We start from the raw sequence: 144,179 nt of genomic DNA on the forward strand, positions 1-144,179 counted from the left end.
CTTGCACTGCACTGCTCTTTGGTTGGATCGTGTAAGCTGATACGCACTTACACACGCACGCGAAGAAAGCTACCTAGGATGATACGCACTTAGGTATTGTGTGAGCTGATACGCACTACACACACGCGACGCAGAAACACTGTTCTAACCCGAGCGGATGATCGTGAAAGCAGATAAGCACTTGTATGCGCGATGCACAACACTATTGTCTTGGATCGTGTAAGCTGATGCGCACTTACACACGTACGTGGAAGATGTCCCTTAAGTGGATACGCACTAAGGCACTACACACGCGACGTAGACACACGGTTCTGACCCCAACGGAGATCGTGCAAGCTGATACGCACTTGCACACGTACGCGGAGAACTTTCCTTAAGAAGGTACGGACCTTAAGGAACGTGAACCGATACGCACTCACACACGCGACGTAGAACCACTGTCCTGATCCGGTTCGAAGGACCAAATGGTGGGGGAGGGGGCGGCAGAGGGTGCAACTGCCACCGCGACTTGGCAAAGGATGGAGGAAGGGGAAGGAGGAACAAACCGGTGAAAAATTCGACCGGAATTGCCACAGGAAAGGGAAGGAATAGAACCTGACTGGTTGTTGGACGTGCCGAACTAACCAGGTCGAGGGAGGGGGAGGAAGCGACTGATCGTTGGACTAAGCCGAACTGATCGAGTCAAGGTGAGAGGGTGAGGAGGGGCCAAGGGGGAAGTAAGCAAATTGACCAACTGCGCCAGAGAGCGCCCAAGAGTGTCCAGCTGTAGCTACCCGCCAAGGACTACCGAAGGATTCTAGGGCTGTGTCGAGTTGAGGATATGAAATAAATTTCGACTCCGAACAATTTGCCTTTTCTCTCTAATCTCGTTTGGATTTATTTCTGCGCATCCTATGGACTAAACACAGACATGCGCTTCTAGCGATTGTTACATTTGATTACAAGGTTACAAATTACATCATGGCTCCTTATCGAAGGAACAGTGGTAATCTGCCATGATGTTAAGTTTCGCATCTATTGGTAGTCCTGCAGGTTGCATATCTGCAGGCGGATATTTGTTACAAATCCAACAATGAGCATGAAATTCAAACAACATGATGAGAGGATTCTGCTGCGTTTTTTTTTTTTAATTTTGTTCATCGATATGAGTGTAATGAGTTCGGATGATGTTACGGTCGCCATGTAATGTATTCGGATGATAGCTACGGTCGCCATGTAATGCGATGATCGTACAGCTGTACTTTGAGTACCGTCGCGGTAGGTCAGTGTTTCGCTGACATCCCGTCCGGCAAAATGAGTGTATTTTTTGAGTGATTTGAGTGACGCTGTCGAAATACAGTGCCCCTTCGACGAATGAGTTACACCCTCGCGAGAGCCCTCCCCCTCCCCACCCGTAACGCACGGTGCGCTCTGCAGTTCTCAATGTGTTTGTGTTCTTTCGAGCCATGCTACCAACACATGTAAAGATAGTTGTTTCTTTCGTTTCTCGTTTTCTTTCATGAATAGACACGATCGCAAATGCGCACTTATTCTAAAAGCAAACACAAACACTGTCATTTTTGGTTACATTAAACACTTTATTGAAATATAAAGTACACTTTCACAACACATTTAGAATCCTTCATACTCACAAATGACGTCATACTGCAAAGTACCGGGTCGAGCCAGGCTGCGGGAAACTTGTCGACAATCTGCGTTGACTCTGTTCAGCAAATTCTTACCTGTCTATCCACGCACTGCATGTGCGTCTGAACACACTGTTTATTCACTGCACACTTCACCAAAACACACCAGCGCACGAGACTTAGAACAAAACGCGCACAACCATCTCCGGCAAAGCGTCGCGCTGTACTGGTGGTGTTGTACGCGTAGGAGAGGGGGGACATACGGAGCGATGGTTCGATGCTGTAGTGTAAGCGAGACAACACGATGTGACGAGCAGATCCAAGTTGGTGAGCTCGCTGAAAGAAGACACACACACATTCACAGACGGCTCGTTAAAGCACGGTATTTGTATTGGTGTTAGTGAAGCGCGCGTGTAAAACAGAATGCGAACTCTCATCGCAGCGCGTTTCTCCGTGCTTCCTCAAGCTTCCTCATACCCCTCGGCCTGAATCACTCAAAATTTGGGGTCTCATTGTTTGCGTGGATGAGCCGAGGTGGAATAAAACTTCGTTCGAGCGGACTTTTCGACACTTGATCGTCCAGGCGATCATAGAAACCTTTAGGAGGTTTCCCTTACTGGAAACGTTGGAGTTTAGAGGCCTTACCTTGGGTAGGGGGACATAACTAAACTGTTTAAATGAGAAGTCGATAGATGTAGGATAGGCATAGTCCTATCCTGACAGTCCGAACGAATCTGACTTGCCATGATCGGAGTTGGTTTTAATTATACTCAAATGAAGTTAAGAGTTTCACACATTTGGTTCCGGGTTATATGTTGGAAAGTTATTGTTTACACTCAGCTAGTTACGTTTGTCTTTTGTTGACAAGAACGATGGTTCTTGTCACTAAGTTCCTGTTTTGGGTTTAATTCATATACTGTTCCTGCTTTGGGTTACATACTGTTCCTGCTTATGTTGTGCGTTTCGATTGTTTTTAATATGTGTGTCACATCTGTTATTTGTTAGAATGAACGGCCTGAACTCTTCCTGTTGCGTTGCTATGGTATGATCTGATTTGCTGAATGAGTTATAATGAATGTGTTACAATGGTGTGGTTTGGCTTTCCAAAGTGTGTTACAATGTGTCTATAGCTGATAGTGTGTATTATAATAAGTTGTGTATAGTAGATATGCTACATGAGGAAGTAAGAAAACAGAGCGCAACCAATGAGAAACACCGTCTCCGTAACAGCGTCACCATAACACCGTCACCGTAACGGCGTCGCCGTAACGGCGTCACCCCGTTGCCATGGTAGCGTTACGCGCTAAGGAAAATTTATACATAGAGAAGACTAGCTTAAGATGGCCCGGTTACAGGATTTTGCAACAGAATCCCGGGTGTTTTTGTATCACTCAAGACTGTACTCAAACACCTTCCCATGCAGTCCTGGTTCCCCTATCTTTATCGATATCGATATTTTATGATCGAGCACATCGTCCTTACATGGCCAATTCGTCCTTACAAACAATTCTCCATGATGTTTGGTCCCTAGTTGCAGCCTCTCAACCATGTAGATACCCATTCTCCGACAAAACTTACTTTATCTGATCCAGATTACCAAACCCTTCTTGGCGAGACATGAGTTCGGTATCATAAGATGCTCCAGCGATCGTATCCTGTCAGCCTTCACCATCTTCAAGGTGCTCTATCCGGCATATCAAACTCGTTGTTCATCCTTCTCCTCCAAACATCATGCTCGAACACACCACCAAAGGTGGTCGGAAAATGCGTCACTCAAACACGCTCAAAGCATTTGCGTCTTCCGCTCGAATGATCCAGGACTCGTGTCCATAGAGGACGACAGGGCGAATCAATGTGCGTTATATCTCATATTTCATGCGGACTAAGTCTTCTGGATCTCAGCAGTCGATGAAGTCCATAGTATACACGATTCCCCTGAATGGAATTTGCTGCTGATGTTGTTGTTCGAAGTAACAACCATACCAAGATAGAAGAACTCCTCTACGACCTCGAGACTGTCGCCGTCAACTAATAAACTGCTCCCCAGTCTGAGTCTGATCAATGATTGTTGATTTGCATTTGAGTCACCTGCGTTTATACGCCTCACACACCTTCGCTGTTTCTCAATAATGAAACATTAACCATTTGAATCGGCCCTGTATTGAAGAGCTTGGCCTCTAGCTCATCACTGCCAACAGACTTATTGCTCTTAAACTGCTTGATAGATGGCGAAGTTACCTTGTCGTCTGAACAGTTACTGTTGCTGGTGTTATTGATGTTTCCCATTCAAACAGTCGGAATTTCGATTCGAGCCGAATTCGCAAGTCGGTTTCATAAATGTGTTTCTATCATGTTTTATTTGGCGTACCGTCCTATGTGGACATGCCGGCCTATGAGGCTTTTGAGAACGAATTCATTACTACTGTCGCTCACGCGACGTGAGTACCAGTGAGCGTATGCGTAGGCTACGTGAGTAACACAGTGAGCGTATGCGTAGGCTACGGTGAGCGTAGGCGGAGCTTAGTAGTACCACTACTACTAAGCCGACAAAACTGTTTCCTTGCGGAACACATGCATCAGTGCTGCGCGGCAACAAGCGCAAGTTGGCAAACTTGCGCACAGGAACCTTGGTTCGATTCCGCGTAGCGATTACTATTTTCGTCTTACGTTCCAGAACAGGATTATTTGGCTACCTCGTGGGTAGACCACTTTTTTATTTGGATTCCCAAGATGTCACAAAATACAATTTTTTACAATGGTTTTTATCACGGGTTGCGCAGTTACGGGAACACGTCCACTAGCGGATGAGAACGAAAAGAGAAGAGAACGCGTGATGGGAACGACGGCTTTTATAATCTTTTAACGGGAAATAGTTTAGTCTGGCTAAGTTGGTAACTATTGCTCGAATTAGGGTGCTCGAATAAGGTTGCTCGAATTAGGGTGCTTGAATTAGGGTGTTCGAATTAGAGTGCCCGATATTTTGAATTGACGGTTGACGTCAGCTCCGGACTGTGGTGAGGCTATAACGTGGTCGCCACAGTGCTCCCCTGCTAGACTGGAGTTACCAGTAACGAACGGGGATGATGACACGTCGCTGTGAACGCGTAACTCCGGTCGAGAAGTCGTTCGGAGGTGACGGCTCTGTCGGTGGTGGTGAAGCTGGTGGTGGTGGCGCTGATGGTGGTGAAGCTGGTGGTGGTAGCGCTGGTGGGGGTGGCGTATACTCTGCCGCAGATGGTGGCGTAAGCTGTGTCACTGGCTCGGGTTGCTGGAGTGAGTAGCCCGGTTTCAGGCGGTCAATAGAGATGTTAGTTGCCCTCTCGTTGATCAGGACTTCGAATGACTTGTCACTACGCCTAAGCACCTTGTAAGGCCCTTGGTACGGCGGGGTAAGGGCTGGGCGGACGGTGTCATTCCGGACGAAGACGTGGCTGCATGTCCGAAGATCCGAATGGACGAAGGGTGTTGCTTTGTCATGCCAGGCCGTTTGTGTTGGGCGAATGGTGTTCATGGCATACTTAAGCGACTTGGTGAACTCGGTGGTGTCTGGCAGGCTGGTCATCGGGCTGCTATTGAAAAACTCCGCTGGGATCTTTAGTGTGCTTCCATAAACCAGCTCTGCTGGCGAAGCTTTGATGTCGTCTTTGTACGCTGTGCGCAATCCAAGGAGAATGATGGGAAGGTGGTCGGTCCAATGAGCGGAGTTTTTGGTACAAATAGCTGCCTTCAGCGTACGGTGTCATCGTTCTATCAAGCCGTTGGCCTGCGGATGATAAGCCGTTGTGCGTAGATGTTTGATGCCCAGTAACTGGTTCAGCTCCGCGAAAAGCGTCGACTCGAACTGCCTGCCTTGATCCGTGGTGATGAACGATGGAACGCCAAAGCGAGCTATCCATCCACTGAGTAGGGCTGCGGCTATAGTCGTTGATGTTATGTCAGGGATGGGAATAGTTTCTGGCCAGCGTGTGAAGCGATCGATGATGGTGAGGCAGTAACGATGTCCATTGCTGATCGGGAACGGTCCAACCAGGTCCAGGTTGATGTGTGCGAACCTAGCATCCGGTACCGGGTAGCATCCTAGAGGGCTGCGGGTATGGCGTTGCACCTTCGTAGTCTGACACGCTAAGCAGTGGCGGACGAAATCTCGCGTATCTCGGCGGATGTTCAGCCAGACGAATCTCTCCGTCATCAGCTTCGTGGTAGTTTTCGCTCCGGGATGACTCATCTGATGAACCGCGCGTAGTAGTTGTTGACGAAACGGTTTCGTGACATACGGACGAATGATGCCGGTGGGGCAATCGCAGTACAAAGCCATGCTGCTGCCAGGTATTGGAACTCGTTGAAGGACCAGGTCCGTCCTTGTCTTCCCGCTGAGGATGTCGGCGAGCTCGGGATTTCGGGTCTGGTCTTCGGCCAATTTCTCGTAGTCGATGGATGTTGATGACTGGATGGGTTCGATTCGGGACAGCAAGTCGGCAGTGACGTTTTCCTGGCCTTCAACATGTCGGATGTCGGTGGTGAACTGGCCAATAAAGTCAAGGTGCCGTGCTTGTCTAGGAGAGGCCTTATCCAGCGACTGGCGGAAAGCATAAACCAGAGGTTTATGATCCGTGTAAATATGGAAAGAACGTCCTTCCAACTGATGACGAAAATACCGGACGGCCAAGTAAACAGCTGCTAGTTCGCGATCGTACGTGAAATAACGGCGCTGTGCGTTGTCGAACTTTCGGGAGAAGAAACCGAGCGGCTGCATCTGCCCGTCGATGACCTGATGTAAGGCGGCGCCGGCAGCGAAATCGGAAGCATCACACCACAGTGATAGTTCGGCGGATGGTACAGGGTGTACCAGCATGGTAGCCTGTGCAAGTTGCCGTTTGAAGTCCTCAAAGGCCGTGTCGGTAGCTGGGGTCCACGTCAGCGATGACTTATCTCGCCGTTTGTTGCCGGGAATCATCTCCAGGAGCGGTCCTTGTGCTCGCACCGCGTGGGGGATGAAGCGCCTGTAGAAGTTGATCATCGCCAAAAATCGCTTAAGCTCCATGACAGTGTTTGGCTTCGGGAACTGACGTATGGTGTCGACTTTCTCTTCCGGTGGTAGGATGCCTTCAGACGTAACACGGTGTCCCAGGAAGGAGATCTCAGGCTGGGCAAACTCGCACTTCGCAAGGTTGATGGTCAAACCGTGCTGCGTGAGGCGAGCAAATAGCAGTCGCAAGTGTTCGCGATGTTCTTCTGGTGTCTTCGAGGCCACTATAATTATTATTATTATTATTATTTTATTAATCTTCAACGGGCCGTGTTAGCTCCCGAACTAGTCGCGTAACAGAATAGAAATTGTTTTCTCATAGGAGTCAAAAAATGTTTATTCGCCGAGTTTCGCTTTGGGTGGAAACTTTATTCTGTCGCGGTTTTTGTACACCTTTAAAAAGTTTTTGACTATTCTCGCTCGCTGTCGTGATGCTACTGTTTAAATCGCGATGGCGAGGAACCCGATTCCTAATCCTAAGGTCATTCGCCTTCCCTGTACCCGAACCCGTTACAGTGCCCTCTGTAGGTGAGATTGTGGAATCTCTCGCGATCGCAAGTGCTGAATATTTGACTGTCAGCCGCGGTGACAGTTCTACTCTGTTTGTTTATGATCGTCGCAACACCCCACCCCGTGAACCGGTTATCTGTCAATTTTCTTACCGGGTTCACTCCATGTGCTTTGGCGATCTATAAAGTAACTTCCTTCCTAATCTCTAATAACTTCGCTTCCTGACTTACGCTTCCTAGTCGTATAACATTGTTTGTGTTTCGCTTTCCGTCTGCTGTCGTACCGGTAAAGCAATCGTAGCGGCCGATGCCATCGAGTTTGTACGGGATATGCGCGACGACTGTTGTGTATCGTACGCGTTGTTGTTGCTGCTGGGATTGTTGCTGCAAATGTTTGGTTGGCTGCAAATGCTTGCATTCGGCCGTGATAGCGGTTGTTTATCGACCGCCGTGCTGCTGGAGGGTGTCAGGATTCGTCGACGCTGCTGTATGTTTTTGGTGATGGATACTACCTCACCACCCGGTATCGTCACTCGGTGATGATGGTAGTCAGCGCCTCTGATGGTACGGTAGTTGGCGGCCGTTGCCGTTGGTGAAGAGAAGTTGCAAGGGTACTGCTGGTTTGCCACAGCATGATCACCACAAAGCAGCGATACTGCGTTCATCTCTGGCACATGTCCGATAGGGGCCGATAAATCCTGCTGCTGGCTTGCACTGTTGCTGTTGGCCGTCGTTGGTTGACGCTTGGTGGTGTTTTCCTTATGTGGCCCGTAAACAGACCATCCTAACACCGTCCTCACTGCGATCGGTCCTCCAGATTGACCAGACCGAGACTCCAGCGGTGTAAGTAGGTGCACGTTCTCCAAGCCGATAAGGATTCTCGGCATACCATCTTCGTGTTGTTCAGCTGGCAGATCCTGTAAGTAGTCATAAGAACTTATCAGTGCGGAATAATCATTTTTTTGTTGTGGCAAACTTAGCTGTTTAACCGTATGAGCGGCCGCTATTGGATAGCGCCGCTCTCCCCCGCGTGCAGAGATCTCAAGGCTGGTCAAACGCGAAGATTCCTCCTTGCGCTTTACGTTGGCGGTCCACTGCAGCTCAAGTGGGTCCGGATGGCCCTTCAATCCAATACTCGCAGCTAGAGTATCTTCAATCAGCGTCAATGATGATCCTTCATCGAGAAATGCGTGCGTGTCAACTCGCCTGTTCCCATTGTATACCGTCACGGGCACTACACGAAACAGAGTTGAATTCGCACTATGTTGATGCGTTTGACACTGTGCTGTTTGGGCGGTCGCCCCTTCCATCAACCGGTGCAGTAAGCTGTGATGCCGTTCACCACAACCCGGGACGCCACAGGAGAATTTCGACCGACAAGGCTTCGTTCCGTGGTTTGCAAGGCAGTTGCGGCACAGCTTCATCCGTGTCACAGCCTCAACACGTTCCACGGGAGACATGCGCTTGAACGCTTCGCATTCTCTTAGTTTGTGACCCGTGTTCTTGCACAGGTGACACGGTGTCGAAGGAATTTCGAGTGTAGGTGTTTGTCTCTCGCGAGGTGGTGTGCTTAGTACAACAGACATTTCACTACTTGCACAGCTATGCACGTGCATGCGATTTGCACGATCACTCACTGCGCCGATAGCTTTCCTCATCTGCTCGGACATTTCACAAGTGTACACTCGCGTAAACTTTTATTTCTCCCGGCTTCACTCCCGGAACTTTCGTAATTCCATAAACGAATAATTTACTCTTCGATTAGTAATTTGGAATATTCGCGATAAAAGTCTTTGCACTTATTGCTAAAAAAAACTTTTTTAAAGCTTGTTAGCTCCCGAACTAGTCGCGTAACAGAATAGAAATTGTTTTCTCATAGGAGTCAAAAAATGTTTATTCGCCGAGTTTCGCTTTGGGTGGAAACTTTATTCTGTCGCGGTTTTTGTACACCTTTAAAAAGTTTTTGACTATTCTCGCTCGCTGTCGTGATGCTACTGTTTAAATCGCGATGGCGAGGAACCCGATTCCTAATCCTAAGGTCATTCGCCTTCCCTGTACCCGAACCCGTTACAGTGCCCTCTGTAGGTGAGATTGTGGAATCTCTCGCGATCGCAAGTGCTGAATATTTGACTGTCAGCCGCGGTGACAGTTCTACTCTGTTTGTTTATGATCGTCGCATGGCCTAATTAAGATGTAACAGTTAAAAAAAAAAAAAAAAAACATAGCAAAAACAATATTTGCACCGCAATTCACTGCGGCCACGGCAAAAGCCGGAGACGTTCCTTGAAGCACTGAGTTGAGATGTCAAAGTCGAAGCAATCCGAGACAGTGTTGAAGACAGCCGACATGCGGAACATAGGGTCAGAACGACCAGCACTGGAACGGGGTTGAGCGAGCCGTATAGTTTCTCTAGACCTAAGTGTTCGGGATGGTGCATAGATATCGACTCGATGCAACAAAGGCGATGAGTCGATAGAGCCATTTAGCAATCCAGCGATGAAAGAGCACTGTGCATTGCGTCTTCTAACCGAAAGAGGTTCAAGGCCTAGAAGACGGCACCGCGCAGCATACGGAGGAAGATTATTGCGATCCTGCCAGGGAAGTAGGCGTAGGGCATATCTCGTGAGCTTACGTTGAATCGCCTCAAGTCGAGCAATTGAAGAAGCGGTAGTTGGGCTCCAGACTACGCACGAATATTCCAGAACCGAACGAACGATACAGTTGTACACAGCTTTGATGCACATGGGGTTGCGGAATTCATTAGTTGTCCGGATAACCACGCCAAGTAATTGATTTCCTCTGGCTACAACGTCATCGATATGCTGTTTAAAGTTCAAACTAGAGTCTAGCAGAACGCCCAGGTCTTTGGTATGATTTTGTCGATTAAGTGCAGTGCCGTCCATGAAGTAGGTCCCAGTCACTGGGCTCCTGCATCGACTAAAAGACACACAGTAGCATTTCTCGATGCAGATAGTCAGTCCATTACGCTTGCACCACGAACAGAAAATTTCGATGCAGTCTTGCAGGAATGTACAATCACCTGTGTTGTGAATAGGCGCAAAAATTTTTGCATCGTCGGCAAACAGACTGATACTGTCGGGAGGTAGAGCGAGGGTAACATCGTTGATGAACAATATGAAGAGAAGCGGGCCAAGATTGCTTCCTTGTGGCACACCCGAGCTGCTGACTATTTCTTTGGACATGTGCTTTTCAATTTTTACGATGTATGTGCGATTAATTAGGTACGACTTAAGCCACTGTACGAGCGGGCTGGGAACTCCTAGCTTATCGAGTTTAGCGAGAAGAATTGCGTGCGGAAGAGAGTCGAATGCTGCTTTTAGGTCTGTGTAAATTGCATCGACTTGAGCTCCGGCATCAATTTGACTAGTGCAATAGGTTACAAATTCAACCAGGTTCGTGGTAGTCGACTTTTTTGGCACGAATCCATGTTGATACGGTCTTAGGTAGCTGCGGCATGCATGTAGCAGATTTTTGTATATCACTAGTTCGAACACCTTGGCAATGGCACACAAGGATGTAATACCCCGGTAGTTGATGGCATCTGTCCTGTTGCCCTTTTTGTAAATAGGAACCATCCAAGATTTCCTCCATGCTTTGGGAAAGTAGCCATTGGCTAGCGATGCATTGAACAATTTTGCAAGGATAGGTGCTACTGTCGTTTGACAGCGTTTCAGCACGGTAGAAGGAATTCCGTCGGGTCCAGGAGCGAAGGAAGGCTTTAGTTGCGCTAGGACAGATAAAACGATCTCACTGTCGATGAAAGGAGTGCTCATGTTAATTGCTCCAGCCGGAGTGTTGACGAGAGCAGCATTAATGGTATCGGTATCATTCATGGCCGGTGAAAAGCAATCTGCGAAGCGATCCGCGAAGAGATTGTACATTTCATTAGTGTTGGCACTTGTTGCTCCTTTGTACGTAATGGATTTCGGTGTATGCGTGGATTTTGTTTTGCTGTTGTAGAAGCGCCAAAACGAGTCAGGCCACCTGCAGAGGTTACGTTGAATTTTACTCAAATATCTGCGATATCGAAACCTGTTATAGCTGCAGTATAAAGAGTGCGTGTCAAAGTAGATCGAGCGAGATCTTTGGCAGCGGAGCGTTTGGTAGTGACGATAAGCAGCTCTTTTTACACGTTTGAGTCGTTTGAGTGTGCGGTCCGCCCAGGGGGGGTTAGGTTTAGGACGCTGAACTGGGACGCATACAACAAAGGCTTGCAGCATGAAGGACGAGAATGAACATACTGCCTCGTCAAGTGAAATAAAATTGGAACAATGAAAGCTATTGTTAAACATTGATATCATGTCGTTCAGTTTCACATAGTCAGCTTTAGCAAAGTTATAACGATAAAATGCGGTTGTCGTCGAGTTTTGTCGAGTCGTCGAATTGCGTCGGGTCGACGAGTTAATACGTATATTGAAGTTTAACGCCGGATGGTAGGAGTCAAGAGGTACAAGAGATGGCCTCTAGCGATTCAGCACACGAGAAGCAAATAGCCGCCATCGCGAAATCACGCGTAATCACAGCACAACACTGCTAAGCCGAGCAGGAAAAAACAGCAGGAAACCACAGTTGTGATGCAACTAAACAATTCGCCAAGACGAAGCGATGATGTTAAACAGTTTAATAGTCCGTAGAAAAGGCAACAATGCGATGCGACGCAGAAAACACAAGAGAATTATTGAAAAATCACGGAGCGCGACGGAAATGCGGCCGAACAATTAAACGTCAAACGTATTGGTCCGGTCCGTGGTCAAACGTCAAACGTATAATGTCGTCGATATAGGGAAACACAAAGTTCAAGCCGCGTAGCACATCGTGGATTAGCCGTTGGAACGTCTGCGCCGCATTGCGTAATCCGAAGGGCATCGTCACGTACTCAAATAGGCCGAAAGGAGTGATGATCGCTGTCTTCGGAATGTCCTCTGGATGGATGGAGATCTGGTGGTAGGCTTTCTGTAGATTCACCTTTGAGAAAACGGTTTTTCCTCCCAGTTGCATCGTGCAGTCTTGTAGATAAGGCAATGGATACCGGTCAGGGGTGGTACGCGCGTTGAGGGACCGATAATCACCGCACGGACGCCAGGAACCATCAGCCTTTTTAACCATATGCAGCGGGCTGGCCCAACTGCTACTGGACGGTCTGCAAATTCCTAGCTGCACGAGAGAGTCGAATTCTGCTTTGGTTGCTTGGTACTTGTCGGGTGGAAGACGACGCGAACGGGCGAAAGTTGGAGGACCCGTTGTTTCGATACGATGTACCACCTCGGATTGCATCCGCACACCCGGTGAGTTTGTGATGAGTGTAGGAAACTCGTTCAGCAGGTCGGCCATCGGTGAATTTGCGTCGCACACCTTGACGGCGGTTTGTCGAGTGGTATCCGGAAGTCCTGGCACACGTAGGTTGGTTTGGGCATCCACCAAACAGCGCTGTCGTAGGTCTACTAGAAGATGGTAATGGCGAAGAAAGTCCGCTCCAATGATAGCAGAGCTTACGTCCGCGATAATAAAATTCCACACAACGGGGCGGCGTAAACTAAAATCAAGGGTACGGAGGGACTCACCAAATACCATGATCGGAGTACCGTTGGCTGCAAACAGTCGCATGGTGGACGGCGTCGGGGGGGTGTAGTTGGCTGGCTTCGGTAACACGGAGACATCGGCACCAGTATCGATCAGGTAACGCTGGTTGGTTCGTCGGTCGATCACCATCAACCGACTGCTCACAGGTGAGATGGTAGCCACCTGCGATCCGATATCTCCAGCGTGTCCTCAGGCTGAAGACGCCGGCTGGACGACGCGCTGGCTGACAGGGGCTGGAAACGATCAGGGCTGGCGGCAGGTCCGGGCGGCTGTCCCGTAACGTCGATGGTAGTAGCACTCTCCTTCAGATGGTTCTGTACCGACACGAGATGACACTGGTGGACGTGGGCGCGGTCGACTTTGGCGTTGGTCACGGTTACGACACTCTGTGATGAAGTCGTTAAGTTGCTGTGTGAGTTCGTCCACCTGGCGCGAAATGCGTTGCTCGAAATCGTTGGGTGTGGTGCGCACCCCGGCTACGGCATGGTGCACACTGGCGTTGTTGGATGCGGACAGGCACTCCACCATAGTATCGGCGACGGCAGCTTTCTTAGTTACACTTCCGGGTGCAGCAACGACGGCCGATTGCACATGTGGCGGAAGCTTGTTGATCCAAAGGTCGGTGAGGAGCGTACTGGCCAACGTGTCGCTGGAGGCTCGGTGCATTTCAGCTAGCAGCTGGGATGGCTTGCGGTCCCCTAAGTCCATGCCGTATAGGAGACGATGGAGGCGGCTACGCTGGGATTCCCCGAAATGCTGGAGGATGTTCCGCTTGATGTAATTGTACCGTTCCGTTGCAGGTACATTCTTGATTATCGGCTGGATCTCGTTATACACTCGAAGAGGAATTTGGGCCATCAATACGTGGTAGCGCTTATGGTCCATTTTGGCGGTGATTCCGGTCGCGGCGAACCAATGCTCCAGTGCACAAAAGTACGCAGGCAAATTGTGCAGGTCCATTTCGGGTACACTCAGTCGAACGGCCTGTGCTGCTTCCACTCGAGGATCACTTGCCGTTTCTGCTGCTGTCATGGCATTTGTTGTTTGGGACGTGCCAGTTCTCTCCGTGTTCACCGGGGGTGCATCGTGCGTTGCGCTTGGGGAGCGGGTTGACGTTCTGGACTATGTTGCATCATCTTTTATTCGCTTGCGAGCACGTGGTTTCACGAGAAACGAGAACAAAAGAAGTGACGTGGTAGTCGGGAGTTGGGCTTACTTCAGCGAGACAAAAATGGCGGCTGTCAATGGCGTCGAACGTGCAAAATGGCGGCAGTCAACGGCTTTACAAGGAGCGCTTTCTTTTGTCCGGGCTGGAACGATGGGATCGTTGCTCTTCCTTCTCTTTGGGGACGGCGATGTAACCCGCGGCTCGATCCTCTGTAGCGATGCGGGTTCACGATGCAAGGGAAACACGTTGGTGCGTATGCCCCCAGGACAATCGCATGGCAATCGGATTGAACGCGCAACATTTTCCATACAATCCGCAGTGTTGCGTTTTCTTCGCGCCAACTTTGCCTGTATTTTCAATGAGCCAAGCGATTTTACCCCCTCCTACACGCGTTGTATCCTTCAGTACGCTTGTCGCGGCAACGTTCACCACATACACACACACACATCTCCACACTCAGGGTACGACATCTTCCCTGTTGCTGTTCTGGACTCAGACAAAATTTGTGTTTCTACACTTATTGTTCAAAAAAGTAGTGGCTCTTAGGATCTGAATTTACAAACAAATATCAAAATGTTATGTTCTGCTAATGATATTGCACTAAATTTAATTGCACTACATTAAGTTTTTACATATCTTTCGTAAAAGTTCGTCAGAGTATGAAAATGTCGATACAATTTGTCATGAATAACTTAAATTTTAAGATTTTCTCGCATAAAATTATGACGCGCGCTGTGTGCGCGGCGGCGTAAGTCGCTACTCGTATAGCCGTCTCGCTTCTTCTTGTGTGTGCTTTACCGTTGCTCACCGCTTCAAGAACATTGCTGCTCACACACACGTCAGTATGTGGCAAACAATTGGAGGGGGAGGATGTGTCGGTTTGCTCCAGAAATCGTGTGTGATTTTGGTGTTCTGGATTTGGTTCCATCCCTGTTTGTTTTGGTGAAATTGAAAAGGTAAGACTCATAGACCGATGTAAAAGTGTGAGAGTAAAGTGATGTTGATGGTGACTGATTATTTTCTTTGTTTCTTTTCCTGCTTACATCCACTGATGGTGTCGAGCATCGCCGAGGATGTGACCGAATGCGGAATATTCGAAACGAGGAGATTCATTCCGGATTTTGTTTGCAATAAGGTAAGTTATGAAAACACACAAAGCATACGAAAAAAGAGTGAGTAATCTTATTCTTAACTTTCATTTCTTCAACAGCGCTGAACTAATCCTCCAGCTTACAGGACGGCAAAGGTACACGCACAAACGTGCACACATCAGCCTTCTCGGAGAACGAGAACACGGGAGGGGGAGACCGGCAACGTATAGAACCTTTACGCTCCCTCGTGCGTTCGTGCGTGCGTGCGCGCGCGCGTCTATGTGTGTGTATGTGTGTGCATGCCTGCGTGCGTGGCTGTGTGTGTTTTTGCCGCTTCGCATAACGAGATCCTACGGGATCACCTTGCGAAAAACACCAAGAGAGGGGGAGGGGTAGGTATGTGTGTATGTGTGTGTATGTGTGCTTGCATGCGTGCGTGGCTGTGTATGTGTGTGTATGTGTGCTTGCATGCGTGCATGGCTGTGTATGTGTGTGTATGTGTGCTTGCATGCGTGCGTGGCTGTGTATGTGTGTGTATGTGAGCTTGCATGCGTGCATGGCTGTGTATGTGTGTGTATGTGTGCTTGCATGCGTGCGTGGCTGTGTATGTGTGTGTATGTGTGCTTTTGCTGTTTGGCGATCTCCTACGGAATCACCTTGCGAAAACACGTGGGGGGGGGGGGGGAGAGGAGTGAGGTGTGTGTGTGCTTGCCTGCGTGCTTTTTGTGTGTGTTTTTGCGTTCACGTTCTACGGGATCACTTTGCTAAAAACACCAAGGGGAGGAGGAGGTGTGTGTGTGTGTGTGTGTGTGTGTGTGTGTGTGTATGTTTTTTTTTCTTTGCCGATTCGCACTCTCTTGCGGATCTAGTTGTGTGCGTTAGTTTTTTTTTTAGTTTCTTCGAAAAATACCTGGGGGAGGATGTGTGTATGAAAGAATGTACTTCAGAAAAGAAAGTGAAAAATAAAAAACGAATATAAAATATGTTAAACGAAGTTTTAAGTGTGTCTGAACTCATTGCAATCCGAAAGAAAGCGAGGGGGGCTCTTAAAATGTAGTACACATGTATGCAACATGTATCGTGTCGCCGCGACGGTGTATCTCGCTCAATCCGTTAAGCCTGAAAAGTGCTTCTATCGGATCGTCTAATCGGGCGCCATTTAATCAATCCGTTAGCGAAAAGTCGCATGGATTTTGGTACCGGGGTGGAGAACAATGCACTCGGGACGGGACACTCGCGACACTTACGCACACACGGGCGTGAAGGACACACGCGACGATTACGCACACACGGGCGTGAAGGACACACGCGACGATTACGCACACACGGGCGTGTAGGGCACTCGCGACGATTATGCACACGCGGGCGTGTAGGGCACTCGCGACACTTTTATGCACGCGCGGAAACTCGATCGAACACGGTTTTTGTCCTTGCGAAAAAAAAAGGCACGACACTCGGCGACGCTTGATGCATACACTACACGTACCGATTTTACTCGCGGCGTTGACGGACCGGGGCGAACGGGAACCGCGCAGCGGGGAAAGGCGAAAGCGGGCCGATGATGAATCTGTCGATCGGGGAATCTCGGGAATCACGTCGGGGTCACCAGTTTTGGCTACCTCGTGGGTAGACCACTTTTTTATTTGGATTCCCAAGATGTCACAAAATACAATTTTTTACAATGGTTTTTATCACGGGTTGCGCAGTTACGGGAACACGTCCACTAGCGGATGAGAACGAAAAGAGAAGAGAACGCGTGGTGGGAACGACGGCTTTTATAATCTTTTAACGGGAAATAGTTTAGTCTGGCTAAGTTGGTAACTATTGCTCGAATTAGGGTGCTCGAATAAGGTTGCTCGAATTAGGGTGCTTGAATTAGGGTGTTCGAATTAGAGTGCCCGATATTTTGAATTGACGGTTGACGTCAGCTCCGGACTGTGGTGAGGTTATAACGTGGTCGCCACAATTACACTAAAATACGGGAAAAACGGATTTACCAAATATAATTATATTTTCGCGGAAAATGCTCTAGGCAATCGCTAGAGCAGCATGTTGCTTGTAAACGACTCCAGTGGAAGAAAAATAAAATAGTTAGTAGCAAAAGGAGAAATTTTGTGCAAGAGACTATTACTTCCGATTATTCCGAAAGTATTTAGATCCGTTCCACACAAGCCCTGTACTCCCTTCGAGACCCTACCCAAGGCAATCTTGACTGGACACTACTTGGCGAGAAGGCGTGGTCACCATCCTCTCCTTTACTACCCGGGCTCGTTCCCTCGTGTCAACTGACCAAGGTGTTCGACATTGGCAGGATTCCCCTTCCGTCCGCATAGGCCCCCGCAAGCTTGGGGCAACTAGCTGGAAGGCAGCCGTGAGGCGCGAATCTCTGTCGGTGAAGACGCTGCGGGAGGGAGGCACTTGGTGCAAGACCGTGGTCGGCGGGTCCGTTTCGTCCATCCGCTTCGACAGCACGGGAAGGCAGCGGGCATATATTTGCCGCACGGAAGCCGACGGCATCGCCAGGACCAGTCACCTTCGCGGCTGGTCGGTGCACGACGGAGGCCGGGCGACAACTACGCAGCTGGAAAGTCACTTCTTGCTACGGGGGGACGGTCCATTCTAAAGGCCGGGCTACATTGATCGTACTCCGTAGTGTAATTTCGATATTCACTAGCGCATCTGGCGGCGGCTGGTGGAAGCTTTTTTTGGTCTTCAAGGGAATAGTCATGCCGGATCTCAAATTTAAGTTGTTTTTTCACCGTTTTTTGATGCGAAAATGGCTGAAATACTTGCACAACATATTCATCTACCAATTACAAAGCTTTTTCAGTCCAGTTAAGGTAAAAAACATGGAAAAATCACATATTTTCTGAAGCGGCTCCAAATTGTTTGGAAAAATGCTTCGGTCAGCCGCCGCCAGATGCGCTAGTGAAAATCAAAATTACGCTTGCGAGTACGATCAATGTAGCCCGGCCTTAAGCTTGAACTCATGACGTGCATGTTATTGAGTCGTTCGAGTTGATGACTGTACCACGGGTCCGCCCAATTAGCTATTTATTAGCTATTTAGCTTTAGAAATTAGCTATTTGGAGCAGGTTTTCTCTAATTAACAACATGCTTTAATAAACAAAAATGTTTTATGCGTCAATATTGTTCAGGATTTGTATTCTTTTTATTCTAGTAGAAGTATTCTATTTACACCAGATGTTCATAACTTGTCAATTTGTGTTTACGTGAACATGAACATGAACATTTATTTCCGTAGCACAAGCCGTATCCATGGACCAGTGTAACCCGAATAATTCTCCATTTCACTTTGTAGCATCGAATAAAGCCATCGCTAAAAAGCTAATTAATTTCAAAATAGAAATAATTCTTAGATCTGTAGTGTCGAACAACTCGTACATGGATGTTATCCTATGCACGTTACGCTTGATGCAGTGTTTTCTTTTCTCATGTCTATCAATCGCTCTTGGTAGCAGCCTAATTTCAATCGCTTCAAAGTGATTGACGGATAAACTTTTGTCTTGAAACTAGTGGAACATCAGAAGCTTTTTAACCAAACCCTTAAAATTATGGTTAAATGTACACTTACTCCGTAATAACAAATCTACTTCATGTTCTGCTTTAATTCTATGAAAAATAAAACGGAGAGCCTTCTGCTGATTTGACACAATCCTTCGCACATTCATTATTGATAGTTCTGTCCAGACTGACCAAACGCAAATGTAGAAGGTGCAGATGAAGACATCTGCTGTTGATTTGGATCTCCTAGCACCGATGGATCATCACTCGGAGGAGTAGGGTTGCGAAACTGTTCAGCAGATATACGCGTAAACATGATACCTACACCTTCAATCAAAGCTAACAACACGCCACCTATCACCGCACTACCGATCATAGCAGGAACGCCGTTTCTGGCTGCCAAAATTCCTCCCGTGGCAGCACCACTAATAATGGAGTTCCACGGGTCTTCCTTCTTCCGAAAATGGACCAGTGTACAATCGATTGTGCTGAACATTCCGCCCCATACAGCAAAATTTCCGGCTATAATAGGAGACCGGCTTTTCATTGCTGTTAAGCTTCCCAGCTGAAAATACACCGAAAGTCTAAATAAAAAAGTAGCTTAGCCTTACATGGTTTTCTTAGAATTTCTCACCAAACGCCGGTTAAATCCTGATGGAGCGTTTCGGAATCCTTTAATAGCTTGAAAAACACCACCTCCAATACAACCCATAGCAAATGCTCCTCCACAATCGTCGACTATACGGTAGGGACATGGTTCACGGGCATACTCTTCCATGGTTGTTGATGAAGCGTGTTCCTAATTAATTATTATGTACAAAAGACAAAACAAGAAGTATTCTCATTTAGTTGAACATTCATCGTACCTTTGCCGATTGTGAACGTATATAACACCCTTGAATCTATTACGCAAATCGGCACCTCATGTAATGTATCTGCCTAATACACAGTTCCAGTCTTAAAGTTTCTACGAACTACATAATTTCCGGGAAGCTACTTATAGCAGCACAATTATACTTATACCGCATTAGGAGAAATGTAGATAAATTAGTATGGTTAATTAACTCACGTTTTGATGAAGTCCTTTTGTTTTCCCTGCTTTGGTTGTTCGTTCGGTCGTTCTTTCGCTTACATCAGAAAAGTCACATTGGCTGCTTGACAATTGACAGTTGATTTACCATTTCTCGATCCGTTCAAATAAACATACAGCGAAAAGGTCGCGCGCGACATAAAGTAGCTCAATTTTGCAAACAGAGCTACTCGTCTCGTGCGGCATTTCTGCTTCATCCGAAATAATCGAATTATCAAGTTTTTTTACGAGCCAGAATAATGCCAAAAGCAAAAATAGATTTGAACACATTTTGACTCATTTTTATGTTTTTGAATAAAAAGCATGTACAGGCGGTCCCCGAGATACACGGTTAATGGGGACCGAAAACGGCCCCAAAAAACCGCGTATCTCGAATTTCCGCGTAAGTCGAATCTTGTGATTTCCAGCCAAAATATCACTAATTTTCGTATAATTTTGCAAGTAGTGAGAGGTTTTAGCCATTTAATTCATTATTTGATATGATTCTGACTTAAAATAACAGCTTGGAACCGTTTGAAATATATTTTAACATTCGATCAAAAGGAAGTTCTATGGAATGTTATATATGATGTGTCAAATCAGTACAATTTGTTCCAATAACTGTCAAGTTTAGAAAACCGCGTATCTCCGAATCCGCGTATAAGAGGTACCGTGTATCTCGGGGACTACCTGTAGTTTGACTGGGCCAAATGAGCTACTTTGATCTATGCGGCGTGAAATTTTGAGCTATTTTTTGTCGTTTTCTGCTCTATTACGGACGTCACACGAAGCGTAAACTTTGGCGTAAACTGGATTTCAGCCATACAACCCTGAAATTTTTTGACAGGAAGTTTACGCTCTCCCATACAAATCAAGCGTAAACTTTTTGAGTTTACGCCTCGTGTGACGTCCGTATATGAGCGTTTCTACATACACCGAGAATGCAGCTGAGAAAATAACTGAGAGCATGCTTTGACAGCGACTGACAGCATTTTCGGTGAGAGAATTCTCCTCGGCATGCAAAGAACGATGGAGCTGAGAAAAAATTGAATCGGCAGTTTATAGCGATCGATCAATTATAGTTTGCATTTTTGCCGTCTAATAATCGTAGAAATATTATTAAAAAGTAAAAGAAACTTTTTTGATTTCATTTTAGCGATTAAAATGGATTTTTTGAACATCATTTTAAAAGTCTCATCTCGGCGCTTTTCAGAGCTTCTACACACACCAGCGTGAGAAACCGGTTGTCAATTCTCTCACAGCCATCTCTCAGCTGCAGTCTCGGTGTATGTAGAAACGCTCTCAGAGCTTAACGCAAGAGAACATAACACGTAAATCGTGCTATCGAATCTCGCCCTCATATCTGGGAACACTACAACAGTACAGTGCTGAAGACGCTTGTAAGGTTTTCTTTTGACAGTTGGAATTTCAAATTTCAAATTAAAAGCGAAATTTTTCATTGACATATTTCAAAGGCATTTAATTACTGCTAAATGCACTGCTGATCACCTTTAATTCGCCGGCGATTACAAGGCGATTAGAAGGCATTTAACGGAAATTTGCTAATAGGGCGGGTAGGTGGTTATAGAAGTAAGGGGTAAAAGCTGATTTTATTTTTTAAAGCACATTTAAAAACATTGAAAAATTCTGAATTTTTTACCAATTTTGTAAAACATGTTTCTCTATGCATTTTATTTTTGGATCGATTCGATAATCCAATAAAAAGTTATCATAAAAAGAATAAGCAAAACATACCCGGGTAGGTGGTTATAGAAATGAAGTTTAATACGGTAAGAGATAAAACTTACCCAATTAGGCGTTTATGGACACTAGGGTTAATCCACATTGAATAGATGGACTAAAATTGACATATGCCAAAACACCAAATCCAAAGTGAGCTGCTTTCACGCAAAACGCTGTCATAAAGCGTCCAAACGCCTAGGAAAACACCGAGCGTAACTCGCGCCACAAAAGTTTGCGTAGGTTTACTGTGATGTTATTGGTGTGAATTGTTGTAAAGTATTGTATTTTTGTGACGTTGGATAACTTAACTAATATCTTACTTTATTGTGTATTCCATAGTGCGGATTGTGTGTCATTTTATATACATGTTTGTAGAGCTGTGTTTAGCCAAACGTGTACAATATAGCTACAAGCTTTTGGTGGGATTTTTTCTCTCTTGGCTTTGTTAAATAGCGCTCGTTGTCGCCAAAAACAATCCGCCCAAGATGCCACGAAATACTCGATCACGCGAAGTGTAAGTATTTGTAATTCGATGCTATCGTGCCTACAAGACATAGAAATGTTCCATTTTTTATTACTCCATGCAACAGGTATTGTAAATCATATGTGCTTGTTTGGTTGCAAATTTGACAAGCGTATGCGTGGCGCTGCGTTTGGCGGGTCTTTTTTTAAACTCTAAATATCTTGAATTCCGAAAATTTCCTGTAATATTGCTTGAATCTTTAGTTTCATAAAAAATGTAGGCTAAAACTTTTGCTGTATTAGAAAATTGATTGATTCATCTTTATAAAATAAAATATTTGTGTAACAATTTTCAGAGTGACGCCTGAGATGAAACTTCAGGGTAATGCTACAAGAAAAGCAGTTATTCAAAGACACAAGTCAATGAAAAAGAACACCAAAGACACTGCGTCGGATAGAAGCTTCACACGATTGGTGTTAACAAGCTCCGGAAATAACTCTAAAGAGACCAAAGCTCAAGAGAATTTACTAGAAACAGGTTTGTTTTGTTAATCGTTTCTTTCTATATAGAAGATTGTAACCTTTCCAATACTTCAATAACATGTTTTTTGCTGCCACAGCTGCTGCAACAAATTTCGAAACAGATTTGCTTTCACCTACCACCACACAAAAACGAGTCAAATCTCAGGAAAGTACGCCACAAAGCCAAAAAATCGCCAAACAAGAACCAATGAGCGGTAGCGAAATGAATGAATCTGGAAAGGAGAATGCATTTTCCGATCAAATTCGAAATCATCCTACTGATGAAAATAGCAATACAGTCGTAAGAGTCCCAGGCCGATATCTGTTAAAACAATTGTCGAGTTCTTTGAGTCCTAAAATGACTGAAATTAATATCGATACGGACCGTCGCGTGAGTCGGTATGGAAGACATCAAAAACAAAAAGACAATTCAGATTATGTACCTGTTGATTTAATGAAATATGTCGGCAGTACACCATCCAAATTCAAAACGAAGTCAGAAACAGATGACCCTAACTCAGTCAATAAAACATTGGAGACTAAGCCTCATTCGAGTGATGAATTGCGAACAGGATCCAATGATATTTCACTGTCATTAACAGTAGTCCCATTACCACTGATCGATGGTTCGATTATGAAACGACCTGAGGAGAAACAATTGCTCAGTATGGAGGAAATTAAAATTGTTGGCATGGAGGAGCCCTACTATACGGATAAAGGCAGCGATAATAATTGCTTTATGAATAATTTGCTTGAACGCAAGACATCATCAGATGCGGACAGCGGAAAAGGGTCTTCAGTCGATCTTGCTATCATATACAGGGCAGGCAATTTATATTGGGCAGCACAGACAAGAAAGTCGATCCACTGGCCATGCATTGTCCATGTCGATCCGGAAACCGATCAAATTACACGATTGTATGGCGATAAATTTTTGGAAGTTCATGTGAGTTACTTTGGGGATAGAGGACGTCGTGCCTGGATTAAGGAACATAGCATTTTACCATTTGAAGGCGTAGACGAATATTGTACCAATGCTAAGAATATGGAGTATGGCAAGCTTCTAAAATCAGCTTTAAAGTCGGAAAGATGGAAAAACGCTTGCAGTATAGCAGAAAGATATATGACACTAGCATTGAGTGAACGTATCGCAAGTTTTGATCATGAAGTAAAACTAGAATTAGCACGACACAAAGTAATGCGACATCGTATGGCGATTGAAGGTAGAATCAAAAATGGAGCATCGCAGAAAATGCCAGCATTGCTACCGTCCGATAATTCAGAAGTATTAGAACATTGGAACAAAAGGGATCGTTCTTCATCTCCGGAAAGTCCTGAATACGAATTGCTACCAGGCGTGTTTCCAACAAAAAACAATCCCATTAAAAAAATTAAATTTTCTCCCAGCATGCAAAATTGCATCTTGAATGACAATAGAAGCCCTTTAGATCGCCCGCTGCATTCGATGGATAGTGAGGAAAATCCTCCTGGAAGTGCAACCAAAGCAAATGGGCCAAAAGCAACAACCCTTGGTGTGAGCGATTTAGAAAACTTGAATAGCACCGAATATGATGATATTCTGACATTCATTCGTTATTATATGTTTGATGGGCACACATCTTATGAAGTAGAAAAGGGTCTTCAATTGTATGTGCGAGGTATATGTAACCTAAAAAAACACTCCAACCGTGGTACAGAGCGTACTGTCGGGCGACAGCGTATGCATGCACTACGTAAATCTTATGAAATACTGGGCATTGAACCTTCGGCAGAAGTCAGCACTAGCCTAAAGACAAGGAATGCCCATCCTGTCATTAAAAAAGAACCCAAAACATTGGAAGAGAAGTTCATATTTGAACTGGATAAAAATTTTCTTATGAAAGGTGTTCCGAAAGGCTTTGTGTGTTACATTTGCAATCGTCCTAATAATGTTACAAAGTGTAGTAAATGCACCCTACATTTGCATCTTGTATGTTTGGCCAATGATCCTGAAGAAGTAGTAAAAATGCAGGAGCTAGTTGATCAAAAAAAACTCTGTTGTGAAAAATGTTCTACGACATCTATTGTCGAGAAAACTTGTTTCATTTGCAACGATGAAATCCCTGAAAAGAGTAACGAACAAATATACCGTTGCGTGGTTGGTAAATGCACACAGGCGTATCACATATCTTGCTTGCAACTGTTTCCTCAAGTTCGTCAAGTTAGTGCAAGTACTATCATCTGTCCATACCATACATGCCATACATGTGTAGCAAGTGAACCGCGGAGCACAGCTTCTATGGTAAAAACAACACTAGCACACTGCCTTAAGTGTCCGACATCATATCATCCGTCCGGTAATTGCATTCCAGCCGGATCGGTTCTACTAACAACAACGCAACTGATCTGTCCTAAGCACACTCTTGAGCAAATCCCTCTTAATGTGAATTGGTGTTTTATATGTGGCAAAGGAGGCAATTTAATTTGCTGCGAAACGTGTCCATTAGCCTGCCATCCGGTCTGTCTACAGTTCACGCCGCCAGACGAAAAATATTTCTGTGAAGGGTGCGAATCTGGTAGACTTCCACTTTACAACGAGATCGTTATCGCTAAGATGGGATCCTTCCGTTGGTGGCCGGCCTTAACGTTGCCGCCATCCGAAATACCGCAAAATATGTTGCAACTACGACATAAACCTTCAGATATATGTGTAAAATTTTTCAACACACACGATATGTCTTGGCTAAACCGTAAACGAATGTATCTGTATCAACGCGAGGACTCCGAAAGCCTTGACGGATCACAAAGCGGATCATCTATGGATAAACGGTATCGCTCTGCGATGACAGAAGCAAGTAAAATCTTCAAGATACTGCAGACCAGAAAAATGTTAGGACCATCCGCAAGTTTAAGTTATTCGAAAGCTGTCCCAGTATATAAAAAAATTAAAACCAACAGGTACATACCACCTTTAAAACCACCATCGGTTAATCGACAGTTGGATGGCGTGGAAGACTCTGTGTGTCGTTGTCAGCCGAGTGATGATGATCCTTGTGGTCCCACTTCTGCATGCTTAAATCGTGCAATCATGATGGAGTGTAGCTCTAAGACTTGTCCTGCAAAAGAAAGCTGTTCAAATCAACGGTTTACCAAGCGCATATATCCCGCACTGGAGGTTCGCTTTTTTTCGGATAAAGGCTTCGGTTTGGTCGCTCTCGAAGATTTAAAAAGTGGTCAATTTGTGATCGAATATGTTGGCGAAGTGATTAATAGTGAGGAGTTCGATCGAAGAGTAATGATGATGCAGGCCGCAAAAGAAACAAATTACTATTTCCTTACGGTTGAACCCGACTTAACTATTGATGCGGGACCGAAAGGAAACGTTTCGAGATTCATCAATCATTCATGCGAACCGAATTGTGAAACCCAAAAATGGACAATTGGAGAAACTCGTGTAATTGGACTATTTGCCATTAAGGACATTAATGCAGTAAGTGTATAACGTACATTTTAAACATACAACGAATAACTACGGATTTTTTGTGTTTTTTTTTTGTTTCAGGGCGAAGAATTGACATTTAACTACAATTTGGAAAGCTTGGGTAATAACAAACGGGTATGTCTATGCGGAGCCGGTAAATGTTCTGGTTTTATCGGTGAAAAATATCGCCCGCCAAATAAAAAAGATATTGTAATCAGCATGAAATCTGAACGATCCCTAAAAAACGGTAAGAAAAGGGTTAAAATTCGTAGAACAAAAACAACTTTGACCCAAAAAACAACAAGAAATTTAAGTGAAACTAAGGACACCAACAATCAATTGAACGATAACGACGTGGTAATGATATCTGCACAAGAAGCCGTAATAGTAGATTTAGTTGACGAAAATGCATCAGCATATCCACTCGCATCAGTCCATATCAAGCAGGAAAAGAATGATTACAATATTTGATTAACCTTCGTATGTATTTTTATTTGGTTTGTTTTTGTTTGTTAATCCATAATATACACATGTGTTAAGACCACGTTTACATACATGCTTTTTCAATTGAACTTCATAATATGGAGAAAGTAAGTTATCTGTTCTGTTTGTATAAATTAGGTCGTTTTTTGTATTTGTCGAATTCATTGTGCTTATTATATGCGTGTACAAAGAATGTAATTATTTTTTTTTAAATAGAAATGTAGTTAAAGAATCTGACCAAATGTGTTCCATAATATAGATATGCCCCGCACATCACGGAATTTACTATGAAGTGGGTTGAAAATATCACAACAACTCTGTTAACCTCTATTAATTAAAGTGATCAGGTGTTGGAAAGCCTTTGGGAGATCACACCATATATGAGTGTAAGGCCGAAAATACACGGACCGCAATTTCGCGGCCGCGGAATTCCGCTTGCTGTCAAACCCATATACAAAGTGTCCGCGAAACTCCGGTCCGTGTATTTTTGACCTAATGTGATCGAACGTACCCGGGGGCCGTTGAGCACTGTTTTGCAGGAAGTCAGTTTTACTGACATGAGCCGAAGTGGAACGAACTGTTCAAAGCGGACTGACTGCCAGCGCCTATAGGCATATTAATTAATGGTAAAGATCGAATCGTATGCAATCGGCTCTGCATTCCGGCGTGGGCAGGCCCGTGGACGCGTTTGTACGCAGACATTGAACCCGGCGTTTGATCGTCCACGGACAACCGGATAAACGGCGCTCCACTGTATTTCACATCATGAAGGCTGTCAAAACGAGCCTAAAGTTATCCTAACAAGTTAGGTTTTTCTCCACGTACTACCGTGTTGAATGGAATTGCCAGATTAATAACCATTTAACAACAATATTTTGGCGTGATATTCAAATTACTCAAAAATCAGAGTTTAGCGAATGTCTCCGCAACGCATTATTCGCGTAAGGCAGCGGTCAGAACTTCGCCGCATGCGATTTTGCCGCATGCGGCAAGAAAAGAGTTTTCTCAATTTTCTAGCTTTTCAAAGTATTACAGTGGAGCGCCGTTTATCCGGGCTTCTCGGGACTTGGCTTCGCCCGGATAAGCGAATAACACGGATAATGAGTCAAATCATATATTTTATCACCAATTCCTGGTCATTTTTTGGATTTTTTTCTTATTTTTTGATAAAATAACCCAGTTTTTATTAACTTCATGTTTTTCGAAAGAAAATTTTTAAAATTTGCCATGAATCATAGTGTTTTTTGTTATGACAATGTGCTCTTATAACCGCTTTTTCAAATATCCTCCTCATAACCCAATGTCACTTTTGTATTGAACTGTCATCCCAATTGACATTTTCGAGCACGAATAACCGGGAATTCGAGCAAATTCCCTTAAACTGGAGCCTTAAACTTCCCTTAAACTGCACTAGTTTAAGGGAATTTAGAAAAAGGCCTCTAAAATCAACTATGATGCGGCTTTTTCGTTGTTTTCTTTTAGATTCGTTCGGAAATGATGTTTCCTATCGTTATAGTTGATCATATAGCCATTTTATACATATATAATATCGATTTTTTATACAATAACATCACACAAAATTTGCTTTTGTTTTTTCATAAAAAATAAAAGCTACGAATGTAAAATGAGCTCGACGGCATCGTCAATCGATGTTAAAAAGTCTAATTTACGAACTCACCAAATCTTAGCGCTTTCAACTCAGTCGATCACACACAAATCTATAAATTCAGGCGTATCGAGTACTAATCGAGCAGATATGGGAAAACAATTTCGAGCAAATGTCACTTGGGATTTCTCAACAGCACGGATAAACGGAAACCCGGATAAAAGGTACCCGGATAAACGGCGCTCCACTGTATAACGATATTTTGTTGTTTCTTTATAAAGATAATCATTACTTGATATGATTTCAGACATTTGACATCTGAAATAAAATCGCATCCGGCGATGCGGCAATATCAAATGATTTTGATTTTGCCGCAACGCCGCATGCGGCAAAATCGCAGCGGCTGTCATAAACGTCAAATCCCATACAAAAGCTTGCGGCAAAATCGCATGTGGCGAAGTTCTGACCGCTGCCTAACTCGGGGAAAGACTGTACGAACTTCTCATTGAATATCTTCGATTGTCATCGATTCTGGCTTCTAGCTTTATACGGACGTCACACGAGGCGTAAACTTCCTGTCAAAAGATTTTATGGTTGTATTACGGACGTCACACGAAGCGCAAACTTTGGCGTAAATTGGATTTCAGCCATACAACCCTATACAGGCGGTCCCCGAGATATACGGTACCTCTTATACGCGGATTCGGAGATACGCGGTTTTCCAAATTTGACAGTTCTTTGAGCTAACTGCACTGATTTGACACATCAATTGTGAAATACAGGTGTACCCCGAGATACGACTGTATTTGGGAGCGAAAAAATGGCCCAAAGCAAGGCGTAAGTCGAAATAGTCGTATGTCGAATATCTGTCAATGATAATGTATTAATTTTACACCGAAAGTCGTTTACGCGATATAAATATCAAAGATCGGCTAGTTGTAGAATCTTTGGAAATGTGTTTGTAACGATTTTCAGCACAGAAATCCAAAAAAAATACATCAATTTCTTCTCACTGACAACTTTTCACTGTCAAAATCAAAATCGTCGTATCTGCGAATCGTCGTAACTCGAGGGGGTCGTAACTCGGGGGACGCCTGTACCAAATAATTTCCGTATTGATCGAATGTGAAATACCATTTAAAAAGGTTTAAACTGTTCAATTCAGTAGAAACATATGAAATAATTAATTTGATGGCTCCAAACACCCCCTACTTGCAAAATTGCACGAAATTAGTGATATTTTTGCTGGAAATCACGAGATTCGACTTACGCGGAAATTCGAGATACGCGGTATTTTGCTGCCGTTTTCGGTCCCCATTAACCGTGTATCTCGGGGACCGCCTGTACTCTATTGACAGGAAGTTTACGCTCTTCCATACAATTCAAGCGTAAACCAAGGTGTAATAAATGACAAGGTTAAGTTGTTTAGAGCAAAATGACATTTCTCGACTTGACATTTCTTTTCCGGGGGCTCCGGTATAAAAATCGGGGAGGGCTGGTGCGGGGTAATGAAATTTGTATGCAGAGAGTGACAGATGTCCCCCACAATGTCGCCCAGCAAAAGCGATAAAAATCAACCTTCTAAATACATTATCCTTGGCGTAAACTTTTTGAGTTTACGCCTCGTGTGTCGTCCGTATAAACTTTTTGAGTTTACGCCTCGTGTGACGTCCGTATTACGGCGCGATGCTTTTTGGCGGTATGTATGTATGCACGGTAATAGAAGAAGAGGAAGAAGTATGTTTAAGAGCATATAAAAGACTCTTCGGGGAACGGGATTCCATGATACATATTGGCGTGCAGTGTGTGCTTTTGGAAAAAAACTGGTTACCTTGCGACTCGAGTTGTGTGCTGCGAATAAAAAATCAAACCTATATTTTTAGCCCAATAGTGACTATTTTTTTACATCATATTTCGGCAACTGGAAATGAATCGCCGCACTAATGACAGTAAATTAATTCTTTTTGGAGAACCTGAACCGGCAAACATTACAGAAGGATGTGGTTCATTGGGAATGTACTTGATGAAACGTTTACTGCGCCACGGTGATGGTGTAGCAGTGGTAAGTTATTGACATTTAATATAGAAATATACAATTTTGCATATTTGACTCGCTGCTGACCTTTTCAGATTGACGGCGTGTACTCCAACGAGCTGCGGTACCTGGAGTTGTTAGAAAACGCTGTGCGTCTTGCGGAAGGCCTACGGAGTCTAACCGATGTGACCCCGAATGGCGTAGTTGGAATTATAAGTGAAAATCGATTGGAATTTCCTGTTGTCTTATATGCATCGTTTTTTGTAAATGCTGCTGTTGCTCCAATTAATTTGACGTACACCGAACGTAAGTGGATTAAAGGGATGTGTAGATAAGGCTGATAGTACATATAAAAAGATAACGATAACCCTGTATAAGCAATTGAATTGAGTCATTAACAATACTAGCTCGTTTTATATCTGATATTATTCTACCCTCTGTTGTGCATTCATTAATGGATTGCTTATGCTTATGTCGTTTCAGGGGAATTCGACCATGCGCTAAATTTATCCAAACCAAGCATACTCTTCGTTTCACCATATTCTGCGGAGCGGGTTATTGCAGTTGCTCGTAAAAACCGCCATTTCATCAAACATATTTTTCTCTTTGGCAATGAAAACTCCTTTGGAGCGGATGTGGTCCTTTTTAATGATTTTCTTTTACAAACAAGTGCCATCAATCCGTATAGCTTCCAGGTAGCTCCCACAAACGTAGAAGAACATGTTGCACTGATCATGTGCTCCTCTGGGACGACTGGTTTGCCTAAAGGGGTGCAGTTAACACAGCGAAATGTAATTGCAAGCGTATCGTTGTTATCTGTTCTCGAGGCATCATTTGAAGTGCCCGTTGTTGTGTTAGGTGTTATACCGTGGTTTCATGCTTTCGGATGCCTCACGTTGATCAATGTCATTTGTAATAAGCTGAAGCTAGTTTCCTTGCCCAAGTTTGAGGAAGGTCTGTTCTTAAGTTGCATTGAAAACTATCGTTGTTCCTTTGTGTTCGTGGTACCTCCCTTGATGGTGTTTTTAGCCAAGCATCCTCTGGTGGATAACTACGATTTAAGTTGCATTAATACGCTGCTCTGCGGGGCCGCACCACTAAGCAAAGAAACAGAAATGTTAGTCAAGAAGCGCATTGGGGTAAAGCATGTTCTGCAAGGCTACGGTATGAGTGAAACAACTCTTGCAATGTTAATACAGTCCAACGATTCGAACAAATCGGGCAGCGTAGGAAAATTACAAGCCGGCACAATGGCAAAGGTAGTTGATGTAGAAACTGGAAGGCTATTAGGTCCGAATGAAGCAGGTGAATTATACTTTAAAGGCACTCAGATTATGAAAGGATACATAGGAAATGAGCAGGAAACCATTCAAACAATCGATAAGGACGGCTGGCTTCGAACCGGTGATATTGGCTACTATGACAATGACGAAGAATTTTTTATTATTGATAGATTGAAGGAGCTTATCAAATACAAAGGCTATCAGGTTCCACCAGCCGAAATCGAAGCTGTTTTGCTAACGAACTCAAAAATAAAAGACGCTGGCGTTGTGGGATTTCCCGATGAAGCAGCCGGGGAGTTGCCTTTGGCTTTTGTAGTGAAACAACCAGGAGTAACCCTGACAGAGGAGGAAGTAAAACAATACGTTGCCGCTCGTACATCACCAGCTAAACGGTTGCATGGTGGAGTACGTTTCGTATCAGAGATACCAAAGAACGTCAGTGGAAAAATTTTGCGACGTGAACTCCGGGCCATGTTAAACCGACAGCTTTCTAAGCTTTAAAATGTTCCATTGAGTCTTTAATTTACCGTACGATAGATGTCTGCGTATTCTGAGGTTTGATCCTAAGACCAGCTGTTTTTTATTGTTTACGTGTGATTTATGGTAATGGACATATAATATGACTAGATTTAGTTTTATTCTTTTATTACATGGAATGTCACTAACGAATAAAACTAAACATGTACGCATATTCTAGTACATACTCATAGCCTGTTTTACGTTATCGGGTATTTTGGCGAGAATATCATCATGTGACACACCAGCAACGGTACCCAAAACTCCACTGCTGTTTGGGAAGCTTACATCCTTTCCATATTGGTAGTGACGTCCCAGCATATCTGTAAGTGTCCCACCGTTGGCCTCTAGAACGGCTTCCGGGGCGCAGGTGTCCCACTTTTTACACCCTGCACTCGCAAAAACGTATGCATGTGCTTTACCTTCAAGCAGCTGTAGCACCTTGTAACCTGCACCACCCACGCGTAATACTTCATCTGGTGCTATGGCATCCAAAGCGGACTGCACAATGCTGTTGGAATGGGAACGCGTAGTGGTGACTAAAAATCGATCCGAAGGAGGTTCCACGGGCAGAATCCCACCCGTACCGCATCCATGCAACCCCCAGATAGTACGTCCGATATCTCCAGTATCGTGTTCATAGTAAGGTTGATGTATGATGCCGCCAACAGCTCGTTCGTTGACTGCGATACCGATCAGCACAGTAACGCGTTCAAGAAATCCTTGCGTATATTCGCTTGTTCCGTCCAGTGGATCCACCCAAATCACCACATCCGACTCCTTTAAGTTGACGAACGCATCAGGACATTTATGCTTTTCCAAAAAATCGATATTGCTTTCTGTTATCAGCCAATCTTCCGGTACCTAAAACATTCGAATAATACGTAAGCATGAAATTTGGGTGTTCGCTGACCTAAATCATTCTATTCGAATTACATTCAGATCACTTGGGCCTTCTTCGCCAATAATGGTAGCATTAGGGAAGAGCTTGGACAGCGATGCTACGATACAGCGTTGCGCTGAACGGTCTGCTTCGGTTTGAAGATCATCTTTTCCTTTTTCGACGATTCCCAAATCACCGCGACGCATCACATCACGAATAATATTACCAGCTCGATGTGCAATCTTGATCGAACTTCCGACCAAGCGCATTACCAACGGGGCAGAACTCGCCATTGCAATATTATCCCTGTTTCGCTTATCAATATTTCGCAGAATTAAGTATTTTAACGGCGTCAATCGCTGTAAATGTTTCACATAATATATTGCACCAAATTTGCTCACTGCGGAAATCTTCCTACTTCGAAGTAATCGGTTTGGGATATTGTTGTTTTCATTACCAAGATATATATGAGTTAGCTATGACAGCTGTCAGGTGGACTGATCTAGATGCATCACTGTTTACACGTTTGCTATACAGCTATTCCCCTTTGTACCTTTAAAATGGTTTTTAACATTTAATAAAATAGGAATTTATTTTGCATTTGACATTTTAAGTGTCAAATCAGTATAATTTGTTCAAAGGACTATCAAATTTAGCAAATAGAGTACAGGCGGTTCCCGAGATACATGGTTAATGGGAACTGAAAACGGTCGCAAAATACCGCGAATACGAAATACGAAGTCGAATCTCGTAATTTCCAACCAAAATAACACGTGTGATTTTGCAAATATGGGGGAAGGGGTGGTTTAGTCACTAAAATAATTATTTGATATGGTTCTGACTGAATGTAACAGTTTTAAACCTTTTAAATTAATTTATAACGTTTGATCAAAAGGGAAATTATTTGGCATTTTACAATTGATGTGTGAAATCAGTACAATTTGCTCAATTAACTGTCAAATTTAGAAAAACGCGTATCTCCGAATTTGCGTATAAGAGGTACCGTGTATCTCGGAAACTACCTGTATCTCGGGGACCGCCTGTACCGATAAATCGGTATTCTGGTCACTCTGCGTCGAATCATAGCTTTGGGCACCGACATTCTATGATAATCTTGCGCGAATAGACTTTGGACATACAATTTGCCAACATCCAACTTGCGGTAGCTCTGGGGTGTTTAATTGACGCCAATTTATTTGTGCTGAAGTTTCTAGTGAGCAGAAAGAAATTTCACCATGTCCCGAGTATTAGTTGGAGTAAAGCGTGTTATTGACTATGCCGTGAAGGTAAGTTGATAAATTATGTGGTTCGACCCTGGAACTGGCATTGTGGTCGGGAAGAGATAACAACAATACGCCAGGATGGAAACAGCGGCACCAGGAAGATGGTCACTGATAAGACCGATTGTGTAGTCTCAAAGGAAAATATTTTATACTGTCCGTTACACAACATGTTTTCGTTCTGGTACGGATTATCTGCATTCATGAGCTGAAGTCTAAGGTAGAATTGGTTTCTTTTTTTCTTCACAGATTCGCGTTAAGCCGGACAAATCCGGTGTTGTCACTGAAGGGGTCAAGCACTCCATGAACCCTTTTGATGAAATTGCTGTAGAAGAAGCAGTCAAATTGAAAGAGAAAAAAATCGCCACTGAGGTGGTGGTTGTTTCGGTTGGTCCTTCTCAATCCCAGGAAGTACTCCGTACGGCCCTTGCCATGGGGGCAGATCGTGGAATACATGTAGAGGTAGCAGGCAAGGAGTTTGATCTTCTTCAGCCTATTCATGTTTCGAAAATACTGGCCAAACTCGCACAAGATGAGAAAGCGGATCTAGTGATTCTCGGTAAGCAAGCCATCGATGATGATTGCAATCAGACGGCGCAGATGACTGCCGCTGTGTTAGATTGGCCACAGGCTACTTTCGCCTCTAAGGTCGAAAAAGAAGGAGATACATTAAAGGTCGTGCGCGAGGTGGACGGTGGACTGGAAACCATTAAGACTAAGATGCCGGCAGTAGTTAGTGCTGACTTGCGTCTAAATACCCCACGCTATGCTACCCTTCCCAACATCATGAAGGCAAAGAAGAAACCGATAAAGAAACTTGCACCGAAAGATTTGGGAGTTGACACAACGCCCCGTATCGAAATTGTCTCCATCGAAGATCCTCCTGTCAGACAAGCTGGATCCATACTGCCGGACGTGGACACTTTGTTGACCAAGCTGCGTGACGGCGGTCATATCAAGTAGGAGTCTCTGAGTGGATTTAGGTAAACTTCACAGTGAATGTTGCCGAGGTAGTAATGTTTCAAGGTTTTGGGGGTTATTAGCTTGTCAATCAAATTGAGAATAAAAATTAAACTGCTATAGTTTATCCGTTTCGCACAAAAACAGTTTTCTTCTAGCTCATTTTCTTCACGAAAATGGACACGACTTATTTCAAGGAAAATTTCTTTCGTTAGTGAATACATCCAAACTAAGAAAAAGTTTCGTTTTGGTATATACCATCTGATACAAAATAAAATTATTTATAATAAATACGAACGCAAACGGGGTCCCGGGTTGTGCGGCTTCGAAAGTAACGATCCGGTTCTTTTCGATATTGGTAAGTTATAAAATTGAAATTGCACATGTATACCTAATACGGTAGACCTTATTATTACACTAGCCGAAGGCCACCAAGCGGGCGTAGCAAGTTAAGCTAAGGATATACTTTAGGAGTATTTGATCTTGTGACTACAATAGTGATATAAGCGACTTTTGAATACTAAAGAGATCAGAATTCGAGTTCGACCAACATATAACACCAGCTAGAGATAAGTGATAAAGCGATTAAGTTCTTGCCTAGATAAATTAATACTTATGATCGTTAGAGAGGCATGGCCAAGTGATTTAATGATAGACGTACTGTTTCGTGTAAACTGAATTGTGTCCTTTCCGGGTCGCCAAAACTGACTATTCTGTTAGGTAAGCATTACTTTAGGCCAATTTGATCACTTAGCTCATAATGCAAAACAAATGAATATACAATGAGAGGCCAGATTAGTTTTGCTCGGAAATTATTTGTCCATAATGGTACTGTTCCAGCAAAGGAACTGCGGAATTGTTTAAATGCGTTGCTCCTGTCTCATGTTCACGATCTTCTTCGTCGTCGTCGTTACCGTCATCCTCGTATTCGTCTTCATAATCTTCATCATCTTCTTCATGTGTTTCATCGTCCTCGTCCTCTTCTGCAGCTGACAGATGTTGGCTAAGATCTTTACCAGATCGATTATTCCCAGAAGCTGATCTTAACTGGTTTTGCTTCTCTTGTACTACTTTCGTACCTACTTCCGTATCGATGGGTGCGTCGTTGTCACTCTCTTCGGAAGCTTCCAGGCTCATGCACTTTTCGTCATCCACGTCTTGCACATCTCTTTGGTGTACCTGTTTCATGTGATTGCGGTAGCGTCCTCGTAGTGTAAATACTTTTCCACATTCGCCACATTCGATTTTAATTTTTTGTTTTCTTCTTCCCCGCGGTATATCGGATTGAACCGACGGTTCTGGTCGTAATTCCGGTGGCAAATGAAGAATTTCATGCGTTCGAAGAGAGGATCTTTGCGAAAAGCATTTACCGCAAGTTGGGCACGGGTATGGTTTTTCGCCAGAATGGACTCGCTGATGTATACGTAGGTTGGTAGCAGTCGTAAACGTCTTTCCACATTCTACACACGGATAAGGTTTAACCTCTGCATGACTCAACATGTGTTGCCGAAGTCTCGTTTCCTGTGCGTATGATTTATTGCACTTTGTACAAGCAAACGGTCTTTCTGTACTGTGCATATTTCGACGGTGTGTATTCAACATGGCCTGCGTGTTGAATGATTTGGTACATTCTTCACAAGGGTAGGGACGTTCGGTGTTGTGCGAAAGTGCATGGGTTTTAAGTGAAGATTTTTGAGTAAATCGCTTCCCACATTCTTCGCAGGCGAACGGTTTTTCTTCAAGGTGTGTATGTTTGTGGTTGTTTAAATTCGACAATGTTGCATACGATTTAGGGCATCGATCACATTGGAAAGGTCGTACGTCGGTATGCGCAGATATGTAATGCGTTTTGAGTGTTTGAGACTGAGCGAAGCTTTTGTCGCATTTATCACACTTGTACGGCTTCAAACCCTGGTGGATCCGCATATGAACAGTGAGATTGCTAACATTGCTGAACGCCTTTAGGCATACCTGGCAAGGGTACGGCTTTTCCTGGCTATGCACACGTTCGTGCATTTTTTTGCTAGAGTGCTGGCTAAATCGTTTATCGCAATAGCTACAAGCGTATGGTTTTTCCTGGGTGTGCGTACGAAGATGTACTTTATAGTTTCCGGCACTTGTATATTGCTGGTTACAAATTTCGCACACAAACGGCTTTACGTTGAAGTGAAGTCGCTTATGCGTGTTTAAACTAGACGCCTGCGTGAAGCTCTTGAAGCAAATATCACACGCGTACGGTTTTTCTCCCGTATGGGTTCGAGTATGTACTTTTAAATATATCGCTTTTGAAAATCTCTTTTGGCATACGAGACAAACGTAATTTTTTGCTTGTGCAGCAGATCCAGTGCTCCGTTTCTTGCGCTTGCGAGACTTTTTAGGGACTCCATCATTTTTTTCATCTTCTTCATGCCCTTGTTGGTCATCATCGTTTCGTGGCGTGGGTTTTTCTTGTTCTTCGCTTTCCTGTTGACATGATTCTTGCTGGCTCTGCTCTTGCTGCTGTGACCTTTGCTGTTCTTCACATTGTAATGGCTTTGCCAATTCAACTTTGTCTTCAATTTTAGATGTCGGCTCGTCCATCTGAAGTGGTTCCAAGACATCATTCATAAGCTCCTTTTCTGGGAAAATGCGATCCCCTTCGGGAACATAATCGTCTCCAACTCCTTGCAGGAGGCTTCCTTCGGGAAGATTTTGCATCAAAGGACCGTCCATATATGTGCTATATAAATCCACAGAGGAGTCCTCCGCTCCTCGCTTTATATGCTCTTCTAGCCGCAAGCTAGCCACAGTTTCGGATGAGCTAGCACCGGTACTGCTAGTACTGCTACAGCTAGTGCTCGAGTCATCCGTATCGTCACTACAACAATCGTCCTCTTCATCGTCTTCGGTAGAGTCGTCAGTACTTTCGTCCTCGTCGGCTATACTGCTCTTCCCATCCGAACTGTCATCTTCTGACGATTCCTGTGTATCGCCCATTGTTATACGATACACTGTTGCGGCCTCGCCACTGATGTTCAGAGTCATGCCATTCTTACTGCCATTTGCCTTCTCCGATACCGGTCCTGTAAACATCAGCTCTTTACTTTCATCATCCAACAGGTACGGCTGATCCAAAGTTCTGTTTGACGCGTTGAGCGACGCCGGTTGTTCTGCACTCGGGAACTGAAAGAGCGACTCCGCATCTCCGTTGTGAATTTTGTTGTGTTCGATAAAAGTTTGACGGGAAACAGGGAAACCACCGTTGGACTTTTTAAGATCCTTCATCACCTTGTTGTATTTGCGTATGCACTTCCGGCAGATAGGCTCAACACGTCCATCCAGGGGAGTAATCTATAATGCACAATAAAACGGATGAAACTCCACGCATAGCCTTCTAAGTGTTCGCGTACCTTAACCGAAAATACCGTTTCAAGCAACCAAACGTTAGAATCATCGCACTGGATAAAGTCCATGTTTTTATGCAGCAGCTGGCACAATTTGCAGAAATGCACCATTTTTATGCAGTGATACGCCTAGCTTTGCGAAAAATGGAAATGAATTTAGGATACTAAATCGCCTGATAGAAAATCGATAAAATTGCTCGACATAGAATTTGAAAATATTATTTTTTTCACCAAAACATTTGATCGATTACTGTATTTTGACCGTCGATGGGTGAATAAATAGGGAAGAATTCACAGGCAGCAGAAAAATACACGCACAGTTTTTTTTTTCTATTTTATCATTTTGTTTTTTTTTGTTTATTACCGTATTAATACACGATGCGCAATCTCAGATTGCGCATATATTCGTTTTATCAAAACATAAGTCATTTCGCGTAGCCAACCCTGAGCTATAAACGTCATTTCCATACATTTTCAGATTGCGCCAAGATTGCGCATAAATTTTCAAGATTATATGTCCGAGATATATATATATATTTTTTGACAGATAAATATATCAAACCGACCCGTTTGACAGATAAATATATGCGCAATCTGAGATTGCGCATCGTCTATTGCTACGGTGAGTTGTCAATTTTACCAAGGTGAAAAATGTCCAAGGTGGAAATCAAGGTAGATTATGGAGGTAAGGTGGTGGAATGCAAGATGCGTTTAACCGTAGTGTCCATGACCAAAACAATACACGTTGTTCTACGATCACGGGTAAAAGTAACCGTTCAAATAGACATACAGCGACTACGTCGCAACGATTACAACGATACAACGATTGAAAGAAAAGAAAAAGACATAAGCATCTACGCAATACTTTCGGCCTGGCCGGTTGGGGTGTTGGAGTTACAGCACTATTTTGAGGTAATGGGCAGAACCTCGCCGCATGCGATGTTGCCGCATGTGGCAAGAAAAGAGTTTTCTCAATTTTCTAGCTTTTCAAGGTACTATAATGATATTTTGTTGTTTCTTTATAAAGATAATCATTATTTTATATGATTTTAGACATTTGACGGCCAAGCTACACGTACCGGACGACATACCGGACTGTCAAATCCCAAACAAAATCGGCCCGCTGTGATCCGACATGACCAGGCCCGACGCAAATCTCTTGTCTGCGGTCCTACGTTTTATGGCATCGTCCGATGTCGTCCGGTACGTGTAGCTTGGCCGTGACATCCGAAATAAAATCGCATGCGGCGATGCGGCAAATTCGCAAGGGCTGTCATTAACGTCAAATCCCATACAAAAGCTTGCGACAAAATCGCATGCGGCGAGGTTCTGACTGCTGCCTGAGTAAAAAAAAATATTGATAGGATTTTTAAAATTCTAATTTTACTACGATATGTTAAGGAATATTACCCAAGCGCCACAGATTAAGCTTAAACGACTGGAAAATTGAATATCCATAGAAAAAAATAAAAGCTCCACAGCTTCATTGGTTTGATCAATAGATGGCGTATTACAAACTCATCATTATATTGCTATCCTTTTCTTACAATGTGGTTACGACAACCCAAGTAGCCTTAAGAAACTTTATTTGATTATTAACAGTGTTTTAAAGCCTTTAAAAATCAAATAGAGTTTCTTAAGAGAATGTGACATTTGTCAGCGTCACAGCATAACAACGTATTCCGTTACCCTGTTTTTTTTTTCGATTCGGGCCAATATAACACACAGTGTTTTTCAAATTTTATCTACACCAGTTTTATTGTTTCAATATTCGGAAAATTATTTTTTTATTCTTATTTATGTAATAATGCGCATTTATTTTCACAACAATATATTTGTTTGTTAAACGGTACGTAAAATATGTTTTTCTTTTTTTCCTTGACTTGAATCTACGGTGCTAATAAAAAAAAATAATAAAAAATAATGTTTCAAAATTTTTAATATTATATGCAATGAGTTTGATGAAGGATATGCTAATGAGATAAATGTTTATAAAAAAATATTTTTTGTACAAAATAATATATTCTTGATGATGATAATTTTTGAGACATACTGTATATGGTCACGTACATGGCGCCTCCATTTCTTATGTCAAAAAGTTCGTCAAGCTTCGTGTGTATTGTGTGTAGATGACAACAAAACCAAGCGTCTGCGACAATTTCTATCAGCTATCGTTTAATTTGTGTATCATCATGCTTTTACAACAGGTCAGTGTATCGATATTACCAATCTCTACACATGAGCTACATAAGTTTTATATTTCGCAGCATTTTCTATTCGGATAGCGTTTGGACATCATGTTTTCCGTCCACGGCTGCAGCTAACCTCCATGCTAAATTGATGGAAGAAACCCATGGAATGAATGAAACTTCTGTGATACAGTGACAATAATATGCAGTGGCAAAATGATTAAATGTCGAATAAAAGCATTCGTGTTGCATTTATGCATGAAATAATAACACCCATTGTTGTAACTTAACGAAGATCTAGAAAATTCGTATAGAAAGAGAGACAGCAATACAGCCATCCCTGTCGATATTTTCGTTAGTTTTGATCTTTTTCGTTGAAAATACCGGCTAAATTTTAAATTTTAACGAAACATTGACGAAGCCAGGAATGCGTTACGCAGTGTTTTAAGCCCCGAAATTACTGCTGTATGGAAAGCTAAAAGTAATACTTTTAGGCATACTTTTAACGGTTTCTTAACAGGATTGTGCTACTTGGGAAGTTTCATCTTATCATGACGTATATAGCCTTCTAACTTTCAGCGCAAAAATATATATGAATGGTTGTGTGGTCTGATACGTGGGTATCAACACCAACGACAATTATTCAAATCTCACTTGCTTCAGTGCTGGTGCTTTCCGTTGGAGTTTAGTATTTAAACAATCGTATCGCTGTTCTAGTTCTAGCGATGCATAACTTCAATGCGAAACCATAATACAGTACAGAGGAAATGAGAAAGCTCTCCTCCAAGCGATGAAGCTCAACTGGTTGGGGTATCCCACCAACAGAGAGCGCCACCATCTTTTTTGGTATTTTTAGAATGCATGAGTCGTTTGACGTCTGCTAAACGAAGTCTTTCTATACTCCGTTTAGGTAGAGAGGTTGAGTCGTTTAGAACCCGTTTAGTGGTCGTTTAGTGGATTTGTGGCACTTGGGTAATTATAATATTATAATTTATTTATTTTTATGAATTATCAATACGTTTTATCTTTAATAGCTATTGCTGTACTGTTTTAATTTTGTTAAAATTTTTTTCTTTTTCTAAATATCATATAAAAATAATCAAAATTAAGGCATGATTTTCTATTAATTTGCTATCCACGGCGGTTAAAACAGGCGGCAAAAAGTCTGATTGGGTTTGCGATAAACAGGCGTTAAAAATACTGCTTGGGTTTGCGATAAACAGGCGTTACGCGTAATGCTAGCGTAACGTAGAGGGCTGAGGCGGCGCTCTAGCAGCAATCGAACACGAACATCCGACACGAACAAACCCATATAATCATATGGAGGTGCACTGTCAGACATAAACAAACAAACAAGCCAAACCTTGAGTCGAACATGTCAGTTGATTCTAGGCCCGATTATTAAATACAAACTGAAATGACACAAGACAATTGCGTCAAGACAAACGGAAAATAGTTATGCATTTTGAAACCGTTCTTGTGACAGACAAGTTTCGTTAAATTTTTTCTTTCGTTAAAGTTGTGTCAAAGCCTTTGTCGATGTGTCAAAATGTTCAAAATCAAAATAAAACAACGTAAACAAACAAGTTAATTTAAGACCCGATCGTTTATCAAGCTAACAAAAGCATGTTTAAAACATCGAAATGATTTTCTCCCACTCCGTAAGTGATGATAGCAGCAGTGAAGAAGAAACAATGGTAGATCTGGCAAAACAGCGCCGAAGTGTTTTCGACTTATTACAGCTTTCTAACCAAGCGTGAGTTAAGCATGCGGATCATTTGTGCAAACCGTGTTATACATGTTTCATTTCGTGGTTGTTAATTTAAGATTTAAGAAAAAAAAAATCGTGTGTCGAAGAAAATTTTCCTTGACATTCTGGCGGAGATCGAGCCCTCCGAGTCTTTGTTATTCCTAAAAGTGTATGCAGTATTATTTGATAATTACATGTGCCTATGCTGTTGGTTGTTGAAGCAGTCACTCACTGCAGAAGTTGCTGGAATCTAATGCTTTTGAACGCAAACCGGGTGCGTGAGCCCTTCATCTTTCGACTACCATCGAAGAACAACAGAGGAAGGAAATAACAGCTTCTTAACCCAAAATAGCAGCACGTTACCAGTGTGATATCCCATAGAAAACACCGGAGCTAAAGTAACACACGTCTGCTCTTTATTCCGTCCAATCTCATACTGCCCGCACACCAACACTGATACTCTCACATACCACATCCTTCCCTTGAGGAATAAGGTTACAAATTCTTTAATATTCGATTAATCGTTTTAGTTTTTTAATCAGCCTAGCCTGTAGTTCTTTCAGTAGCCCTGCTACTTCCTCCGAACTGCTACTACCACTTGTCAACCCTTCTTCCGCTTTTCGCATGAAATTTTTTTTTATGTGCTTTACATTACGATCGTTGTTGAGAATATTTAACGATCAACCGTCAAAGTTAGCGAATTCAAAATATTAACGAACTTAATGACATTTAACGAACGAAATGTCAAAGGTAGGAAGACGGTTGCTTGGGAAGTGTCAGATTGAAAACCGCATGGAACAGAACACAACGTAGGGCAGACAACACATTCCTGAATAAAAGAATTCTATTTTCATTAAAATCACCCAACATATGGTGCCTAAGGACCTGGATTACTGGTAAAAGTAAAAATGACGCAAGCCAAAGCCTCAAGCGAAGAAAGTTTCCGTGGTTTCTCGGACTCAGAAACGGAAAATAGCACGATTATAGACAACAGTGCAATGGCTCTTGCTCTCGCAAAGGAGGAACGAGATGGCTTGATTGAATGTCTAGTAAGACTAGAAAAATTTGTGGAAAATTCGGGAATAGTTGAGTTGGAACAAGTCGAAGCTCGATTAAAACGTCTTGAGAGGTGCTGGGAGCATTTTGTAAAGATTTCAAAGGAAATAAGGCAGTTTGACGACCAGCACAACAAGAAAGAAAATTTTGCTATATTTGCCGACTTCGATGAGCGTGTGTGTGTGTGCTAACAGGCAAACTTAAGAGAATGCAGCGTAGCAGCAACGTGCCAAAGAAGGAAGAGAATATGAGCAACGTTACTAACACATCCACAGGCGGTGTGAAGCTCCCCAAAATGGCGCTACCAGAATTTCAAGGTAAATTCGATGAGTGGCTACAGTTTAGGGACATGTATGAGCAAATGGTGCACAACAACATAACTCTTTCTAAAGTAGAAAAGTTATACTATTTGAAGAGTTCACTAAAGGGTGAAGCATTAAAAGTGATCGAAGCTTTTCCGATATGCGCAGCAAGCTATGATGCTGCATGGGACGCTGTGGTAAGTCGTTTTGCTAACCCATACATACAAAAGAAAAGACATACAAATGAGTTGCTAAACTGGCCGAGAATGAAAAAACCAACAGCAGCAAACATCAACGCTGTTATCGATGGTTTTGAAAGGCACACAAAGTTATTGCAACAGTTAGGAGAAACGCCGTCAACATGGGGTATCATGCTCACGCAGCTTTTAACATCAAAGCTCGATGAAGGAACTCAGCGTGAGTGGGAGCGAACAGTTGAAGCACAAGATGATGCTAATTATAACGATCTAATAAAATTCTTGCGAGGACAAGTGCGAATTTTGGAAGCTTTGGGCGAAGATAAAATAGAACAGCGAAACCAACCGTTGCCAACATCAAAAGCTCCGAAATTGGCGATTCACGTGACAGCAGGTGAGAAAAAGCTCAAATGCAATGTTTGCGGTGCGGAGCATTCTACAGCAAAATGTGACGAGTTCATTTCAATGGCGGTGAAAGAACGAATCAAGATTGCGCGAGCAAAAGAGCTTTGTCTAAACTGTTTAGGAAAAGGCCATTTTCGAAACCAATGCGCATCAAAGGTACGTTGTCGTGCATGTAAGGGTGCTCATCATTCTCTTTTACATATGTGGTTACCGAAAGAAAACACTATGCCTAGCACATCAGCTCAAAGCAACAACAATGTTGATGAAACATTCGTCAATGAAGCACAAGGTGCAAATCATGGAAATGCTACGCTCACTATGGCTGTTACAAGATCAGGTGTTTCTTGTGGCGTGCTTTCTACAGCTCTAGTAAATGTGAAAGCAAAGAACGGTATGTTCATTCAAACGCGAGCACTATTAGATAGTGGCTCACAGCTCAACGTCTTGACTGAGAAACTTTGTAGAAAGCTTGGTTTACAACGGCGAGCTAGCGGAATCAAACTAACAGGTATAGGAAAGCATGAGGTCAGTAGTGACATAGCTGTAACGGCGGAAGTTGCGTCGCAGAGCAACAATTATGCGAGAAGAATGGAATTCTTAGTGATGGACGGCATCACTCACAATCTTCAGCCAGTACATCTTCCTAACGCATGCATTCCGAATGAAGGTAAAATAGCAGACCCTGGATGGCATCAGGGTGGAGAGATCGATATGTTGTTGGGGTCGGAGCATTTCTTTGAATTTCTAGCGCTAGACGGCGGCCGGCCTGGAGTCTATAGAATGAACGATTCTCATCCATATTTTGTTAATACTGTGTTCGGCTGGGTATTAACTGGGCCAAAGCAAACACAGCAGAAAACATCAGCGATTTGTTCTCATGTGAGTATTGCGGAGCAAATTGAGCGATTTTGGTCGATCGAAGAGGTGTGTCCAGAGAACAGCTTGACCCAAGAAGAGAAAGATTGTGAGCAAAGTTTCGTTACAACACATTCTCGTGACGAAACGGGTCGATACATAGTAAAACTTCCCATAAAGCTCAAAGGTTGGGAAAGGATTGGAGAGTCCTTAGGAACGGCAAAGAAAAGATTTCTACAACTGGAAAACCGATTGTCGAGGGATGTGGCACTATACGAAAATTACTGCTCAACGATAAAGCAGTATCAAGAGCTGGGATATTTAGTAGAGGTATCTCCTGACATGTCACAAGGTGACAACGTGAAGCCATGCTATTTACCACATCACCCAGTTGTGAAATTATCCAGTGCTAGCACCAAAGTGCGCCCGGTTTTCGATGGTTCCGCTAAAACCTCAACTGGTTTTGCACTAAATGATTGCCTCCTAAATGGACCTGTGTTGCAAGACACACTCTTTGATCTAATTGTGCGATTTAGATCGTATGCCATCGCGCTCATTGCGGACATCGAGAAGATGTACTTGCAGGTAAAGGTTCATGAGGAACACACACCATTGCAACGCATCTTATGGCGATCTTCTCAACAAGAGGAGATAAAGCATTTCGAACTTCAGAGAGTCACATTTGGCCTGACGTCATCATCCTTTTTGGCAACTCGAGTGCTCTTTCAACTTGCGGCGGATGAAGGAGAGCGATTTCGTAAAAGGGCTTTACAAGAATCATTCTACGTGGATGACTACATCGGTGGAGCAAATAGTGACGCTGAAGCTGTCCAGCTAGTAAGTGAGTTGCGGCAACTATTGGAGAAAGGAGGTTTCCATTTACGGAAGTGGAACTCAAATAACAAAATGGTTTTGCGAAACCTGTCTCCAGAGGAGAAAGATAAATGCAAGCTTGTGAGTATTGGACCGGAGGATCAAGTAAAAACGCTTGGCGTATATTGGGATCCAACTACTGATTCGTTAGGAGTAGCGGCAGATTTCGACGATGTGTCAAATGAACCTCCTACCAGGCGGAACGTGTTTTCGTTCATAGCCAAATTATTCGACCCGCTTGGCATAATTGCTCCAATTATCGCCTGGGCGAAAATTATGATGCAGCGTTTGTGGATAGCCACAAAGGAATGGGATGATCCAATCCCTGTGGATTTGGCTGACCAATGGGAATTGTTTAAGAAACAATTGTACCTGGTAAAGGAGATGCGGATTCCAAGGTATGTGATGCTTCTTGATCAAACCAATGTGCAAATCCATTCTTTTGCAGATGCTTCCGAAGTAGCCTATGGAGCATGCGTTTACCTCCGAGTAACAAATCGCGAAGGCACAGTGAAAATAGGTCTCCTTGCAGCAAAATCTAAGGTAGCGCCACTTAAGAAGTTGAGTTTACCACGGTTGGAACTCTGTGCTGCTGTGTTGGGAGCGAAACTTTGGAAAACTGCATGCATCGCTATGAAACAACAAATAACAGAAAGTTATTTCTGGAGTGACTCTACCATTGTGCTGAACTGGTTAAGAGCTCCATCGTATACGTGGGCGACTTTCGTGGCAAATAGAGTCGCCACGATACAGGACTTAATCCAAGGAAATCATTGGCAACATGTGAAGGGAAGTGAAAATCCAGCAGACATCCTGTCCAGAGGTGCTTTACCTAATCAACTCACTAAGGAATGGTTCCAGGGGCCACACTGGCTCTCGAATGATGAGTGCACATGGTCATTTCCTGAGGAGAAATCTGACATCGATGAATCGCAACTCGAGCGAAAGCGACAAGTGGCTGTAATGACGGTGAGCGTTGCAGCACATCCTTTCCTGGATCGCTATTCCTCCTACTGGAAATGTGGTAGAGTGGCAGCTTATTGTATCCGGTTTGCTCAAAGATGCAGGAATGAGCCAGTAGTCAGCGGTCCGATTACATATAACGAATTTATTAGAGCGATCCGACGTTTAGTCGTCGATTTACAACGAATTGAATTCCATGTTGAGATGCGGGAATTGGAAGAAAAGGGAGAATTGCTTAGCACATCAAAACTAAGGAAGTTGCGACCGTTTCTGGATGATGAAGGTGTCCTACGTGTTGGAGGACGTCTTAGGCAAACAAACATCAGATACAACACAAAACATCCCATGATTCTTCCGGCAAAGGGCAACTTTACGCGAATTATTGCAAAGGCATACCATGAGATGGCGCTGCATGGAGGTCCTCGCATCACCCTGGCAACAATGAGGCAAGATTTTTGGCCTTTAAATGGCAGAACATTGGCAAACTACATACACCGAAACTGTTTAACATGTTTCAAGGCTAATTCAACACCAGTTGCGCAGCCAATTGGCCAGCTACCAGTTAAGAGAGTGACACCAGCCAGGCCATTTCTGACGACTGGTATCGATTTCTGCGGCCCCTTTGTATTTAAAACCAGTTCACCGTCGAGCAACATCTCAGAAGGCATACATAGCAGTTTTTGTATGTTTTTGTACTAAAGCAGTGCATCTCGAACTGGTTGAGGATATGACAACATCAGCATTTTTGGCGGCATTTAGACGGTTCATTTCGCGTCGTGGTTATCCCAGTGATGTCTATACGGATAACGGTTTGAATTTTCGTGGAGCGCAGCGTGAACTTAATGATCTTTTTCGTTTGTTAAGCGACGACTCTATCCAGGCAACTACAAGGGAAGAAACGATGAAGTGTGGAATCACCTGGCACTTCATACCTCCGAGAGCACCCAACTTTGGAGGGCTATGGGAGGCGGCCGTGAAGTCGACTAAGAAGACGCTTACCAAACTGTTTGGATCCCAGCGATTGTCATTTGCTGACATGTCTACCGTGTTGACACAGATCGAGGCTCAGCTTAACTCGCGCCCACTCACACCCTTATCGGAGGATCCAGAGGAGCTCAACGTATTGACACCTGGCCATTTTCTCATTGGAGAAGCTCTATTGACGTTACCAGATGCTAATCACGTGACAACACCCGAGAATCGTTTGAAGCACTTTGAGCAGCTGCAACAGCTCGTGCAACGGCATTGGCAGCAATGGTCGAAGGAGTACATTTGTGAGCTGCATAATGTCAGTCAAAGGGGATTACGAAGCAAGAAGATCGAGATAGGTCAGATGGTAATTGTGAAGGAGGAGTTACCACCAAACGAATGGTGTTTAGGCAGAGTAATAGGAGTGCATCCAGGTAGTGATGAGGTCGTAAGGGTAGTGACGATCAAGACGTCTAAGGGAACTTACAAGAGACCTGTAACAAGGGTGTGTCTGTTACCAGATAGTGAAGATTAGATTGTTGAAAATGTTTTTATTGAAACATTACTTCAAGGCGGCCGGTATGTTGGGAATATTTAACGATCAACCGTCAAAGTTAGCGAATTCAAAATATTAACGAACTTAATGACATTTAACGAACGAAATGTCAAAGGTAGGAAGACGGTTGCTTGGGAAGTGTCAGATTGAAAACCGCATGGAACAGAACACAACGTAGGGCAGACAACACAACAACACATTCCTGAATAAAAGAATTCTATTTTCATTAAAATCACCCAACAATCGTTAATTTTTCCTGATTTCATTTCCTTCACCGTTACCCTGCCAGCACCACAAATTTTAACTACCTCATGTAATTCTTTTTTGTACGATGAGTCTGTCTTATCTGCTTTTTGATTTCTAACTAAAACTGTATCCCCAGGTTTAATGCTAAGAGGCCTACCCTACCCGCAAATTTCCGTTAAATGCCTTCTTGTTACGTCCGGTGTTGGGGTGATATAGGACGGAGGCCGATTAAAACTCCGGACACAACGTTTAAACTTTACAAACATATATTATAAAACTGCTTAAAGCTAACACGCTAAAAAGAACTGTCCGCGGCACGTCTGTGTTCCCTCGCTGCTGAACCTCGAAGAGGAGCACGATCGGCTTTCGCGCACGCCCAAACGAGTGAAAATGTCACTTTTCGGCTGTTTTTTCGATTGATATTTCGTGCACGATTTGACAAACGAAACAGTGTACGAGATTCAGACTTTTTTCGGCACATAACCACAACAGCGTGCAATGGCATATTTTCTATCTTCATTGCACGTCTAGCGTTACACATTTTGAGGTTAAATAGTTTTTAAATTGTTGGTATTTATATGAATGATACGATACGAAAGAACACAACTGATGCAAACTAAACGTAATACAGGCGGTCCCCGAGATACACGGTTAATGGGGACCGAAAACGGCCGCAAAATACCGCGTATCTCGAATTTCCGCGTAAGTCGAATCTCGTGATTTCCAGCTATAATATCACAAATTTTCGTGTAATTTTGCAAGTAGGGGGCGTTTTTAGTCACTTTGTGAATTATTTGATATGATTCTGACTGAATATAACTGTTTTAAACCTTTTGAAATAGTTTTTAACATTCGATTAAAACGGAAATTATTTGGCAATTTGCAATTGATGTGTCAAATCAGTACAATTTGCTCAAAGAATTGTCAAATTTAGAAAACCGCGTTTCTCCGAATCCGCGTATAAGAGGTACCGTGTATCTCGGGGACCGCCTGTACACAAAAAGAAATACACATAACCTGCTTCAACGCTTGGCTTGGAGAGCGAAATGTTACGAATGGAAGAACCACACATACAATCATATATTGCTTGTCAAATTATGAGAGTGTATGAGTTATCGTCCGAAAATTTCCGCTTGGGCGATCGCAGCCTCCCGATCGCTGACACCGAAACGTCTGACAGTTGTCGCACGGTCACGACAACCCAGAGTACCAATGTCGTGCGGCGCTGCTAGCGCCCGCAACACTTCTAATCGCCTTGTAATTGCCAGCGAATTTAAGGCGATCAGTAGTGCTTTTAGCAGTAATTAAATGCCTTTGAAATATGTCAATGAAAAATTTCGCTTTTAATTTGAAATTTGAAATTGCAACTGTCAAAAGAAAACCTTATAAGCGCCTTCAGCACTGCACTGTTGTAGTGTTCCCAGATATGAGCGTGAGATTCGATAGCACGATTTACGTGTTATGTTCTCTTGCGTTAGGCTCTGAGCTTTTTCACTTTATTAAAGATGGTCTGCATTATTCCATTGTTAAAGACCAACCCGTAGAAAGGTGTTATTATATCAAACTCATTTCGATAACTCTAATAAAAGGAGAAATGAGATACATATTTCTTCGATCCTGATAATGAAGGGTGAACATAGTGTAAATATTATGTTTTTTAAAGGTACTATTATAATTTTGCTTCACATAATTTTTATTTATATTAATTATAGCAAGAAAAAATTCATTTTAAAAACACAGAAAAAAGATTATAAAAATCAGGATTTGAACACACGCTTTCTCGGTTCGGAACCAAAAGCGTTGTCACTGCTCTATTTGGCAGTTACATCTGTAAGGGTGCAAAACCAGTATATAAACAAGCTAAGATGGCGGCAAGCTATCTGTTCTCGTTGAATCAAAATGTTGAAAAATTTCAAAGAGAACCCGTTACAGCCGTGAAAGTTTCGGTTGAAATCTTTATTCGCCTTCTAAGGCGACTAAGGCCTTAAATGCCTTCTGAATGCCTTCAAAGCCGTTTAATGCTGGTAGGGTAGCCCCACGCCTCGTAATCTTTTTCCTTCCTCTCACTACGCACTTCCACGGCATACTCCAAATTGTTCTCAACTGTCCAACTTGCCATTTTTCTAAACCACTTCCGCGCTTGTTCTGTGATGATGCTGTCCGCTTGTTACACCAAAAGCGACTGAACCTGATAGCTCAGGTTGCCACCAGCCCACCCGTTGCAGTGCTATGTGTGCGATCGTCACTAATACGGTCACACTTGTTTACCAGTGGCTATCCATTGAAATTCATGGAATTGTTTTTGCCAAATCTCGGACGGCACGCCATCACGCTGGACAACAGTCGGGTTCGGTTGAATCCATCTAAGCAAACCAGTGACCGATCATCCATTGTGTTCCATAGAATTGTTATTGTTGAATATCGGGCAGCTGTACCGGACCGATCAGCCGGGTTCTGCTGGCTGAAATAAATAAGAAAAAGAAGAAGAACGTGAAACAAAAACGATATAACGCTTTATGTTTTTTTTTCAGCCGAGCTGAACACGGCTACCACCCGCATATACATTTTCTTTGAAGGGCCATGAACTAAACTCGGCTACCACTCTGGCTTACACTTTCTTCGAGGGGCCATGAGCTTACACTTTATTTGAGGGGCCATGAGCTAAACTCGGCTACCACTCGGCTTATCCTTTATATCGCCTGTTTCTATCTTTTTTTTTTTTTTGAACACGGCGTATATTTGTTTTCCACACTGTGTCGTCTTTATTTTAATGTTGTTGTTGTTTTTTTAACACTCCTTATTTTCTTCAACCTAGGAGCGCTTTTATCCCTCCTGGCAGGATCGCCAATGTGATATTCCATAGAAAACACCGGAGCTACAGTAACACACGTCTGCTCTTTATTCCGTCCAACCTCATACTGCCCGCACACGCACACTGCTACTCTCACATACCACAACCAGTATCTCCAGCTTATCGCCATTTGTATGGATATGGCAGTACACATATTTTTGTTTAAAATGATAAAATTTGATTATTTTCTGAAATAAAATACTTATATTTTGTCGTAAAAGGAACAGCAAGAACTTTGTTGTGGGGTAACTGTACCAGTTTTCGGCAGGCTAGTGCAGCAGTTTCACAAAAATTGCTCACACATCAATATTTTTCATTATTTTTCTTGAAAGCGTTGTTATTCTGGTTGATAAACTATCATAGTATGTTACAATATTTTTTATTTGCCGGTTCAAATCCTTTTTCATATGTTGTGGGCAGCCGTGCCGACCCCTGGACTTGCCGTGGTAGTTGTGCTACTGTTATGGTGAATAGTTTGCCTTAGTGAGCCAACCTGTATGTATCACGGCTCTCACTGATGAGTGCACGCATCTCGTGAGATGCCGTTAGGTTCGGGCTTATGACGTGATCCCCGAAGGATCACTCTCTCTCCGGCGCGCCTCCAATTAGGATAGTGAATAAACGTTTTTATATGTGTTAACTTATTCGCGTGCATTCGTCCACCTCTTTTAAATGCATGACGACAGACCTTAACAGCTACCACTGGTCAATGTCCAGGGGACGACAGTGTGTCACGCACACTGTCGTACGCACACTAAGCGCGGGCCGCTTAGTCCCAAGGACGCAAAAACCGACGGCGGCCTGTGTAATCTGAGCTCCCTACAAAGCTCTCCACAAAGCTCTCGTTTGCCTCTCGCTTTGGCACACAGCAAAATCTCTTAACAACTTCGGCTCTGCTACTTGGGGTGTATCCCAAGTAGCAGAGCCGAAGTTGTTGAGAGATTTTGCTGTGTGCCAAAGCGAGAGGCCCTGTCTTCTTTCTCTAGATTTTGGACGGCAAACCGCCGCCCGTGCAGAGGTGTGTGCGTGTGACGAAAAATTATGGATGAAATAATTTCACACTTGTCACTTGTCACTCATAGCGGCTGGTTGTGCTTTCTCACTCTGCTATTTCCAAGTTGATTTTTACCGCGATTTTCTTGGTGTTTAAGTGCTTGAACTGTTTTAGTTCGGTTAATTTGCACTCACGCGTTCACGTATCACAAATTTACCTGTGAATTGTACCTGTGAATTGTACGGTTCAACATATAAACATTCCGATCCGCCTGCGGTTGTTGTGACCACTCACTGTGCAGTTGAACTTTGCGCTATTTTGCGATGGCGTCCGTGATCTGTAAGAAATGTGAAGGTGCTATTAGCAACGATCCAATTCCGTGCTTCGGTCTGTGTGAACACTATTACCACGATAAGTGTATTGGACTTTCAACCCCGCTCCTGCGTGATTTTAAGAAGTCACAAAATTTATTCTGGGCTTGCGCAGATTGTGCTCAGCGTTTGCGGGCCGTTGACACTTTACGCTTCTCGCACGGCCTTTCTCGTGATGCTGCCTACCTGTTGGAATCGTTGCAGTCCGATTTCCGCGATACCTCACGTTCTGTCCAGGCGACATCAGCTGGCTTGCGACTTGAACTTTCCTCTTCACTGGATTGTTTTAGAAACGAGATAGCTTTGATGAAACAGGAATCAGCATCGTCAATTCGTTCCGTGAAAGATTTCATCGACTCACTTACTGCTTCTCACTCAATGGAACGCAACTACTTACAACGCTTGATGAAGTTAAGCATGGCATCAAGGGGCTTGATCTCATGCACCGTGAGTTTCTCACTTCGTTCAACTCACTAATGAACAAGCTCAACTCTCATCTTGCCACGCATACTACTACATCGAGTGCTCACCATTCCGCGGTTCCTGCTACGCACTCAACGACCACGAATCCAGTTGCGGCCTCTAAGCTCACCCATCAAGCTGTTGGTGAGAATCCTTCCAAGCGTCGATTAATGGATCGCTCTCCCGACCTGTCGCCTACCAATACCGTTACGCGCGCTATGCTGTCATCGGGTACAGGGTTGTCCTGCAACAATATTACGACCGTTCCTGAACGCCCACCCCGTACTTGGGTCTTTATCTCCCGTATTGCTCCTGATACTCCGATTGAAGCGATCCGTGAAATGGCCTGTTCCAACATAGGGACAGACGACATCTTGGTATACAGCCTTGTACGACGCGACCGGGATCTTTCTACGCTCTCCTACGTATCTTTTAAAATTGGTGTACCGGATTCGCACCGGGCTATTGCTTTGGCTGCTTCAACCTGGCCTCGCGGGATCTCTTTTAAGGAGTTCATCGACCTTAATCCCCGCTCCGTCAATGTTTGGCGACCCACTTCTGCAGCATCCCATGCACCTTCTGCGCCTGTTACCCGTGAATCGGATCATCATTCATCGCCACCTTCTATCAACCACACGACACAACTGCGAAACGCTGATTTCACTATTTCGCCCGATCATGGTCCTATGAGCTTGCCTTATACGCAGTACTTTCAGCAAGCGTAAACCGGCTGATCCGGCTGAAGATTTTCATGAACTACCGACTTTACCCGAATTGATGGAAGCTAATCCTGCATCTAATACACACAATCCGTCCGACTCTCTTCCGCCGTTAATAACTTGCAGCGAGAGCACTCCCGGCGCATCTCGCTCTCTCATTCCTTCGATCGATCGACTAAACATCTACTATCAAAACGTAAGAGGATTGCGCACAAAACTAGACGAGTTACGCCTCTCTCTATCTGAGCTTGATATGGATGTGTTGGTGTTAACTGAAACATGGCTCGATGCCTCAATTCCGTCCTCTCTTATCTCGGAGGATGCGTATGTCATCTATCGCTGCGACCGAAATTCTCTCAACAGTAACCGTTGCCGTGGTGGTGGTGTACTCATTGCCTGCTCTTCCGTGCTGAACACGTCAACTTTATCACTGCCGTTCGACTCGCTGGAGTCTGTTTGGACAATTGTTAAGCTTCAAAACCTTGCAATCTATATCGGCGCCGTTTACATCCCACCCGATTTGCGTTCTTCCGAAGTAGTCCTTGACGATTTACATGAGAGTGTTACTTTCGTTGCTGGCAAACTTAAACCAAATGATCTTATGGTGTTACTTGGTGATTTTAATTCACCATCACTCTCCTGGCAACCGTCGGCATCGTGCGTTAATCAGTTCATTCCTACTGGTGTATCTCGTGAAAATGTTTCTCTGCTTGATGGAATGTCGGTAAACGGTTTGCTGCAATTATCCGACATAAAAATATACGCGGAAGACAATTAGATCTTCTATTTGCCAATGCTGCCTTCTTGGAGTGCTGCTCCCCCGTCATAGCTTCACCTGTACCACTCGTCGCGCTAGACAATCATCATCCTGCTCTTGAGACAAGCGTGCTCCTTACGCACTCTCGCCCTGCATCCTCCCAACGAATACCTACGGCTCGTATGTTCAATTTTAGGAAATTGGACTACCAAAAGCTTCATCGTATATTAGCCGATACCGATTGGTCCTTTATCGATGCTGACTGTGACATAAATCAAGCTGTAGCAGCGTTTACTAATGTAATCACTTCCGCCTTCCCTTCCTGCTGTCCTCTCCTTAAACCCGCTCCTAATCCCAAGTGGTCGAACAGAGCTTTACGTCTATTAAAATCGGACAAAAACCGCGCTCATCGCGCCTACCGTTTAAATAATACTTTACACAATCTTTGTGTATATAAATATGCGGCTAAGGCTTATCGTCTTCTTAATCGCCATCTGTATCGTCGCTACGTTCGGCGTCTTCAAATGCGCTTCACTATTGATCCTGGGTCATTCTTTCGTTTTGCGAACTCTCGGCGAGGCTCTGCTAGCCTTCCATCCACCCTATCTCTTAATCTGTCCTCTGCTACGTCCAATCCTGATATATGTAACCTGTTTGCCAAACATTTCTCTAGTGTATTTGTCGATCCTAGTACAATTAAGGTTCCTTTGGACGTAGGCTTGTCTTACACGCCCTCTGATGTGATATCATGTAATTCAGTCGTTGTAAGTGAAAGCCTAGTAAAATCCGCTTTATCCAAACTTAAAACTTCGTTTTCACCAGGCCCCGATGGCATCCCTGCCTGTGTTTTGAAAAAATGTGGCAATACCCTCACTCCTATTCTCACTCGTCTTTTTTCTCGCTCGCTTAGTGTAGGGATTTTTCCTAGTCAATGGAAACTAGCTTGGCTTGTTCCCATTTATAAGAAAGGTGACCGCTCACTAGCATTAAACTACAGAGGCATTTCTATTATTTGTGCGTGTTCTAAAATCCTCGAGTCAATTGTCCATTTATCTGTAATGCCTTGTGTAAAAAATTATATTTCTACGGAACAACACGGCTTTATGCCCAATCGCTCAGTGTCCACCAACCTAATGTGTTTTTTGTCTTCTCTATATCACTATCTGTCTAGTGGTAAGCAAGTAGACACTATCTATACCGATTTCAAAGCGGCATTTGACAGTATACCTCTATCATTACTTGTTGCTAAGCTTCGAAAACTAGGTTTCGGTGGCTCTATATTGCCGTGGTTCAACTCCTATCTTGAGAATCGTTCATATGCAGTTAAAATCTGTGGCTCTTTCTCTGAATGTTTTCTTAGTTCTTCGGGTGTCCCTCAAGGTAGTGTCCTTAGTCCCTTACTGTTCATTCTCTTCCTCAATGACTGTACTTCGATCCTTCCTCCTAACGGCTTCTTCCTATATGCGGATGACGTTAAAATTTTTCTTCCTGTATCTTCTACAGCTGATTGTCTAGTCCTTCAATCCTGGCTCTGTAAATTCTCTACATGGTGTGCTTCTAACGGTTTAGTCCTGTGTCCTGAAAAATGTTCTGTCTTGTCTTTCTTCCGATCTTCTACAAGTATAACTCATGCTTATAGTGTCTGTGATGCCCCTATTCCCCGTGCGTCCTTGTCTAAGGGTCTTGGCGTCTTCTTTGACCCGAGTCTTTCTTTTAAGGAGCACACGGACTATGTCATCAACAAGGCCAACAAAAGTCTTGGTTATATTTGTCGCATGTCCACTGAAATTCGTGATCCTTTTTGTCTTAAGTCCCTTTATTGTTGTTGGGTCCGTTCCGTACTGGAATATGCCTGTGTCATCTGGTCTCCTATCCAAATATCTCTGCTCCAAAGGATTGAGAGGATCCAGAGACGTTTTACAAGGATCGTATTTCGTAGGTCGCTGGGTCATCACTCCATTCCGCTTCCTTCGTATGACGATAGATGCACTCTATTAGGCCTTGCCAAGTTGGAGCACCGCCTCTCGGTCGCTCAGGCTTCTTTCGTCGCTGGCATATTGCTCAATACGATTGATACTCCTTCACTTCTGTCGCGCTTACATTTGTATGCACCTTGTCGCACCTTACGTTATCGTTTTCGTCTCCAGTTACATATATGTCGTACACGTTTTGCTCGCAATGAGCCTTTTGTAAGAGCTATGTCGTCTTTTAATAGTACTTCTGATCTGTTCGATTTCAACATATCCTATCCTGTCTACCGATCCCGTCTTCGCTCCTTTTCCGTACCATAAACTCCTTCCAACTCCTTCGTGAATAATTGTACACTATAGTCAGTATAGTCAGTCAGTTGGCCGATCTCGTAGTACAGTCGTCAACTCGTACGACTTAACAACATGCCCGTCATGGGTTCAATCCCCAAATAGACCGCGCCGCCATACGTAGGACTGACTATCCTGCTATGGGGGGGGGAATCAATTAGTCACTGAAAGCCAAGCCCACAAGTGGGTACAGGCAGGCCTTGACCAACATCGGTTGTTGAGCCAAAGAAGAAGAAGATAGTCAGTAAGCACTATTGCTGTAACCCAACGTGGCCGAGCAATTAATAAAATAAAAAAAATAAAAAAAAAATACGGGGGAAGCGGGGTTTGAAGTCTTTCGTTCGTCACACACACACATGCATTTACCAGCGGATATCGCTGGACCGAGTCTACCCATCTCTCTCGATCCACCATGATTTTTCTGCTAACGCGCTCATTCGGGTGTTAGGCATCCTCAGTCTGTTCAGAACTTTCCCTGTGGAAGGATGTGTTGGAGTGAGGTGCGATTTCTTGTGCGACGTACTTTGCTCATTTACGTTTTGTGCCGTGTTGCTTCTTCCTCAGTTATGGAATGATTTATCCTAGCAAATTGTTGAGGTAAGTTTCTAGCTGTGTGCTTGTGCAGGTACATTCAACTAACCTTTGGCGTCTAAAAAGTTACAGGTGTGTGCGCTATTTATCAACGACTGCATGCTGGCCTCGTCAACAATCTTCAAAGTGAGCGACGGAAAGAAAACGTTTTCCAGTTTTAAAATATTAAGATAAGTTTTGATCTAATCCTCTGCGCTATACTCTCCATAGTAATACATACTACTTACATTCATTATTGCTTCATTCAGCCCCCGGTGAGGACGTCATTACTTAACAGAAGCCGGTTCAACACGCGCAGCTCCTGTTCATGACGTCATCACTAAAATGAAGCCAGCTGGACACGCGCAGCACGGATGGTACCACGAGCGCAGTAGGAGGAAGGAAGAACGAGAGGAGGAAGAACGGTAAATTTGGAAGGGGCTAAGTGTTCTGCCGTCTACACAGCGGGAGTATGTTAAAACACATGTGGGAAGGCAATCCGAAAAAGGGGGTGGAGCAAACACATTGGTATGCGTGAGCGGCTGAAGAAACCAGAACGTTTAGATGTGTGCGTGACGGATGGTTCGAGCGCCTGTGGCGAAGAGCGCCTGTGGCCTGTGTGCAGGCGACAAGCCTGCAAACGAGAGCTTTGTGGAGAGCTTTGTAGGGAGATCAGATTACACAGGCCGCCGTCGGTTTTTGCGTCCTTGGGAACATCCCAAGAATGTGTTTTAGCATACTCCCGCTGTGTAGACGGCAGAACGCTTTCCCCCTTCCAAATTTACCGTTCTTCCTTCCTCCTACTGCGCTCGTGGTACCATCCGTGCTGCGCGTGTTCAGCTGGCTTCAGTTTCGTGATGACGTCATGAACAGAAGCTGCGCTTGTTGAACCGGCTTCTGTTAAGTAATGACGTCCTCACCGGGGGCTGAATGAAGCAATAATGAATGTAAGTTATATGTATTACTATGGAGAGTTTAGCGCAGAGGATTAGATCAACACTTACCTTAATATTTTAAAACTGGAAAATGTTTTCTTTCCGTCGCTCACTTTGAAGATTTTTGACGAGGCTAGCAAGTAGTCGTTGATAAATAGCGCACACACCTGTAACTTTTTAGACGCCAAAGGTTAATTGAATGTACCTGCACAAGCACACAGTAAGAAACTTACCTCAACAATTTGCTAGGATAAATCATTCCATAACTGAGGAAGAAGCAACACGGCACAAAACGTAAATGAGCAAAGTACGTCGCACAAGAAATCGCACCTCACTCCAACACATCCTTCCACAGGGAAAGTTCTGGACAGACTGAGGATGCCTAACACCCGAATGAGCGCGATAGCAGAAAAATCATGGTGGATCGAGAGAGATGGGTAGACTCGGTCCAGCGATATCCGCTGGTAAATGCATGTGTGTGTGACGAACGAAAGACTTCCAACCCTGCTTCCCCCGTATTTCATCCATAATTTTTCGTCACACGCACACACCTCTGCACGGGCGGCGGTTTGCCGTCCAAAATCTAGAGAGAGAAGACAGGGCCTCTCGCTTTGGCACACAGCAAAATCTCTCAACAACTTCGGCTCTGCTACTTGGGTTGTGCGCTCGGACGAGCAGGTGTTGCGAGCAGCCGGTCGAGCAGGGCTCCCGGCAGGGCACGGTACGGCTGGCGCGCGGCCGAGTATTTTAGTGTGTATTGTGCTTGTGAGTTTATATTTATTATGTGTACTGTTATATCAGTGTTTGAATAAAGTACCTGATGCAAGCCAAAGACACAACATCATAAATATTCGTATAAATGCAAACATTGATTTTGCTCCTATTTTCGGCAGTTTGTTCCTATTTTCGGCAGGCTGTGTTCTTATTTTCGGCAGCGCGAATACAGGTCAGAAAATGTTTGTATCAATGTCAATATGTACAAAAAAATGTTTAAAGCAATTTAACACTCTTACTTTCCTAAGATTGGTGTTAAAAAGCACTTTAATTATTAATTTTATGTTGCTTTTTTTGGCCCGTTTTGACAGCCATTTTGATGCGACGTTTAAACAGAGCAGCCATTGACAGTTTGATGGTTATAGCGTACGGTGCGAACTGGCTTACAAATATTTATTTTTCTCTTAAGTTAGTGCATTGTTTGTCGCAAAATTGGTGATATTTGGTACAAGAAAGGTCATATTATGTGTCGACATACGCATTGTAGTGTTCTGATCAATTTTAAAAGGAATATTCAGCCAAATTCAAAGTGTGTTATTGTTCCGAGTTTCGGCAGGAGCCCACAACATTGAGCTGTCAAAAATGAACATTTACTGTGTACCTAGCATTTAAAGTGAAAAATAACCTGTTTATCGTGATTTTAAAATTCCTAACAAGCTAGAATAAATTAAATAAGCATAAAATCTTTAATATGTACCACTTTTTCATTGTTTTACTGTTCTGATTCTCTTAATCACAAAACCTGCCGAACGATTGGCTGACAGCAAAGCTGCCGAAAAAAAGCACAATTTATTTGATATTTTGGAAAATACGTAATGAAACGATGTGAAACTTCGTATGTGAATATCAAATAAGTACACTTTCACTACAAAATTGTGTTTTGTGAAATTTTTTACCGCATTTGTGCAGAATTTCACGTTTTTAGCTACCCTGCCGAAAATAGGTACACTGCCGAAAACTGGTACAGTTACCCTAGTGTTGTGTCGGTCATACTGAGATTGGCGCCTTTCCGTGACAAAAAGCTGACGGAAAGCAGTTTGACAATTTTGGATTGGAGGGACTAGGTGGGCTTATAGGTTTGGCGGGAAGGCCATATTGGACGAACGAATGACAGGAGGGGATTCGATTGTGATACCCCGCAGTGCAAGTGACAGCGATTTGCGAGGGCGCGCGAGGGCTCGCACGCCATACAAGTTTACTGCTCCAGAGCCCTCGCATTAAAGAGCTTGCGAGCCTTGGAAATGTCATATGAACGAGACAGCTGTATGTCAAGTGTATGGCTATCTCTTTCTGGCAAGAAAAAAGCTCCGAAATGCAACGGTGTTGGTGGACAAAATTTAAATGGCCAAAAATTTTGACCACACACACTCTCTCTCCCGGTGCCTTCCCCTGTCCTCTCTTCCTTCAGGCCCCTTCCTCTTATTTGCGCGCGCCGCTCGCTTGTGTGCGATAGCTCATCAGCTGGTACTGGTATATGGTAGGGTTGTAGTTGTATCTTGAATTGGCGATTGGTACATATATATGTAGTGTATTTGGTTTTACCTGTGACCTTGACGATGCGAGAGCCGATCAATTCTGGTGTTGAAGCAATATTTGTGCTATGCTGGTGGTTGCCGTTCCGTGCCGTTTCTGATGTGGCCATTTGATCGCCATGTCGATCAACGGTTATGAAGCCAATTTCAAACGAGCGAAAGTGAAGGAATAATTCCGTACCGGAAATTTGATTTTTTATCAAGTGTGATACTCCAATGGTGATCTCAACCCGATGTAAGCTGGTTTTAACGGCCATATGAGATAATGTACTCATGTGTTAAAAAATGTCGCATTTTTTTCTTTCCTGATTTTCCCGAAAATTGACCCATATTTAAATACCATTTAACTATTTTAATTGATTCCTCATACAATGCATGAAAAGAGGTAAACTGGCTTCGCCAATTCATTCATCTCCGCTCCCAACCATTCATCACCCGAACCACCCACAATCTCATCATTCCATCCACATGCAACCAAAGGTCTCAACCGAAGCTTCTACAGACTGCTGCTTTCCATTTTCCTGTTTCTTCTTCTTCTATTTGCCGTATTCATCTACCTGGTCATGCCAGCCAATGCAAGCTTTTGCGTCTTTTTAGTACCACACATCCGGCTGGCCAGTCCTTACTACGAGGGGACCGTCTATATGAGGCTTGAACCTATGACGGGCATGACATTATCATCCTCATCCAGTGGCGGATCTAACGGTAGGTGGACTAGGCGGTCGCTTGGGGCCCCGCCGATTAAGGGGCCCCGTAGATCGCCATTCTATAGTATGCCGTATGGACAGAGTACCAGCGACAAGGGCCCCCGGAAGGATGGACGTTGGGGCCCCGAGGCTGGCGAATCAATTTTAGAGCCTGTGACTGATGATCGTAGGGCCCCCCGACGGCGTTCAAACTCTCAACAGCCAGTTTAATGCCGCTAACACCCTCCCCCCCCCCCATCCTCCCGGACCACCATTTACCATTTACAGGGGGCCTCAACTCGTCTTACCGCCAAGGGCCCCCGATACCCTTAATCCGCCACTGTATGTATCCTGACCACTCTGACCACTCTCGGTTCCGTGTCAAGATCCTCATTGAGGACATCACACGCTGACAGCACCTTTTTCAACGGTGAGCCCTCAGGATTGGGCCGTAATCTGTGCACATCAATTTGAACGTGTAAGCAACCGATAATAAAACGATAGAAATGGACTCTCTTACCCGCAGGTACCCATCTTCTACCATCTGTTACACATGCTTTGACACACCATGAACAGCTTCCTTTTGTATGTCTTTGCGAACGACTATGGGCTGGATCGTTCAGTACCAGGGGTATGACATGGCCTAGCCATCGCGGACAGGCGAGTATGGTGCGCTACAAGCTACCAGATCCACCAGGTTAAACCAATGTAATCGAAATGCAGTCCGCAAAAAATCCAGACAACATCAGCTAGTGAACGTGCTTACAAACCTTCTAACAAACTAAATATATGTCATCATCTTTATTCCCCCTTTAAAAATGCGTAGTGATTTATGAGAATATAAACTAGATTTATTTATCTAAAATGTTGTGTAAAATCCGCACATACGAGTGGAGGCCCTAATCAGTCACATAAATGTAGGTTTGGTTGAAGCGTTTAGCAGGTAAATGATAGAGAAGGTTTGAGTAGCAATTTTACTTGCGAGCGGAGGGTGGGTTCCATTTTTGGGGCCCCTCAAGACCACGGGGCCCTACATGGCCGCTTAGTTTGCTTAGCGCTTATTTTGCCCCTTCACACACACGCACATGTCAAAACACTTAACTTAAAATTAGGCATATCGATTTATGCCCTAAAGCGCATATAAAATTAAACTTAACTCGTTAACATCAAGTTTGTTCAATAAACTCAATAACACTATTCACGTGATGTCGTGATGTTTGTCGCCTTTCCAAGGTTATCCAGTGGTATGTTGGTGCCGCCAGCGAGCGGCCGTCGATGAAATCGATACACCTGAGGGAATATAAAACATTTGTTTTAGAGAGAAGATAAAACAACATATCTAGATGTAGCGATAGTGCATCTAGAAGGAACTTACTTGTGGGATTTTTTCTCCTGCCAGGAAATTTGACCGCAATCAGTAGTGCGGTCGGTTCAGTCCTGTTGCTGCTGCAGCTATTGTGAGGCAGAGGATAATGATCCGAAGGGTTGTATTTCTGTCCCGAACGTTGTGAACGAGCGCTCTACACCGTCTGACGGCGCAATCGGGGCACCCGGTGCCGGCTGGGCCTCTAGCGTGTTGTGCTGGTAGAGCCCGACTCGTCGCCGTACAGCTTCCGGAGGATCCTCTTGAACGGTTCCTCGTAACCCCACGTTCCACGGATAGAGGAAAATTGGCTGCAAAAAAGGAATAAACACCACGATTAGCATCCTAGTCGCTAGCTTCGCCAAACAATCTTCTTCTTCTTTCGTGGCCCACTTACAACTTACCGAATCATACACAATCATACACAGCGCACAGTCGCAAACACCTGAGGCAGGCCCATATCATTTCTGCATTATATCTGCAAGTTAAAAGAGGCCATAGTCTATTAAAATAATGTTTCTTAATCATGATAATCGCTGGATAACACTTACCCGTTGTCTTGTGCTGTGTTGTTCACCACACCACTTTCCTACGCCGGTACATGCACGTAACGCTTCCGACGGAGCCAGCACACATTGGGCAGGACTTCTACCACTTTCTTTTGCTAAAATGGCACTTACTTACGTAAAATTAAGACCTTAATTATTAAAAAACTTACCAAAATTGATCAGCCAACAACACTGTTTACGTTTTTTTACACACACAACTTGACTTCTACAGTGACAGCAGCCGCAGAGCACCAACACAACGAAAGGTGTCAGGCGAGACGTCAGACGATCTTAGGCGAGGGGTAGGAAGGAGATCGGTGGTGAGGGACGTGAAAGCTCAGCTCGACAGAATCGCTATAGGAGGAAGCGAGGCAACTAGACTAGACTAGAGAAATTAGAGCGAGAGGTACCTCACCAACCCTCGCATTGTTTGCCGGGACAGCAGGATCTCAACGAGCGAATGCTTGTCACCACTACACCTACCAGATCTCCTCCAGAATGCTTAGCCGCTCCTAAAAAAAGACCGCGACGAGTTAACACTAAACGGACTGATGATTCTGCGGAAGCCGGTCCGTCAGATGAATAGCAATTGAATATCAACAACACAACAATAGCATACCTACCGATGTACTACCAAAATGTTCGAGGCTTGCGAAAACTGAATGATCTAATGCTAGTACTTTCCGAAACTGAATACAAAATCGTAATATTAACTGAAACCTGGTTGAACAATAACGGACGGATCGAACTATGGAATAGTTATGGGTCAAAATTCGATTGGGCAATATTTTTGTTTATATCGGTGCCATGTATATTCCACCGTACAACGCATATAACGACATAATTGTTAACAAACATCTAGAAAGTATACGCGAAATTTCATCACGCATGAGGCCGAAAATACACGGACCGGAATTTCGCGGGAGCGGAATTCCGCTTGCTGAGAAATGTATGAATATGACAGTTCGGGAAAGTTGCTGTTGACACTTTGTATATGGGTTTATTCCGAGTTACATCATCAGTAAATGCTATCAGTCCCTAGCACCTGTATTAACAAACATATACAACACGTCACTGAGTTCCGGTATTTTCCCACGCTTGTGGAAGATCTCGTGGATGGTTCCAATATTTAAAAAAGGGGATCGCTCATGTGCTTCAAACTATCGCGGTATCACATCACTTTGTGCGGTATCAAAAGCTTTTGAGCTTCTGCTTTACGGCCCTATGCTCTCCGCTACATCGAATTACATTATGGATAACCAACACGGGTTCGTACCCAAACGTTCAACATTAACGAACCTCACTGAATTCGTTAGTTTCTGCAAACGTAATCTCGACTCCGGAGGTCAAGTGGATGCTATTTACACCGAACTCAAAGCTGCTTTCGACCTCATCTCACACGACATTTTAATCGTCAAATTGCAGAAGTTAGGGTTTTTGGAACAAATAGTTAAGTGGTTGAATTCCTACCTCACAGAACGCTCATACAAGATCAAGGTAAACGATCATATTTCTAGAGAGGTGCTTGGAACCTCAGGGGTGCCTCAAGGCAGCAATTTGGGCCCGCTGCTCTTCATTCTTTATATAAACGATGTAGGGCTATTGCTAGCAGAACACCGTTTTCTTCTGTTCGCCGATGACGTTAAGCTGTTAAGCTCCTATCAACGATACCAATGACTGCATCAATCTTCAACACGCCATCAACCTATTTAGCATATGGTGCCGTGATAATACAATGGTGCTATGTATCGAAAAATGTCGTGTTTTGTCCTTTTACCGTTCTCGGTCTTGCACACGATTCAACTATCAGCTCGATAACATATCCGTTGAACGCACCGATACATTCCGCGACCTTGGGATCATTCTCGACACACGTTTAACATTTAACGATCACCTAGAGAATATAGTGTCCAGAGGGAACCAACTACTGGGTTGGATTATTCGATCAACGCAAGGTTTCCGTAATCCTATGACCATAAAAACCATCTACTGTGCCTACGTTCGATCAGTGTTAGATTATGGCAGTATTGTTAGCGATCCCTGTACCGAACAATGGAGTAATTGAATCGAGGCCATCCAAAGAAAAGCGACTAGATATGTTGTAAGACTCTTACCATGGCGACAGGGCGATGTGTTACCGTCATACCATTCCCGGTGTCTGCTTTTAGGGATTCAGTCGTTGAAAAAGCGCCGTGAGATAGCTAAATGCCTTTTTATGCCTTTTTTGGCCAGTCTGATCCTATGTCAGCTATGTGTCAAACTTTCATAAGTAACTTTGATTTATTTGATTTCAACATACTACAGAATGTTTTTAGAGATAGACTCAGGACACAACTTACGTAATAATTTTATTTTCAAAATACATTTTCTATTCTTGTGCACCTGTTCTCCCCTATCGATTTATGTACCTTACATAGTCTATAAGCACTAATTTAAGTACATTCATGTAGGATCTTCAAGATCCCGATGGATTAATCAATAAACATATTAAACATATTAAACATATTTGTTTAGCGGCGGCATAGGACCAGTCGTTAAAATTAACAAATTAACTCAATGCGATTGCGATGCCAAATTCTAGCAATTTTTAACGACTGTGGTTAATTTTTAACGACTGTTAATTTTAAAGCAATTCATTCGCAATGCCAACTAGTATTTCGTCCATCCGTTGAGAAAATTCCTCGATTTGGTATTCCAGTGATGCAATGTAATCCGGCGTTGTGTAAGTTGTAGGCTATGTACGGATTTCATCTCGTTGTATTGCAGCAATATCGGTACGTGGCACCTCCATGATTTTGTCGGCCACGTTCGCCTGATCGTCGAGCTTTGCGTTGGGTATGGCAGTGATGATGGACCGCACGGTGCTTGGCAGTGCGTCGAGCCATAAGTTGAGCAAAACACACTTTCTGGACATTCTTCTCCGCTTAACCTTCGCATCTCGGACAGCAGCATGCTAGGCTTCCGGTCGCCCAAGGAAATGCAAGAAAGGAGGCTGGTTAAGCGTTGGTTTTTCGATGGCTGGAAATACGCCAGTATGGCGTTTTTTGGCGCCTGGTAATGATCGGTGCTTCAGGATTCATCTCGTGTCACAGGCGCAAAAAAAACACGGTCGCTTCGCGGAACGGATGTTTAGTGTTATGTTTAGACACTATTGTACTTTATTTAAACATACAAAATAAATAATAAAACACAATTAACAGAACTGATACAACACACTTTAAAATAACAAGTGCGGTGGCCGCGCACCAGCCGCACCGAGCGCCCCTGCCGAGAGCTCCTGCTCGATCGGCTCGCAAACACACTCTGCCTGTATGGCGCTCGGCACACACTAAGCCTTGCGCTGCTTAGTGTGTGCGACAGTGTGCGTGTACACTGTCGTCCTCCTGGACGTTGACCTGTGGCAGCGCAACTGCCACGGCAAGTCCAGGGGTCGGCACGGCTGCCCACAACATCTCCCCCTTTTAATACCGAAGGGCTCGAACCGACGCGGGGGTATTCCACTAAGGGAATACTGACGTTTGACGTTTAACTGTTCGGCCGCACTTTCGTCGCGCTCCGTGATTTTTCAGTAATTTTCTTGTGTTTTCTGCGTCGCATCGCATTGTTGCCTATTCTACGGACTATTAAACTGCTTCACGTCATCGTTGCGTGTTGGCGAATTGTTTAGTTGCACCGCAACTGTGGTTTCCTGCTGTTTTTTCCTGCTCGGCTTAGCAGTGTTGTGCTGCGATTACGCGTGATTTCGCGATGGCGGCTATTTGCTTCTCGTGTGCTGAACCACTAGAGGCCACCGGCTGCATCATCAGTTGTGCATATTGTGACGCTACGTTCCACCGCGGCTGTTGCAAATTGCCCCCCGAGCTGATTGACGCAGTATTGTTCAATGTCAACCTGCACTGGAGCTGCATTGGCTGCACTAACATTCTTAAAAATCCGCGCTGCCGTTCGGTAAAAGAAATAGGCGCCCAGGTCGGTTTCTAAGCCGCCCTCACCTCAGCTGTAGCAGCTATCGGCAAGCTAGTTGAGCCTATTGTCGCCGAAGTTCGCAGTGGTTTTACCCTCCTTCAAACTGCATCCACGCCTCACATTCGGAATCCTGATCCTCGACCGGCCACTGGTAGAAAGCGGAGGCGCGTAATCGAGGATTCGGCATCTCCTGGTGTAAACAGAATTGTAAACAGTTGCGGTAACATCCTTTGTGCCGCGTCATCGCCAAACGCATACACCAATACCACGATTGCCGTCCAGCCGGCACCTACACAACCGCATGAACTGGTGGGAACCGATCCGTTATCATCACCGTTTCAAGCTGCACCTCGTGAGCCATCCACAGATAGGATCTGGATCCGCCTATCCCGCTTATCAACGGCCGTCACTGTGGAACAAGTGGTCGCTTCTGTAAAGCGTCGCTTAGCCACCGATGACGTTATAGCGTATTGCTTGCTGAGAAGAGGGGTTAGTGTGGACAGCATGAATTGGCTTTCATTCAAAGTGAGAGTCCCGGCTATCCTTCGAGATGCGGCAGTCACACCATCCACTTGGCCCGTCGGTATCGGTGTACGTGAGTTTTTTCCATCCCGTCAACACGACCACCAAACCTCATCTCCTATAGCCACCCGAAACCGCTTTACAACACGCACACCAGCTACTAGTACTGATCACCGCTACACCACACGCACACCAACGACTCACCGTTTAGCAGCACGCACGTCTACTCCACCTGGTCCTGAAACAACATCATCACAACAGTGTCACCCCCCGGTGAATGATACCTTGGAAGCACCCAACTCAACACTTGTTTCTGGACCGCCCCAAAACCACCGCGCTTCATCTCCGCACCTGCACCAGTCTACAATCGATCGCTTTTTTCTCAACTAGACGATTGCACGCAACAAACACGCCAAGCCTCATGCTCTGACAACGCAGCTCAATTGACTTACCGTATACCCGCTTTATCCAACCGCCACAATGACAACGCTACCGCTAAGTATTTAAGCTGCTATTATCAAAACGTTAGAGGTTTGCGTACTAAAACAAAAGAATTTCACTTAGCTGTATCGGAGGCTGACTTCGATCTCATCGCCCTCTCGGAAACTTGGCTTGTTGACAACATTCCATCTGCTCTTCTCTTCAACAACAACTTCTCTGTTTACCGCTGTGATCGCTCTCTCAGCGGCTCTAGCTCTCGCGGTGGTGGTGTTTTGCTAGCCGTTTCTAACGCATACGAGTCGATAGAATTACCTTCCCGTGATCGTTCTCTCGAGTATATTTGTGTGCGCGTCACCTGCAATAACGCACATCTGTACCACCAACAAGACCTTTGTGGATGGATTTAAATTTAACGGATTAGTGCAACTTAATCACATCAATAATTCGCACGGACGCATGCTTGACCTGCTCTACGCTAACAATGCTGCAGCTAAATTGTGTTCGCCTGTCTTTCCAAGTGTTGTTCCGCTTGTACCTCTTGACTCCTACCATCCGGCGTTTGACTTCAATATACGTATTAACTCGTCGACCCGACGCAATTCGACGACTCGACAAAACTTGACGACAACCGCATTTTATCGTTATAACTTTGCTAAAGCTGACTATGTGAAACTTAACGACATGATATCAATGTTTAACAATAGCTTTCATTGTTCCAATTTTATTTCACTTGACGAACCAGTATGTTCATTCTCGTCCTTCATGCTGCAAGCCTTTGTTGTATGCGTCCCAGTTCAGCGTCCTAAACCTAACCCCCCCTGGGCGGACCGCACACTCAAACGACTCAAACGTGTAAAAAGAGCTGCTTATCGTCACTACCAAACGCGCCGCTGCCAAAGATCTCGCTCGATCTACTTTGACACGCACTCTTTATACTGCAGCTATAACAGGTTTCGATATCGCAGATATTTGAGTAAAATTCAACGTAACCTCTGCCGGTGGCCTGACTCGTTTTTTCGCTTCTACAACAGCAACACAAAATCCACGCATACACCGAAATCCATTACGTACAAAGGAGCAACAAGTGCCAACACTAATGAAATGTGCAATCTCTTCGCGGATCGCTTCGCAGATTGCTTTTCACCGGCCATGAATGATACCGATACCATTGATGCTGCTCTCGTCAACACTCCGGCTGGTGCAATTAACATGAGCACTCCTTTCATCGACAGTGAGATCGTTTTATCTGCCCTAGCGCAACTAAAGCCTTCCTTCGCTCCTGGACCCGACGGAATTCCTTCTACCGTGCTGAAACGCTGTCAAACGACAGTAGCACCTATCCTTGCAAAATTGTTCAATGCATCGCTAGCCAATGGCTACTTTCCCAAAGCGTGGAGGAAATCTTGGATGGTTCCTATTTACAAAAAGGGCGACAGGACAGATGCCATCAACTACCGGGGTATTACATCCTTGTGTGCCATTGCCAAGGTGTTCGAACTAGTGATATACAAAAATCTGCTACATGCATGCCGCAGCTACCTAAGTCCGTATCAACATGGATTCGTGCCAAAAAAGTCGACTACCACGAACCTGGTTGAATTTGTAACCTATTGCACTAGTCAAATTGATGCCGGAGCTCAAGTCGATGCAATTTATACAGATCTAAAAGCAGCATTCGACTCTCTTCCGCACGCAATTCTTCTCGCTAAACTCGATAAGCTAGGAGTTCCCAGCCCGCTCGTACAGTGGCTTAAGTCGTATCTAATAAATCGCACATACATCGTGAAAATTGAAAAGCACATGTCCAAAGAAATAGTCAGCAGCTCGGGTGTGCCACAAGGAAGCAACATTGGCCCGCTTCTCTTCATATTGTTTATCAACGATGTTACCCTCGCTTTACCTCCCGACAGTATCAGTCTGTTTGCCGACGACGCAAAAATTTTTGCGCCTATTCACAACACAGGTGATTGTACATTCCTGCAAGACTGCATCGAAATTTTCTGTTCGTGGTGCAAGCGTAATGGACTGACTATCTGCATCGAGAAATGCTACTGTGTGTCTTTTAGTCGATGCAGTTAATCGACAGAATCATGCCAAAGACCTGGGCGTTCTGCTTGACTCTAGTTTGAACTTTAAACAGCATATCGATGACGTTGTAGCCAGAGGAAATCAATTACTTGGCGTGGTTATCCGGACAACTAATGAATTCCGCAACCCCATGTGCATCAAAGCTGTGTACAACTGTATCGTTCGTTCGGTTCTGGAATATTCGTGCGTAGTCTGGAGCCCAACTACCGCTTCTTCAATTGCTCGACTTGAGGCGATTCAACGTAAGCTCACGAGATATGCCCTACGCCTACTTCCCTGGCAGGATCGCAATAATCTTCCTCCGTATGCTGCGCGGTGTCGTCTTCTAGGCCTTGAACCTCTTTCGGTTAGAAGACGCAATGCACAGTGTTCTTTCATCGCTGGATTGCTAAATGGCTCTATCGACTCATCGCCTTTGTTGCATCGACCCCGTTCCAGCGCTGGTCGGTCAGACCCTATGTTCCGCATGTCGGCTGTCTTCAACACTGTCTCGGATTGCTTCGACTTCGACATCTCAATCTCATATATAATAATAATAATAATAATAATAATAATAATAATAATAATAATAATAATAATAATAATAATAATAATAATAATAATAATAATAATAATAATACCGGCGTGCTGAACCCTTCCGGCCGATGCTGCCAAGATGTGGGGACCCCGATGTTGGTGCGCTGTGCAGCGCTGGCTGCTGCTCTCGGGCCACACCGCGGTGGAGGCTACTGCTGTGCCGCTCCCTGGGACGGCGGCGATAGTGTGACGGCAATGATGATGACGATGATGATGATGCCGCGATGATGATGACGATGATGATGGTGCCGCGATGATGATGACGATGATGATGCCGCGATGATGCTTGCCCCAGGGCAGCAGCGATTTATCTTTTTCCGATGACGGGCGGCAGAGATGAAAATACTCGGGCGGCATGGTTCCTCGCCTTCCTACGATGCTTTGGCTGCAGCCGGGGAAAAATGTGTGTCCCGTTGCAACGGGGCTGCAGCCAGGGCGGCATGGCTCATCGCCCTTCATTTATGCTGAGGCTGCAGTCGGGGCGCAATTGGCGACGCCCGTTCGACTACAGCCAGGTCGAAACTTTCGCACCGATGTGGGGCTGCTGTGTTGCAGCCGATGCAACCTGTGCGTTGCTGATCCTTGTGTGCTGCCGAGGCGGAATGTTACGTCGCCGTGGTGAGAGGCAGGGCTCGAGCCGCGGCGGAATTGCTGCCTCGCCGATGATGTGCTGAGCTCGAGCCGGGGCGGTATTGCTCGTCGCCGATGGATCCTTGTTGTGCTGCCGAGGCGGAATGTTACGTCGCCGTTATGTGAGGCAGGGCTCGAGCCGCGGCGGAATTGCTGCCTCGCCGATGATGTGCTGAGCTCGAGCCGGGCGGTATTGCTCGTCGCCGATGAATCCTTGCACTGCTGCTGCTGCAGCTGGGCGGAATGCGTCCTCACCCGTGAAACCTGGGGCTGCAGCATGGGCGGATGTGACGCCCATCTGATGTTCCAGCAGCAAGGCGGAAAGCTGCCTCGCCTGTGGTGCTGCTGGTGTTGCTGGGGCTGTAGCCCGACGACCTTCCTTGTCGCCGAGAGTGTGTGCTCGGCTGCCCATGTGGTCGCCAATGATGGGACGGCAGCCGGGGGCCTCGGTGTTGGCGGCGGTGGCGACCCAAATCGTTCGCGATGTCCCGCAAGCACGGGGACTGGTGCCAAGGTCTTGGCCACTGCGATGATGCAGCAAAAGCGAGATGGGCCTGATCGCGATGGCGTCCGCGGATTCTTGTTGGATCCCCCTTACGCAGGAGGATCCCATCCTCGTCGCCACTGTTGTGTTTGGAACTTTTGTATTTAAATATTTAATTTACGCTCATACAAAATCAATAATACAACACAATTAACAATCACAATAAACACTTTAAAATCACAAGTGCGTTGGCCGCGCACCAGCCGCACCGAGCGCCCCTGCCGAGAGCTCCTGCTCGATCGGCTCGCAAACACACTCTGCCTGTATGGCGCTCGGCACACACTAAGCCTTGCGCTGCTTAGTGTGTGCGACAGTGTGCGTGTACACTGTCGTCCTCCTGGACGTTGACCAGTGGCAGCGCAACTGCCACGGCAAGTCCAGGGGTCGGCACGGCTGCCCACAACATTTAGCTTGAGCTTTTGGATTTCACTATCACGTCGGGGTCACCACTTTAGGGATATTATACGGTTCCCTAACACTAGCACAGGGGCTTCGGATGAACTTTATAAAGGCGAAAGTGGCGGACGAACCGTCGTCCTAGAACGCAAACGCAGCCTTTGCAATGAAAAGTGTCCGGAATATAACGGAAGAGTGGCGGCTTCCCTAACGCAGTTTGGTGGTGGTTGCTGATATGGTATCCGCCTGTTCCGGCAGGCAGCGCTTCGGCTGTGGTTCTCCGACCATCATGAAGCAATCTGTTGCGCAGGAAAACGCAACCATTTGTGCCATACGGCGTTCTTCTTTTACTGCGGTTACGTTGTTTTATACAACACTAACGGTCTATTTGAAATTTTATATCGCTTTACTTCGATTCGAAAATAAGCACAATGTGCACCAGAAAGAAGAACTAGAGAACGCCATTCAGAACCTTTTTTTCTTCTTCTTCTTTGGCGAGAAAGGATTTATCCTCCTATGTTCTATCAGACGTTGAGATTTATCCTCCTATGTTCTAAAAACATGCCCGTCATGGGTTCAAGCCCGAATAGACCGTGCCTCCATACGTTCGACTGACTATCCTGCTATGGTAACAATAAGTCACTGAAAGCCAAGTCCACTTCACTAGTGGGTACAAACAGGCCTTGACCGCCAGCGGTTGTTGTGCCAAAAAGAAGAAGAAGTTCTATCAGACGTAGGTCCGATTTTCCATCAGAACCTCAGAACCTCGCCGCATGCAATTTTGCCGCAAGCTTTTGTATGGGACATTAATGACAGCACTTGCAAATCTGCCACATGCGGCGATGCGACAAAATCAAATTTATTTGATATTGCCGCATCGCCGCATGCGATTTTATTTCAGATGTTAAATGTTTAAAATCATATTGTAGCATATCTACTATACAGTTTTAACTATAAACCACACTACCAGCTATAGACTCATTGTAACACACTTCGGAATCGCCTTGTTGTAGAATCGCCCGCTCCCGCGACAATGGGGGCGGAGAAAACACGCAGCCTCGGCTCAACACTCTCTAAGGGACATTACTGTCCAACAGGAAATCAAAGCCGCTTTAGAAGAGTCTCTACTACCAGAAAACAGATATGAAACTACGAGCAAGAGGTGGAACGCTCTAAAAACAAAGATAATAAACTGTGCAAGAAATATACTCCCACCACGTCGTGGCAACACCAAATCTGGCTGGTTCGACGATGAATGGAGACAAGTGACCGAACGTAAGAATACTGCATACCGAGCAATGCAGCAATGGCATAGAACGCGGGCATGCGCAGAGGAATATTCACGGCTCAGACGCAAAGAGAAACGAGTTCACTGCTCCAAGAACCATGCTTTGGAAGAGCAAAACATGCGGGAACTCGAGCAAACCAGAGAGGCGTACGGACCGACACGAAAGTTTTACCAAGCGATAGCAGGTCACCGAAACAACGTTGTACCTAAGGTAACCTGCTGTCGCAACAAGGATGAAGATCTGGTTAGTAACCATCCAGAGGTCCTCTTGCGATGGGCTCAGTACTTTGATGAATTACTCAACGACTAGTTCAACGAGCAGCTAGAAGCGCCACTAGCCGATAGTGTCATGCTACTGCCACCTAGCATAGAGGAAAACACAAAAGGCTATCCGTCGGCTGAAAAATAACAAGGCACCCGGAACCGACGGAATTGCAGCTGAACTGGTCAAGAATGGAGGTGCACGACTAGAAAACGAGATTCATCAAATTGTTACTGAGGTGTGGGATAGCGAATCGATGCCTTGTGACTGGAATCTCGGCATCATGTACCCCATATACAAGAAGGGAGACAGGTTGGACTGCAACAACTACAGGGGTATTACGATGTTGATTACCGCGTATAAAATATTCTCCCTGATCCTTCAGTATCGCCTTGTCCCGCACGTCGAAGAGATAGTAGGAAACTATCAAAGAGGATTCCGAAACGGAAAATCTACCATTGATCAGATCTTCACCATGCGACAGATCTTGGAGAAGATGGCTGAATACAGACACGACACATACCAACTCTTCATTGACTTCAAAGTCGCATATGATAGCATAGCCTGGGTAAAACTGTACGACGCTATGAGCTCATTTGGAATCCCGGCCAAACTGATAAGGCTAGTTAGAATGACTATGACCAACGTCACATGCCAGGTGAGGGTGGATGGAAAACTCTCAGGACCTTTTTGCCAGGCTTGCCTGTCTCCTATTCAACCTGGCGCTAGAGAGGGCCATCCGCGACTCGAGGGTGGAGACTACGGGAACAGGGTCAAAGGTCAGCAACGACAACAGTATGGAAGCTAAGTTGCGCGCAAGGATGCTGGCTGCCAACCGGTCCCAGTATTCACATACGCCTCTGAGACATGGACACTGTCCAAATCTGACGAAACCCTCTTAGCCGCGTTCGAGAGGAAGATGCTCAGAAGGATACTTGGCCCCGTATGTGTGGAAGGACAATGGAGGAGCCGCTATAATGACGAGCTATACGAGATGTACGGCGACCTCACTGTCGTACAGCGTATTAAGCTCGCCAGGCTCCGGTGGGCTGGCCATGTTGTACGCATGGAAACGGACGACCCAGCCCGTAAAGTCTTTTTAGACCGTCCACAAGGACAGAGGAGGCGTGGTAGGCCCAAATTGAGGTGGCAAGATGAATAACGGACTGGCAGACGACCGGGCAGACCGTGAGCGGTTTCGGACACTCCTGAGGCAGGCCAAGACCGTACAGTGGTTGTAGCGCCGGATATGTAAGTAAGTAAGTAAGTAAGTAACACACTTCGGAAAGCCTAACCACACTATTGCATCACATTCATTACAACACACTCATCAAATCAGATCATACCATAATAAGACAACTGGAAGAGTTCAGGCCACACCGTTCATATAAAAACAATTGTGACACACTTACTGAAAACACCAGAAACACGCATAATAAGCAAATCAGGCGTTACTACAGAAAACTAGGTGAACCGAGAACGCATGGCAGCTTATAAGCTCAACGACGAAAACATCTTTTCTTTAGCAACAATAGTTGAAACCTTCTTTCGCAATATAGTAAAACCGCAGCATAGGCACACATCGACGAACACCTCAAACCACTCCAATTTATAAATTGTTACCAATAACAATAACATTTAATTAGGACAAAACATATTCCGAAACCAAATGCACGACGAAAGCCATAACTTTTTTTCAGTATAAATAAAACCTATTCCGATCACGCCAGATCAGATTCGTTCGGACTGCCAAGATAGGACGTTACGCTTCCTAATACTTCGTGTACCAACTTATTTCAAGAGTTTAGTTATGTCCCCCTACCCAAGGTAAGGCTTCTAAACTCCAACATTTCCAGTAAGGGAAATTTCTTCCGAGTTTTCATGATCGCCTGGACGATCAAATCAATACGCTTCGAACAGTTCGTTCCACCTCGGCTCATGTCAGTAAAAACTGACTCCCCGAAAAAAACGGTGCTCGACGGCCCCGCGTACGTTCGATCACATTACAATATCAAATAATGATTATTTTTATAAAGAAACAACAAAATATTATAATAATACCTTAAAAAGCTACAAAATTGAGAAAACTCATATTTTGCCGCATGCGGCGAGGTTCTGACCGCTCTCTTACGCGGTAAAGTTTAAAATAAATCAAAATAAAATACTTACAGCTTGTGGAACTTATACACCAAAAAATCGCAAATTAAAAGCTACGGAAAATTTCAAGGCAATAATAGCAATGAACCAAAAGTTATTGCAGTTTAAAGTTGAACTTAAAGGTTAAAATGATAAACAGATACTGCAGCGTTTGTGCACGAACATATATGTTCGAAAATCACACTCCACTTTATCCTTTTGATTTTGTTTAAACTCATGGTCTGAACACAACACTGAATATTATTTTTATAAATGTATATGTTGTAGCGAATTCCGCCTTGTTTTAAACAAATGACATCAAATACGGTGTATTTTAAATTTTCACTAAAATATATTGTATTTGCAGAATTTTGATTATCTGAAATGTATCTTTGTATTCGATAGGAATTATCTTAAATTAAATTTGTTTTGTCTTTTTGCTGAATTGGGGTTTTGTATGTTTAACATTATCCATATAACCAGTGCCGGCAGAATATGAGCAATTTTATAAATCCTAATTCTTATTTTGTACAGTATTAAATGCATTCAACATTATTGTGCAACGAAACGTAAATGTGCTAGTGGTTTTGTTGAAATGCAACTGCACAGCTTTGGAAATAGCTTTAGTAAGAAAAAACGTGTTTCTCAAATAAACTTTACTAATTCTCGATGCTCACTGCCTCATGTACATGGGTTAGCTTTAATAAGTCTATTATCAAATAGGAAACATTTGGTTTGTTTAATATCTAGCAAAGAGGAACATTGGAATCTTTTGAGCTATTCATTTTTGTATGTGTTTCTTGCTTTGTATATATCGTTTATCCCGGATGGAAACTAATAGATTAATCGAGTAAATATTATATAGACGTATAAATCCTTATTTAAAAGACTAGCATGCGGCATATGGAACAAAACAATGCAATCATATTGTAGTTCAAAATTGTTCGTAATACCTCAAGTCAAGCAGTCATGAACCTGGTGGTCTTAAAATAAATATATAACTTCCATCCATGAAGTCATATAGTTTAGTGATTTAAAGAAAATGTGAAAGATAATTATATGACTGATAATTTTAAAATTACTCATCTATTAACCGTATGGTTGAATAAGACGATCAGCCCTAAAAGTGTTCTGATAATTTGCAAATTCTGTTGTAAATTAATGTCTTTCAATTGGTTCTAACTAATAAAAAGAGAGTCTTTTCATGTTTTGAAAAAAGCATTTGTTCTACATAGTAATTGATTCACGGCTGTTTTCATTGCTTTCGTTTAACGTAGACGTGTTCGTTGCAGAAGCTCCAGAGGCAGAAGGTATAGCTGTTAACGTTGCTGTTGACGAGCTTGCCGAGGAGGAATCATTGCTGTTTATCAGGGAAGAGTGTTTGGGAGATTGGTTCTGTATTTCAGGAGGTATTAAACCTTCCTTCACTCGCTTCTTTTGTTTCATGCGTCTATTTTGGAACCAAATTTTTACCTAAGTGAAATAAAAACAAAAATTATTTCATAAACACTGATTACAAATATGCAGCTGCGTGAAATTCTTACTTGTGTTTCGTTTAAATGTAAAGCATTTGCTATTTCTATTCGCCTTGCCCGAGTCAAATACTTGTTGAAATGGAATTCTTTCTCCAGTTCTGTTAACTGCTTATTGGTGAAATTTGTACGGCCTGTGCTGTTATTGTTTATCATAAAACTTGATTGATGAGGTGATACAGCACTAGGGGCTACTGAAATGAAGAAAGAGTATCATTATCATTGTATCATTGAAATCATTATTTGTTGGTATTATAAATCCCTAGGAAGCAAAGAGTAATGCAGGCTACAAAGTTCAATGTGAAAAAGGACTTCGTAGTCGAAAAACATTAAAAAAACATTTATGTATATACATACCAACTGTCGTGTGATTAGGAACTCTTAACGGGTCGAGTACATGCGTAGGAATATGATATTCTGGTGTAGTTGATAACTGTAAAGATTTAGTCACTATTAAAGAATAAAAAGAAAAGAAAGCATTAATTTTAATAATATTTCTATATTCACTACTTATTTTATTAGGAGGCTTATTTATTCTTGCAATCGAGATGTCTTGACGTTGACTTATATTGAATATTGAGTAGAAAAAATGGTTTACTTTAAAGCTTAATCCCATTTCTATTGGATTGGGATTGGGATTGGGATTGGGATTGGGATTGGGATTGGGATTGGGATTGGGATTGGGATTGGGATTGGGATTGGGATTGGGATTGGGATTGGGATTGGGATTGGGATTGGGATTGGGATTGGGATTGGGATTGGGATTGGGATTGGGATTGGGATTGGGATTGGGATTGGGATTGGGATTGGGATTGGGATTGGGATTGGGATTGGGATTGGGATTGGGATTGGGATTGGGATTGGGATTGGGATTGGGATTGGGATTGGGATTGGGATTGGGATTGGGATTGGGATTGGGATTGGGATTGGGATTGGGATTGGGATTGGGATTGGGATTGGGATTGGGATTGGGATTGGGATTGGGATTGGGATTGGGATTGGGATTGGGATTGGGATTGGGATTGGGATTGGGATTGGGATTGGGATTGGGATTGGGATTGGGATTGGGATTGGGATTGGGATTGGGATTGGGATTGGGATTGGGATTGGGATTGGGATTGGGATTGGGATTGGGATTGGGATTGGGATTGGGATTGGGATTGGGATTGGGATTGGGATTGGGATTGGGATTGGGATTGGGATTGGGATTGGGATTGGGATTGGGATTGGGATTGGGATTGGGATTGGGATTGGGATTGGGATTGGGATTGGGATTGGGATTGGGATTGGGATTGGGATTGGGATTGGGATTGGGATTGGGATTGGGATTGGGATTGGGATTGGGATTGGGATTGGGATTGGGATTGGGATTGGGATTGGGATTGGGATTGGGATTGGGATTGGGATTGGGATTGGGATTGGGATTGGGATTGGGATTGGGATTGGGATTGGGATTGGGATTGGGATTGGGATTGGGATTGGGATTGGGATTGGGATTGGGATTGGGATTGGGATTGGGATTGGGATTGGGATTGGGATTGGGATTGGGATTGGGATTTATTATAATGTTAAAGTTTTAAGTGTTTAAATAAAGTAAAAGAGCAATTCATAACACAGATGACCACCCAAACTAGTCGATGGACCTTTTACTTATTGGTATTACTGGTATTGAATGATTTAAGGACCATATTGGTCAAGATTGGCATGCTACGTGGTCATTTTGAATACGTGAAAATGAATACAGTCAATCTTTCAGTGGACCACATCAATTTAATACCTTTTCTCACGTTTATGCATAGTGTTCCGAGATATGAAAAGATATCGGTCTGTTTTGTAGTAGAAATATACAGGCAGTCCCCGAGATACACGGTACCTCTTATAAGCGGATTCGGAGATACGCGGTTTTCTAAATTTGACAGTTCTTTGAGCAAATTGTACTGATTTGACACATCAATTGTAAATTGCCAAATAATTTCCGTTTCGATCGAATGTTAAAAACTATTTCAAAAGGTTTTAAACTGTTATATTCAGTCAGAATCATATCAAATAATTAATAAAGTGCCTAAAACCGCCCCCTACTTCCAAATTACTCGAATATTAGTGATATTTTAGCTGGAAATCACGAGATTCGACTTACGCGGTATTTTGCGGGCGTTTTCGGTCCCCATAAACCGTGTATCTCGGGGACCGCCTGTAGCTGAAGAGGTGTCCTCAACGATGCATGAAAATCGTTTTCCGGTAAGTGGTCTAGAAAACTGTGCAAAGTTATACAATTGGTGAAAATATGAGGTATCCGACTTTAGGTGACAACCTCAGTAAATAAAACTCATGAGGATCATTCAAATCCGTTTCCATTTAAATACATTTTTCATCATTCAAACAATTATTAATGAAATTATGCAATATAATAGCAGATTAATCCCAAGAACCACAAATCCACTAAACGACCACTAAACGGTTTCTAAACGACTCAAGCTGTCTACCTAAATGGAATATAGTAAAACTTCGTTTAGCAGATGGTGAACGAGAAAAAGAGTTTTCTCAGTTTTATAGCTTTTCAAGGTATCATAATGATATTTTGTTGTTTCTTTATAAAGATAATCATTATTTGATATGATTTTAGACATTTGACATCTGAAATAAAATCGCATGCGGCGATGCGGCAAAATCAAATGATTTTGATTTTGCCGCATCGCCACATGCGGCAGATTCGCAAGTGTTGTCTTTAACGTCAAATCCCATACAAAAGCTTGTGGCAAAATCGCATGCGGCGAGGTTCTGACCGCTGCCTAAACCAGTAACGCTATGAAGGTTTCATTTTTTCTATGGATATTCGATTTTCCAGTCGTTCCAGCTTAATCTGTGGCGCTTGGGATGTTATTTAATTTTATGTTTATAATTGAACGAATAAAATGTGAAATTATTCAATTTTACATTTTGAAGTCAATTACACGGCGGGAATGTTCGACGGAAATGTTTATCGGGGATAAAAATGCCTAGGCTCGCAAGCTCTTTAATGCAAGGGCTCTGGGGCTGTGAACTTATATGGCGCGCGAGCCCTTACGTGCCCTTGCAAATCGGATAGGGCTCGCAGGAGGATGTATCTCATTTCTCTAACCGTATTAATTTCTCTAACCGTATTAATAGGGGAAAGCGGGGCAATGCTCAAAAAGTATTCATTAGAGTGTTCTATAAACACCATCCCTACCAGCATTAAACGGCTTTGAAGGCATTCAGAAGGCATTTAAGGCCTTAGTCGCCATAGAAGGCGAATAAAGATTTCAACCGAAACTTTCACGGCTGTAACGGGTTCTCTTCGAAATCTTTAAACTTTTTGATTCAACGAGAACAGATAGCTTGCCGCCATCTTAGCTTATTTATATACTGGTTTTGCACCCTTACAGGTGTAACTGCTAAATAGAGCAGTGACAACGCTTTTAGTTCCGAACCGAGAATACGTGTGTTCAAATCCTGATTTCTATTATCTTTTTTGTGTTTTTTTCTTTTTAAATTAATATTTTCTTGCTACAATTATAGTTCGCTTGCAAACGTCAACGAGAGAGGACGTGTTGTTGTTTTGATTTGCAAGCCATAATGTGTACGACCGAAAGATATGGAAGGAACACCTTCCGTATCGACTATTCGGAGGCTCCTAAGCGACCCACCCTAGAAGAAACCGTGAACTTCCTTTTTGAAGAGCTAGAAACGGGTGTGGATGTGAAGATGGTGCAACACAGCACTGCGCAAAGTGCCGTCTACGTCACTATGCCAACGCTTGAACGTGCGGAAAGCAAAGTGAAGGAACGTTCGGGGAAGCACTGCATCACGCACGAGGGGAAGCAGTATCCGATTCCGATCGAGATGGTGGATGGTGCGATGGAGGTGAAAATCCGAGATCTTCGGCCAGGAATCCCCAACGAAAACGTTTCCGCTGAGCTGAACCGCTTCGGTGAAGTGCTCACTATTGTGCCCGGTGTTTGGGGAGCCGAAACGCGGCTTGCCGGGATTCCTTCGGGTGTGCGCATAGTGCGCATGAAGCTGGCGAAACCCATCCCTTCCTTCATTACTGTGTGGGTGAACTTGCCCGGCAAACTTGCCGTCACTGCAATGAAGCTTTGCATCACGGTATTAGCTGCATCCAAAACCGTGTGGGTCAGCTCCTCAACAGCGGTGCGGCAAAATCGTACGCAAGTACCGTTAAACAAGCACCAGCACAAACATCTGATGCGAACACAGCATCAACTAGTACCGCAGGTACTAACACCACGGGACGGCGCAAAGGGAAGGTCAAAATCACTTCCCTTACAAACACTACTAAGCCACCAGCGAGCACTGCATCGAAAGTGGCTAATCGGCTTGTGATCCCGATCGAACCGCGAACTCTCGCTCCGCCTTCGGGTCCGAAGCGGAGCGTGAAAGCCAGTGGTGAGCAACCCGAGGAGAAGATGCGTGCTGCCGTTGGTGCCGTCGCAACGCATGTAGAAAATGACGATGCTCCTACTTTTACTGCTCCTGCTGCCAATGATGCTGCCGCTGCCGCTACTATCAATGCCGCTGTTTCCGCTGCTGTTGCCGATGCTGCCGCTGCTACGGATGCTGCCACTGATGCTAACGATGCGGCTGCATCTGAGCCCATGAGGGTGGAATGCCGGGCGCTTTCAGGTGCCTTAATGTTCAAAGAGCCGCTCGCAATCCCTTCCACATCCTTTTCCATCCCTTCCCAAGACGAACCGCTTGCGGTTAAGCGCAAGCAAAATCCGGAAACGGATAATGAGAGTGACGCCTCATGTTCGTCAACATTTAGTGTTATGAGCGCGTTCAAGCGTAAGCCTGGTCGACGGCCAAAAAAACACACAACTTCACTACAGATTAATTAAGTTTTGTTGCGATGGATCCTAACCCGGTAAGTAGTAATCTTGGTAGTAGCTATAATATAGCTACTATCAATATTAATGCGATTTCTAACGCGACAAAGCTGGAAGCCCTCAAAACATTTATTAGGGCGATGGACCTGGACATCATATTTCTGCAAGAAGTATGTATTTCAGATCTATCGCTTCCTGGGTATAACGTAATTTGCAATGTTGATGTGACGGGGAGGGGTACGGCGATCGCTTTACGTCAACATTTAAAATTTTCCCATGTCGAGCGCAGCTTAGATTCTCGTCTGATTTGCGTTCGACTCGAGAACAATGCCACCCTGTGCAATGTTGACGCTCCTTCGGGCAGTCAGCGGAGAGCGGAGAGGGAGGATTTTTTCGGGCGAACGTTACCTTTCTATTTGCGGAATGCATGTAACCATGTTATTCTCGCGGGTGACTTTAACTGCGTGTTGCAGCCGAAAGATGTGACGGGCGCTAGAAATTTTAGTCTTTCTTTGCAAAACGCTTAAAGCAACATGGGCATGTGCGACAGCTGGGAGCTTCTCAGAGGTAACTCAGTGGAGTTTTCTTATGTCACAAGTGGTTCGGGTTCACGTATCGATCGTTGTTATGTCTCCTCTTCACTTAAAACACAGTTAAGAGCACGCAGTATGCATGTCTTGTCCTTTTCCGATCACAAGGCGCTTACCGTTCGTGTTTGCCTTCCAATCCCGCCGAGCTGTTCGCACAGCAATGGTTATTGGAAACTGAGACCACATGTATTAACTGACGCAAACCTGGAGGAGTTCGGATGCAAGTGGAAATATTGGACCAGACAGCGTAGAAATTACGGCTCGTGAATGCAGTGGTGGGTTGAGCTCGCGAAGCCTAAAATAAAGTCGTTTTCCGTTGGAAAACGAATGAACGGTACCAAAGTTTTCGCTTGCATCATGAACTGCTCTACAGGGGGTTGAAGTCCGCCTATGATCGATATGTCACGGACCCTAACGAGTTAGTGAATATAAATCGTATAAAAGGACAAATGCTTCTCTTTCAGAGATGTATTTCCGAGGACTTCACCCGCATTAATGAAACACGCGTATGCGGAGAGAGCATGTCGGTCTTTCAGTTAGGGGAGCAAAGGAGGAGACGAACGGTGATCGACAAGCTGACGGTTGATGACGGATCGTCCTTAACTGAGCTAAAGGATATAAATGTTCATGTTGAGGGCTTTTTCAGGAATCTATACACAACATCCGACACATCCACAATGACCACAGAAACAACATTCACAAGCACATGCGTTATTCCCGAGGACTGCGAAGCCAACAAAATTCCATGGACGAGTTTACTTATGGTGAGCTTTTCGATGCAATTAAAAAGTCACCTTCGAGAAAGTCCCCTGGCCCGGATGGAATTCCCAAAGAGTTTTATCACCGTGCATTCAGCATCATAAATAGAGAGCTTCTTCTAGTTCTTAATGAGGCCCTCTTAGGAAAGATTCCTGAAAGTTTCGTTGACGGGGTCATAGTGTTGGTTAGGAAGAAGGGAGGAGGCTGTACCATGTCTGCATTTCGACCGATATCACTCCTTAACGCAGATTACAAGCTTCTGTCGCGGATGGTCAAACACAGACTCGATGGCATCATCGGGAAGTGGGAGATTATTTCGGCAGCGCAGAAATGTTGTAATAAACCAAGCAACATTTTTCAAGCTGCTCTTTCCGTTAAGGAGAGAGTGATTGATCTGCAGAGGAAACGAAAGTGTGGTAAGCTCATCTCCTTTGACCTTCCGCATGCTTTTGATCGCGTCAATAGGAATTTCCTTTTCAAAACCATGCTCTCTTTGGGATTCCATCCGAGGATGATAGGGCTTTTGAGAACTATTGGTGAGCGATCAGCATCCCGCATCCTCATTAATGGTCACCTCTCTCCTTCCTTTCCGATCCAACGTTCTGTCCGACAAGGTGGCCCTCTTTCCATGCACCTTTTCATCCTTTACCTTCAACCGCTCATCACAAGACTAGAAGGCATTTGCTGCGGCCAGGATGAGCTGGTCAACGCATATGCCGACGACATCTCTGTGGTGACAACCTCTCCTGACAAAATCGAGCGTGTGCGAGAACTATTTGAGGCATTTGGAAGTGTCTCTGGTGCTCGTCTCAACGTGGACAAAACTAACGCACTCGACGTAGGAATCGTTAGTGCTTCCACAATAGTATCTGTCCCATGGCTACACACTGTTCAATGGCTTCGACTGCTCGGAATTCTATTTTCGAATAACATCCGAGATGACATGGGACAGAATTGGGACGTCGTAATCCAGCACTTTAGATCTCTAGTGTGGCTGCATCGCATGAGAGATTTAAATCTTGTGCAGAAGGTATACCTTCTCAACACCTTCCTGCTACCGAAGCTGTGGTACGTGGCGTCAGTTTGTGGCGCCAGAGCATTGGACATTGCGAAGGTCACTAGTGTTATTGGTTCCTTTCTGTGGCATGGCACTGGAGGAATTCGGATCCCACTTCATCAGCTGGCACTACCACGGAAGCGAGGTGGTCTGAATCTGCACATACCAGCAGTTACAGTTAATGTTCTCTTGACGAACAGGTATGTTGCAGAACGAGAGTGCCTAGCAATTGGTGAGCCACACATCATCAGGGCCGGTAATCCACCGGATCTCTCAAGCATTCGGACTACATATCCTTGCCTGAGAAACGTGATCAAACAACTTGCGTACGTGCCACCAGAGTACGGTCAAAGGCCATGGTCTCGGCTGTTGTGGCGTATGCTTACGAGCAGATTACCAGACGCTAAGATAGTGCGTGAGACACGACAACACAGCTGGAGAAGGATCTGGAGAAATCTCAATTGTCCAGCCTTATCATCCCTTCAACGTTCGACACTTTTCCTGTTGGTCAACGGAAAAATTCCAACATGCGATCTCCTTTTCCGAATGGGGCGAATTGTGACCAACTCGTGTTTGTTTTGTTCGTTCGGGGAAACCCTGGAGCATAAATTTTCATGTTGCAGAAGAGTTTCTGCGGCTTGGGAGCTATTGCAACAGAAAATTACTGCGCTAGCTCCAGGTTGTGCTCGTTCTTTTAACTGTTTGCAATTCCCAGTACTAGCCTGAGCTAGTACTGAACAGAGAATAGGTGTTTTGCGTTTGTTTGCAAACTATATCATCCACATCGTTGGTAACAACGATGGTATGATTGATCTAGGCGTACTCAATTGTTGTCTAACGTTATAAAATATGTTATTTTTTTCCCTGTGTCATTCTGTTTTTGTACATAAATTAGTTCATAAGCATTAGACTTTACTCGCAAATATATATGTTTTATAAAAAAAATTCATACGAAAACAGCTGCAAAACTTAGTTCCATGTATATTACACAGTTTTTGAGGCATCTTTGTGTACCACCACTATAGGAACACAACACGACGACTATAGGAACCATACCACCATTATAGCCCAAATAGAAAAAAAAATCAATACAAACAAAATTTATGTGAAGCTAAATTAATTAATATCTTTTTAAAAACATAATAATAACACTATGTTCACCTTTTATTATCAGGATGGGAGAAATATGTATCTCATTTCTCCTTTTATTAGAGTTATCGAAATGAGTTTGATATATTAAAACCTTACAACGGGTTGGTATTTAACATCCGATTAATGCAGACCATCATTAATAAAGTGAAATAGCTCTGAGCTTAACGCAAGAAAACATAACACGTAAATCGTGCTATCAGCAACTATATGATTTTATTATCAGCAATCGTGCAACAGTGCAGTGCTGAAGACGCTTGTAAGGTTTTCTTTTGACAGTTGCAATTTCAAATTTCAAATTAAAAGCGAAATTTTTCATTGACATATTTCAAAGGCATTTAATTACTGCTAAAAGCACTGCTGATCGCCTTAAATTCGCCGGCGATTACAAGGCGATTAGAAGGCATTTAACGGAAATTTGCGGGTAGGGATGTGAGTTTCATAACCCTTACATAACAAATAAAAAAGAAAATTTCAAATTAGGGTTTGGTGGCATATTGATTTAATTTTTTCCACTTCGAAAATAATCTTAAACCAGTGTCACAGGGACGCGTTGAAGTTTTACATGATATATTTTACCGGACGGTTGGCGGTTAATCGATTTGCACGGATAATGGTCCAAGAAATGTCAAACGCCTATAAAACATATGAAATTCACTAGTTTTATCATGAATTCACCTAGAATCAATCGATTAATCGTTAGTAGAATATTATTTTAATCAAGAACTGTAGGTTTAAGAACTGTTCATTAACAAAAATGAATTTCGAAAATACCCCTAGACACTACAGAGCTGCACAAGAAACTCGTTACCCAATTGATTATCGCTGCAAACTTTCGCCGTACGTATGAACAGCTGTCAGATTTATGCGCACGGTTAAGCCGTCCGCCGGTTATTCCGTCCCCGGATAATCGACGTTCTACTGTGTAACAAAAAATACAAAAATGCGTCACGTGGGGCAAAATGGGTAGATGCTTTTGACATACGACGCTTGGTGAGGCTATGGTGTAGTATTTGTCGCCTCAATAATGATAACGGGCACAGCTTCAAAACATTCAATTTTGTAGTTTTAAACGTGTAAAAACTGTTTTAATTTTGAAAACGTATTTTGGAAGAATTTAAAGGGCTTTCCTGGACAGCAAAACAAAAGATAAAGCGAAAATACATTTCACGAAACGTGCGCAAATGCATAGACCATTATCTAAGCGCAGTTATACAATAGAACGTCGATCATCCGGGGGCGGATTAACCGGCGGGTGGCTTAACCGTGCGTATAAATGTGACAGCTGTTCAAACGTACAGCGAACATTTGCTGCGATAGTCAAGTGGGCAACCAGTTTCATGTGCAGGTCTGTAGTGTCTAGTGGTGTTTTCGAAATTTATTTTTGTTCATGAACAGTGGTTAAACCTATCGTTATTGATTAAAATAATATTCTACTAACGATTTATCGATTGATTCAAGGTGAATTAATCATAAAACTAGTGGATTTTTTTTAATTTTTATATGAATTTGACATTTCTTGGACCATTATCTGTGCAAATCGATTAACCGGCAACCGCCCGGTCCCGAACTGTCCGGATAATCGACGTTCCACTATATTACCATATTGCCCCAGTATTTTGACGTTTCACAGCATGTTTACATATGCCCATTTTGCCCTGCGTGTTAAAATAGCTTCTCGTAAAACGTCAACATTTATTTAATACTTTTTTCATCTTTTAAGTTATTTTCGTTCTATGTGATGACTTTAATCCATAGATAAAGGGTGGAAGCATACATAAATGAAAGAAAAATTGTGTTTGGTGGCATATTCAAAGGAATATTCAGTAAACTGCTTAACATGCTAATTTTGCCCCGCTTTCCTCTACCTCGCTGAGACGAGGATAGATCCAAAGGTAGATACGAAGAAGGTTAACAAAGGATCTCCAACCCCTACACCAACTAAATATGTCCCCGTAGTACAGCACGGTAACATGTGGTAACCCTCTCAGCGGATGTATTGCGCTGAGCCCGAATTGCGTTCGACGAGGTCTGGGCTTCGAAATAGTAGCACTTCAAGAGGTGTCCTAGAAAGGCGTGACGGTGCGCCGGTACCGTAGCAACTGCACGATCTACCAGAGCGGTGGTGAGACGCGCGAGCTCGATTTATGGTGCTAGGTGCGATGCAACAGAGAGTGATCGGGTGGTGGCCGATCAACGAACGAATGTGCAGGATGAGGATTCATGGCAGATTCTTCAACCTGAGCTTTATAAATGTGCACAGTTCGCACCTTGGGAGCACCGATGACGAGAAGGAGGCCTTCTTGCAGTTGGAGAGGGAGTACGACCGCTGCCCAAAGCATGACGTGAAGGTCGTCATAGGAGACCTTAATGCTCAGGTCGGACAGGAGGAGGCATATAAACCAGCGTTTGGATGCTTCAGCGTCCACCAGCTGGCAAACGACAACGGTCTCAGGCTGATAAACTTTGCCTCCTCCAAGCACATGAGCATCCCCACCTTCTTTCAGCATACACGCCGCCAAAGGTACACCTGGAGACACCCTAGCGGTAGTTCAATGTATCAAATCGACCACGTTCTGATTGCCAGGAGGCACTTCTCGGATATTATTGACATTAAATGGTATAGAGGCGCAAACGTCGACTCAGACCTGGTCATGATAAAGCTGCACCAGAAACTCTCCGTGGTCAACAACCAACGGAGTCAGCCCACTCCAATGCTCAACCTGGATCGGTTGAAGTGTGCTAATTTGGCGGAGGGATACGCGACACCGCTCGGGGAAACGCCACCGGCCGACAATAACATCGCAGCGATGCCCCTCGCAGACCATTGGCGTATGGTGGAACAAGCCATCAGCACTGCAGCCGAACAAGATCGTCCGCTTATAGACGAGTGAGGAAACAGCAAACCCTGCTCTTCCAGGCCAAACCGTGCCGTTTTGAAGAGTCAGATGAACAGCTGCTGGAGCAGCTTTCTCAGTTAAGGGCAGTGTTGTTAATTGTCGACATTTTTTATGATATTCGAAGTAAGCGGCTGCCAAAATCTTTTTTTTTTATCATGATATTCATGGCTACCATGACACGACTTTCCAAAAGCGACAATCATTTGTGCAATAACAATCAATGCTTTTGCGATGACATGAACAAAATGTAGAATGAATGTCATTCGACATTTTTCATGAGACGCCAGAACTGCTTAACCGTCTTGTGTACGACCAAAAAACTTCACGCAATCGTACAACAGCCTACCCGGGTAGGCCATACATTTTGTATGGAACAATGATGTTTTTCGTGGTTAAAAGAGTATATCTTTTGAATTTCTTGTAAGATTTGAATGTAAACTGTCTTAAAGGTTCATAATAAAGTTTTATGACATATAAATAAAGTAAGAATGTTAAAAATCCTATCAAGATTTTTTTCAATCAAAAATATGTTCTAACTTCACCACCATAACTGGCCAGGCCGCATGTTTTAAGTGGATGATTAGTCTTTTTCTAAGTTTTACTTACGTTTCTTTCAAAAGTTATATACATTTTTCAATCGTTTTGCTTGTTGTATAAAAATATATGTTGACGATCTATAAAATATGCTGATGAAATATGCTTTAATAATATTTTATTAAAAACCGGCTCCGACCGACTCCAGACAACTTCGAAACCTCCTCCACTCCAACCCAAAGTAGCCGGCTCCGCACCCACGGCTCCTATGCTGACTCCTCTCCAGCAACGACTCCGCACTTACGGCTCCGGAGCCGGTTTTTACAGATTGCACCAAAAAATTCATTTTCAATAAATTTTCAATCGGGAAGATACATCATTAGCTGAGTAAATAATGTTGAAAAGAATCTATAAAAAAATCAATAAGTGTTGAACATTGTTCAAATCACATCACACAACACATCGGGTGTTAGCTTCTACACTTGCGAGAAGATAGAATCGTTTTTTCGGCTATCATACAATGCCGTCTCTATTGAAACGTTAGTCCAGGGTCGTTGGTCCGGAGCCATTGATTCGTCGCCGGCTCCGGGGTTGTTGGTACGGAGCCGGCTCCGGAGCTGTTGGTGCGGCCGTGGGCTCCAGAGCCGGGAGCCGTGGGTGCAGAGCCGACTTCGGAGCCACTGGTGCGCTCCAAAACACCCATCCCTTTTCGGCAGTAACACTATGACAAAAGTATGAATGTGTGTGCTATCTTTCAGCCAATTCTATTTCGTTTGCGTGTAGTGGTTGGTATCATATAAAAGAGATGATTTCAGTGCTAATTTCAAAATATTGTTACACTGTAATACAACATTTGAAAGAAAATAAAAAGACATAAGCATCCTCTGAAAACATGTGGCAAGGCCGGTTGATGTGTTGGAGTTCGAGTACATTTTTGATTGAAAAAAATATTGATAGGAGTTTTAAAATTCTAATTTTACAACGATATGTTAAAAAAAACATTAAACTACTCTGCAATGGGATGGGATCCGAAGCCCTCCGAGGGATAATACAGGCTCTCCCATCTAACTCCTATTCCGACACGTCCTCGTCGTGCAGAGTGGTAACATGTGCCTCTATATATCCTAGCATGGGTACACGGGCTAGAACCAACCCCTTGGGCGAACCAGGAGCGGGGTGGGTATCCCGAGAAACTGGGTGCCTGAACGTCGGGGGGCAACCCGACGCTAAATAAAACGGCCACGTGAGCGCAGGGCCAGTCACCCAGTCTCACGGAATAAACGACTACAGAAAGCATGGAAGAAGGGATTTACAAAACGGACCTAACGATACCGACCCTACGCAATGCCCCCGGACAATGATCAAAATGGGCTCATGGAACGTACGCACTCTTAGCAAAGCCGGAGCCTTGAAACAACTTGATGACTCCCTAGTCACACTGAGCATGGACCTCGTAGCTCTACAAGAGATTCGGTGGCTAGAGAACGGTGTGCACAACAGGCGTGGTAAGCAATGCTACGACATTTACTACAGCTGCCACGACCGCCACCGCGTGCTCGAAACGGGTTTCGCCGAAGGTCCCTGGTTGAAATCCGTAATCATAGATTTCAAGGCTATAAACGATAGGCTATGTACCCTGCGCATGTGAGACACATTCTTTAATATAAGCCTCATTAACGTTCACGCCCCTACCGAAGAAAAAGAAGAAGAGGAGAAGGACCTTTTTTACGGCGGCCTCGCTAGAACTATAGATGCGTGCCCCAGGCATGACCTCTTAATCATCCTGGGGGACTTCAACGCAAAAGTCGGTAGGGAGCCAATGTACTGCCAATACACTGGCTGTCACAGTCTGCATGAGCACAGTAACGATAATGATAGTAGATTGGTCCAGTTAGCCGCAGCGAACAATCTGGTTGTAGGAAGTACCAAATTTGCGCGGAGGGACATCCACAAAATGACGTGGGCGCACCCGGATGGCGAATCCTTCAAACCAGATCGACTACGTGTTAATAAGCCGCCGACGACAGTCGAGTCTGTTAAATGTCAGAACATATCGAGGAGCCAATATCGATTCTGATCACTACTTGGTTGGCTTAGTGATACGTTGTAGAATCGCACGGACTCTCTAAGGGACATTACTGTTCAACAGGAATTCAAAGCCGCTTTAGAAGAGTCTCTACTACCAGAAAACAGATATAAAACTACGAGCAAGAGGTTGAACGCTCTAAAAACAAAAAAAAACTGTGCAAGAAATATACTCCCACCACGTCGTGGCAACACCAAATCTGGCTGGTTCGACGATGAATGGAGACAAGTGACCGAACGTAAGAATACTGCATACCGAGCAATGCAGCAATGGCATAGAACGCGGGCATGCGCAGAGGAATATTCACGGCTCAGACGCGAAGAGAAACGAGTTCACCGCTCCAAGAAGCATGCTTTGGAAGAGCAAAACATGCGGGAACTCGAGCAAACCAGAGAGGCGTACGGACCGACACGAAAGTTTTACCAAGCGATAGCAGGTCACCGAAACAACGTTGTACCTAAGGTAACCTGCTGTCGCAACAAGGATGAAGATCTGGTTAGTAACCATCCAGAGGTCCTCTTGCGATGGGCTCAGATGAATTACTCAATGAACTTTGATGAATTACTCAACGACCAGTTCAACGAGCAGCTAGAAGCGCCACTAGCCGATAGTGTCATGCTACTGCCACCTAGCATAGAGGAAAACACAAAAGACTATCCGCCGGCTGAAAAATAACAAGGCACCCGGAACCGACGGAATTGCAGCTGAACTGGTCAAGAATGGAGGTGCACGACTAGAAAACGAGATTCATCAAATTGTTACTGAGGTGTGGGATAGCGAATCGATGCCTTGTGACTGGAATCTCGGCATCATGTACCCCATATACAAGAAGGGAGACAGGTTGGACTGCAACAACTACAGGGGTATTATGATGTTGATTACCGCGTATAAAATATTCTCCCTGATCCTTCAGTATCGCCTTGTCCCGCACGTCGAAGAGATAGTAGGAAACTATCAAAGAGGATTCCGAAACGGAAAATCTACCACTGATCAGATCTTCACCATGGGGCAGATCTTGGAGAAGACGGCTGAATACAGACACGACACATGCCAACTCTTCATTGACTTCAAAGCCGCATAAGATATCATAGCCAGGGTAAAACTGTACGACGCTATGAGCTCATTTGGAATCCCGGCCAAACTGATAAGGCTAGTTAGAATGACTATGACCAACGTCACATGCCAGGTGAGGGTGGATGGAAAACTCTCAGGATCTTTTGCTACCACCAAGGGTCAGCGCCAGGGGGACGGGCTTGCCTGTCTCCTATTCAACCTGGCGCTAGAGAGGGCCATCCGCGACTCGAGGGTGGAGACTACGGGAACCATCTTCTATAAGTCTACCCAGATCCTGGCATACGCTGATGATAAAAACATCATTGGTCTGCGGCTCTCCTATGTAGCAGAAACCTACCAAGGGATCGAACAGCTCGCGAGCATTGACCACACGCGAGAAAGAGATGGCGCTATGGAGGGAAAAAGCACGGACGACGGCTGACAGCGATTGGCCGCCTGACGCACCAACACATCCAAACCTTCGACAGCGCGCTCAGGCGAGGGGTGTGAGGCGGAGCCAGGAACGGGAAGCTCGACGAGCTGCTTGACAAATTTGCCGTTGGAGAGAAAAAGAAGGCATGAGAAAATTCTCCGAACGCCTTGATTTCTTCCGTCGCTTTGCGCAGCGGGAATGCAATCAATGTAGAACACGATTCGTTGTGGATTGCATACGCACAGGCTAAAAACTGTTATTGCCGTTTGCATTGCAGATTGCGTTGCTACCATGTAAAGTACTGTTTAGGATTTTCTACACGAATTGTTTCAGATAAATGATAAAGTGTTTCAGAATACCACATTCAATCTTAAATATCCAGAAATCAAATGTATATTCACTAAAAATGTGTAATTCGAGTTACGCGGATTCCTCGGGAACGTTAAACCGCGTACCTCGGGAACATACTGTACTTCATGCGGTAGCAACGCATTTAGCAATGCAACCGTTTGGAACAGTGTTTAGCCTGTGCGTATGCAATCCAGAACGCATCGTGACATTGATGTCAATTGGACCAAGGTGTGTTTATTTAGAAGGTGAATTATTAGCGCGTTTGCCGGGCGCCATAATTGAGTACAGGCGGTCCCCGAGATACACGGTTAATGGGGACCGAAAACGGCCGCAAAATACCGCGTATCTCGAATTTCCGCGTAAGTCGAATCTCGTGATTTCCAGCTAAAATAACACAAATTTTCGTGTAATTTTGCAGGTAGGGGGTGGTTTTAGTCACTTTATGAATTATTTGATGTGATTCTGACTGAATATAACTGTTTTAAACCTTTTGAAATAGTTTTTAACATTCGATCAAAACGGAAATTATTTGGCAATTTGCAATTGATGTGTCAAATCAGTACAATTTGCTCAAAGAATTGTCAAATTTAGAAAACCGCGTATCTCCGAATCCGCGTATAAGAGGTACCGTGTATCTCGGGGACCGCCTGTATTGTTCGGCATCAGCACAATTTTTCGATCGAAAAAATTCGATAGGCGCTCACGTAAAACTGACAGTATAACTATTTCTATTATACGCCTACATAAAGTCGCCCCCGCCCCATGTAAACAATTTTCAAAATAATTAATAAATATTTTTTTATCACCCAACATATTAAAAAACAATCAACAAATTTACCAACTTGCTTTTACATAACGTTTTTCAAAACATCAACCTTGATTTATGGCATTTTTTTATATTCGATAATTTCCGCAGCTCAAAGCGTCGCCCCCATTTTTCCCCATACAAAGCGGAACGATCGAATTTTTGTAGCTTACAGTCTGTTCCCGAGTTACACGGTTCTCGACTTACGCGGATTCGGAGATACGCGGTTTTCTAAATTTGACAGATTAAATCAATACAATTTGCTTCAAGATCGGTATAAATTGCATTTTTGCTAACAAATTGAAACCGCTTAAAAGCCAGAAATATTAGAATTTTCTGCACGAATCATATCAAATAAATGATAAAGTGTATAAAAGTACTACATTAAATCAAAAACTCGGAGTATTCAATAGAATTTTATTCAAAAAACGTGAAATTTGACTTACGCGGATATTCGAGAGTCGCGGATTCGTTGGGAACGCAGAAACCGCGTAACTCGGGAACAGACTGTAGTTCATTTTGCTCGTGAGTGTCATGGTATACCAGTTTTCAAAAAGACCTGACGTTGAAATGAGTGTCAAATGACACCAAAATGACAGCCGGATCGATCGATTTTTTTCGATCGAAAAATTGTGCTGAGGCCGGTTATGTCAAATCGCATAGAAAATTTCTATACCCCCCTCCAGCCCTTCCCTATTTTAATACCGGGCCCCCAGTATTGTTATGTCAAGTCGTGAAATGTAAATTTGCTCTGAAGCACTTCACCTCCTAATATCCAAACACCTTGAATTGGACATAAATCGAACCGTAGCAATAGACGATGCGCAATCTCAGATTGCGCATATATTTATCTGTCAAACGGATATTGATCTGTCAAAAAAAATTATATATCTCGGACATATAATCTTGTAAATTTATGCGCAATCTTGGCGCAATCTGAAATTGTATGGAAATGACGTTTATAGCTCAGGGTTGACTACGCGAAATGACACATGGTTTGATAAAATGAATATATGCGCAATCCGAGATTGCGCATCGTGTATTAATACGGGAAGACGTTATTCAAAATTTACATATATTCAGGGGTTACTGATTGCATTGCTTATTGCGTTGCTACCGTCTAAAGGGCCCTTTATCAAAGATACATAGACAGGGTTTCACAATTTATCTCAAGACTGCGAGACCCCTTCCCGAATCTGTCTTAGCCAATGCCAAGACTGCGGTGTGATGCTTGAAAACGTTGATGATTCCTGAATTCATCGGATGCAATGTTGAATCTGCGGCACATTTCTCGAACACGCTGCTCTGCGCCGAGGACATGCGGTCGAATATTTTTTTACACATATAACCTTTGTGTACATCAGTGTACTGGAAACACCTAATTAATCTTTTCGTGTTTTTCACGAATTCGGAAAACGATTCGATGAATTCAGGTATCATCAACGTTTTCAGGTATCATCAACGTTTTCAAGCATCATACACTAGTCTTGGCTTTGGCTAAGACAGATTCGGGAAGGGGTCCCGCGGTCTTGAGATAAAGTGTGAAACCCTGTAAGCTCTGTCCCTCTTATGTTTACGGTGAAGATAGAATCGTATGCCATCGGCTCTGCCTTCGGACGTGGGCAGGCCCGTGGGCGTCATGTGGATTCTCGCTGAGAGCGCACCGTATATTTTTTATGGAAGCTGGAGAGTACTGGTTCAGGCCCTCACCTGTTATTTTAAAACACTCGGATAAAGTATTCCTTTTTAGTGAATTTACGGGTGCACGCACACCATGGTAAAATGTCCTGCTCATTGTCTGTAGGGATGAAAAGTTATTATGTTAATTTAACAAATAAACAATCTTACATTGCGTTGTTCTAAGCGTTATGTTGCCATGCCTTTTAAGCTGTTATATGAATTGTTTAAGCCAAAAAGCAGCGCTAAGTTGATTTATTTTGGGCCAATGATCTTGTGAATTTTTAAAAAAATACACAAGCGTTCCAAATTTGCAAGTGATTCCGGTTTTTAGGAAGTATCACGCGCGGCAGACTCAAACTTAATGATTGGATTGTTCTCGCTCAATTGTGTAGAAACGTTGTCTGATGAAAAATTCACTCATACATCCATACAGGAGATCCTAAACATAGGACGCATTGTAGTTAAGACGATTTCCGGATACAACGGATGTTGACATTTTATAGTTTATATATTTGGAACAACAATTGTTGCCGGTCAAGGCCTGCCTGTACCGCTAGCAGATTTCAGAGACTAACGGGGTTTTCCAAGTCACAAATTTAAGTAATATCAATTTGGAAAATGTTGTCAAAATCCTAATGAGATGCGGCTTTATGCCTCGAAAAAACGATTGCAATAGACCTTTTTTTTCTTTATTTTTATAGAGACTTTGGGCCAACAATAGATCGTTGAAGTGTTGAAAATCGTGCTTGAGAAATTAAAAATTATTACAGGGTTGCAAGTCACTTTCAAATGAAAACATAGTTTTTCACCGCATGCAAGAAATTATTCCAAATCTCTCTGATATTTCATTTTTATTAAAATAATTTTTAATTTCTTCCACATGATTTTCAACATTTGAACGGGTGATGAAATCCGGCTTCAAACCCTCTGTGACAATATGATAGACGGAGAAGACCCATGAAGTGTTTCGAAACACTTCCATTCGTACATACTTGCACTGTACATTCGAAAGTGACTTTGAAAATCCTGTAAGTAATTCATTTGATTTCATCATTGGATAACAGTCACATAACCACTTTTGTTTTTATAGTAAATACATCTATCTACCACTTTGGCGGAATTATTAGGAGGCGATTCCGGATTTTTGTTGAATTAAATCATTGAATTTAATTTATTTTCCAAGTCATTTTCCAATGTGCACATAATTATTCACTGCATCCAAGATGTTTTTCAACAGCTGTCAAATGGTGTATTTGGTTCAAAATGAAATTGCAGTTTCATCACATGATTTTCAACACATAACAAAACACTGTCAAACCCAATCGTATTGAAAATTATGCTGAAGAAATTAAAAATAATGATGATGGAAACGAAATATCAGATTGATGTGGATTAACATGTTGCACGCGGTGAATAACAATGTTTACATTTAAAAGCGCCTTGGAAAACCCTGTAAGTACTCTACACCAGAGGTCTCCGAACTTTTAGGTTCGCGGGCCGCATTACGTCACAATTAACGTAGTCAAGGGCCATTTTGACGCTACCTTTACAATAGGTGAAATATTAACGCAAACAACATTTTATTATTGCTTTATTATATTCAATTCATAATAGACAGTTTATTTATGCCTTTTCATGAAATAATAAATCCAAGCATCAAGCATTTATTAAACAGTAAATATCACCATCAGTAAAATTAATCGTACCATGATAAAATAATTGGCTTTGGGATTGAAATATATCGGTAGAGTGATATAAAAAATAGAATATGTGTGCTATTTGTGTATTGTGTTATTTGTATTTTGTGTTATACGATTTACCAGACTGTTCTGGAATGATTAATTCACATTGCAAACTTACACTGCGTGATATTAAAAGAATTATAAAACTAAATGAAATTAAAATAATGAAAATAACTGTGGAATATTCGAACATAGGGGCCGATTTCACGATTTTAGTCAGTTTCTTGTATTGAGTTTGACAGATGGAGGCTGTGGAAATCATATAAACACTCCATAGAAAAACTACCAATAAAACTAGCCTGCAAATTTTCAGTCTAGATTATTCTAGCCTCAAAGCTAGAGTTAGATTCGAGTACCTGCTCGAAAAATGGCAAAACAATGTGGTGTTTACATTTTTACCAAGGTGCATTAAAGAGATCTGGTGATGGAATATAGAATCAAAGTGTATGTAATCCAGTTGGTCTCATATCATGTTTTTCATAACCAAATTTGAGCATCTCTTTTTGACAGAACGGGTGAAAACTTTTGCTCAAACAAGCTTTCTGGATGCTTGATGAACACTCAAAACATTCTTAAAATCTTCATTCAGAAACAGAAGCTTCTAAATTCATACACCTTATAACCCCACTTGTATATTATACCCCCTTAGATAGCTGCTCGAAAACTGCTATACAATGCAAACAGGTGACAGGCTGAAATTTCAGCGAGCGAACTTAAAAAGGAAAGGGCCCCATAATTATAAATTATTCAATAAATACATTAAAGCAATGTGCTTGAAAGGTGTAATACAAGTTATTCCAACATTCTCAACTAAAACATCGTTATCTTTAGGGTAAATCTACAATTACTAAAAAAAACATGGTAGTGCTATTTTTTTTGCTCAGAGTAGAGCAGTTAAATGCAGTGATCCGTTATATGGGCATATTCAAGAGTATGTAGGGAATTACGAATTATTGGGTTAAATTATAATTATTGTATATAGCAAAGATTGTTGGTGTGTGAACGCAAAAATATTGGCGAATCTTTTTTTGACACTTGTTTCTGGTGGAAGGGGAAATATTCGCGAAGAAAGAAGGATTTTGAGAACGTACCTAATTAAACATTTTCTCTATCTATTTGTATTGATTGAAACATTTTCCGACTCGTATTTGCGTTGCCGAAAATAGGAGCATAGCCTTCCGAAAATAGGAACAAACGGCCAAAAATAGGAGCAAAAACAGTGTTTGAATTTTCACGAATATCTCTAAAAAATAAATTAAAATGTGCAAATAAAAAAAAGCACTAACCTGTCCAATACAGGTACAGTAACCCTATATTAAACGATTTATTAACAGTTAATCGCATATGTTTTACCCATTCCCATAAATACATTGCCATTGTTCAAACATTTTTGAAAACACATAATTCAAACGATTTTGAACAACGCGAAATGCATTGTTGAATAGGGTAAACGTACCTATAGTGGTGGTAGTACCAATAGTGGTGGTATTGCCAGACTGGCAAACATTGAAATACTTTGAATGTGTAAACACTTTTTCCAAAATCCTTAGGATTTCATAATGAAATCCATATTTTTGTTTATTTTCGAAATGACTACGTAACAACGCAATTACAATTTTTTTTTTAACATATCTATTATGAAATGTTATTCATTAACTAAAATTCATTAAATACACTTCCTTGAAAGGGGTTAATACGGCCAGGCTGTAAAATAAAAATCAAAACAAACGAACAAAACAAACAAACTAAAATTCATTTCCTTTTGACTTTATTTTCGCATTTTTAAGCGTTTTTCATCATACTGCCATTATAGGTACACAAAAATAAAATCAGTAAAAACAGGACATCTTACTTTTTTTTAATCAGAGTTTTGTGTCCGCACAAAATGAACATGAGACGGTGTGTGTACGGCACAAACAGAATATATTATATTATCACTATCTTTGGTATCGTTTACAATAACACGTATATCAATAATATAAACGCAACACACACGCAATGCGGGGAGAGGACGACTGGTCCTGCTCGCGCCGCGATCCTCACTGAGGACGTCACAGGATGACAGCCTTGCTGTCAACAGTGAGCCCTCAGGATGAGGCAGCGGTCTGTCCACAACACAGAGGATATTTTTAACATGTAGTACTGCTTTCACTAAAATAAGCAACAGAAATGAGTTTTCTGTAAGTAATTTAGTAAATTAAAAGTAAAAGTAAATTTAGTGAATGAAAAATCGACTTCGAATTAAGCACACTCTTCCGAGTGTTGGTTGATTACAAGTCATTTCATGAATCACATTTATACATTTCTACGATCAAATTACGCAAGAAATCAATATTATGGCAGTAATCCTTGCTATTCATACGAAAATTGCTTCATAACTAAGTTCCATTGATATTATACACTGGTTTGAGGAAACTTTGTTTACCACCACTATGGGAGCTAGTGATGGGAATAGTTTTGAAAATTGAGGAACGGTTCGAACCTGCCAATCTGGAGAAAAAGAACGGAATGTTCTCTTGAACGCAGGTTCAAGATATCCTGCTATTGGGGTCTTTTCCGTTTTAAGTTGGTAGGCTGAAATTTCAGCCTGTCAGCTGTTTGCATTGTATAGCAGTTTTCGAGCCGCTATCTAAGGGGGTATAACATACAGGTGAGCTTATCCCAAGGTGTATGAATTTAGAAGGCTGATTTTTATCGCTTCTGCTCTGAATGAAGATTTTAAGAGTGTTTTATATATTCGTCAAGCCTCTAGAGAGCATGTTTGAACAAAAAATTTCACCCATCAAGTCAAAAAGTGATAATCAAGTTTGATTATAAAAAGACCACCTGGACTACATACACTTTGATTCTGGATTCTATCACCAGATCTCTTTAATGCTCCTCGGGATAAATGAAAACACCACCTTGTTTTGCCGAGCAGGTACTCGAATCGAATTCTAGCTTTGAGGCTAGAATAATCTAGACGGAAAATCGCAGGCTAGTTTTTCGTGTGGTTTTGTATGGAGTGTTTACATGATTTTAGCCTCCAACTGTCAAACTCCATACAAAAAATCGACTAGAATTGTGAAAGGCCCCATTGTTACGCTTTTTCAGTTACTAAATTAACTAACATATGGATAATTTTAAATATATATGAATTCTTTAAGTAAAATTAATATACTACTTAAAGAAAAACTCTTAATCTAAGTAAACCGCTATACGTATACCGTATACCGGTTAAAGTATACCGCTATAAGTGCATTTTGAATTAACTAGTTAAGACATTTTGTAGGATTTGTTTTTAAATAAATTTAAATATAAATAGCACCTAATAACATCGATCTATAACAAATATATAGAGTTTTAAGCTGTTTCCGTAGGGTTGACATTATACTGTACGGTGCACTACAGGAGTGTGCGGCAATGCACTTTAATTGTCTATAAGAATAGCGTTATTCCACGGGCCAATAAATGGTGTTCAATAAGTTATTGCAGAAGGCTAAACTTGTCGTGCACCTCAAGTATTTAGTCACACAATGAAGATCTCATGTAAAAATTCAAGTGCGTTCATTGATGATGCATGCGCAACGAAGTAGCTTAGCACCCAACACATAGCAATTCATTGATTGCCACAATCCAGTACACATAACGCATCAATACCAATAAGATGAATATGACAGAAGAGAAGCAATTCATTCATTGCGTTTACCTTTAGCGCAAGATTGTCTCTTTAAAATTTGGCAATTAACTTCTCACCTCACCAAAAGTCTCTATCCTTTTCTGGCTTCATGGCGCTGGTGTTGTACCGTTATCTCTCTGATTGAGAGAGTATGGCTTGCGCTGTTATCACTCACATATACATAATGTGTATGTCTATCCATACTAGAAACCAGCATACGAGAAGCGTAGAATATCGAGCGTTCTAGGCCGGATAGCAAAGAGCACTGAAAGTAACCAGTCCAGCACAGATTGTAGATGAGAGCAGCCGGTTCAGTTCGGATCGCAAAGAACGGTGGGAGCAACAGGTTCAAGTTGAGCCTGCATGGGGTAAACTTAAGGATCACGGTAAAGATGCTTGCATGCTGGAACGAATCGCACCTGGCAGGTTTGGAACGGAACGCGCATCATTAATAGGAACACGATACGACGAGTATAGGAACCATACCACCATTACAGGTACAACGAAGCAGTCACAAAAATATGTATTTTTTTCGTAAATTTGATGTGTTTCACGGTAAAAATGCTTGTAAAGATAAAAAATATTCAAATTGGTATGTGTTAAAATATTAATTAAAAAAAAATTAAATACCTTCCTGACACTGTACATTAATAAAAACACTTATGTACTACCACAAATTGCACCACTATTGATACATTACCCTAGTTCAAATAAATTAATTGAATCCAAATAACTTCGTACAGCTAACAATAAATCGTGAGATGGCCCCAAACACAAATTGGAAAATATTCAACAAAAAAAAAACCCTCCGGAGTTGATCCTGGTTTGAATCCGAGGGTAGTTGGATTCGAATCAATCCAAATCTGGCTGCAGGCCTTTTTAGGCCATCACTATAATGCACCATACACATACACAGACACACGCGCGTGATTAAAATCTAAATACTTGATAACTTAGGTTTAGAGCCCAAGTTTTTTCTCGTAAATGTCTGAAGCTGACTCGTACGACTTAACAACATGCCCGTCATGGGTTCAATCCCCAAATGGACCGTGCCACCATACGTAGGACTAGACTGACTGGGGGTAAATCAATAAGTCAATGAAAGTCAACCTCGCAAGTGGTACAGACAGGTCTTGGCCTACATCGGTTGTTGTGCCAAAAAGAAGAAAAAGAAAAAGAAACTTCTGATGCTTATTTATATGTGTATATGAAAATTGCATTCGTTTGTAAATTTTGTCGTAAGAAAATTTTAGTGAATTCTATATATATAAAAATCTCGTGTCACGGTGTTTGTTGCGAGCAAACTCCGAAACGGCTGGATCATTTTCAACGAAACTTTGCACACACCTTATGGTGGTATGAGAATAGGTTTTAAGACTTAAAAATCGTTCAGATGTTACACTAAATTTAATTTAAAAATGATTTTCTAACTCCCATACAAAGAGCAGGATTGTTGTTGTGTTGTATACGGCACTTTGACACTTGGTGTGAGGAGCCTGGCGGTTTACACTCGATCATCGAATTCTGAGGGGATACGGGCACGATACAACTATCCCAAGTAACATATCAATAATAAAATATTTTTTTTGGAATAGCTAAGTTTGTCGAGTCAGCTATCATTATATTATTATTATTATATTATTTTCAATGAAATTGCTCTTATGTTCTAAAATTTCATTGGTTGATGGCTTTGATAATAATCAAGGAAACAGAATTACAAATAAAGTTTTTAATCGACTGGTCGCGGGTCGCACCGGATGACCTCAAAGGCTGCAGGTGGTGGCTAGCTTGACATTTTTTTAGAAAGATTTATTTTTTGTTCCTTCAAGTGCAATACCCGATAATCTTGATTTCGACTTTTCAACTTGAGGCGTGAACAATGTATTGATGGATATTTGACACACGATTATTTCGACTTACATCTTGTTCTGCGACCTTCCTTGTACTAAAACTCTGAACAATAAACTTTCAATGTTGCAAAATTGCTATTACCATTGAATCAAAGAGCCCCATTTGTTGATGAGTTTACATTTGTCCAATAGGTCAGCAATTATATACAAATGCAAAAGAATTGCAGCTGCACTACAGTTGACATTTAGAAGATTCTGCACCAACCTCATAGCAAGACTAAGAGAAGTGCACTAATCAGACTATATGTTTTACTTAAGGATGCTATTTTTCATGTTCAACATTTTATTTAATTAGTAATGTACAAATATATACATACAAAGTGATTATTTTTCGCTTTATCTAAAGTACTTTAATGAAGCTGTGGACTGAAATGGGCTTGCGATAGAATTTATACAGTGACAGTTATCTAGACACAGAACAACTCTAAGTTTTAGCACCCTACCATCGATTATAACAAATAACGCGGACAGGAAGCTTCACGAACGTTATCTTGATATGATGTCAATCGGATACACGAAACATCGATACTTCCTACAGTCGTTTTCACTATCTGAACAAATACCCTGACTCGGACTGTATACCTGAACATTTGTAAGATTTTTTGTCATTACTCTAGCTTGCGCATCGTGTTTATCTATAGGAAGCACATCAAATATTTGGTTCACTTTATTATGTCTTACTGCAATGTGACGCGGTTGTAAGCCCTCACTGTTCATAGTCCCTAGTACCAAGTTTGCGATTACGAGTATCTAATGTGACAAAGTCTTAACCCTTCCTCAAACCTGAAAACTGTCTGCAGCCATGTGTGGTGCTGCAGTTGTTGCGATAAACATTTATTTATTGATAAGCCTTGGTGCTACTGTTTCGAACACGATGGGTTGATTCTCAGCGCTCGTGTATTTTTTTTTTCATACGCTGATAGTGCCATATCGGGCATCCAAAAGTGATCATACAAACACATTAGGAACGATAAACTAAAAAAAAATTTAATAGGTTGAGCAAGCATTAGGTTTTGGTCTGTGTAATTGTTGTGAATGCGATGGCAGAGATACTATAGACAAATATAAATCAAAGGAAGTGTGTAGATTGCATTGTTAGAAGTTAATTTAGGCTTATTTTCCATAGCGATCAGAGTTAAAAAATGATAACACTATTGATTTTGGAAATAGCTAATGAAATTAATAAAATAACAGTTCTCTAATTTTAAATCAATGAGTTTTGTGTATCAATGAGCTCCCACATTCGATAACTTCATCAATTCTTAGCGGGCTCACACGTCGCGAGCTAGCCCGATGTAATATTTTTCAACTGAATCAATTTTGGCTTTCCGTCCGACTGGCAGACCCTAGCGTCCTCTCATACCGTACGTTCGAATATTGTATTATTTTAACGCGAAAATATTACATTCTTTCCCTTTGTAAATATGTGATTCAGTTTGTGATATATAAGCGATATATAGCACGAATTAGCACATGACTGGGCCTCCACACGTACCAGGGTCGTGTGGTGTACCGTACAGTCAAACTCTGCATGCAAAAAGGAACGGTACGGTACTCTAAGCCGTGACGTGTAGAGGCCCGCTCACAGTGCCATCGGAAAATTTCGGGAGCCTGTAGAGGCAGAAAGAATAAAAAGAATACAAAAATAATACAAGAAGAATCAATAAGTCGGGAAATGAGAAATCTGGTATAGTTTTAGGGTCGGATACACAATTGTAACAACCCGTGGTACAGACCGTGCCCCCATACGTTGGACTGGCTATCCGGCTATGGTAACCTTTAAGTCAAAGAAAGCCAGGCCCACCAGTGGTACAGGCACGCCTTGACCGACTACGGTTTTTGCCAAAATAAATAAGAAGGTTGAAAATTTACAATTATTATGATATAAAGATAACCTGTAATTAGTGTAGTTAGCATGCAAATGTTAATAAACAAAATGAAACTAAAAATGCTACTTCAATTTGTGAAACGTATACACTTTAGTTGAATTTTGATTATTGTCTAAATTATTTCTTGATTCAAGAAATTTTTCGTGTCAAAAATAATAATGTGTATTATTATACAACACATTGCTATCGTTCATAGAGTTAGAACGGGGTTCAAGATATCCTGCTATTGGGGTCTTTTCCGAAATAGAACCAACAAATAATTCGTTTCTGCGAATTCAATAATTCGTAGAAACGAATTATTTGTTGGTTCTATTTGAGCATTTTGACTTTATTTTGGAAACTATTTATTCTGCTTAATTTGAGCTGATAGCAAAACAGGTATCTCGCTGGATAGTAAAAAAAAGTCCAAAAAAGATTCGCGAACTGTTTTTTTAATGCATGGATATCACCAATAACCTTTAGAAGAATGTTCTCCCATGTGCAGCGATCCCAAAAATAAGTTGAAATATCAAAATTTACAGTTTTCTTTGCATCTGCCAAAAGATTACAAGCAAAGATGTGTGCCATCCACACTGCGAATAGCCGCGTTCAGACACGGCATATTCTGCTAGCAAATAACTTTCAAACACACTTGTTCACTGAGGTAGAAGAAGTCTAGCAGTCTATGGCGAATCTTTTTCGAGCAAACCAAGCTATCCATCGCGGAATGGATAACAAAAATATTTGCTTGCTATTTTTAATAGGCCGAGAGAAATATCGTGTTTTTTTGTCTTTAAACATTTGTTTTCGATTGCTTCCAAGTTCTAAATGTTCTAAAGGTTGTATATTGTGCATTTCTTACAACAAGAACCCGTGTTTAACGAAATATTTTGTTAATTTACGATAATTGAATCCTGCAAAGATTCGTGGTGTGTAAATGCAAAATATTGGCAAATCTTTATTTGAAACTTGTTTCTAGAGGAAGGGGAAAGATTTGCCAAGAGAGATATGGAGTGTCTGAGTGTATATAATAAGATTCACTGAACTCTTCTCGATTTTTCGTTGCCATGGGAAACGGTGATTTTGACAGGAGTTTTTATGCAGAAATCGTTCCGTCGAAACGCGGCTTTTCTCTTCACCAAAAAATGTTCAAATCTAAGGTGTAAGTCCAAAAAGTGACGCTTTGGATATCTGACAACAGTTTATAATCGAAGTTTCAGAATCGAGACCTACGATATTGTGTATTTTAATCGTATCTATAACCAAAAATACACCTTTGCTTATATAAGCTCCTATTTGGATAGGAGATATATTTCATGCAACAATGAATGCATCTTTACTAAAAAAAATCAGCTTATTTTACGTTTGTATGATAAAAATATTTATTTTTATGCCATATCTTTATGATGTATGGCATTTAGATACATATATTTAATACACAATAAATAGTTCAACTGACACTAATAGACCGCCATGTCCTCTTGACTTTACATGGCTAAACACTTCAATTTATTCCAGTTAAGAAACATATTTAGAGCTTAAAAACTTCTGGAAAATAATCTATATATATAAGTACACGTAATGCTATAGCTATAATCAAAAAAAAAAAAAAAACTTGCGACTAAACGGAAACCCGAACTACTTATTATATTTATTAGCTATCTGGGTTAATAAAGAAAATCATTCATTTGTTTAACATTATATTGAATAAGTCATTTATGCTAAATAAATATTCAAGCTTGGATATTTGGAATTCTTCATAAAAGTGTATGTGACTGTAATAATTAAAAATTAAATAAAAAAAAACAATTTCTTCCAAATGACAACTTTTAGCTATAAAAATCATTGTAACGCCAACTAACAACTAACAACTAACGCCATGTAACCCGCATGGGTCGTATTTTGAGGGTCTCCTGTGCACACCAAATAAGATTTAAATAAAAACTGGATGTTTTCTCCAAAACAGAATTAAAAATGTGGTATAAGCTTGAACTTTTAGATCATTACGCATAAGAAGACAATCAGTCACTTTCCAAAGCTCCATCGATGATGAACGATAGTTGCAGTGGCCAGTGTACAATGGTTACTTTAATTTATTTCATCAGTGCCCTGTTCAGCAATGCCTACAATATGGCACAATGCTCTAAAACATCCGAAGAAACCACAATTTTATATAATTTTTGACACCGCTTCGATCGTTCCCACTTCGATTTATATTTTAAAGGAATTCGATATAAGGAATATTTTCCTTATCAAATCAAGGTTTAGTTATTTGTGAGTTGATTCATACAGATTTTAATTTTAATTGGAGTAAACTAATATTAACAGAAAATGTATATAATAGCTTCATATAACATAAGTATTAGACGTCTTTAGGTCTCTTTTGATTGTTTCTCTTGCATGTGGCGAATCTTTTTCCTTTCATGTCAAAAATGATAATCGAAGTTTTATGCTTATGCCCTTATCTCTATCTTGCATTGAAATCAGTCCAGGAATGTTGATCACTGATCATCACTATAAACATTCGCAGCCTTTTTGTACAATTTCGTTTTCGATTTGCGAATTGTGTCATTTAAAATGTCCTAAAGTTTTGTTGAAATAGTTTACTACCGCTTCAAAATAAACCGTAAAATCTACATGAACATAAATGCACTCAATCTGATAGCAGAAAAACATCAGTTTAAAACCTGGGTTTCTTGTTTATGCTACGATGGAAATTGTCTCGCTTGCAAATATAACAATTTCCCGAACAACCCACTGACATGCGTGATACCTTTTAACCAAACCATAAACAAACAAAAGTAAGCTAAAAGGGGGAGCTAGAAGGGAGTTGTGAACTTGTTGAAGTTTCAAACAAGCGCTAATTTACGAGCCGGCAGTCAGATAGGTCGCACGACTCAACCATCCCGCGGCGACCCAAGTGCGGCAACTGACAGGCTTAATTAATAGATTATACTGTATAATAGGGATGTCTGGCGAAAGTTAGGATTATGTCGAAGATGGACGTTGATGGTGGATCACTCCCACAAATAACGGAGGATGAGGTAGGTTAGACAAGGAGAATTCCTTAAGCAAGGAAAGTACAACATGGAGGTTTAACTTTTGCCCATTTTAATACATACTTTCAAGCCTTCTTTTATGTTGTATGGAAGATGGAAAAGCGAAAACACGTAGAAGTGTTATATTTTTCTGACCTTAATCATGCTCATAGTAGGTTTATCAGATGTTTGTGTTAAGATTGCAAGATGACCTTTGACATGTTCGATTGCTCAAATGTAACAACAATAGGAATGGGGGAAAATGCACATGTTTTTTTTGTTGAGCGATATTAACGCAAAGTTTTGGTTTAATTGTACACATCATACGCAAACAAAATGTGTTGCATTGAGACTAAAAGTCTAAAAGCGTTTCTTATTTGTACAGTAATAGATACCTATAGAATATAGTACGGCTGTATCAACACGGTAAACGTAATCTTTGATCGATAAAGGAACTATTGCTAAGGGATAGGGAGTAAAAATATTGTTTTGATGGGCAACGGTGGTATATGGATTGCATATCGGTAAGCGTAATCCTTGAAAAACGTTTGCAACCATCGATGCTACGATACACATTCTGAGGTAGCTGTATTCAACTTAGACATTTGTAAGAGAAGTCACAGCACAGTGATTCGCTTAGGCACTTGACTTGCTGATGAGAAACTGTGATATTGAATGACGATCTATGATAAACAATAAACCCGTTCGTGTCGCGTGTTGCTTGAACTTACCCAAAGCGGTTAGGGGAACGAACTGTGCAAGTTTTCTTGAGTTTCGGTTACGTCATGTGATCGTAGGATTTTCATCAACATAATAGAGAAGTTGTTGACAGAATTTCAACGTTGGGGTACTAGTGCGGTGTAAATAAAAATGTAACATGACCGACAAGCTATAAGATAAAATATAACACCACGTATGATATAGAATTACCACGCTTGTGGCTGCTGTAAGACAGTCTATATTCGTACCGCTTAAACTCTTGAACGAATGATACGTTCTCATTGCACATTTTTTTCACGATTATAGATTTTTGACTTCTTCGATACCTAAAGCAACATATTTCCAAAATATATTTACTTTAATATACAAGTATTTTGAGATAAATTATACTCAATATTAAAATTATAGCCAATTGTATAAATTACGTGCAAAAGTGTTATACTTGTGAAATGAACAAATTTATACGCTTTTAAATATTTTAACGTTTAACACTGTCTCGCACAACTGTAATTATACTTTGTTTTGTTTTTTTTTTTTAATTAAAAATGTTATTTGAGGTTCATTTAAAAAGTTAATATTGATTTTCAGACTACGGCAGCATAGGTGTAGTTAACGGTACTAACTCTAATATCCCTGATCAGTTTCGCAAATACATTAATTCATCATACGACAGGTTCCAGCACTTTCAGCTCACAATTTAAGTATTAAAGTAATATACTTTGATGGCATGCATGGTGATCTATAGTATCATAAACCGGAAATGACATAATTTAATTTGTTGAACAATTATTGTAATCGGTTTCAACGTGTTCCAATGACACGTTCGCTGTACTTAGAATATCATAGAAAATGATAATCAATGTTTTATTCGTTTTTTTTTTTCAAATTCACATAAGAATGTTATACACATTACTCCATTTCCTATTTCACAAGTTATGTAACTATCAAATATAAGAAAGGCCCAATTAAGTGCAACTCTTTTGATTTGCAAAGTTTTACCAATTTTTTACAATTTTTGACAAATAATCTGGCTTTTTATAAGTAATCTAATTAGTAAGTGAGTAGTAAAGTAGGTTAGTAAGAAAGAAAGTGGGTAAAACATGTTAATACTATCATTATCATTTTAATGATAAACTCCTTATTGACGGTCAGTAATTCATTTATGCTGCAGTGTCTTTGATTGATTCCATCCGTATAATTTTCAAGAACATTTTTTTTTATAAAAACTTTTTTTAAAATAAATTTACCTATTACATTTTTTTATTTACGTTCACTGATATAAATAATTGAAAAAGAAACTAGCTTTTGTTCATTAAGGTTTGATTGTTAAATATTAAATTTTAGTTAAAAAGCCACAAGAATAAATTATCGTTTGTTTTACTGCTACATTGTTCTGGCAAATTGTAACTATACCTCATGCTAGCCATTAATATTTGATATAGAAAGCCCTAAATTTTTTGACTTATCTCGTGTTTTTCATTGTTCAAACATTTTGCTAATATATCGAAGTTTATTTTTAATATCAGGATACATTTTACGGTTTTAAATACCAGCGGATACTGCTACGCATCTAAGTAAATTTGTTAAAGGCAATTAACACATTTACGTTTACGCATTACCAATGGCTCTAATAACTTAATTATAAACTTATAAGAAAAAAGGATGAATATGAAGAGGTTTATTACATTCTGCAAAAAAATATTACAAAATATTTAAGGTTACTAATAAACTCCGCAATTGATTCATCCAAATTCGGAATTAATTGCTACATTACAGAAAAAAAATCAATTTAGTTTTGTCCAGTACGCCCTGCATCGATATTCATAATGTAAAGACTGATGTGAAATATAAAAATGATTTTTATAAAAAAAAACTAATATTGTTTGATACGGCCTGTTGTATGTAAATATTTGCAAATTGTTTGGTCTTTTAAGGAAGTAATACGCTAATGGCTTGAATATTTCATGATTGATAAAAAAACACTAAAAAATTAAAAAAGGGAGGTCTCTTGGTACTTTAGTCATACTGCACAATATATCCGTCATAGGATCAAGCTGCATATGGATCGAACACCTTATACGTAGGACTGGCTATTTTGCTGTAGGTTAACTAATAAATTCATTGTCAACATTCATTTAAAAAAAGGCAAAATTCCTTAATAACTGTAAATTTATTGTCAGTTTAGCTCATTTATGGCTAGGAAAGAGCTTAACAAAAATGTATGAAGTAAATAAAAAGTCTACAGGGTCAGTATCCGGGAGTACACAATCAGATATAAATTTATTCTTGTAGGATTAAATAAAAAAATATTCAATATAAAATTACATATAATTCACCTTATCATCATTGCATTACTGGAAGGAAATGGTTTTACATTGAATATGTGTAATAAGAAGTTTAGATCATGTTACACGACTGACCAGTCTAGTAAGAGCAGTAATATTTATAAAAAAAAAAACAAAAAATAAGAAATCAGTTTGAGAAGTTCTGCACCGAAACATAATTCGTACGTTAATGAATTATAAACGTCAAGGGGGTCGTTGGCATCTTCTTACTGTAGATTGTCGACCGTATAGTACCGATTCATTAGCTATTGTCAAACGTATTGAGACGTTTGATACAACAAATCATGAAAACATGTTTGGTCAGTTGATCAGATATGACAATTTTATGGTCAGCGTCGCCTGTAGCTACTGATATATCATTAATTACCGCTAATGAAAATGAAATTTTTGACATCGCAGAGAAGTTGAATGTTTGTTGCCTGTTGTTTCTTTTCCTAAAAGTTATGCCTGTAGGTAATTAACATAGCGGTATGGATTAGAACACATGTAAGGTTATTACGTATATTTATTTTGGGAAAAGATAAAGAGCTAGTTAGGATATATGTCAATATATGTCATATAACAATTTAAAATGCGTGAGTAATTCAAATTTGACAATGGTACTTTAAAGTTACTGTGTGGTACTATGTGTTAAAATAATTTAAATGATATATGTCAGATTTTATTTTTTTTATGAACTAACTGGCATTTCTTATCCGTCAAATACAATCGCTTAAACTGGCATCGCTTAGAATTATTTTAATAATGTAAAACAATTGATACTGCAAAATGTTTGGTTTGCTGTAATAATTAAAGAAACCCCTAAGGGAGAGGTTTCACCGATTGGTTGCGTGTTGCCTGTTGTTGTTGTTGTTGTGAAAATATTATAATTATATGTTGTGATAAAATCTATTCTGTATACACTATGGACCATGCAAATTGAGTTGTAGTGAATGTTCGACTACAGTTACAGGCTACGACTACAAGCCACACTGATGTATTTGCATGTATTTCTCGGTTAGGTAAATGGAATCTCAACATGTGAAAAGTTACAAGTTAAAAAAAATATCTTTTGCTATGCCACAGATATTTTTAATTTGACACTATGAAAGCATTGGAATTATAGAAAAGATAAGTGATCGCGGAAAGATTGAATGAAATTAAGTCAAATTGGTGAGTAGTGTAGTGTGGAGTAGTGCTACCCACAAATTAATTTGTAAGCCGGTGGTTGTGCTATATTAATTTCAATACTAATCTATTTTGTTACATATCCAGCAAGTACAGTGCAACAGCGCATGCAGAGGCATGCATGTTAATATTGAAATAACAGAACTGTATCCATAATGTAGTGTCTACAAAGGGGGAGGTTTGAATCTAATATTTGTTTTTATTATCTATGACATTCAAATTACTGCCTCGTGTCTTTTCTCTCACTACCAATTGGGTAAGCTTTGCAGTACAGTGCAGTTTGTGACATTTTTGACAGTGGACAGTTAGCCAATTGAAAGTAAATTGAGACCCCACAACACGTCTGCATGGGGTCGTTGGTATTATAATATCGATCGTAGGCGTATTTTTTTTTTGCTGTTGCGCGTTATTATAGAAGAATCTATTTCAGCCACCAAAGAAGTTGAACAGGGTAGAGAACGAAAAGAATTGTTTCTATGCTAGCATAATCCACTTTCGTTTTCAGTCATCGCTCCGTCGTTTTTCGTTAGTGACCTTGACGGCATCGCAGTAAAAAACGTCTGTCCTCGACACGTTTTTGTTGGGGTCCACTTACTTCTGGACGATAATGGCAATTTCATTCAAATGGAAACGACCCAAGTCACGCACGGTGTACAACCTCTTTGACCCGTAACATAGACTAAGAATAAGTGAGCGTTGTTTTTATTGTTGGTGGTTAAAATTGGGGAGTTTGTTAACCTCACCAGCTATGGTAGTTTTTAATTAACAAAATCGGGGTTGTTTTGCGTTGTTCTTTAAGCAGTATGTGGTCTAGGCATAATTTTAATGTTTGGTATGCTGAAAAAGCTTATGGGAAGGATCGAAATTTTTCAAATCTATTTCGAGAATAGCGTAATTGCTTTTATATAAAATTGTCTCTAAATTAAAAAAAAAATCATATGGAGATCATAATGTTATCACGTAGTAATAAGCCAGTACTTCATAATACGACAACGATATCTGATTAACGGTAATATCTAACGTCTGCTAGAATTCATATTTACTGTTTTTGTCTTCTTTGCTTTAAAGCAGTCATATGTAATATTTATCAACATGCAAACGATAACGCTCATGGCGAAGGTAAGATGTTTACGGAAAATTTGAATTATTACACCTTTATCACTGCCATTGGTGCAGGATTGAAGATTTTAGGAGCAAAATTTATGGCTCTACTGGTCCAGTTAGATATATTTTTATAGTTCATCACGGGGTTAAACTATGCAACGCGTATGAATTTTTGATGCTGATAAAGGTAGCTAACCGAAATAGGTGCGTTTGATATTTTTTACCGATATAAAAGAGTTTTTTTGTCGTTGTATGTGATTGCTGGATAGAAAGGAAAACACACAGACAAAAAATATAGCCTCCATTGAGAAAGCAAACCCTTTGGGACTCAAAGTCCATGTGGGAATTGTATCGTTTTATGGTGAGACCGTAAAGCAAGCTCAGTGTGACGCTATCCTCTGTGGGATTGTGATAATCTGGAGATAGTGCGGGTTGTATCATCAACAATACAACTTTAGCTAGAAAAATACTTACATGGAGGCTTTGGCACGTTTCGTTTTACTTGCATCCACTTGTAGGTAGGTGCATTCTGTTGGTTCTGGGGTTGTTGAGCGTGCTGCTGTTGTTGTTGCTGCTGTGTTTGTTGCTGCGATTGCTGATTCGCCGGATGCTGCTGCGCTTGCATATTTTGCTGCAATGTGGCATGGTGATGGTGATGATGGGGATGGTGATGATGTTGGTGAAGGCGCGAAAAACTATTAGCAACACTACCATTACTGTCACCATCGTCGGATACACTCGCACTCAGAATTACATGGGGCGAGTCCAGCAATGCGGAAGAAACATTAGGACTGCACTGAGCCACCGTATGCTGGTTAAGAGACGGCTGCAGTTGCTGATGTTGTGACTGAGGAATGTTATCGGAGTAAACTTGTCCCCAGGTAGCTCCACCGCCATGTGCATCATTAGGGGATGTGGAACTGTGCTGATGTGAAATATGCGAATGCTGATGAAGAAGATTATGATGATGAGGATCCCCATCAACAGTGGCATCGGACGCTACAGCTCCAGGAAAGGCTCCAAAGCGATGTAGATGTAATTTGTTATCTTGATGATGCGCCAGATAACTAGGATCTGCGCATTCCTGTGCCTGATGGTACATGGCATAGTCCAAATTAGTATAGCTCAATCCGTTATCCGCGCTTATGATACGGTTTTCTTGAAAAGGAGCCGCCGGTGTTGGATGACTAGGGCCGTAGTATATAGCACTTTGGCTATCGGCTTCAAAGTACAAATCAGTTGGGGGAGAGCTAGAGGTAGTTATTCCGTATTCGATTGCGGACGGACTGTATAGGTGAGATGCGTGAACATAGGAAGTCTGATGGATATTGGCTGTGGGCGGATTAGAATTGTTGTTGGAGCTGCTATTAGAGGTCACTACGGTATTACTAGTGGTATTGTTCACAGGTGGGCCACTAACAATGTTAGTAGCAGAATTAGTAAGCTGTTGTTGTTGCACAGGTTGCCTTTGGTGCTGGTGGTAATGGTGGTGATGATGGTGACCTGCTGTAAAATAAGGGTACCCTCCGGACCCAAGATCACTGTTCTGAAAACCATTTGTGTGCGAAGAATGATTTCCGTACATACTTATGTCTATCATATTGGTGGTTATATTATCGAATTCTTTTACTTATTTCCTATTTTTTTTCAATAAAATCAATAATTAATTCATCATCACTTGTATTAAACTAGCACTGTTCACCAATCACAAATAAGCACAAAATTCACCATATTTCATCTCAATATCACTACGCACGATGATAAGAAGCACATAAAAACACACCAACCAAAAACATTCGGTTCCGACACTTAAACTATTTAGTTTTTTTTTTTTCAAAATGCAAGCCAAATAAATCCAGATTTCGCTTATAACTGGTTTATCATTTAATTCTCCACAAGACGGCTCGTAAATATTAATCTATTGCCATCAACTTCTAATTTCAAATTGACCACGAAATTCAAGTTTCAGTGTTAATTTTGTTGGCTGTCGAGTGAATAATGTTCATGAGTGAATTATGCATCGGACTGTCTCTTTCGCGTGTTGCTCTGCCCCTTTTTAATTAATAATTTACAATGGTGTTAGCTCCTCCCCTTTTCTGTGATACACATGAACGCACTATGCTTGCAAAGCGGACAAAGAAAATACTGCATTGTATAAGTTGCAGGAGAGCAATGCGCACGCGCACAATAGAATACCCTTGAATGTTACAATTCATGCTTTGGTTTCAATTCGCATTCTCACGTTTGAACAGTTGCGATATCTTTATTTTTATCGTGCAAATGATCATTAAATGTTTTATTGTTATATCTTTGACATAACTAGAATATTGCAAATCCCGATCGCAGCACTCGCGGATCGTGTAGCTTAAGATAAAATAATTATAATAGTAAAACAAATGGTTAGTCCATATTTTGTTACATACAAAAAGAACAAATGACAAAATTGAAACAAGTGTATGAACACATTGGAATTTATTAGTACATTAATTCATTAATCGATTGTTTCATCTGAGAGCAGTTAGTTAATAAATATGATTCATAGGTTAGTTTATTGCAATATGAACATTAGTTTTGGCAATGTTCAATATAAGTCATAGAAGCATATGTTCATATTAAGGTTAATTGTTTTAAAAATCTGATTTTTAGTATGTATGTTACCAACCATAAAACAGAATAGTGTTATGTAAATAGTAGGATTCCTCATTTAATTTTATTCAATTTCAACACCCATTAATTTTTACTTTGACTTTCAATCTTCGATTTAAGCTACAGTGTTTGGATTTTATGTTATTTTGTGGTAACATTATTGAAATTATTAAATAAGTTAGCAGATGTGAATAAATTAACAACGAAACAAATGTTATCTTTCTCTATCTCTCTCTCATTCATCTTTAAACAAATAACGAGGAGGATATACTCATTTCAGCCAGTAAATTCTTGTAACAACTTGAGGTATCAAAGTGAAAACAAGAAATAAATGATCGCGTCTTGGAAAAATGTGCAGGGATACAAAAGTTTAATCTACATGGCATTTAATATTTAATAAAATATCTAAAATAAAACGTAAAGCATTAAACACGCTAGAATAAAAATAAAAATTATATTAAGTAATAAATAAAGGTGAATACGAGACTGATGTTTGTGTATTGGAACTGAATGTGATCTTGGATAAACTGATAAGTTTTGCATGTTTGATAAAATTTTATTCGTTGATATGAATGGCAGTCAAGTTTGTAATGCCATTCTCGCTACACAAGGAAACGAATAGCTCATTACAGCACATTTCAGTTTTTTCCACAATTACTTTTTTGCAGCAAGTTATTTTGCATCTTGATAATCTTTTCCTGGAATTGATTAGAAATTTGACCTTCAGATTGGTGTACAGTTTTTAATTTCAATTTGAAAAAACCATGATAAAAAATCACCATCCCATGTGTGGAATTATTTCTTCTTTGATTCGACTACGAAAGTGGATTGATTTATTTCAAATCTTCAATAATACTTTTCAATATTTCAATGTTTGCTATGCATCTGTTTTGATGAGCTCTGGCTATCTGAAGTGACTAAATTATTCTTATTCTTCTTCTTCTTTTGACTCAAAAACCATTGTCGGTCAAGTCCTGCCTGAACCACTACTTGTGGGCTTGGCTTTCAGTGATTTATTGATTCTCCCCGTAGCAGGATAGTCAGTCTTACGTATGGCAACATTCGAGGCTTGAACCCATAACGGGCATGTTGTTAAGTCGTTCGAATTGACGACTGTACCCCGAGACCGGCTAAAGTGGCTAAATACATAAAAGAAAAGGGACATACTTGAATTAGAATTACAAATATACATACTTACAAATTATTGCTTTAATTTTTAGTGTGACTCATTGCGCGTGAGCAATGCTGATTAAAACTTGATGGGCTGTCAATTAAATTGCTCCAAATAATATTTTGAACAGCTAGGTGCTACAATTGTTTCAAAAGGAAAGTAATGATGATTTCACGTTATGAGTGAACATTTATTTAATAACGACAATAACATAATAATTCGTCACATTTCGTAGCGATACTCTACCAAAGAAGTCACAACGGATTCGCCGTTGTTATCTGCCGCAAAAAAACAAGTTGAAATAGTCCATGTATGATGAGGGATAAAGTTGGAAACATAAGGCGATGAGCTGGATTGGAAGTGTTCGTGAGCATAACATGTGAACGTGCGAAATATTGCAACCAGTCGAACAAACACCATCGGATGGACAGATCGAGTGGATACGGGAACGAGTGACAGATTGGGATAGAGCCAAAGCCGATCTACGTTGGATGGAAGGAAAGGGTCCAGCAAAGAAGGGAAAACAGAAAAATTGGAATGAACCTTAACAGCAACATGAATATGTACGCATTTTGAATATGAAGGTGACATGACAGCGAAAGATGGATTGGTGTTTTCCTCCATAGTTTTTTTTGTATGTCGTTCAATGCTTGCTGAAAATGTCTGTTTCAATCCTGCTAGTTGACGGTAGAAATAGTCGTTGTGCACAGCAGCATCGGAAGCAGAAACACTAACAGAAACATCAACCAGTATGCGAAGTCAATATAGGTCGGGTGAAGAGAGCTGCTTGGTGGTAAAAGCGATGAGGTATTTACAGATCCTGAGGAACAAATAGAATATGGTATTTATGGTGGATGAAAGTACCGTATCCAGTCATATAATCTGAATTCTTTAGGAAATCTTGCCTTGACAATCAACTAAAATTCTAGTAGCCACAGGAAGAAAAAGTATAAAAATATTTAGCTTTGACTGTGCCGATCTAAACGTAAAAAAGATGCAGTAATATAGTGCTATGTAAAGAAGGATAGTCACAAATAAAATAAAAACTTTACATTCTAGGGCCTTCCATATACAGTAATTAAAAAAGAGAGATAATCAGTTGTCCGGTCAGCTTGATTTCCCCATATCCATGTCGTTGTTCAAAAATTCTTTGCAAATCACGTAATTTGAAATGTCCTAATCTTCAACATAAATTTAAGATATCTGTTAAATACATGTGTGTGAATGGAACAGTAGATGGAATAATAATAATTATAAACAAATAAAAAACAAATAATATGTGATCTATTTGGTAGCATACATACCTACTCCTACTTTGGCTTGAGACCGCAAATATTCATGTTAGGTGTGTTATGTATTATGTTTCTACTAAAAAAATAGTATATATATTCAACAGAAATCAAATTGTTACACTTATAAACACTCAAATTTCTACTACTATCTACCTATTTAAATTAATTATTTTATTCGTATAATTAATTATTGTACACTTTCTGTTACACTGAAATCGGATCTGGTGGTACAGTCGTCAGCTCGTACGACTTAATAATATGGCCGTTATAGGTTTAAGCCCCGAATGGACCGCGTAGGGCTGACTATCCTGCGCCAAACAGGTGCAGGTGCCTAATTGCGTGCTACAGGCAGGTCTTGAACGACAACAGTTTTTGTGCCAAAGCAGAAGAAGAAGAAGAAGAAGAAGAAGAAGAAGAAGAAGAAGAAGAAGAAGAAGAAGAGGAAGAGGAAGAGGAAGAAGAAGAAGAAGAAGAAGAAGAAGGAGAGGAAGAAGAGGAAGAAGAAGAAGAACAAGAAGAAGGACGAGAAGAAGAAGAAGAACAAATATGATGTTTTTCTATCAAACAGTGATTAGGACAATACGACATGTTTTTACATTACACGAGTGTCTTAAGTTCAAGCCAGGATTCCGTAAAATAAGTAGCAAACTTGCACCTGCTGTCGCACGCCAATGGTAAACAAACCACTGTCATACAGGGTTTACCAAGTCACTTTGCGATGTGAGCTGCACAATTCATCTCACTTGAGACGTATTTCTATTCTGACGTGCTACTTCATTTGGCCCGAAATAATTTTCTATTCCGCCGCATTCATTTTCATCCATTATATGAAGTCTTTTCACAGGGGATGTTAGCTGGAGCTGTCCGCGATGTTTACAATTTTTTTCAAAAATAAATTTTTGGGCTTTTAGTGCTGATTTGTGATACAACTATGTTGTTTAACAAAGAATAGAGGTTTATCTTTGCTCCGCTGTAGCATTCTAGCCGAAACATGGGTTATTCATTGAGTTATTAGCAGATTTGACTGAGCAGGTTCAACTGCTAATATCTCAACGAATAATCCAGTTTTCAGCTAGAATGCTACAGCGGAGCAAAGATAAACCTCTATTCTTTGTTAAACAACATAGTTGTATCACAAATCAGCACTAAAAGCCCAAAAATTTATTTTTGAAAAAAATTGTAAACATCGCGGACGGCTCCAGCTAACATCCCCTGTGAAAAGACTTCATATAATGGATGAAAATGAATGCGGCGGAATAGAAAATTATTTCGGGCCAAATGAAGTAGCACGCCAGAATAGAAATACGTCTCAAGTGAGATGAATTGTGCAGCTCACATCGCAAAGTGACTTGGTAAACCCTGTAATGATGGCACGATGAAAAAATTAGGCTTTAGGCTGTGCAAAATAGGTTTGAATAGATGTAAACAGGTCAAAATGGCAAAATGAGGGGAAATTTTTTGTTGTTGTTGTAGAATTTTGGGGGTTTTAAACTGTTTTTAGATTTTTAGGGGTTGGCAAAATGGGCATCATTTATTTAAACATTACTTCACAGCAAGGATAAATTCCTAGGCACTAAATGTAATACAAGAAAAATACAAAATAAAATTTAGTAGAATATTGATGTAATTTTTACTACTTCGACCACATGTTTACTACTAAGCAATGTCACAGAGATTCGTGGAAGAATTGGAAGAAAACAAAGAAAACAAGACAATTTAATGCGTATTTTCATTAATATTTAAAAAAAACATAAAAATTCTTCAATTGAGGCAAAATGGGAAGATATTTTGTCCACACAACAATGCTAACAGGCACAGCTTCAAAAGATTATATTTCATTGATTGAAACGTTTTATTCAACAATTGTTTAATTAAAAAAGTAAAAATTTTGCTTCTCAACCGTGAGCACAAATTATATTTGTTTGATTTCAATTAAAGTATACAGTTCGCTTGTTCATAGCGTGAAAAAACCTTATTTTGTGGTACACAATTAGGACCGGTTTCACCTATGAATTCCATTCGGTTTGAACGGTGTTCGTATTTTTTTTTTATTTTTGTTTAAAATAGTGGTCTTAAAAAATGGAGTATGCGACAGAAATATTCAAAATGTAAGGAAAAATACTAGCTTTCAGCAACGTTTTATAAATAAATGAAAATAAAAACAACAAGTTATATGCAGTGTTGTACACCACCGCACCCAATTAGTGCGTTGGTGTGTAATTGGCAAACTACCATATTATTTATAACTTCTGGTTTAACGTAACACGTACGAAGCCATATGTTTTTGGGTAGTGTATAGCAATCATGCATAGTAAGAGATTCTCGATACACACGATTGCTTTTATTTTGACAGCTTCTTGTACTTTGGATATCATTTTAGTGTTTAAAATGTCAATAATATATAAATTAAATATTTTTCCAAATTAACGCACGTCTTCTCTGTAAACATCTTCAATTCTTCTTCTTCTGTGGCACAACAACCGTTGTCGATCAAGACCTGTCTGTACCCACTAGTGAAGTGAGCTTGACTTTCAGTGAATTATTGTTACCATAGCAGTCCTATGTATGGGGGCACGGTCTATTCCACCCGACTAACTATTTTACCGACCCGTCAAACTATTCTAAGTTCTATTATAATTCTATTAAATTTTTTTCGCCCAATAGAGACATTTTACATCCTCAATACCCAGATGCTTTATGCCAATTTTTGATGGACAGTCGAATGGTTCACTGTCAATCTTTTTTACCTCTATCTGACCATCTTGTGGGTGACATGTATGTATGAACCAAAGATTATCGCATCAAATCCCCAAAGGAAACATATTCTTGCAAATTGTGATGAAGATTGTTTTTACCTGAAATGATTTACTTTAGACTCCCTGGACTTTTACAATAGATCATATCTAGAAAATGACAGAAATTGCGAGAAAACCTTCTGTCGTTTTCTCTGAGAAGGTGCTTGTGTACATTAAGCTTTTTCTTTTGAAGTATGATCATCATAATAGGACGAGCTCTTCTTTAACTAAGCTCACATTACATATTTCTTGTCTGAGCCGCTCAAAAAGGTCAAAAATATTTTTCTGCAGCTAATCCTTGCGTTGTGTGCATACAGAAGAGCAGATACAGATTTTGTCAATGCATTTACCAGGATAAATAACAGATGGCAGGTGTACAATTTTTAAGACCTGAAGTCAATCCTTTCTTTTCCTTGGGAAAATTAAGGGACAGGCAACGCGTGTGATTTATGATTTTTTAGTCATTAGATTTGTGTCCAGCTGATACTCCCACAACTGTTGTTGGAGCAAAGTGCAATAATGCAGAAGCAGTCTCAGTTATTTCGAAACATGTACGCAGTAGAAGAAAAGCATTGTCTTGTGAGAGGAAATAGAAAGAAGTTCGACAAAAAGTAGTAAAAGATTGACGAGGATAATCTCTTAAACATATAAACACGTCAAGCTGTCGTACCACTGTCGAGACGATTGGCTTTGCATTAATGGACAGGAGGAATAGCAGGAGGTAAGAATCAGGAAAGTGGTACATTTAACGGATGACAGCATGCTAGATATCGTACTGTTGGCTATATGGAAGGATGAATGAAGAAGGTGCATAAAAAAATGTTACCATTGATGAACTTACAATGCTGCTTCATCACGTTATGGTGAACAAATCTAATTCATCGAGAATAGACGAAAAACAAACAGTATGTTAAATTACATTACAGTACTTTTTACAGAATAAAGAATAATTCCGTAATTTTAATCACAAATCGTAATGAATTTATAAATTGAATTGTGATAAATTTGGATACTACTATTGTAGTGTTAATATGATAAATGTTACAATGCATTTAAAAATATATCTAAAGTGTATATTCTTCTTCTTCTTCTTTGGCTCAACAACCGTTGTCGGTCAAGGCCTGCCTGTACCACTTGTGGGGTTTGGCTTTCAGTGACTAATTGATTTCCCCGCATAGCAGGATAGCCAATCCTATGTATGGCGGCACGATCTATTTGGGGATTGAACCCATGACGAGCATGTTGTTAAGTCGTATGAGTTGACGACTGTACTACGAGACCGGCTGTGTATATTATTGCTAAAGATAAACGTTTGGGAAAAAGGGGTTTAGTTAATGTTTTACGGTTACACTTTGTATATAAAAGACATACATTAGGGCTTGATGCTGCAAATTCCTTTTTGATCTAATTAGATTATATACTCAGCTTTGTTTTAGTATCTTGGTTTTTCGTTTTGCCTTCTAGGGGAAAAAAAATATTATTAGCAAACAACAACCAAATTATTAAATAGAAACTATCGGTTTAATGGCCATAACACTTTCCACGAACGTGAATAATTTCAACCAAGGTATATTCCGGTATAACATGAACATGTCAACTTTGCTCGTTGGTAAATACCACTAAATTGTTTATCCAATTAACAGCCTAAGTGGTACGTCATCTGTTCGGTATGAGATGAACATAGACAAAATTCAATTAAGGAGGTATGAAGGCTAGAAATGATAAACCGTTCATCGGTCATTCGACGACAGCAAAAAAAAAGTAGCATTCAAAGGATCAGAAGCATAAAAGCGAAATGAGAGTTTAGTTGTTTGAGTGAAACAGAAACGGTGAAATACAGGAAGTTCTATTCTTGTTTGACGATGACTAACAGTGTAGCATGAAAACTGTAAACCCACGAAACTCTCTTAACAGAAGATAAAATGATTTCTTATAAAATCTGTATCTCATCAAACTCATCTTGCTCTTCAGATGGTTGGATGATGTTGACGCTGGACACGGTCAATTAGCGAAACTACAGTGACCATATTCATTTATTATTGGATCGAAACAAGGCATCAGCTCTAAATAAACCGGTATCTCCGTAACACAGATTCACCCGTGATGCTTGGACGCTTTGGAAGCAGTAGTAAGAACGAAGAATAAACTGGTTACCCGCTGGGTTTTGATTTCGTGTGATTGGGCGATTCTTGTTCGTTGTATATCGTATCATGTCCATGCAATACCAATGAGTATATCACGTCATTCTGAAGTCTTCCCAGCGGACAAGAGATACAAAGTGACACGTAAGAGTATATGCACACGTCCATCCTCAGCTTACACATTCGACACATTTATTTCGATGCGTTTGATTTAGATCTTGGAGGATGGAGAATTACGAATTGAAGATAATATGTTTGTGAAACTTCCTCTTTTAATGGGCCTTCCTAGCATGACATTTGTTCCTCTGAAATATTTGTTCCTTTGTGATATTTTTTATGTTTACTGAGGAAGACTTTAGTACTATGTTGCGTGGGAAATGCGTGGCTAAAAATTAATTCCGTCTTACTACCGCATCGCCAACACAGCACATCATTAGGAGGTATGTAAATTCATTTGTTTTTCGATGTACAGCAAACATAGCACTGTAGTTTACGCACATCATTTTTAATATAGGTAAATGCAGTAAAATATTTATAAAAACCGAGAACTCTTTATGTTTGGCTCATTTATTTCCCAAAAAATATTTCTTTTACAGTGGCATTGTATCACTTGAAAAGGAAATCCCAAAAGAAGATTAAGAGATGATATTCATTTATCTTTATTCAAGAATTAACTCGATACTCAGTAAGCTGAAAGTGATGTCCGTACTATCGTCGACTGTCGATCTTTTCTTGATTTAGGAGAGCGTAGAAATATCACAGAATCAATAACAAGAGCCCAATGTTGTCTGGACAGGTGTCAACGGCGTGGAATATTTGAGAAGTGAATGCGTTCAACGTGTAAATATGATGATCACTCCTCTCTTTCGTTGCGAGATTGGCTAGTCATTCTAGATGTTTTTACAGCAATATTCTAAGAAAGAATTAAACAAGAGTAAGTTGCAGAAAGAAATAATAAACAATATCACATTTAAAAAATATTTGCTTATATATACTTTTTATCGAATACGCATGACTGGGATTAACTTAAATTGTTTTCAAATGTTTTATTTAATAATAAAATAATATTAATATGTTGATTCCTTTATTATAAAAACTTCAACTTCCAACAATTTGCCGATTAAAAGGAATCTGTGAAACTTTGATAATAAATAATATTAGTTTCGCAACCTTTTAATATACTTACTCTACCCCTTTCAAAAAAGACTATTTCGATAATCCAACCAGAATAGTTCTATGCAACAAGATACGAAAGTAATCTTAAAATTTAAAAAAAAACGGTTTAAAAAAGCCTTAAAAGTATAATGTAAACACGATTTGATAGCAAACTCACGTCCCCAGGTTGGATTGTCACAAGTAACGATGGAAAGTGAAACAAATGAAGATGCATTGATTAGTCCACAAACTGATTGATTAGTCCACGAAATCGTCACGTCCTGTGTAGGTAAAAAAGTAAAAAAAAAACATTTAATTCATTGTGATACCTATGGTACAAATCGCTGTTTGGTTCAAATATGGATAATGATAAGAAATGAAGGGAGCGTACTTTAAACACGTAAACGATGCTCTAGAAGGCAAAAATGCGTGGCTTAGATAAAAAAATGAATAGAGCTAACTCGCGTAAGCCACCAGCTTGTCCAAGAAAAAAAAGGAATTACGAGTTTGTGTTCATGTGTAGATTGAATAGTAGCTCGATAAAATGTGTTTGATCATTTTCTTGCTAGTTTGCGCTGATAAGAATAAGTGTTGTACGATAAACATTAAATAAGTGTTGATATATGGTACGGAAAGGTGAGTACTTTCGAGCATATGTGTCTTAGATCGTGTATAATAGTCACTGTGGAGTGGATTGTAACTTAAAATTTAAGCGCAATAGAGGAAATTATATACGAAAAACGATACTTGGATTTATCAATCGATCGAATATTTCACCAAAATCCGACAGCTCAAAACAGCGTGTCTTGAAACACGCCTTGAATGAGGGAAAGGCTATTAGCGTGATTAGTTTAGTGGTTTGGTAAAGTATGTTTATTCACGTCAGAGTGGTTTATGGTTTTTTTCTATTCTGATTTGATAATTAATTCATGCCTGTTGAAATTATGCAACACTTTACTACGGAAGGTACCTAGAAAATTAAGTTCGACACGTAGTCTGCTAGATCTGTCGGCAGTGCTAGCGTGATTTTCGTCTAGCTGTCTGATTTATCTCACCGTTTAATGAATAACGATGTCGCGCCATAACGGCTCTTGAAGTCGACGGAGCACAAGTTGAGGAATAACAAAAAATTAGATTGTTTTTATCGTGTCATAATCGAATGAAACTAACCGTTATCAATCCTCTCACGTGTTTGTTTGCGTTCACGCAGGTCTATTTTGCCTGATCTGAGCTTTTGTATCTCGGGCAAGATTCATCCCTCAGATCCATTGTTCTTGTATGAATAATGGTAAGGAAGCTCGAGTTGTGAGTACGGCATATTGGTGAACGTTCATTGCTGTTGCCTTACTGTCTCTTGAGCCTTTTCGCAGTCTAATCTGTTACTGATGTATGCCTACGTATGTAGCTATGTTATCTTGGTTTGCTTTTATGAGCTGGAATATACAGAAATTGCCACAGTATCGTACTGCTGTTTCAGCGACTTGATGAATCTTTTTCTATTCTTTTTATTAGGTCTGTGAAGCCAGACATGGCTCTTTTCGTAACGGCAATATTTGTGGAAGCAGGAACCTCACACAATAGCGGCGAAGAATAATCAATCTTCGATTTTCATCGCTGTTGTCAAAATCAATATTTTTGGGCTGTTTTGTAATGCAGTTTTTGCTTCTGTAATGCTTTTTTTAAACCCATGTAGCTAGTTTAAATGACTGAGAAATGAAAAGAGCAATAAGTGGACTTGAATATTGAAACCAATATTATATCAAGAAAAAATAATTTAAAAAATTGTCAATAACAATAATCATGAACAGAATATTTATAGCAATCAAAAAATATTTGCAATAATAATAAAAATATAAGAAATACAAAAATTAATTTGATTTCATAATGATGTCGAAAATAACTTAAATTTCTAAAGTAGTAAAAATAGTTAATGTAATATTTAAATAATCATAAGGATAAAAATAATTATTATTGTAGTACAAATAAATATTTAAATGATAAAACTAATAAAAATTAACAAAAAGTAATAAGATATTTAACAATAAGCAAAATATTAAAAAATATATTCAAAAACTACATAAAAACAGATAATAGTCATTTGAATTCGTTAAAACAATAGCTATAGTAATAAATATTCTAGTTCCAAAAAAGCAAGTAATAATAAATTTGGTTAAAAATCCATAATAAAAATAATAACACTCATAATATAAATAACAGTAGTAGGTAATATTGATAACAATAACATAATTTATATTATTGATATATATAACAGCCCTAATTATGAATAGCTATTTATTTTCCGCTAAAAGTAGGTGACGGCTAAACATTAAACGATCGTCAAAATAAACTACTCGAAAAGGTATAACAAACGCTTTGCAATAAGCGGTCGTTTATTTTGAAGCTATCGAATTTTAGTTCTATCATTTAAAACCTACTTATACAGGCCTATCATATTGCGTTCGGCATTCAAGAAAATTCACTCAATCGTCCATTTTGTTTATTTTGCTATCATTTGATAAGTTGCTTTTCCGCCAGCAGTTTCGAGTTGATGAATCTTAAATGGGTATCATATATTTCGATCGAGTAGGGAGATTCGAGTGACTTTCTTCCGACGGCTCAACCTGTCGGAAACACGCAGATTTAACCATTGAATGAACTGTTCCGCTGTCTACATTTGTAATCATATTCAAAAAAAGTATTTAAACACTTTTATCACTCACATTTAACCCGTTTGTAATCAAAATATATGAAATATTGATTTAAAAGAAGTGCTCAATCAGTTTGTTTACACTTAGTCCATCCGCATGATGTTTCGACCAATTGTCAAGCACGCTGGAACAAGAACAAAAAAGGCGACGAAACATTCATCGATTCAAACGGTTGGTTTCCAATTTTTCCACTATTTTTTTCAGTTCGATGCTGGGACTTCCGACGAATTGGAGAGTCGTTAGACGTATATGATAAGGCCAGGGATGTACCAAATCGAGTATTTTCAAATTCGGGAAAAAATCGCGGGTATTTACCCGGTAAAACGGTATTTTCCCGGGGAAATTTGAGTTTTTCAATGGCACAGTCAGATTTGTTCATAATCAATAACACTAAACACGTTTACTAATTTCTTAACCGAGCTTGACGTGAACGTTCCCTAAATGTGGCCTGAGGTACATCGAAATCGTATAAATCAATAATCAACTAAAAATTACGGGACTTGGATGTTATGGGATTATTTTCACCATACCGCGAATTGCTGCGCTCAATCGGGAGAAAAACGTGAAGCCGAGGGTGAGCTGGGTACATTTATACATATTACAGGGTTTTCATAGCCAATTATATTGTAAACTAGTTATCGGTTTTCATCAAGTGTGACTTTGGCGTCGTAAACCCTCAATTGGACGCAGTTAACTCTATTCAGATGTTTTGATAGAAAGTTACCAAGGAATTCTTTGTGTGTTATATATGTTACTGTAATTAAGTGAAATAGCTTAGTTTATTATTGATTTTTAAGTTACATGTAATATATAAGTTATAAACATATGTTCCCAGTAACACATGAAACAAGCAGCAAAACAATACAAAAATTAAAAAAAAATAATATAACAGATACATATTTTTGTGTATATAAATACGAAAAAATTATTACAAATTATAAATTTGTCATATATACGTTATTTACATAAATTTATGGCTTATTTTTTATTTTTTATCATACATGTATCGTTTTCCTTCTTGTGCCGGCAACATTGGGTTATAACTTATACATTTCAAGTAACTTAAAATTATCCATAAAATTATATTATTTTATTTTATTACAGTTATTTAAATAATACGCAAAAAATTATTCTTTAGTTTTCGTTATACAAAACAATAAATCCCTAGAAAATATCGAGTACGTCGGATTCAAACTTCACAGCGACTGTTTTATACTTTAATAGGTCAAAAAAGAGATGACTGTGTTTACCTTTACTTTACTGTGGGTTTACCACGTCAAAGTCACAATTGACGAATGCCGATAACTGGTTTACAATATTGAATTGGCTATTAAAACTCTGTAATGTATACCGGGAATATAGGTTTATAGCTTATATACTTCATATGACTTAAACATTCACTCACACAATTCCTTGGTAGCTTTAAGGTTGCAAAATAATACTCAAACAATTCCTTGTTAGCTTTAAGGTTGCAAAACAATAAAATCCTAGAAAATACTGAGTACGCCGGATTCAAACTTGACAACAAACAAAAGATACATGTTTTATAACAAAAAAACTTTAATGCAAAACTCTGTGGCGATATATTTCAACCCTCGAACCGGTAATGTAAACTATTTTTCCATAGGAATCCGCTATACGCGAAAACTCGAGATACGCTATTGCGCTCGGTCCCGTACGATAGCGTATATCGGATATTGACTGTACTTCACAACATAAGAATAGAGTTCACTACGTCCAATTGAGGGTTTACGACGCCAAAGTCGCATTTGACGAAAACCGACAGCTAGTTTACAATATCGAATTGGTTAAGAAAACCCTGTAAGTTGTTCAAGGATTCGTGGAGCTTCAATAGATGAATTTAGGGTAAAAGTAAGGCATAGCCCTCTACGTTACGCTAGCGTTACGTGTAACGCCTGTTTATCCCAAACCCAAGCAGCATTTTTTGAACGCCTATTTTAATTGTTGTTGATGCGCAAATTGACAGATAATCATGTCTTAAGATTGATTATTTTTATGCGATAATGAGGATAGTATCAATTTTTAACAAAAATAAAAAGAAGTTCAGCAATCGTTTATAAAGATTTGATTCATTGATAACTCATGAGTATGGAAAAAGTTCTGATATTGTTATTATTTCCTTATTTTTTTTATATTCATCAATGTTATAACAACTTTATGTTTATGTTTATTTGTCTATCGATGGACAGTAATGCCCTCTCGAACCATTCTAGCAATGTTTTACAATGAATTACAATAACATAGGACATAAAAATGTGCACTGTGGAACAAAATTTAACACAGAAACACGATCATTAAACTCAGTTGGCGAAATCCTCGGCTCAAAAGCGTCGCTGACGGCGTTGAAAGCACGGCACATGAGAAGGAACAAGTCAGAGGAGCCAAATTGCGTTCTACTGTCGTCGAGGACCAACATTGCCCGAGTCCAGAGCGACCTGGCAGGAACGTACAGGTTAATGGCAGCCAGTAGTGACGGAGAGTCAATACGGCCGTCGAGTAGTCCTGTGATGAACGACAACCTGGCGTTTCGTATTCGCTCACTTAGGGTAGGTAACCCGAGTAGCAAACACCTAGTCCGGCAATCGAGCCTTTGGTTTCATGAGCGAAGTGCAAATGAAGTGGTTTGGGAGATCAAGTAAGTTGAGTTTCGCTAGCAAGATGGAGTGCGATACAATGTCGAATGCTGCTAGGATATCCGTATAAATTGCACCTAGTTGTAAACCGGTATCGGTAGATTTATGGCATTTGCTAACAAATTCTAGTAGATTAGTCGTTGTAGATCGCCTGGGTACCAAACCATGTTGATTCACACTGATATAGTTGCAGGCCGAGGCCAATGGCTCGTAGATTAGCATTTCGAACACCTTTGCACACACGCTGAGTGAGGTTATGCCACGATAGATTACAGCATCATTCTTACAGCCCTTCTTGTAGATAGGTGTCATCCAGGAAGATTTCCAAGTGGCAGGAAAGGTTCCACATCTCAGGGATGCCTGAAAAATCTTCATCAGCGAGTGAGCATGTTCACACCACTTTAGGTTAATGGCACACCACTTTAGGATAATGGACGGGTAAGCATCTGGGCCAGGGGTATATGAGGATTTGACACGTTTGATGTCAGAGGTGATCGTATCAACATTGATGACTGGTAGCATAGGGAGCTGTGCACCAACAGGTGTGTTAGAAAGAGCATCGGCCATATCTTCTGAACCAGTAGTTTGAGAAGCGAAATTGTCCTTGAAGCGCAAGGCAAACAATTTACACATTTCTGGCAGGGAACAGGCACTATCACCGTCATAACGTATAATGCTTGGTAGCCCAGTAGATTTTCGTTTTTTGTCCATATAACTCCAAAAGTGCCTAGGGTACTTGCGGAGGGAACGTGCAGTTGGTTGCAAATAACTTCGGTGACAGGATCTATTATATCGGCGATAGAGAGAATGGAATCTGTTGTAGTAAAGACGTGACGTACTGTTTCGTTCTGCTCGTTGATCAGAATATGCTTTTCTTTTTTCTTTTTTTAATGCAGTTAGTGTGAGATCACCCCATGGTGGTCCACGACGAGGAGTTTTAACAGGAGTGCATTCACATATAGCAGATCTCATGAACTCACAAAAAGCTTCTGTGGCATCGTCAATGGTTGAATAGTCCGAACATTTAAAAGAATTGTCAAAAGAAAAAATCAGTCGCTCCAACTTTGGAAGGTTAACACGAGCATAATTCAGTCTAATTCAAAGTCAAGCGGAGGGTGGTGTCCGTCGATAGTAGTATGGGGATTTTCACAGACACGTATTGATGAACATGTAGATGCAGCTGGCCAATTTGCGTAAATTAGGTCAAGAATTCGCCCCGATGGGTTATTATTGAAGTTAAGCTGGTATAGTCCATTCTGATGCAAGCCAGAAACGAACTGGGCACTGCGCGCATAGCGTGCATGAGGCTCATAGCGTGCGAACAGACGGCGTCCACGGGCCTGCCCACGCTCGACTGCAGAGCCGATGGCATACGATTCTATCTTTACCATTAACATCCCAACAGTCAAAAGCCGAAGATTTTATATTGACCTTTCACTTTTTCTATCTGTCTCTCGCTCTAATTTGAGCGATTTTCCCCTGATGAGTGTCCCCGAGCCTCCTCGTGTGGTTGTTGTTGTTAGAAGTTGAAACCGAAACCCCTTCGTGCGCTGCCAAAATCAGCGAAGAACGAAATCGACCCAGCCAACAATTTCCGAAGGTGCCCCGTGTAAAAAATTTTTACTTTAAGCTTTCCTTAAGTTTTTACACTAGCAGCAGCTAAAGTAAAAACTTTCAGCACGGCGCAAACCGACGCACACATTCAAATGCTTGGATTGCTGGTCCTGCTTACGCATACATTTGTATTTATCCCTCCCCTTATATTTTCGGATTGCTGGTTGTAGTAGTGACGCTTTTTCTTTTTGCTTTATGCACACTTTCGCATGCTGTTTATTGGTGTTACTCTTTCCACATACGTTTTGGAACACTCACACTCTGTATACGGCAGGATGCTTCACCCCTTCCAAATGCTGCGGTTGCTTTCTGTTACCCTTCCTTTCGTTCTTCTTTCTACCCTTTGCGCTAGGATATCCTCGACTGGTGCTGCGCGTGTTCAGCCGGCGCCTGTCTGGAAATGACGTCACGGACTGGTGCTGCGCATGTTTAGCCGTATCCTATGCATCCTTGAAGTGCGCTCTTCTACGAAAGAGCTGTGATGATATCTGTTGATGAAAATTAACCAATAATTAAACCATGTGTTTAAAAAAAAAACAACTAAACAACATTTTGCACATAGGATGATAGAAACGCTTACCTTGATATTTTAAAACCGGACACCGTCCTTCCATCGGCAACCGTCGATTAACATGCGTGTGCACTGTAACTTTTTAGACGACAAGTGTTAGTTGAATGTATCCATTGAAGCACACACGAGGATAAGAAACTTACCTTAGAAATTTACAAGGATAAATAAATTCATAATTGAAGAAGAAGGAACACGGCACAAAACGTAAACGAGCAAAGTACGGGGCACAAGAAATCACACATCACTCCAACACATCCTTCCACAGTGAAAGTTCTGGACAGACTGAGGATGCCTAACACCCGGATGAGCGCGATAGCAGAAAAATCATGGGAGATCGAGAGAGATGTGTAGTCTCGGTTGAGCGGAATACGCATGCAGATGCATGCGTGTGTGTCACTCGAAGGATATCGGTTTCCCTTTCTCCCGTTTTTCGTTCATAGGCCACACGATCGGCGTTGTGCCGTCCAAAATCTAGAGAAAGAAGACATGCTCTCTCGCTTTGGCACACAGGAAAGTTTTCCAATAGCTTCGGTTTTGCTGGTTGGGGAGTGGCTCAAGCAAAAAAACGAAAAAAAAATGACGAACGAGTGTGCTGTGACAATAACACACACACGCACAAGGCGACACCCGAAATCTGGTGCGATACCGGCTTTCAGTGGAGCAAGTACACACATGCACACATTTGGCCACACCACGGTGATACTACACACAGCCACGCACTTGGTGATACACGCTGTGTGGTGCGGTGCGGCGGACGTTCAGAATTCAGTGGTGCAAATACACACATGCATACACTTGGCGATACACGCTCTGCTGTGCGGTGAGGTTTGTGTTCTGTGTCCAGTGGTGCAAATACACACACACACGCACTTGGCTACACACGCAGTACGGCGCGGTTGGCTTGGCAGAAGCGCATACACACATTCACGCAGTACGGCGCGGTTGGCTTGACAGAAGCGCATACACACATTCACGCAGTAGGCTTTACTTTCAGTCCAGTGAGGTTGGTGCTTGTGTGGTGTTTCAGCTTGTGGCGACCACGGTGTGGCCCTACCACTGTTCGGAGCTGACCTCCGGTTGTACACACCGCACACGGTTAATCCAGGAAACGTCAGCCTGACATACACCGCGCACGGATTAACCGAAGACGTCAACGTGACATAAGCCACGAGGCCGCGCAATACACTTCCGCCTCATCTTTTATAAAAACCCAGCGAACACTATACGCGATCTCTTTTCCCTTTATTCTCTTCTCAAAGACACATCCAATTTTTTGTAAACCATTCGACACAGTATAAATAAATCTTGGCAATCTCAAAATCTAAAAATGGTCTACCGTTTATTCAGGTAGCCAAAACTGGTGACCCCGACGTGATTGCCAAGAAAAATTTCTTTTGTTATCGCGAGTGCGAGTAGTTCGACGCGAGTGCGTGTGTTTTATTGTGAGTGTGTGCGTAGTGCGTGTATTTCGTGAGTGCGTGAGTGCGTCGCCCGACCGAACATTTTTACCGCCGCGAGTGAAAATTGTGCCAGTGAAGTGTCCACAGGATCCACGATCTGGCAGTCAGCGACCGACCGACCCCCCCACGGAAGCAGATCGACGAGAGAGAGAGAGAGAAAGAGCACCCCAACGGTTACACCAGCAGTTCACGCCGACGATCCGGCTTGTGCGACCCGCACACTCCGCCGATGTTCCGGCTCGTGTAACCTGCGAACACCGCCGACGATCCGGCTTGTGCAACCCGCACACTCCGCCGATGTTCCGGCTCGTGTAACCTGCGAACACCGCCGACGATCCGGCTTGTGCAACCTGCACACTCCGCCGATGTTCCGGCCCGTGTAACCACCGAAACACGCCGACGATCCGGCTCGTGCAACTAGCACGCTACGCCGATGTTCCGGCCCGTGTAACCACCGAAACACGCCGACGATCCGGCTCGTGCAACTAGCACGCTACGCCGATGTTCCGGCCCGTGTAACCACCGAAACACGCCGACGATCCGGCTCGTGCAACTAGCACGCTACGCCGATGTTCCGGCCCGTGTAACCACCGAAACACGCCGACGATCCGGCTCGTGCAACTAGCACGCTACGCCGATGTTCCGGCCCGTGTAACCATCGAAACATCGCCTTACGATCTACGAAGCAAACTGACGTTACGGCCCGTGTTGCTAGCAGCTTTCGCCGACGATCCGGCCCGCGCGACCGACAGCTTACGCCGACGATCCGGCTCGCGCGACCGACAGCTTACGCCGACGATCCGGCCCGTGTAGCTAGTAGCCCACGCCAACGCTTCAGCGTACGACCCCGCGCACCGCGCCAACGTTCCGGTCCACACAGCCAGCAGCCTTCGTCATCGATCTGGCACGTGTCCTCAGCTGTCTACGCCTGTGAGACCAGCGACCCGTACCAACGATCTGGCTTGAACCAATTACGCCGTCATTCCGGTAAGCCCAAATACGCCGTCAATCCGGCCCGTGCAAGTGACATCGTCATTCGCGACACACCATTTTCCGACACAGCGACGCCATTTTATTCGTGTCGGTACAGCACACCATTTTGTGTCAATAAGTTCAGCGCGACATTGTGTACGAGCAGACAGCGCCATTGTCTTCGGAACCCTACAGCGGCATTTCGGGTTTTCAAAGCACCGTGCAGCGAAACCACGATATTACACGTGGCGTAAAAGATGATGCAACACAGCCCCGACCTGCAGCGCGCTTCCCTAGCATTACCGCTCGTCCCAGAGGCGGCTGAGATGAGACCGGCTGATGTTAACGACGCGGCTGCAGCATCACCTACGATGGAGCCCACCACAGAGCGCCAAGTGGACACATGCCACGCCATACGACTGAATGTACCGGAGATGGACACCAACAACCTACCGTCGTTTTTCTGTGCTTTAGAACATTGGTTCGCAGCATCCGGTATCACCGCGAAAATGGACAACCGACGTTTCCATATAGCGATGGCTCAGATACCTCTTCGTTTGTTCTCGGAGCTACAACCGCTACTAGGAAACGTGCCTGCGACTGACCGATACGATTTCGTAAAAAAAACCATCCTCGCACATTACAGCGAATCTCAACGCAGGCGACTACATCGGTTATTGTACGCGACCGAATTAGGAGACCGCAAACCGTCCCAGCTACTTGCGGAGATGCGTCGTGCCGCTGGCGATACGATTATCGAATCGCTCCTGGTGGACCTCTGGATTGGGAAGCTACCTCCACACGTGCAGTCGGCCGTTATCGCCGCACAAGGAGCAACAGCAGACAAGACCGCCGTTGCCGACGCTATAATGGATTGCATTTCACCTCTCGCCACGACCAGCGCTTGCAACACCATGGCCGAGGTACGCACGACGACCGATTTCGAAGCACAAATGACGCGGAAAGTGGACGACCTTAGCCGCCAGCTCAACGAGTTCATGCGACAGTGCCGCCAAAGCGACCGCTTCCGGACTCACCCTCGTTCACAGCCACCAACACCGTCACGTCGTGTCACTGACGCCACCGATGGACAGTGCTACTACCACCGCCGTTTTGGAAGAACAGCACGATCCTGCCGACAGCCTTGCTCGTATCCAGCCCCCGTGTCCCCGAGCTCGGGTCAACCGCCGTCATCAGCATGAGGATGCGCCGGGAACATCGGATCGCAAGTGAACACCATCTCACCTGTCAGCAACCGGATGGTGATCTTCGACCGCAAAACACAACACCGCTACCTAATCGACACTGGCGCTGATGTTTCCGTCATCCCGAAGTCAGCTAACTACATCCCCTCGAAGCCGTCTACGATGCGGCTATATGCAGCCAACGGTTCGCCGATAGTGGTATATGGTGAGTCCCTCCGTACAATTGATCTTAGTTTACGCCGTCCTTTTTTGTGGAATTTCGTTATCGCGGACGTAAGCTCTGCCATCATAGGAGCGGACTTTCTGCGCCATTACCATTTACTTGTAGATCTACACCATCGCTGTTTAGTTGACGCGCAATCTAACCTTCGCGTAGCCGGTCAGCCGGACACAACCCGACAGTCCACCGTCAAGGTATGTGACGCGTCATCACCCGTAGCCGACCTGCTAAATGAGTTCCCCGATCTCATTATGAACTCATCCCGAACGAGAAATCCGTCTGAAGTAGTACACCGCATTGAGACCACGGGCCCACCAACGTTCGCCCGCTCACGGCGTCTACCACCGGACAAATATGCAGCAGCCAAAGCAGAGTTTGAGTCCCTTGTACAACTCGGGATTTGCCGACCGTCTAGCAGCAGCTGGGCCAGTCCGCTGCACATGGTGCGTAAAGCGGATGGTACCTGGCGTCCCTGCGGCGATTACCGCGCTCTCAACGCACGCACCAACCCCGACCGGTATCCGTTGCCATATCTGCACGATTTCACCATGCAGCTGGAAGGGAAGACCATCTTCTCGAAGGTGGACTTACAGAAGGCATACCATCAAATCGCCATCCATCCGGACGACATCCCCAAGACGGCGATCATCACTCCCTTCGGACTCTTCGAATACACCACTATGCCTTTCGGGTTGCGAAACGCGGCCCAAACGTTCCAGAGACTGATCCACAACGTCCTACGCGGTCTCGACTTCGTATTCCCGTACATCGATGACATCATAGTCGCGTCAAGGACACCGGAGGAACACCGAGACCATCTTCGACAGCTTTTCAATCGCTTCACGCAACACGGGCTAACCATTAACCTGGCGAAGTGTGAGTTCGCCCAAATAGAAATCTCTTTTTTAGGACACCGCGTCACCGCCGAAGGCATCCGGCCGTTAGAAGATAAGGTGGAAGCTATTCGTCAGTACCCGAAACCGACCACCGTCATGGAGCTGAAGAGGTTTTTGGCCATGACGAACTTCTACCGACGCTTCATCCCTCATGCCCTACGAGCACAAGCGCCACTATTGGACATGATACCCGGCAATAAGCGGCGCGACAAAACACCGCTTCCCTGGACGCCCGCTACCGACGCAGCCTTCGAAAACAGCAAACAGCAACTTGCCCAAGCCGCCTTGCTTGCGCACCCGGTGCAATCGGCTGAGCTATCTCTTTGGTGTGACGCTTCTGACTTCGCCGCCGGCGCCGCACTACACCAGGTCGTCGATGGGCAGATGCAACCGCTTGGATTCTTCTCCAAGAAATTCGACAACGCGCAACGTAGATACTCCACTTATGACCGCGAGTTGACCGCAGTGTACCTCGCAGTTCGACACTTTCGTCACCACCTGGAAGGACGCTCGTTCCACATCTATACGGATCATAAACCACTGGTTTATGCGTTCCAACAGTCGCTGGACAAAGCATCTCCAAGGTAAGCACGACACCTCGACTTCATCGGACAGTTCACCACCGACATCCGTCACGTGGAAGGGCAGGAGAACGTCACCGCCGACCTACTGTCCCGTATCGAAACAATCCAGTCCTCTTCGACTATCGACTTCAACGAATTGGCCGAAGACCAGTCCCGCGATCCCGAACTGACTGACATCCTCAGCAGTAAAATCAGGACGGACCTGGTCCTTCAACGCGTCCCAATTCCTGGCAGCAGCAAGACACTGTTTTGCGACTGTCCTACCGGCATCCTCCGCCCGTACGTCACGAGACCTTTCCGACAACAACTACTTCGTGCCGTCCACAGCATGAGCCATCCCAGCGCGAGAACCACCATTCGACTGATGACCGAGAGATTCATCTGGTTGAACATTCGCCGAGACACCAGAGAATTCGTCCGCAGCTGCTTAGCCTGCCAGACAACGAAGGTCCATCGTCACACACACAGCCCACTCGTACGATACCCGTCACCAGACACCAGATTCGCCCACATCAATCTGGACATCGTTGGGCCGTTCCCGATAAGCAATGGTTACCGCTATTGCCTTACCATCATCGACCGTTTCACCCGCTGGCCGGAGGCCATTCCCATCACCGACATCGCAGCGCCAACGGTAGCGTCAGCCCTGCTTAGCGGCTGGATAGCCCGCTTCGGCGTCCCGGCTTTCATCACTACCGACCAAGGGAGGCAGTTTGAGTCGACCCTCTTCGCCGAGCTCACCCGAGCGCTGGGCACCAAACACCTGCGAACGACAGCTTACCATCCTCAGGCCAATGGTCTGATCGAACGCTGGCATCGCACCCTGAAAGCAGCCATCTGTAGCAGAGATTCTACCCATTGGGCCGATCACCTGCCTATCATCCTGCTTGGATTGCGGACGGCATTCAAAGAAGACATCAAAGCTTCCCCAGCAGAACTCGTTTACGGCAGCACGCTGAAAATCCCGGCCGAGTTTTTCTGCAGCAGCCCACAGACGAATCTTCCCGACACGACCGAGTTCACGCAAACGCTTAGAAAGGCTATGGACAACATTCGACCAACGCAGACCGCCTGGCACGACAAACGAGCTTCCTTTGTCCACGCGGATCTGAGGACATGCAGCCACGTTTTCGTCCGCAACGACACCGTACGCCCCGCCCTTACGCCACCATATCAAGGGCCCTACGAGGTGTTACAGCGTTCCGGTAAGTCGTTCCAGATCCAAATTAACGGTAGATCGACCAACATCTCCATCGACCGCTACAAGAGCCGACACCTGTGTCGCAGCCAACGCCGCCACCACCTGCCCCACCACCACCAGATACATCGTCATCTCCGAACGATTTCTCGACCGGTGTCACTCGTTCACAGCGTCGCGTCATTATCCCGCTTCGTTTCCGGTAACACCAGTCTGATGGGGGAGTACTGTGGCGACCACGGTGTGGCCCTACCACTGTTCGGAGCTGACCTCCGGTTGTACACACCGCACACGGTTAATCCAGGAAACGTCAGCCTGACATACACCGCGCACGGATTAACCGAAGACGTCAACGTGACATAAGCCACGAGGCCGCGCAATACACTTCCGCCTCACCGTAGCAATAGACGATGCGCAATCTCAGATTGCGCATATATTTATCTGTCAAACGGGTTGGTTTGATATATTTATCTGTCAAAAAAAATTTATATATCTCGGACATATAATCTTGAAAATTTATGCGCAATCTTGGCGCAATCTGAAAATGTATGGAAATGACGTTTATAGCTCAGGGTTGGCTACGCGAAATGACATATGTTTTGATAAAACGAATATCTGAGATTGCGCATCGTGTATTAATACGGTCATCTTTTATAAAAACCCAGCGAACGCGAACGCGATCTCTTTTCCCTTTATTCTCTTCTCAAAGACACATCCAATTTTTTGTAAACCATTCGACACAGTATAAATAAATCTTGGCAATCTCAAAATCTAAAAATGGTCTTCCGTTTATTCAGGTAGCCAAAAGCTCTTGGTGGTCAGCGGATAAACCCCGTAAAAATGGAGATCATTCTAATTTAAGGTAAGTAAAAGTGATTAAAATTATCAACCAATATTCCCCCTTCTAAATAATATCATTTTTCTTCCATTTCATGTGTGTTTCACGGCGAACAGAGACAACAAAAGCTGTGGCTGTGGCGTGGTATTGGAGATGGTGGGCCGTACAGTGCAGCGAGAACTAGGCGCGACAGCGATGAGGAGCAGAAAGTGTTGTGCTAATTTTTCTCTGTGCAAGTGTAAAAAGTGTTTGTTAAATTATGTGCGTGAATTTATAATTAAGTGGTGGTTATTGTGCATGTGTTGTGTTTTTTCGTATTTATGTTATATAAAATATTCAATAAATCGAATCATGTTGATATAATGGTTCGCACTGTATCATTTTGGAAAGAAATCCTGGCAAAAAAGGGGGAGGGGGCTAATTAAACGAAGGTTCGTGCCGAACCCCGTTCGGGTTTTGCTTCGGCTTCGGGTTTACTTCGGCTTCGGGACCCGACGGATCACTTGAATAATTTCGCCAACTCAAGTTCTTTTTCAAGCGCGTATTCAAGCGATCTCTGAGTGCTGGTGCCCGGTGGGATGAGAGAGACAGAGTTTATACCACGAACGTACCCGAAAGGTGTGCATGCTTCACTCATCAGGATCTAAAGGCAAGGCAAAAGAGACACACAAAAAATTCCTCACGGCTACACATGTCCTCTAGACGCGTTGTCTATGCGTCTCGCTCGGTATCACAGCGGCATACGGCAGGTAAGCAGTACAAATGCTGCTACCTGATACGCACACATGTTTATCGAACACAACTATTCGGTTCGACTCGGTAAACTTCACAAGGATGCCGAAACAAAAAGGCGCAGACTTTTTCATGATTTTGTATGACTTCGGCTGTTTTGGACTACGCGTGTAGGCGCTCGCATAGAAACCAAAAGCAGTTCCATTTTCCTCTGACGCCGATGTCCAGGATAGCGCAGACTGGTTGAAAACACGAAAAAAATGGCTGTTTTCAGCACACTGATGTACACAAAGGTTCTACGTATAAAACAAATATTCGTCCGCATGTCCTCGGTGTGGAACAGTGTGTTCTCGAAATGTTAGAACGCAGGCCACGCACATTCTGATAGTACACAGTGATACAAGCCGCTCGATCAGTGGGTGCTAGTTGCATGGAAGTGTTAGTAGGTGCTGAGGTGTTGCAATTGAGCGAGCTTATCGTAGAAGGTGAGTGTATTGTGTTTGTTGTCGAAGGATTTGCTCGAGCCGTATGCGCAAAATATGGCTGCGCTGCTGTAGTGCGGTTACTTCGGAAAAAATTGAACCAGTGTAGTTTGAAGTGTTTTTGAACGTGACGTGGACGGAAGAGTGGGTGAAGGGAGAATGCAGTTCATATCGGTTGGTGATTGTTCGGTTTGTGTTGTTGGGGGTTCATGGATATGTACAGGTGAGTAGGGATTATTGTGGGGATTATTGTGTTAGGTACAAGGCTGCTGTGGTACTGGTGATTGTTGAGTGTGACGCTGTAGTGGTCCCGGTGTCTGCTGAGTGCGGGGTTGTTGCGATACCGGTGTGTAAGTGTTCGTGTGTTGTGTGCGTGAATGTAGAGATCGCGACGGGAGCGAGATGAACTCACGCACACCGAGCCCGACCGGTGAGGAGACTGCGTTAAGTGCCTTACTACGAAGGACAGCAGGGATTCTGACCTTGAACGATACAGCGCTCAATGGGCTAGGAACCGTTCCTGCTTTTAGCAGACTAAAAGCAATTACGTCTGCAGTGTTCAACTGCAAACACATCAACGAGACAACTTGCTCTATGGTGACGTACGCAGCCAACCTTGAAAGATGCAGCCATAAATAATCGGTTCATGGTGTCTGTGAAACAGTTGGTATTGAAGCGGACGTTGTATTAGTACCTGTGATTATAGGTGGTAGTGAAGGACGATCGATCCGGTGAGTGTTGTTGGTATTTGTGGCGTTTGAGATTGCTGCACTGTCAACAAACACGGCATCTGAGGATGCAACTACATCGCGTAATAATCTTCGTCTTTTTCCGTTTGGTAGTGCATCTGGGAGCAATTGATTGCTGTGCTGCAAAGATGCCGAATGGACCGTGGCGATTTCGGAAAAGCCATCCCGAATCTCCTGTATTACCGGTGGGACCAAGCTAGCCATCATGGCATCAACAGCAGCTGTGAGGGTTGCCTGTAACCCAACCTGTATACCCATGCCCTTGAACACCTTGCTACGCGGATTTCCGATGGCGTTAGTACACCCAACTCCAGTGCATGCAAGACATCCGTTTCACTTCGTCGATAACAGATATAGGCACCTTCGTACACGCCAGATGGTATGCACCCTCACAATATAGGCACGTAATTAACCCTTCAACCGGGCCCAGTGCTTCAGAACATGCCAAGGTGGAATATAGAGGAGGTGTCTTCTTAGCGTGTGGCATGTTGCCATTTTGAGATTCAGCTTGACAACAGCCGTCGATATTTGTTCACCGGCAGCAGCTGCAATATCACGTGGAAAATACCGATTTATAAAGTGTGGGTGCAAAATACATGTTTTTAGTGCTATACAAATATTTTTTAAACGAAAACAATTCATTTATCATACCCGTACACCAGCAACATTCGTCGCATTTGACAACTGCCGTCGATCCTGGTTTTGTGCTTTTTTCTAAAGCCTCGATGTCCAATTGTTCTACATGACGACACCTCCTTTCTACCCACTTTGAGAACATGCATAACACACATCCTCCATTTTAGATGCCGCTGCAGATGAACTCCGAAGGAGCCACGAATAGAAGGCAAAAATATCGTGAACACAGTAGTTGTCGTCAGGAACATGTAGGGATTCAGATGGGATCGGAATCAAGCTAATCGAAATCGATCTAAATTTCAGCTTATCTAGAGCTAAACTTATCTAGAGCGAAGATAAATGTAATTAGAGTTAAGTTAGGAAGTAAGAAAGAATAAACTCTCTCTTTGATCGACAAACCACCGAGTAGTACGGTTGACTGTGTGAAGCTCCAATAACTGGTGACCCCGAAGAAGTAAGCACGCTACAAGTTCGTGTTACATACGTGTAACAACGCATATTTTACACATTCGTGAAAGACGCAAAACGGTAAAAAATTCTCGCTCCTGAACAAACGCACACCAAGCGCGTCGAACAGTACTGTCGATACACTTGCTTAAACACGTGTATTTGTTCTTCGATACATACACCTGTAATCCTTCGCTGCACTCTCTCACACAAGCTCCATGTGGTTTTGACAATACACACTGCACGCGCCTACGACACTGGCGCAGTACGATAGGGAAGAGATTCGTCCGTGTTCCACATTTCATTTCGTGCACCAACGATACAGCACGGCGGACAAAGTACATACACACAGAAGAAACCATCCACGCTTACAATACCTGCGCTCATCTGTGAAGTACATTCGATATCGCGCACCTACAACCCAGACAGAAGACACCAAAACGCATTCTAGCATCCGTATACGTTTGATACCGGCACAGCAGGGTGCCAAGGGAAGAACAGCGAATTGCAGCACATCACGCATCTACACATCACGCATCTACACATCAAGCATCTACACGTCACGCAGCACATTACGCAGGCTAATCGACAAAAGCGCTGCATTCGAGCTCACCCACCACCAGGCAACGATCGATAAGGGGGAGCAGAAATCGCGGATCATCTCACCACCGTGGGTAAGTCAAACATATTGTTCGCAAGAATCTAATCCACGTGGTGACAATCGGTGAAAATGTGCGTGTGTGTTACACATAAAAAGAAGGAAGGCTAAGGCTAAAAGAGAGGAATTTTTTATACGGGTTTTATCGTGGTTGTTGAATCGTATTAAGTGCATTGTGATAGATTTTTTATTTAAACAGTGAGAATAGTCTAGTTAAAATGTCAGTTAAGGAAAACGATCCCACAGTAGAACAAGACGTTAAATTAGGAGAAATATCAAGTTACACTGTAAAGCTAGCACCATTTTGGAATACATCACCGATCGGTTGGTTCATCCCATCTTTCATTGACAGCTGTCCACATAGCGTGTCTACTGCTATCGCTCCGCATTTGTCCGCTATTTTATTGGTGTAATCTGGTTTTGCTCTAGTCAACACTAGTTTTGTTGTATCCATAAGTGAAGTCTCGTGACCCTGCCATCGTGTTCCTGACGACAACCACCGTGTTCGCGATATATTTGGCTTCTATTTGTGGCTCCTTCGACGTTCATCTACAGCGGCATCTAAAATGGAGGATGTGTGTTATGCATATTCTGAAGCACTGGGCCCGGTTGAAGGGTCAATTACGTGCCTATATTGTGAGGGTACATACCATCTGGCGTGCACCAAGGTGCCTATATCGGTCATCGAC

At 42.3% G+C, this 144,179-nt stretch overlaps 7 protein-coding genes and 2 long non-coding RNA genes across 18 annotated transcripts; 4 read left to right on the forward strand and 5 right to left on the reverse strand.

Moving 5' to 3' along the window:
- Window positions 1-18,155: 18,155 nt before the first annotated feature.
- LOC1277310 (mitochondrial import inner membrane translocase subunit Tim17-A) lies at window positions 18,156-19,745 on the reverse strand. 3 transcript variants are annotated; one of them, XM_316737.5, is made up of 3 exons: window positions 19,615-19,745; window positions 19,180-19,344; window positions 18,156-19,110 (listed from the first exon to the last, which is right to left on the reverse strand). In XM_316737.5, the coding sequence occupies exons 2-3, from the start codon at window positions 19,321-19,323 to the stop codon at window positions 18,712-18,714; spliced, it is 543 nt and encodes a 180-aa protein (XP_316737.4). In that variant the 5' UTR covers window positions 19,324-19,344; window positions 19,615-19,745; the 3' UTR covers window positions 18,156-18,711. The 3 variants fall into 3 exon arrangements, with proteins under 3 accessions (XP_316737.4, XP_061505886.1, XP_061505887.1); XM_061649902.1 differs by having other exon boundaries at window positions 19,467-19,636; XM_061649903.1 differs by having other exon boundaries at window positions 19,440-19,629.
- A 1,733-nt stretch (window positions 19,746-21,478) lies between these two features.
- LOC1277307 (nuclear receptor binding SET domain protein) lies at window positions 21,479-26,526 on the forward strand. 5 transcript variants are annotated; one of them, XM_061650560.1, is made up of 5 exons: window positions 21,479-21,593; window positions 21,697-21,871; window positions 22,176-22,357; window positions 22,440-25,810; window positions 25,883-26,526. In XM_061650560.1, exons 2-5 carry the CDS (start codon window positions 21,843-21,845, stop codon window positions 26,270-26,272), a joined length of 3,972 nt encoding a protein of 1,323 aa, XP_061506544.1. In that variant the 5' UTR covers window positions 21,479-21,593; window positions 21,697-21,842; the 3' UTR covers window positions 26,273-26,526. The 5 variants fall into 5 exon arrangements, with proteins under 5 accessions (XP_061506544.1, XP_061506543.1, XP_061506546.1 ...); XM_061650559.1 differs by having other exon boundaries at window positions 21,525-21,628; XM_061650562.1 differs by having other exon boundaries at window positions 21,563-21,616.
- Window positions 26,527-29,616: 3,090 nt separating this feature from the next.
- On the forward strand, window positions 29,617-31,917 carry LOC1277297 (uncharacterized). The gene is made up of 3 exons (XM_316739.6): window positions 29,617-29,952; window positions 30,021-30,231; window positions 30,409-31,917. The coding sequence occupies exons 1-3, from the start codon at window positions 29,818-29,820 to the stop codon at window positions 31,707-31,709; spliced, it is 1,647 nt and encodes a 548-aa protein (XP_316739.3). The 5' UTR covers window positions 29,617-29,817; the 3' UTR covers window positions 31,710-31,917.
- Window positions 31,757-33,148, reverse strand: LOC1277299 (3'(2'),5'-bisphosphate nucleotidase 1). Its single transcript, XM_316740.6, has 2 exons — window positions 32,661-33,148; window positions 31,757-32,588 (listed from the first exon to the last, which is right to left on the reverse strand). The coding sequence occupies exons 1-2, from the start codon at window positions 32,898-32,900 to the stop codon at window positions 31,902-31,904; spliced, it is 927 nt and encodes a 308-aa protein (XP_316740.1). The 5' UTR covers window positions 32,901-33,148; the 3' UTR covers window positions 31,757-31,901.
- A 440-nt stretch (window positions 33,149-33,588) lies between these two features.
- Window positions 33,589-34,991, forward strand: LOC1277298 (electron transfer flavoprotein subunit beta). The gene is made up of 2 exons (XM_316741.6): window positions 33,589-33,893; window positions 34,137-34,991. The coding sequence occupies exons 1-2, from the start codon at window positions 33,843-33,845 to the stop codon at window positions 34,848-34,850; spliced, it is 765 nt and encodes a 254-aa protein (XP_316741.3). The 5' UTR covers window positions 33,589-33,842; the 3' UTR covers window positions 34,851-34,991.
- Window positions 34,992-35,087: 96 nt separating this feature from the next.
- LOC3291053 (zinc finger protein 431) lies at window positions 35,088-38,590 on the reverse strand. 2 transcript variants are annotated; one of them, XM_061650563.1, is made up of 3 exons: window positions 38,482-38,590; window positions 38,237-38,363; window positions 35,088-38,177 (listed from the first exon to the last, which is right to left on the reverse strand). In XM_061650563.1, exons 2-3 carry the CDS (start codon window positions 38,339-38,341, stop codon window positions 35,643-35,645), a joined length of 2,640 nt encoding a protein of 879 aa, XP_061506547.1. In that variant the 5' UTR covers window positions 38,342-38,363; window positions 38,482-38,590; the 3' UTR covers window positions 35,088-35,642. The 2 variants fall into 2 exon arrangements, with proteins under 2 accessions (XP_061506547.1, XP_061506548.1); XM_061650564.1 differs by having other exon boundaries at window positions 35,470-35,857; window positions 35,927-38,177; window positions 38,237-38,589.
- Window positions 38,591-56,903: 18,313 nt separating this feature from the next.
- LOC133391385 (uncharacterized) lies at window positions 56,904-59,416 on the forward strand. Its single transcript, XR_009764888.1, has 2 exons — window positions 56,904-57,660; window positions 57,721-59,416. It is a non-coding gene; the product is annotated as an uncharacterized LOC133391385 (long non-coding RNA).
- A 2,973-nt stretch (window positions 59,417-62,389) lies between these two features.
- LOC4397665 (uncharacterized) lies at window positions 62,390-64,129 on the reverse strand. Its single transcript, XR_009764887.1, has 4 exons — window positions 63,475-64,129; window positions 63,328-63,401; window positions 62,936-63,234; window positions 62,390-62,850 (listed from the first exon to the last, which is right to left on the reverse strand). It is a non-coding gene; the product is annotated as an uncharacterized LOC4397665 (long non-coding RNA).
- Window positions 64,130-76,652: 12,523 nt separating this feature from the next.
- LOC5667524 (homeobox protein Hox-A1) lies at window positions 76,653-115,625 on the reverse strand. 3 transcript variants are annotated; one of them, XM_061644286.1, is made up of 4 exons: window positions 114,141-115,618; window positions 78,210-78,302; window positions 77,865-78,043; window positions 76,653-77,793 (listed from the first exon to the last, which is right to left on the reverse strand). In XM_061644286.1, the coding sequence occupies exons 1-4, from the start codon at window positions 115,264-115,266 to the stop codon at window positions 77,548-77,550; spliced, it is 1,644 nt and encodes a 547-aa protein (XP_061500270.1). In that variant the 5' UTR covers window positions 115,267-115,618; the 3' UTR covers window positions 76,653-77,547. The 3 variants fall into 3 exon arrangements, with proteins under 3 accessions (XP_061500270.1, XP_001688960.3, XP_061500271.1); XM_001688908.3 differs by having other exon boundaries at window positions 77,865-78,046; window positions 114,141-115,616; XM_061644287.1 differs by lacking the exons at window positions 76,653-77,793; window positions 77,865-78,043; window positions 78,210-78,302 and adding an exon at window positions 80,030-80,107 and having other exon boundaries at window positions 114,141-115,625.
- Between the last annotated feature and the right edge of the window lie 28,554 nt (window positions 115,626-144,179).

This window comes from Anopheles gambiae, chromosome 2 (genome assembly GCF_943734735.2).
Source record: "Anopheles gambiae chromosome 2, idAnoGambNW_F1_1, whole genome shotgun sequence".
Taxonomy (NCBI): domain Eukaryota; kingdom Metazoa; phylum Arthropoda; class Insecta; order Diptera; family Culicidae; genus Anopheles; species Anopheles gambiae.

Bases quoted from the DNA above. Each gene is read 5' to 3' on its own strand.
- LOC1277310 (XM_316737.5), bottom strand. From the start codon at position 19,323: ATGGAAGAGTATGCCCGTGAACCATGTCCCTACCGTATAGTCGACGAT. The intron at 19,111-19,179 runs GTGAGAAATTCT...GTGTATTTTCAG, and splicing joins CAGGATTTAACCGGCGTTTG to CTGGGAAGCTTAACAGCAAT.
- LOC1277307 (XM_061650560.1), top strand. From the start codon at position 21,843: ATGCCACGAAATACTCGATCACGCGAAGT. The intron at 22,358-22,439 runs GTTTGTTTTGTT...TTGCTGCCACAG, and splicing joins AGAGAATTTACTAGAAACAG to CTGCTGCAACAAATTTCGAA. The intron at 25,811-25,882 runs GTAAGTGTATAA...TTTTTGTTTCAG, and splicing joins CCATTAAGGACATTAATGCA to GGCGAAGAATTGACATTTAA.
- LOC1277297 (XM_316739.6), top strand. From the start codon at position 29,818: ATGAATCGCCGCACTAATGACAGTAAATTAATTCTTTTTGGAGAACCT. The intron at 29,953-30,020 runs GTAAGTTATTGA...TGACCTTTTCAG, and splicing joins ACGGTGATGGTGTAGCAGTG to ATTGACGGCGTGTACTCCAA. The intron at 30,232-30,408 runs GTAAGTGGATTA...ATGTCGTTTCAG, and splicing joins TAATTTGACGTACACCGAAC to GGGAATTCGACCATGCGCTA.
- LOC1277299 (XM_316740.6), bottom strand. From the start codon at position 32,900: ATGGCGAGTTCTGCCCCGTTGGTAATGCGCTTGGTCGGAAGTTCGATC. The intron at 32,589-32,660 runs GTAATTCGAATA...CGAATGTTTTAG, and splicing joins AAGGCCCAAGTGATCTGAAT to GTACCGGAAGATTGGCTGAT.
- LOC1277298 (XM_316741.6), top strand. From the start codon at position 33,843: ATGTCCCGAGTATTAGTTGGAGTAAAGCGTGTTATTGACTATGCCGTG. The intron at 33,894-34,136 runs GTAAGTTGATAA...TTTTCTTCACAG, and splicing joins TTATTGACTATGCCGTGAAG to ATTCGCGTTAAGCCGGACAA.
- LOC3291053 (XM_061650563.1), bottom strand. From the start codon at position 38,341: ATGGTGCATTTCTGCAAATTGTGCCAGCTGCTGCATAAAAACATGGAC. The intron at 38,178-38,236 runs GTACGCGAACAC...TGTGCATTATAG, and splicing joins AAACGGTATTTTCGGTTAAG to ATTACTCCCCTGGATGGACG.
- LOC5667524 (XM_001688908.3), bottom strand. From the start codon at position 115,266: ATGATAGACATAAGTATGTACGGAAATCATTCTTCGCACACAAATGGT. The intron at 78,047-78,209 runs GTATGTATATAC...TCTTCATTTCAG, and splicing joins TCCTAATCACACGACAGTTG to TAGCCCCTAGTGCTGTATCA. The intron at 77,794-77,864 runs GTAAGAATTTCA...TATTTCACTTAG, and splicing joins TACATTTAAACGAAACACAA to GTAAAAATTTGGTTCCAAAA.